General features: G+C 50.6%; 2 protein-coding genes and 1 long non-coding RNA gene across 25 annotated transcripts; all 3 read right to left on the bottom strand.

Moving 5' to 3' along the window:
• Positions 1 to 38,979: 38,979 nt before the first annotated feature.
• LOC133257091 (uncharacterized) lies at positions 38,980 to 44,456 on the bottom strand. Of its 2 annotated transcripts, XR_009739401.1 has the most exons (3): positions 39,917 to 44,456; positions 39,633 to 39,677; positions 38,980 to 39,146 (listed from the first exon to the last, which is right to left on the bottom strand). It is a non-coding gene; the product is annotated as an uncharacterized LOC133257091 (long non-coding RNA). The 2 variants fall into 2 exon arrangements; XR_009739399.1 differs by lacking the exon at positions 39,633 to 39,677.
• Positions 44,457 to 75,148: 30,692 nt separating this feature from the next.
• Positions 75,149 to 132,072, bottom strand: BIN1 (bridging integrator 1). 22 transcript variants are annotated; one of them, XM_061432361.1, is made up of 20 exons: positions 131,647 to 131,941; positions 102,182 to 102,262; positions 96,481 to 96,535; positions 96,171 to 96,265; positions 95,388 to 95,483; positions 94,394 to 94,501; positions 93,578 to 93,670; positions 89,813 to 89,898; positions 89,563 to 89,638; positions 88,102 to 88,184; positions 86,851 to 86,895; positions 84,942 to 85,089; positions 83,589 to 83,717; positions 80,227 to 80,334; positions 79,717 to 79,740; positions 78,824 to 78,931; positions 77,997 to 78,065; positions 77,667 to 77,777; positions 77,344 to 77,445; positions 75,149 to 75,785 (listed from the first exon to the last, which is right to left on the bottom strand). In XM_061432361.1, exons 1-20 carry the CDS (start codon positions 131,728 to 131,730, stop codon positions 75,678 to 75,680), a joined length of 1,809 nt encoding a protein of 602 aa, XP_061288345.1. In that variant the 5' UTR covers positions 131,731 to 131,941; the 3' UTR covers positions 75,149 to 75,677. The 22 variants fall into 22 exon arrangements, with proteins under 22 accessions (XP_061288345.1, XP_061288391.1, XP_061288355.1 ...); XM_061432407.1 differs by lacking the exon at positions 131,647 to 131,941 and adding an exon at positions 130,923 to 131,193; XM_061432371.1 differs by lacking the exon at positions 86,851 to 86,895 and having other exon boundaries at positions 131,647 to 131,937.
• A 2,828-nt stretch (positions 132,073 to 134,900) lies between these two features.
• LOC133257084 (histone H2A type 1-B-like) lies at positions 134,901 to 137,826 on the bottom strand. The gene has a single exon (XM_061432569.1). The coding sequence runs from the start codon at positions 137,144 to 137,146 to the stop codon at positions 136,757 to 136,759; it is 390 nt and encodes a 129-aa protein (XP_061288553.1). The 5' UTR covers positions 137,147 to 137,826; the 3' UTR covers positions 134,901 to 136,756.
• Between the last annotated feature and the right edge of the window lie 5,462 nt (positions 137,827 to 143,288).

The raw sequence follows: 143,288 nt of genomic DNA, 5'->3' as shown, positions 1-143,288 counted from the left end.
ACAATTTGTATGGAAATACAAAAAACCTCGAATAGCCAAAGCGATCTTGAGAAAGAAGAATGGAACTGGAGGAATCAACTTACCTGACTTCAGGCTCTACTACAAAGCCACAGTTATCAAGACAGTATGGTACTGGCACAAAGACAGAAATATTGATCAATGGAATAAAATAGAAAGCCCAGAGATAAATCCACGCACATATGGACACCTTATCTTCGACAAAGGAGGCAGGAATATACAATGGATTAAAGACAATCTCTTTAACAAGTGGTGCTGGGAAATCTGGTCAACCACTTGTAAAAGAATGAAACTGGACCACTTTCTAACACCATACACAAAAATAAACTCAAAATGGATTAAAGATCTAAACGTAAGACCAGAAACTATAAAACTGCTAGAGGAGAACATAGGCAAAACACTCTCCGACATACATCACAGCAGGATCCTCTATGACCCACCTCCCAGAATATTGGAAATAAAAGCAAAAATAAACAAATGGGACCTAATTAACCTTAAAAGCTTCTGCACATCAAAGGAAACTATTAGCAAGGTGAAAAGACAGCCTTCAGAATGGGAGAAAATAATAGCAAATGAAGCAACTGACAAACAACTAATCTCAAAAATATACAAGCAACTCCTACAGCTCAACTCCAGAAAAATAAACGACCCAATCAAAAAATGGGCCAAAGAACTAAATAGACATTTCTCCAAAAAAGACATACAGATGGCTAACAAACACATGAAAAGATGCTCAACATCACTCATTATCAGAGAAATGCAAATCAAAACCACTATGAGGTACCATTTCACACCAGTCAGAATGGCTGCCATCCAAAAGTCTACAAATAATAAATGCTGGAGAGGGTGTGGAGAAAAGGGAACCCTCTTACACTGTTGGTGGGAATGCAAACTAGTACAGCCACTATGGAGAACAGTGTGGAGATTCCTTAAAAAACTGGAAATAGAACTGCCTTATGATCCAGCAACCCCACTGCTGGGCATACACACTGAGGAAACCAGAAGGGAAAGAGACACGTGTACCCCAATGTTCATCGCAGCACTGTTTATAATAGCCAAGACGTGGAAGCAACCTAGATGTCCATCAGCAGATGAATGGATAAGAAAGCTGTGGTACATATACACAATGGAGTATTACTCAGCCATTAAAAAGAATACATTTGAATCAGTTCTAATGAGGTGGATGAAACTGGAGCCTATTATACAGAGTGAAGTAAGCCAGAAGGAAAAACATAAATACAGTATACTAACGCATATATATGGAATTTAGAAAGATGGTAACAATAACCCGGTGTACGAGACAGCAAAAGAGACACTGATGTATAGAACAGTCTTATAGACTCTGTGGGAGAGGGAGAGGGTGGGAAGATGTGGGAGAATGGCAATGAAACATGTAAAATATCATGTAGGAAACGAGTTGCCAGTCCAGGTTCGATGCATGATGCTGGATGCTTGGGGCTGGTGCACTGGGACGGCCCAGAGGGATGGTATGGGGAGGGAGGAGGGAGGAGGGTTCGGGATGGGGAACACATGTATACCTGTGGCGGATTCACTTTGATATTTGGCAAAACTAATACAATTATGTAAAGTTTAAAAATAAAATAAAATTGGAAGAATTAAAAAAAAAAAAAAAAAAAAATAAAATAAAATAAAATACAGAATGACTAGGCTATGATAAGTATAAGCAAAAGGTCTTGCATGCATGCTAAGTCACTTCAGTTCAGTTCAGTTCAGTTGCTCAGTCGTGTCCGACTCTTTGCGACCCCATGAATTGCAGCACGCCAGGCCTCCCTGTCCATCACCAACTCCCGGAGTTCACTCAAACTCATGTCCATCGAGTCGGTGATGCCATCCAGCCATCTCATCCTCTGTCGTCCCCTTTTCCTCCTGCTCCCAGTCCCTTCCAGCATCACAGTCTTTTCCAATGAGTCAACTCTTCGCATTAGGTGGCCAAAGTACTGGAGTTTCAGCCTTAGCATCATTCCTTCCAAAGAACACCCAGGGCTGATCTCCTTTAGAATGGACTGGTTGGATCTCCTTGCAGGCCAAGGGACTCTCAAGAGTCTTCAGTCATATCCAAATTTTAGTGGACCCTATGGACTGTAGCCCACCAGGCTCCTCTGTCCATGGGCTTCTCCAGGCAAGAATACTGGAGTGGGTTGCCATACTCTCCTCCAGGGGATCTTCCCGACCCAGGAATCAAACCCACATCTCCTGCTGCTCCTGCACTGCAGGTGGATTCTTTACCAACAAGCCTCGAGCCTCGGGGTAAGCCCAAACAAAAGATCTTAGGGAAGCTCAAAGAAGAGACACCTAGTGTAGACTTTAGGGTTTGTCAGGAGGGAGGAGCTGGATCCAAGGCTTTAGGATGAGGCAAAGAATTATGAAGGAAGAGCATGTCACTCAGGAACAGCAGAGGAGGGGAGTCCTGGCACAGAGAGTGGAAGTCAATCAGTCAAATAATTGACAACCACCAAAATCGGTAAGGTGAGGCTGAGGAATGTGTGAGCAACAGAGAAACAGACCTAGCACCAGGTACCGCCCCAGGCTCTAATGAGCGTCCTGCCTCGCCCCACTCCCTTCCCCAGGACGAGTGCTCTCGCATCGCTGAGGGAAATGCAGGCAGCTCCGGCAGCTGCCCCAGATGTAAACACATGCAGAGAGCGGCTTTCCCAAGGAAGACTCTAGGTCAAGGTACTTCTGGAATGTGCTGCGCACAGGGAATCCAAGAAGAGAGAAAGGGATTTGACAGAGGAGACAACCCCTTCAGTTTTTTGAAGGAGAATCTAGGGGCCTTCAGGCTCCGTCAGAGCACATTAACTCTCCTCGTGACTTAGGGTTCTCACAGCCTAGGATTTCACTTGGAAATTAGAAAGCTTCTGTAAATCTCCTTTAAATGAGTCAAGGAACAAATACATCACAATGATAAAATGGGAAATACTGAAATAGGGACTAGAGAAAAACCCTGGAAATGAAAAAGCCTAAGGCAGAGACTGAACTGAACCGAAGGCAGAGACAGTCGCAGGAAGTTGAAGGCAGCAATGAATCCAATCTCATGTCATCCACTGACCTGTGTTTTCCTATTTGAGGAGCAAAGGGGTTTCGAATGCTAGAGAAAAAGAGGTAAGTTAGGGAGCAGAAGCTACATGTCCTTCCTTCAGAGGACATCCTTCCCAGCCTCCCCTGGTCTCCCCAGGAAGCTGGGGAAGCTCCCCTTGTAGCATCAGGTAGGGAGCTTGCCTGAGGCCTAGGAGGTTTTTTCCCACTCTTTTCAAACGTGGGATACAGTAAAATTCACCCTTTTCAGGTGTACAATTTGATGATGAGATTTGACAAATGTGTATAGTGTGGTGACCCAAGGACAAAAGAGCAGATAAAACCCAGGAGGGTCTTAGAATGCAGGAACAGAAAAACCAGACTCTTATTGTCCTTCCCTCCCCCATGTTGTAACTACTAATGGATTTCAGGCCCTCCTGAGCAGTAGAACCTATAACCTGTCTCCCCTCCTACCCCACAGGAAGAAGGTATTTGCCTTATTCTCCACGCCCCGCCCCCCCACCACCCGACCCAGTATACATGCCTCATCCAATCAGCAAATGACCCGCAAGACCCCTATCCCACTCCTTGTACCCTGGGTATAAAAGTAGACTAAGGACTCCTGTTCAACTCGGTTCTCCCTTGAGCTGGCCTGCTCTTCTAACAGCGTCTCCCACTCTAATAGACTTTATTTCCCTCTCCTTCTGTCTCATGTCTGGAAATTCTTTTCCAACCCGCACCCAGACCATGACATATAGTAGCACTAACTACTCCCTGAGAAAGGCAAAGGACCCTCCCGTCACCCCGCAAAGCCGCCCCTGCCCTTTTGTTGTCAACACCCCCACCCCTGGGAAACTACTGACAATTTCTATCCCTATAATCTCGCCTTTTCCAGAATGTCGTGTAAATGGACTCATACACTATATAGTCTTGTGTGTCAGGCTTCTTGCACTTAACATCACGCAAGGCCGATTTTTAAAAACTGTTGTCTGCCAAGGTCATCTTTCCCTGTGAACCAAGGCTAAGTGGGTGAGGATCAGTGTTCATGCTTGTCTTAACAAATTCACTGGAGTATATAACTGTAGACCCTAAATCAAACCTGCTGAGTCAAAAGCAGTGTCTCTTCGTAATCTATTCTGATGTGATGACTCAAGTTACACTTCTATTGTGCAAACACTAATAGTGGAATAGTGAATTTATACATGCATATCTCTGTTTATTAGCATTTAGAAATGCATAATTGCATTTTAATCATCAAGAGCATTTATAGGCCTATGCTACTGCCCTTGAGGACCTTGCAAAATAATTTAAAAGATAGCATATACTTAAATAGGGCTTCCTAGATGGTGCTAGTGGTAAAGAACCTGCCCATCAATGCAGGAGACATAAGAGACACAAATTCGATCCCTGGGTTGGGAAGATCCCCTAGGAGGAGGAGGGCCTAGCAACCCACCCTAGTATTCTTGCCTGGAGAATCCCATGGACAGAGGAGCCCAGCAGGCTATAGTCCACAGGGCTGCAAAGAGTCTGACATGACTGAAGCGACTTAGCATGTACGCATATACTTAAATCATAGACTTTCATTGCTGCAAAAGGTTTTAGGGCATCCTGGATTTTCACATTTGGCAATGACTTTCAAGATTATCCACACCTGCCTATCATTTTAGATTTGAATTTCCTCCAGGGGTGGCAAACTCCAAGAACAGATGAATGATGTAAATGTGTGAAACGAGCCAGGGGACACTGACAACTTGCCTGAGGCAAATCGGAGAGAGTTGGGTAGTACCCGTGGCCATTCAAATTCAATTTGAAAAACAAACACTTTGAAAAATCATTAAGTATATATATTTTGGCTTGCTTTAGTCCTTGGGTAGTCACACTGCAACCTCTTCTATAATAGCCTTCCCAAGTTTTTGCCTCGTATGCTGGATACTCCTGAGTCCCTGACCTACACCCTTTCACTCTTATCAGCTCAGTAGGTGCCAGTCTGGCTTTCAATTGCCAGCATGGCATTTAATTGCTATAGGATTCCTTGAAGCCCTAATGCTGGCTTTGCCCTTCTCCCACCAGGCAGGCAGGAAGTGGCAAGAGACTGATGCCCTTTCAATGACCACTGATGGAAATTTGAGTATAAGTATTCCAGCTACCTCAGCTTGCTGGGGGATTAATTAAAGTTAGTACTTTACACGGGCCACCAGAATTTCCAAGTGAGATTAGAGTTCCCTTTACGACCGTTGACTCTTGTGTGACAGTGTCTTTTACAGTCTCTTACAGTCTTTCCTGACATCACCTGCCAGATAAGCTACTTTATTTGGATCTTCATATCAGGATCTGCTTCTGAGAGTTGACCTCAAGTTGATGTAGCTAGTGAAAACTTGAATAACTCCAGAGATGAGAGACTTCAGTTCAGTTCAGTTCAGTTCAGTCGCTCAGTTGTGTCTGACTCTTTGCGACCCCATGAATCGCAGCACGCCAGGCTTCCCTGTCCATCACCAACTCCCGGAGCTTACTCAAACTCATGTCTATCGAGTCAGTGATGCCATCCAGCCATCTCATCCTCTGTCGTCCCCTTCTCCTCCCACTTTCAATCTTTCCCAGCATCAGGGTCTTTTCCAATGAGTCAGTTCTTTGCATCAGGTGGCCAAAGTATTGGAGTTTCAGCCTCAGCATCAGTCCTTCCAATGAACACCCAGGACTGATCTCCTTTAGAATGGACTGGTTGGATCTCCTTGCAGTCCAAGGGACTCTCAAGAGTCTTCTCCAACACCACAGTTCAAAAGCATCAATTCTTCAGCGCTCAGTTTTCTTCACAGTCCAACTCTCACATCCATACATGACCACTGGAAAAACCATAGCCTTGACTAGACGAATCTTTGTTGGCAAAGTAATGTCTCTGCTTTTCAATATGCTATCTAGGTTGGTCATAACTTTCCTTCCAAGGAGTAAGCGTCTTTTAATTTCATGGCTGCAATCACCATCTGCAGTGATTTTGGAGCCCCCCAAAATAAAGTCTGACACTGTTTCCACTGTTTCCCCATCTATTTCCCATGAAGTGATGGGACCAGATGCCATGATCTTAGTTTTCTGAATGTTGAGCTTTAAGCCAACTTTTTCACTCTCCATTTTCACTTTCATCAAAAGGGTTTTTAGTTCCTCTTCACTTTCTGCCATAAGGGTGGTGTCATCTGCATATCTGAGGTTATTGATATTTCTCCCAGCAATCTTGATTCCAGCTTGTGCTTCTTCCAGCCCAGCGTTTCTCATGATGTACTCTGCATAGAAGTTAAATATGCAGGGTGACAATGTACAGCCTTGATGTACTCCTTTTCCTACTTGGAACCAGCCTGTTGTTCCATGTCCAGTTCTAACTCTTGCTACCTGACCTGCATACAAAAGGCAGATCAGGTGGTCTGGTATTCCCATCTCTTTCAGAATTTTCCACAGTTTGTTGTGATCCACACAGTCAAAGGCTTTGGCATAGTCAATAAAGCAGAAATAGATGTTTTTCTGGAACTCTCTTTCTTTTTCAATGATCCGGCAGATGTTGGCAATTTGATCTCTGGTTCTTCTGCCTTTTCTAAAACCAGCTTGAACATCTGGAAGTTCATGGTTCACGTATTGCTGAAGCCTGGCTTGCATTCCTAATCCCTAGAGAATAGCTTGAGCCATCTTTGACCTACAGAAATATCTTCCCCTCACAGAGATGAAAGTGTCTCCCTGTGACTGGCACCTAAAGGTTCACTCTGTGGGACCGTCTACTGTTGTGTGAACCCGTCTAGAAATCCCCTCTTTAGAGAGAAATCCTTCAACCCAATTCCTAAACTGTCCTTGAATATATCCTACATTTCACTCACCTTATCTATGAAAATTGTCAATCGGTACACAAAGCCAGTAATGAGAATCTGGAATGAAAAATGCCCAAGAGGAGAATCCCCAGAAATCTGGGGGTTTTAGGAGGATACTGGACTTTGCCTTTGATGGAATATGGAAACAAGAGCCATTTTTAGTTAAATGTTAAAAGAAGAATCAGTCCAAAAGACATGGGATCATTTTGTTTACACATATATGTATTATGTGTTACATTTACAGTCCTAGTTTTTCACTTGGGAAAGGATCACGAAAAATGTGCTGTGTCTTCATTTTCAGCCTGACAGGCTTCTACATTTCCCAGTCAAGGATTTAATGTTTGCTCTTGTATGTACTACCTAACAAGATATACACAGTTTGTATTAAATTCACAGCTTCCTTCCAAGAGACAAATTCTGGACATTTTTAAGAGGCAACAAAGGTTCTAAAATATCTGAGAGTGTCTCGTATCCATCCCTTCCCATTTTAAGAGAAAAGGGAGTTTCAGGAGAGCTGAGAGCTGGGCAAAAGAGAGTGCAAAACAGGGTGAAAAGTAGGTTTCAGAGCCCTTATGAATGTCCCTTCTGACATTATATTTGAAATAGAGTACTTGTTGGGGAGTTAAATGTACTAGTTTCTAAATTTTGAAAGAGATTTGAGGATATCCATGGCCATGTTTTTGCAGCCTGTTTTTGGGACACACTGAAAGGACTGATTACTTGCTAATGTGTCTTTTCTTTTACAAAACGATTTGTGAATATGCATTCTGAGTATTTATGAATAGTTTTTCTTTTAAATATTTTTTTTTGAAAGAGAGATAAACAAGTGATGATTGAATTTAAGGCTATACCTATTCCTCCCACTTCTTCTCCATCTGATATAATTACAGTAAGTCTGGCTTGTGCATATCTGAACATCTTCTGGTTTTGATTGTCAAGCAATCAAATAGCATTTCTCACCCCCACTCAGACCCATAATTTAGAAGCTTCTCTGAAGTGACACTTGTTGCAGTTTAATTATAATGCTCTTCAATCCAGAAAGCTATTTAAAGAACAATGGAAGCTGTGCCTTTGCAGTCCAGTCTTTTGAAAAAAATGCAGAAATACATATGTGTAGCTGATCCCTCGGAGAAGGCAATGGCACCCCACTCCAGTACTCTTGCCTGGAAAATCCCATGCGGAAGAGCCTGGTAGGCTGCAGTCCATGGGGTCGCTAAGAGTCGGACACTTCCCTTTCACTTTTCACGTTCATGCATTGGAGAAGGAAATGGCAACCCACTCCAGTGTTCTTGCCTGGAGAATCCCAGGGACGGGGGAGCCTGGTGGGCTGCCGTCTATGGGGTCACACAGAGTCGGACACGACTGAAGCAACTTAGCAGCAGCAGCAGCTGATCCCTAATTGAAACTTGATAACGTGTGTGATGAATGACTTGTTTCCTTTGGAAAAATGACTGATATTTTAACATACATGTTTCTTTCCGAGAGTGTCCAGCACAGTTATGCCATTTTAAAACTTAGGAGCAAGCATGCACAATTTCACAATCTGCATTCTGTTTACAGGAAATGTCTTCTTTCATTTCAAAATGAAATTCTCAAGGCTCAAACGGGTAAGTGTTTTAATTCAGCAAAGAATTAAAGAGCTGCTTTTTCCAGACATATTCTCTTTCCTTCCCTGGCAGTTACGGGTACCAACTTGCTCTTAATTATCTTCCATTCAATGCTAGTCATAGCCGCCCGCCTACTTCACACCTCGGCAGGCCAGCCCACAGTACTCACCCAGCCCTCTCTGGCTGAATCATCTTCCGCCCCCATCCTTTCCCACTGCTGTTTCCTTTTCACTTCAGTGCTCTTTTTAGAGGGACATGCTTGCTTTTCCAGAGCTTTTTTCTTCATTCTATATTATGTTCCCTTTATATTCTAGAGAACAACAATTCTTAAGGAATTTTCTTCCTGTGACTGAAGACACCTTGTGCTTAACATAGCTATCCATTAATTCTTGCCTACTTTAGGTGAAAGTAGGATTTGAGAAACTGGACATTTATCACCCTCACTCCAACATATGAAAGAGAAAATGAGTCATTTTTTTGTGAGTTTCTGCCTTGGCAGAGACACAGGAAATCCTAGGCTTGGGCAATTTAAACCGTCGCCTACAGCTTTGACATCCCTGCTTTCAACATTCTGCTCTCATTGATTTTTTTTTTTTTTAATGTTGCAGTTAAGTCCTTCCAAATTGACTCTCCAATCTCCATTTTTCTTAGGCATAAATGCTGACCCAATGGCTCCAACAAAGTGTCAGAAGTTGGAGGTTTTAGGATTGTATACCTGACGGTACCTGAGCTCTGACCAACCAACAGAAATGTGCTCATACCAGTTGTGTGAAGACACAAACTTTTCATGTTTATGTGTTACTGGTCTCAATATTTTATGGAGGTATCCATGCAAGTACATAAATTTCTCCATATTTACAGATGAGTCACTCGTCATCAGCTGACAATGCTTCCTAATGCAGATCTCACAGCGACCCCAACAAGCAACGGGAGAAAATAGGAAGCCCAGTTCAAATAATCAACCAATGACCCCACTGAGGGGGTCTCCTTTTGGTAAGAAGTTTAGGGCTTCCGAGGCAGCACTAGCGGTAAAGAACCCACCTGCCAATGCAGGAGACACTAGAGATGCAGGTTCAATCCCTGGGTCAGGAAGATGCCCTGGAGGAGGGCATGGCAACCCACTCCAGTATTCTTGCCTAGAGAATCCCATGAATAGAGGAGCCTGGCGGGCTACAGTCCATTAGGGCACAGATTTGGACACGACTGATGCAACTTAGCATGCATGTTTCAGTTAAAATATTTGGTCCAACTCTCCATTTTAAGTTAAAAAAAATGAGCTCCAAAAGACTGACATGACTTGTTCAAAGTCATTAAAGGATTAATTTTTTAAAAAAGTTAAGAGTTTGGCAAAACTAATACAATTATGTAAAGTTTAAAAATAAAATAAAATTAAAAAAAAAAGTTAAGAGTAGAACTCGTTTATCCACTAGACAAAAGGAAACCCACCTTTGTGAAGTGGCCTTCTTATCATTTCACCAAATCTTCACAACCACCCCACAAAAAGGCATCATCTTCCCCACTTAACAGACAAGAAAACTGAGGGTCATAAAGGTAAGTAATTGTCTCAAGTCCACACGCCTGGAGAGTGATGCTGACATGTGGAACTTTTGCTAGTGTTTGCAGAGAACATTTTACAGTTTTGTGAGCACTCATTCAGGAAGTACCAGGCATTGAACCAAGCTCGTTACCGTATCATCCGACTGAACTCTCATGACAGCCCCTTGTGATATTTATGTGTTAAAAATATAATTTTCTCCATAGTGAAAACATGGAATTTGATACTTCTTTTGTGCCTTTTCTTTGTTTTGTTTATCTCTTTAGAAACAAAGGCCATTCAAAAAACAGAGGGCAAATGCATTTTTTTCACATATTATTTTTGTGTGTCTAAATAATCGATATGTTTTAGGAGACAAGAGAGTAATCACATTCTCATAACTGTTAGCATTTTCCCTCTATGGACTTCTGAGAGAGGATGAATGAGGGGCCAAAGACCCCTCAACTATCATTGGAATTTTGTCGGGAAAAATCAGCTATAAGGTGACGCTTAATATCTTTGCTCTAACTCAAGGTTTGATTGGGGGGACTACTGAGATAAGAGAGGAAATGTGCTGTTATTATTTGAACTTATCTGATTTTACCAGGATATACATGTGGCACAATTCTCAATCCTTTACTCAGAAAATAAAGGAATCTATGTTTAAATAAATGTATAGCTTGGGTCTCTAAAAACCTATTCTTCAAAAACTAGGCAGGAAAAATTTGGAGATAAAAATAAGAAGAATAAAATTTAATGTATAGGTTTGTTTTGAAGATAGGTGAACAGAGCTTTCAAGTCACAGTAATGTATTTTTAATATGCATTCATCAGCTCAGGGATCCGCCTGTCTCTAAACCCTCCTGGATGCCCCCGCCTGAGGTCTGGAACACACTCCCATTCTCAGCTCTATGAGCTCATGCGTTTTCAATTGTTCAGCCATCCCCTCAAATTACTACCTTTCAGGAATCCTTTTTTGTATTAAGTTGAAGCGTGATGGTAATTTCCTTTAGAATATCTGTCTGAAACGACCTTTTCAGACTGCATTTTCTTCACTTGTGAAATGTGAATCTGATTAGATCAACAGTAAGGTGTCATCCAGGTCTAAATTTTATGAGTTTCTAGTTGTTCAGTTCCCCAGTCATGTCCGAGACTCTTTGCGACCCCATGGGCTGCAGCACGCCAGGCCTCCCTGTCCCTCACCATCTCCCGAAGTTTGCCCAAGTGGATGTCCATTGCATTGATGAATGCCATCCAGCCATGTTATCTTCTGACACCCTCTTCTCCTTCCAGTATAATGTATAATGTTTCTAGTATAATGTATTAAATCAACAAACATATATTGAGCACCTACTAATGTCAGTCTCTATATCAGAAACTGGGGGAACCAGAATGCAGTCCTTCCCTGCAAACATCTTATTCTGGAGCAAAGGGGAGAGGCTCAGAGATGGCTGATTATCACTCAATATTGAAAATGATAAAATCAAAGTATGTGCACAGAGACGGAGTGATTATGCTTAAGTAAAACACAAAGAACATGGCATCCAAGCTGAGCCTTGAAAGATGAATTAATGGGCCCAAAGATGAAAGAACTTTCTAGATAGGAGGAACAGCACAAGCAATGGCACAGAAGCATGTTAACACAGGGAAGAGCCCAAAGAGCACAGATGAGAGGAGCCGTGGAGCAGCAGCATGGGGCCTGTATCCTCTGAGAAGCCAAAACCATCACTGTTAGCCATCTAGAGCTGCCGTATAAAAGTACTATGACTGGATGGCTTCTGGTGGCTGGAAGTCCTAGACCAAGCAGTTGACACGTTTGGGTCCTCCTGAGGCCTCTGTCCTTGACTGGCAGATGGCCATCTTGCTGTGTCCTCTCATGGCACCGCTACTGTCTCTTCTTTGGACTAGCTGCTGCTGCTGCTGCTAAGTCACTTCAGTCGTGTCCGACTCTGCAAGACCCCATAGACGGCAGCCCACCAGGCTCCCCCATCCCTGGGATTCTCCAGGCAAGAACACTGGAGTGGGTTGCCATTTCCTCCTCCAATGCATGAAAGTGAAAAGTGAAAGTGAAGTCGCTCAGTCGTGTCAGACTCCTAGCCACCCCATGGACTGCAGCCCACCAGGCCCCTCTGTCCACGGGATTTTCCAGGCAAGAGTACTGGAGTGGGGTGCCATTGTCTTCTCCGTCTTTGGACTAGAATCCACTCTTATTACTTCGTTTAACCCTCACTACCTTCTTAAAGGCCTTATCTCCCAATATAGTCAGGCAGCACAATAGTAAAGAATCTGCCTACCAATGCAGAAGGCGCGGGAGACATGGGTTTGATCCCTGGGTCGGGAAGATCCCCTGGAAAAGGAAATGGCAACCCACTCCAGTGCCTGAAAAATCCCATGGACAGAGGAGCCTGGCGGACTATAATCCACGGGGCGCAAACAGTCAGACACACGAGAGCCTGCACACATGCCCGATACAGTCACATATGCATGGGGGTGGTACTGCTGCTGCTGCTAAGTCGCTCAGTCATGTCCGACTCTGTGCGACCCCATAGACGGCAGCCTACAAGGCTCCCCCGTCCCTGGGATTCTCCAGGCAAGAACACTGGAGTGGGTTGCCATTGCCTTCTCCAACGCATGAAAATGAAAAGTGAAAGGGAAGTCGCTCAGTCGTGTCTGACTCTTAGCAACCCCATGGACTGCAGCCTACCAGGCTCCACCATCCATGGGATTTTCCTGGCAAGAGTTCTGGAGTGGGGTGCCATTGCCTTCTCACAAGGGGAGGTACAATTCAGTCCATAACATACAGCTGGCTGCACTATTTGGAAAAGAGCAAGGAAGAACTTCAGGGCAGTCAGAGTGGCTACCAACAGGTACATCAGTGACCTCAGTCGTAAGAGAACCCTTATGACTGCCTCACCCAAATGACTACATATACAATTTCCCATTCAACTTTGGTTTGTTTTGCTACTTTAGAACTTTAGAATTGAAACTTAGTGTGTGGGAAGCCTCTGGGGGAGACATCAATAATAAGAAGAAATGGTTACTGACAGATAATATTTTTCAAAGATGGTCCCAACAATCTTTCCCACCCCTCTCCCTCCTGCAGAGTAACTTCGTCCCTGTCCCCGTCAATAAGGAGACTCTAAATCTTGTTTCCTTGAATTTGGGGCTGACCTCATGGCTCACTGTTGCTAATAGAATGGTGTTTTATGATTTCTGAGGCCATGAGAAATGCCATGAAACTTCCGCCTGTTTCTTATCCACTTTGGGGCTTTCTCCCTCAGAATCTAGTCACCATGCTTTAAAAATCTCAAACCATGTTAAAAGGCCGTGTGTAGGTGTCCTGGACAATAGTCACAGCTGAGCCCAGCCATCAGCTGTCCCAGCCCAGGTGCCAGACAGGTGAGTGAGTGATCACAGAGAGAGCTCCTCCAGCCCCAGCTGTTTTAGATTGCAGCTACTGAAGTCGCTTCTCATCACCGAAGTCTTCCTAGCTGAGAGGCCAGACGTTGCAGAGCAGAGAATGCACTTTTGTATTTAGAATGTCCCTCACGGCCTTTCCAAATTCCTGATTCACAGAAGCTGAGAGTGTAATAAAGTAATTTTTTATGTCACTAAACTCTGGGGGCAAACTAGAGTCTGGTGGCTAGCGCCTAGGGAGACACAGGGCACCAACATGTTAACACCCAGAGCTTCAGCTCCCCACTCCTCCTGGACAACCCTCGGTCCTCTTCCCGACCCTCGAAGGTGCCCACAGTGCAGCCCTTGCAGCTCCATAAAGGACCCCTGTTAGCATCCATCTTAGGGGGCTGGGCCCCCAGCTTCAGACAGGTCAGGTAAATGTGCCCTCCCAATTATTCCCTTGTATGACTCAAGACTGAAGGCGGGGGGCTGTGGACTGAAACTATCTTTGCTGATCATATGACTATATGCAGGCAGTGTAATCACAGCTGGGGATGTGGTTAAGATTCAGCTCAGGACTTTCCAGTTGTCCAGTGGTTTGGACTCAAGAGTTTCCACTGTAGGGGCACAAGCTCGATTCCTGGTTGGGGAACTAAGATCCCACATGCCACATGGCATGGCCAAAATAATAAATGAATAAAAATAAAATTCAATTCAAAATATATGATCCCTACTGTCCAGAATTTATAATCTAGTATCTAGTTGGAAAGACACAGGCTCAGACATTTCTAGCTAGCCATAGTCATTTCTGACTATAGATGTCAGACGTTAGTCTTTAAGAATGAGTTAAGTGTGACATGGGGCATCTGTGAAGGGAGGCCATTGCCTTTGACACTGTGGAGGAAGACAGATCTTACCTGACTCTCAATTTTAATGAATGGTTCTGAATAGAACAGCTAACGCTATGAACTGTAAAATGCTTGTAATATAATAATTCTAATAGTATTTAAGTTATTGGATATATACAATCCAACATCCTAAAATTCTACTATTATGCTATGCAGTTGACTGCTTTTCTTATTTTACGCTTAGAAAGAGCCCTAGAAGTAGGTACTACGAGTAGGTACTCTGTTTCACAGAGAGAGAAACTGAAGTTTATCGAAGTGACTTACCAAGGTCACATGATTAGAAAATGGCAGAGTCGGGATATCCAAAGAGTTCAGGATATTTCAAACTAAATTTTGCACTGTACAATGTCAGGAAGGTATCTGGATTCTTTGCTTCCACAATATAATGATTTTAATATTTAAATATACTTTTGTGGTCTAGTTTCCCCTTACCCTCAAGAAAGAAAAGAAATTTAACACAAGCCTTAATTTATAACTCAAGATCTATCCAATAGAATATTATCTATATCTTTAGATATGCAACAGAGTATTAGTTGTCTAACAGCTTTTCTAGTTAATTGCTAATTAATTATATATTTCAAATTGCTTATAATATGTTTCCTTTAGAACTAGAGAGCTTTATTGGTAGGTTACAATTATGAGATTATACAGTTCCCACCACTGCTTTAAAAATAATTAACAAAGGCTTGTATGGCTGTTAGAATAACTGCCACAATCCTGAGTCTTCACGGTTTCTCCTGTCCTTCCTACCCGGGACTGCACTGTGTGGTAAACCACTTCCCTGTAGTCAAGGGCTTGGCAGTAAACAGATGTTGTTTAATAAGCATCAGGACCAGGTGGCCTCTATGATCTATTAGTTCCAAAACAATGATGAAAACCTTTGCTAACGTATTCCTGGTACCCACGAGACTAGTAGCCCATTCATAAACCTTGACTTAGGAATGCATGTCCGGCCTACTCCCACACCCTAGGTTAACTATAAAATTATCCAACGGCCCCTCAGGGGTGAGTGGTGCAGCTGCAAATGCTTCCAGATCGTTGTCCACCCGATCCAAATCCCACCTTGTAAGTTATTGTTTTTTTAGTTACTAAGTCCTGTCTAACTGTTTTGCAACCTCATAGACCGTAGACTGCCGGACTCCTCTGTCCGTGGGATTTTCCAGGCAAGAATCCTGGAGTCGGTGCCCATTTCCTACTCCAGGGATTGAACCCGTGTCTCCTGCATTGGTAGATGGATTCTTTACTGTTGAACCAGGGAAGCCTTTGTGAGTAAGTTACCCTATAACAAACTTGATCCATTGATTATGTGGAGCTGCCTGCCTCATTTTTTAGGTCTTTCGATGCCTTCTCAGTCCGGTGGATACTTTTGCTGCTTTCATCTTCCAAAGAGGCTCAAGTTTCAAAATAGCAAGGACATTATTTCAAAAATGCTAATTTCTAGTTCACTGAGGGCAGCAAGAACCTTTTCAGATATTTTATCTTCAAAAGTGTCAAAATTTCCTATACCAAAATACACAGGCCATGATTTTTGAGCAAGACATCTATGTACACTAGTGGCTCAGTGAGTATTATATCATACCATATCAACCATTCCACCGACCTGGAGCAGGAACAAGGAAGCTTCTATAGCTTATATCAATATTACTCTCTTTGAAGCCTAGGTTATCGTAATTTCCCCTCCATTTGAGAAAAGAATTATAGCCTTTATCCAGTAGATTAGTTTATCAACTGATCCCTGGTTTCCAAATTAATCAACAAATATAAAGTAGGGCTTCCCTGTGGACTCAGTGGTAAAGAACCTGCCTGCCAATGCAGGAGACATGGGTTTGATCCCTGGGTTGGGAAGATCCCTTGGAGAAGGAAATGGCAACCCGCTCCAGTATTCTTGCCTGGAGAATCTCATGGACAGAGGAGCCTGGGCAGGCTACAGTCCATGGGGTCAAAAAAGAGTCAGACATGATTTAGTGACTAAATAACAACAATACAAGTAGGGCATAATGCCTGAAAAAAAAAGTACAAATGCATCTGGTATCCCAGACTGGATTAAGCAAATTTAGGTATGTGCTTACTGCTGCTAAGTCACTTCAGTGTCCAACTCTGTCTGACCCCATAGATGGCAGCCCACCAGGCCCCGACGTCCCTGGGATTCTCCAGGCAAGAACACTGGAGTGGGTTGCCATTTCCTTCTCCAATGCATGAAAGTGAAAAGTGAAAGTGAAGCTGCTCAGTCGTGTCCGACTCTTAGCAACCCTATGGACTGCAGCCTACCAGGCTCCTCTGTCCATGAGATTTTCCAGACAAGAGTACTAGAGTGGGATGCCATTGCCTTTTCCCAGGTATGTGCTTAGGATACCACAAAAAGTTAAAACAACAGATAGGCAATCATTAGGAGAGAGAAGTAGACTTAATGAACTATATTACACCGAGTTTATAAATCAGACTTAAAAGTTTTTTGAAACAGGTATGAGAGGTTGAAGGGAGTCAGAGGCATCATAACCTTTTCAGAGGTTGAGGCCACAAGGCAATCAATCCCTCTTTATATCTCAGAGTAGAGCAGTTTGGCGTAGAATACAGTTGCTCATCCAGAATCCCTCCAAACTCTTCATTTGTAACAGATACTGGAAACTTTTCATGTAGTTCACAAAATAGCTCTAGTCAACAATAGCATCTATTTCTAAGTACTTGTCCTTATGTGGCCTTAGTATTTTAACAGTAAATTGTTTTGATTGAGGTTTCAATAGAAAAAAAGTGTGGACATACTTCAGTGGATGGTAATTGAATGAATGAACTAGAACCAATAGAGCTGGATTCAAAACCCACTTTTTAAAAAATTTCTAATCTGTGACCTTTGATCCCTTACTTAGGTTTCTACATCTATAAAACGAAAATCATTACATACTTCAAGCAGTTGTTATGATGCTAAAATGAGACGTTGTGAGGTTATCTAGTTAAGGTAGTTGAATCTCTAATTTGGGGATGGAAGGATTAGAAATGAGACACTTATTTAAGGAATTGTATTAAAATCCATCATAACTTCCCCATGATGATTCATTCATTCATTCCTTCAAAGCATATAGAATACCTACATGTCCAGTATTAGGTACAAAGAAGCTTCTATGATAAAACCTTAAAGAATAAGATGTTTTATTTCCATTTGGACATAGTTTACAAACTACATAGTCTTTGATAGAATCTGCAACAATTGATTATAGTTTCAATCTAACCATCTCTCACTGGTGCCTCCTCCCCTCTTTGAGAAAGAGAGGGAGTGAGCAGCTTCCCTGGTGACTCGTTGGTAAAGAATTCTCCTGTCAATGCAGGAGACACAGGTTCAATCCCTGAACCATGCTCCACATGCTGTGGAGCAACCAAGCCCAGGTGCCACCACCATGAGCCTGTGCTCCAGAGCCGGGAGCTACAACCACTGACCTCTCGAGCTGCAACTATAGAAGCCTGTGCTCCCTAGAGCCCATGCTCTGCCGTAAAAGAAGCTGCTGCAATGAAAAGCTTGTGCACCGCAACTGGAGAATGGCCCTTACAACCAGAGAAAGGTCCTCGCAGCAACGAAGACCCAGCACAGCCAGAAATAAAATAATTTTTTTAAAAAAGAGAGGAAGTGAGAGTGTCTGTTTTACAAATCACCTAATTATTTTCAGAAATCAAAGTTTAATGACTTGGTACTTCGACAGTCACAATATAGGTGCAAATGTCAAACTGCCCACCCAAAATGTCATCCCCTCCATGACCTCCCACCCAAAATGTCGTATCCTCTTGAAGGCACCCTCCTCTCTGGTCTCTAAGATTTCACAGATGCTGCTCCATGTGTCTGAGCCATGCTCTCTTCACCTCCCTGCCTCAGCTCATCGGCTCCTACCCAAACTTCAGCACTCTCTTCAGTCATCCCCTGCTCTGGGTGGTTCCTCTGTCCTTATTCCCACTGTCTCCAGTCCAAACAGAGGTCTTTCTCACCCTTATGATAGGCTATTAAATGAAATCAAGTTTGATTTTTTCTTAACTAGAAAGATCATTTAAAATGTATTAGTAGTGGAAACATTCATTCACCTTTGAAGTCGACTCTTTTGCTTCAGGAAAATCACTAGAATAGTTTCATAAATATAATAACCACCTATTGTTCTTGGAGAAAAATGTTAAAGTCATTTTTAATCTGAAAGCTTCAGACAGAGATGTGAAATGAGCCATGGACGGCTGTACGTTTTGTTGTCTTTAGCATAAACATCGGAGAAGGCAATGGCACCCCACTCCAGTACTCTTGCCTGGAAAATCCCATGGACCGAGGAGCCTGGTAGGCTGTAGTCCATGGGGTCACCAAGAGTCGGACACTTACTGAGCGACTTCATTTTCACTTTCATGCATTGGAGAAGGAAATGGCAACCCCCTCCAGTGTTCTTGCCTGGAGAATCCCAGAGACGGTGGAGCCTGGTAGGCTGCCATCTGTGGGGTCGCACAGAGTCGGACACGACTGAAGCGACTTAGCAGCAGCAGCAGCAGCAGCAGCATAAACATGTCCTTGATAAGACAGATAATATTTTTTTTTAATATGTATTTAATCTTGACCCTGAAACCCAACCCACCCCTGACCCAGGAGATGTGTATATCTTTTATATAAGAACTTTTTCATGGACCGATTTAGAACATTCCATATCAGGCCTTCACTTAATATCATGTTGGAGTAAAGATCTGAAATGGCCTTATGGCTGAAACCATGGCGTTTTTTTAAACTGAGTAACACAAACTTTGAAGTATCTCTTTTAAAGCATTGCATTGTCTTGTCTGTTGCCCCAAGGCTAAAGAGAACTTGTTCAGTGAGGGTGAAGGAACTGGGTGTTTCCACTGTCAATCATCCTGGGGTAAGCGATGGGGCAGGCTTGGGCATGGATGGGCAGACCTCTTCCCAGCTGTAAATAAAGGAGTTCAGTTCAGTTCAGTTCAGTCGCTCAGTTGAGGGAAGTGTAAAAACTTCACTGTGCATAGATGCCTGGGGTGACCTGCCGCATGGAACACTGACATACAGGATCAACTGTATATACAATATTTAATATTGACGGAAGATCCTAAGAGCAGAGAGTCACTTTTAGTGGCAGCTGAATTATAAGACACTTTCTATGTTGTGCTTGAATTATCCCTAATGTGTCCGTGAAGGGCTGAGTATTTCAGTCGCCTTGGCTGTACTCTAGGGAATTAAGGAAGAGCTGTGTGCATGTATCTAGCGTGGAGCAGAGAAGAGCAGCAGCACTGAAAGGCATTCACAGGACATCAGAAATAAGCTGAGGAGTACGGAGCTGTAGCGTCTAGATCAGGATGTCCGGTCAGCCGGTCAGAGATCATCTAGATAGACTGCAGAACATCTAGATAGACCGCTCTTTGGAGATTTACAGAACTTATTTGGGAAGGAAATCTGGGGAAAGAACAGATTTCCCACAATTCCCTCTGAGGGCTATTGCTATTGTTTGAGGGAAATATTGATAGAAAAGCATGTGCTTTTTAAAGACAAAAAAGCTTGAATTGCATCCTTCAAATTCACTTTGTCTTTTCTACAAAACCACCGACTTACTGATAATAAGGACTGTGGGTTTTTTTCCTTAAATCTTTACATCATCACAATTTCTAGAACAGTGTCTGGAGCATAGTAGGTGTTCAAACATACCTGCTGAGTTACACAGGCACAAAGTCTGTCACAGAATTTTCTTCAACTTGATGAGATGACTTAGGTCAATAGTCATTTAAAACTGGTTTTGAAACCAGAAACTGAAAAACTCATAGAAGAAAACACAGGCAGAACACTCTTTGACATAAATCATAGCAATATTTTCTAGATCTGTTTCCTAAGGCAAAGTAAACAAAGCTAAATAAACAAGGGGGACCTAATTAAACATAAAAGCTTTTGCACAGCAAAGGAAACCACTGATGAAATGGAAAGACAAGAAAATGTTTGCAAATGATGACCAATAAGAGGTTAATATCCAAACTATACAATAGCTCATACAACTCAATATGAAAACCCCCAAACAATCCTATAAAAGATGGGCATTAGATCTAAATGAACATTTTTCCAGAGAAAACATACAGATGACCAATCCACGTGTGAAAAGAAGCTCAACATTGCTAATCACTAGAGAAATGCAAATCAAAATCACAGTGGTACATCGCCTCACACTTGTCGGAATGCCTAAAAGCCACAAATAACAGATATTGGCGAGGCTGTGGAGGAAAGGAAGCCCTTGTGCCCTGTTAGTAGGAATCCGAATTGGTGCAATTAATATGGAAAACAGTACAAAAGTTCCTCAAAAGACTAAAAATAGAATTACCATATGCTCCAGCAATTCCATTCCTGAGTATATATCCAAAGAAAACAAAAACAATTTAAAAAGATATACGTACCCCTATGTTCATAACAGCATTATTTACAATAACCAAGATATGAAGGCAGTGGCACCCCACTCCAGTGCTCTTGCCTGGAAAATCCCATGGATGGAGGAGCCTGGTGGGCTGCAGTCCATGGGGTCGCTAAGAGTTGGACACAACTGAGCGACTTCACTTTCACTTTTCACTTTTATGCACTGGAGAAGGAAATGGCAACCCACTCCAGTGTTTTTGGCTGGAGAATCCCAGGGATGGGGGAGCCTGATGGGCTGCGTGTATGGGTTGCACAGAGTCGGACACGACTGAGGCGACTTAGCAGCAGCAGCAGCAGCAGCAAGTATCCATCAACAGATGACTGAATGAAGAAGATGTGATTCAAGCACACACACACACACGATGGAATGAGATACTATGTTTAGTGAAATAAATTGGACAGAGAAAGACAAATACCACCACTTGTATGTCACCTGTATGTCACCACTGTATATGGAATCTGAAAAATAAAACAAGTGAATGAATATAGCAAAACAGAAACAGACTCAGATACAGAGAAGAAACCCATGCTCACCAGTGGGGAGAAAGAAGTGGGAGGGGCACGACGAGTGTGGGGAAAGAGGCACAAACTACAATATATTTTGAACTACTCTGTTGTACACCTGAAACTACAATTAGAAATATACTGAAATAGAACCAGTCAGATACCTCTTTATTATAAGGCTGTTGCTGTAACTTTCAAATGGAAAACATGTTTTAAGCACAGATTCCTACAAAAAGCTGCACCATCATCACATATTGTTAGAGAATCAGGAAACCAGAAGAGATCTAAGGCCGTGTAGTTCCCTTACTTTACGAAGGAGGAGATTAAAGCTGTGAGGAAAAAAAGTTACTTGCCCAGTGTCACACACCTCACCAACAGGAGCCAGGGCTAGGCTGTATCTGTTCTGATCCATTGCTCTCCTTACTAACTACCACATCATAAGCCTCTACTACATCTCATCACTCATGGGTCCACGGCTAGAAAGGAGTAGAGAGTACTTATTTGTATTTTATGTTTAACAAATACTCTGAAACAATAGTTGGTGTAGAGATTTTTTTTTTTTAACCATACTTTGCTTAATTTTATGAGCATCGAATATCCTTAAAAGTCCTAATCTGAGAGCTGGATCATAAAGAAAGCCGAGCACCGAAGAATTGATGCTTTCAAACTGTGGTGTTGGAGAAGACTCTTGAGAGTCCCTTGGACTGCAAGGAGATCAAACTAGTCAATCCTAAAGGAATCAACTCCATGGAGTCACAAAGAGTCGGACACGACTGAACAACTGAACAACAATAACAACAAAAATTCCTAATGGTGATTCTCACACCTGGCTGCAAAAAGACCTGGGCCAGGTCCTACCCCAAGCCAGCAGGATTCAGGCATTGGTTGTTTTTTTTTTTTTTTAATCTTCTCCAAATGTTTATAATTGCAACCAATATTGAAAATCATTGCCCTAAAATAGTTTTATTTAATGTCCTTTTCTTTTTTCCAATCCTTTTGTGAACATTCCCAACTTCTCTCTGATGCCCTCCTCTATGATTAACTAGGAGACATGAGAATGCACAGTCCTTATTTGGATTTCACTAATGACCAGTAAGAACTTCCTAAACGAGTGAAGTTCAATGCCAGAAACATTTAATTTACACTCAACACAAAAGACATTTCCACCTGCCTAGGACAATGTTCTCTTGGCAAAACTTTTGCTTTGCTAACCTTTGACTTGCTTCATTTTGTACTCCAAGGCTGAATGTGCCCATTACTCCAGGTATCTCTTGACTTCCAGCTTTTGCATTCCAGTCCTCTATAACGAAAAGGACAACATTCTTGGGTGTTAGTTCCAGAAGGTCTTGAACTTTCTTGAACTATGAACAATGGTTCATTGAACCGTTCAACTTCAGCTTCTTCAGCATTACTGGTTGAGGCACAGATTTGGATTACTGTGATATCGAATGGTTTGCCTTGGAAACGAACAGAGATCATTCTGTCATTTTTGAGACTGCATCCAAGTACTGCATTTCAGACTCCTGTTGACCATGATGGCTACTCCATTTCCTCTAAGGGATTCTTGCCCAGAGTAGTAGATACATTGGTCATCTGAGTTAAATTCACCCATTCCAGTCCATCTTAGTTCACTGATTCCTAAAATGTCTATGTTCACTCTTGCCATCTCCTGTTTGACCACTTCCAGGTTGCTTTGATTCATGGACCTGACATTGCCAGGAGAAATATCAATAACCTCAGATATGCAGATGACACCACCCTTATGGCAGAAAGTGAAGAAGAACTCAAAAGCCTCTTGATGAAAGTGAAAGAGGAGAGCGAAAAAGTTGGCTTAAAGCTCAACATTCAGAAAACGAAGATGATGGCATCCGGTCCCATCACTTCATGGGAAATAGATGGGGAAACAGTGGAAACAGTGTCAGACTTTATTTTGGGGGGCTCCAAAATCACTGCAGATGGTGACTTCAGCCATGAAATTAAAAGACGCTTACTCCTTGGAAGAAAAGTTATGACCAACCTAGATAGCATATTGAAAAGCAAAGACATTACTTTGCCAACAAAGGTCCATCTAGTCAAAGCTATGGTTTTTCCAGTGGTCATGTATGGCTGTAAGAGTTGGACTGTGAAGAAGGCTGAGCGCCGAAGAATTGATGCTTTTGAACTGTGGTGTTGGAGAAGACTCTTGAGAGTCCCTTGGACTGCAAGGAGATCCAACCAGTCCATTCTAAAGGAGATCAGACCTGGGTGTTCTTTGGAAGGACTGATGCTAAAGCTGAAACTCCAGTACTTCGGCCACCTCATGCGAAGATTTGACTCATTGGAAAAGACTGTGATGCTGAGAGGGATTGGGGGCAGGAGGAGAAGGGGCCGACAGAGGATGAGATGGCTGGATGGCATCACCGACTCTATGGACATGAGTGTGAGTAAACTCCGGGAGTTGGTGATGGACAGGGAGGCCTGGCGTGCTGCGATTCGTGGGGTTGCAAAGAGTCAGACACGATTGAGCAATTGAATTGAACTGACTGAACATTCCAGGTTCCTTTACAGCATCAGACTTTACTTCCATCACCAGTCACATCCACAGCTGGGTGTTGTTTTTGCTTTGGCTCCATCCCTTCATTCTTTCTGGAGTTATTTCTCCACTGATCTCCAGTAGCATATTGGGCACCTACCAACCTGGGGAATTCATCTTTCAGTGTCCTATCTTTTTGCCTTTTCATACTGCAAGGAGATCAAACCAGTCCATCCTAAAGGAAATCAGTCCTGAATATTCAGTGGAAGGACTGATGCTGAAGCTGAAACTCCAATACTTTGGCCACCTGATGTGAAGAACTGACTACTTTGAAAAGACCCTGATGCTGGTGAAGATTGAAGGCAGGAGGAGAGGAGACGACAGAGGATGAGATGGTTGGATGGCATCACCGACTCAATGGATGTGAGTTTGAGCAAGCTCCAGGAGCTGGTGATGGACAGGGAAGCCTGGCATGCTGCAGTCCATGGGGTCACAAAGAGTCAGACACGACTGAGCAACTGAACTGAACTGAGGACAACAGGTATTAGAGAACAGATTTCCATAGAACCGTATGATCAGCAAGAAACATGATCATTCGACCACAGCCACCAGGGACATTTTTACCTATGGTGCATGTCCTCCTTGTTCAAAGTCACCCAGGAGAAGTATTCTATATTTTCTTTCATTATGGGTGGCTGGTGGCTCAGTTGGTAAAGAATCCACCTGCAATGTGGGAAACCTGGCTTGATCCCTGGGTTGGGAGGATCCCCTGGAGAAGGGAAAGGCTACTACTCCAGTTTTCTTGCCTGAAGAATTCCATGGACATAGGAGCCTGGAAGTCTGCTGTCCAAGGGGTCTCAAAGAGTTGGACACAACTGAGCGACTTTCACTTTCATTTTTAGTCACACTGCGGAGAACATTATTCATTTAACCGATTTAATGTTTAACTGATGTCTTCCATGGAGATGAAGAACGATGAGTAGATTGGATTGCCTGTTTACATGTCTTTTCTTTAGTTCTAGACTCACAAATTCAAAACCTAATCTTCTTTCCTTTAGGCTAATAATAATGTAACCTGTCATGATGGCCTACATTTTATAACCATTTATAGTTTCATTTCTCCTCTCTGAATATAATCAGAACACAGTGTAATAAAACAATTTACCTTTGCTTCAACATCATGTAAAAGTGAAAAATGCAATGAAGTCATCACTTTTAAGTATCGTGACCTTCATTCTCAAGTACTTTCCATTCTCTACCTTATTTTTCAACTTTAAGACATGAAATACAGTTACTGGGTCACAAATTATAATTATCTTGCCTTGTATCTGAAAACAAAGTGCAAACATAAAGGTTTCTTGCTTTGGTAATTTCTGTAATTTATTCATAGCATTGATGAGGCCCTGGGTATAATTCAAATGTACAGACAGTACCCACAATACCATAAACATAAGCTTTTCTCAGAGCAAGTTATTACTGAAGCACAAACTAGGATAAAGGAATTAATCATTAACTCTTCAGGCAGCCTTTACATTTTCTTTATGTAGTGTTTTCTATACTCACCTGTACTCGTCGTAATATTGTGCCATTTTTTACCAGCTAGTTAAGATTTCATTGTATAAACAGTAGCTGAATATATTCATGTCAAAGATAATCATGCCTTTAAAAGGTTTCTTTGTCAGGTATTCATTAAAGTGGGTTTCACATCAAAATGATAGCGCAAACATCTTACCCATTTGGCAGGTTTTTAAAATTTTTTAATTTTATTAGCACCGTATCAAATCCTCAGCCTATATTATATCTCCTTAACAGCACAGAAATCTGTTTTGTGAATGCACACAATTGGTGGGCATCCAAAGTGGAATAATCTGTGTATCATTTACAAATATGTGTTGGAGACCATAATAGCAATGACGCTGCTCATGAATGCATCAGAAATGCATAATTAGAAATATCTACTTGTACCAATGGTACACCTTATAAATGGTGCTTCCACTTTCTTAATAATTGGCCTTCAAAAATTCATTCTGTGATAAATTCTCTAAATAAAGACTTCTTCCCAGCTGATGTTTACCACTCCGGGTTGCCTGAAGCACTGGCATTTTGCTTCAAGACAGGAGGTAACAGGAATAAACAGAGAACCAGCTACATTTCCTCCGGATCAGATATGTGAATGTTGTGAACACTGTAACGGGTGGTGTGGGTGACACAGAGCTTCACAGAAGCGCCCACACGGAGAGCAGCCCGTCTTCAGAAAGCACAGGAGACACCGTTTTGTCTCATTCTAAAGCAACTCACAGCCTTCTCCAGTTTTCCAGTGGAAGCTTTCTGACACAAAGTGTTTAATCTAAACCTGATGGGATATGATGAATTTTTAGGAGGTAATTTGATTTCTAGACAGCAGGCAGGAGAATAGAAAAGGACAACATCTGAGGTCACAGCTGTAACTATCTCTGAGTTCTCTGAAGGAGTAAAGTGACCAGGGACGGGGGAGCCTGACGGGCTGCCGTCTATAGGGTTGCACAGAATCGGACACGACTGAAGTGACTTAGCAGCAGCAGCAGCAGCAGACACTGATAGGGGCTTCCCTTGTGGCTCAGCTGGTAAAGAATCTGCCTGCAATGCAGGAGACCTGGCTTCCATCCCTGGGTTGGGAAGATCCCCTGGAGAAGGAAACAGCTACCCACTCCAGTATTCTGGCCTGGAGAATTCCATGGTCCATGGGGTCACAAAGAATCGGACACGACTGAGCGACTTTCACTTCACTTCACTTCAGAGACTGATAGGCACTAAATTAATGACAATGTAAATTTTCATTCTTACATTTCCTCTTAGGAGGGACCCATATTTGCCCTGGGGGCTTGGCAGCAGAGGGTCAGGGTAGGGGGAGTCATGAATCCCACCCCAGGCCTTTCTGTGGAGATACATGAGAAGACTGTTGTGGACTGCTGCCTAGGAAGCCCTGCGCACTGAGAAGACCTCCTGGGACTCTGATCGGCCTGACTATGAATGTGTCAGTCATGATTGTATACGCACTGCTCTAGCTGTTTGTGGGAAGACTTGCAGTGATTTTTAGCTTTGTTTGCTTTTGCTTTAGCTTTTCGCAAGGCAAAGGATACATCTAAGTGAGAGTTGGCTTTCAACACTGCAACCTGACATTTTTCCCAAATATTTACTGTCACTGCTTAAAACATTTCTGGGTGTATCTTTTAGAATTCCCCTCAACTCCAGTGGCACATCTTTTTCGATACAGTGAGTACTATCAATCTTCATCCTTTGAGGGAAGACTTTATTCTATTTTATTTACATGTATTTGTTTCTTATTGTGGAGAACATATATAACGTAAAACTTGTCATTTTAAAGTGCACAGCCTGATGGCATTTAGTGTGGTTACAATGTTGTGCACTTGTCACTACCAATCCCCCCAGAGGCTGGCAAATCAGTCTTTGGTTGCCAGCATCCAAAATAAAGCAAACTTCCCTTTCCAGGAACCTCTCCTCTTTAATGGCTTTTGAGTGGGGAGCAGCCAGACCCCACTTTCAATAACAAACTGAGCTTCCTTTGCTTTGCAGCGTGTTCCCACTAGCTATCTATTTCACATATGGCAGTGTATGTATGTCAACCCTAATCTCCCAGTTCATCCCGCTTAATGATACTTTTATGCAGCTCTTGTGAAGGAGGCAACATTGCCTTCTCACTTTGTTGAGATTTTTTTTTTTTTTTTACGCCAATATTTCATAAGATCCTGTCATTCTATGGCTCAAATGGTCAAGGATCTGCTTGCAATGCAAGAGGCATGGGTTCGATCCCTTGGTCAGAAAGATCCCCTGGAGAAGGGAATGGCTACCCACTCCAGTATTCTTGCCTGGAGTATACCACAGACAGAGGAGCATGGCAGGCTACAGTCCATGCAGTCACAGAGTCAGACTTGACGGAGCGACTTTCACTTTCACTAGGACTTCTTTAGTTAGCAGAAGAAGGAGGGAAAGAAAAGCAGGCCAGGAGCCCATAAATTGCAAGATGGAAAAGAAATGGGTAGAGCTGAATAATTAAATAAATGGCATAGTATTTTGAGTCTACAATTATTTAGGATTTTAGCTGAACTGCAATGATTGATGGGCTTCCCTGGTGACTCAGATGGTAAAGAATCTGCCTGCAATGCGGGAGATCCAGGTTTGATTCCAGTGTCTGTAAGACCCCCTGGAGAAGGAAATGGCAACCCACTCCAGTATTCTTGCCTGGAAAAACCCATGGACAAAGGAGCCTGGTGGGCTACAGTCCATGTGTTTGCAAAAGAGTCGGACATGACAGTGACTAAACAACAATGGTGACATATGTCGGCTAGACGTATTATGGAAATCATTTTGCAATATATACAAATATCGAATCATTATATTGTACACCTAAAACTAATATAATATTTCCCTGGTAGCTCAGCTTATAAAGAATCCACCTGCAATGCAAGAGACCCTGGTTCGATTCCTGGGTTGGGAAGTTCTGCTGGAGAAGGGATAGGCTACCCACTCCAGTATTCTTGGGCTTCTCTAGTGGCTCAGCTGGTAAAGAATCTGCCTGCAATGCAGGAGACCTGGCTTCCATCCCTGGGTTGGGAATATCCGCTGGAGAAGGGAACAGCTTTCCACTCCAGTATTCTGACCTGGAGAATTCCATGGACAGTGTAGACCAGGGTCTTAAACAGCCGGACACGACTGAGAGACTTTCACTTTCACTTTATGTCAATGATACTAAAAAAAAGAAAAATGAATAAATGTAAAAGTGAAACCAGTAGAAACAGGAAGCAAACAACAGAGAAAATAAATAAAACCAAAAGTTTATTCCTTTAAAAGACTTTGAAAGTCAGTAAGCCCCTAGCTAGATTAACCAAGACAAAAAGAGGAAAGAAGATAAACCATCAAGGAGATACAGCTATGGCTGCTACAGACGCAGAGAAGCTGATGAAGGGAGTTATGAGAGCTCCGCGATGATAGTCAACCACATAGAGAGTTCCTGAGAAGATGCAGATCGTAACTAACCGAGAAGAAATAGAAAACTTGGATATACTTATGTCCGTCTTTTTTTTCATGTTTTATAATTTAAAACCTTCCTAAAAAAACTCCAGGGCTAGATGGCTTCCCTGGTGGATTCTATGAAACCTTTACACAAACTATTTCAGAAAATAGAGGAGATGAATATACTTTTCAATTAATTTATAAACCCAGGTGAACCCACCAACATATTTTAAGGACGATGAGCAAGTGGAGTTTTTCCCAGGAATATTAAAAAAACAAATCACTGCATTCACACAAGAAAAGAGGAGGGTAATCATATAATCATATCAATCGATGGAGAAAAAACATTTGACAAAATGCAATATCTACTTGTGCATTTTTAAAAAAAAATCAGGAATAGCAACCTCTTAGAGGGAATTTACAGAAAATCTACAGTTAACATCATATTTTAAGGTATAGGACTGAATACTTTCCCCTAAGATCAAGAGCAAAGCAGGAATGCTCACTTACCACTTCACTTCAGCATAATAATGGAAATTCTATCTAGGGCAATCAGATCAGATCAGATCAGTCGCTCAGTCGTCTCCGACTCTTTGCGACCCCATGAATCACAGCATGCCAGGCCTCCCTGTCCATCACCAACTCCCGGAGTTCACCCAGACTCATGTCCATCGAGTCAGTGATGTCATCCAGCCATCTCATCCTCTGTCGTCCCCTTCTCCTCCTGCCCCCAATCCCTCCCAGCATCAGAGTCTTTTCCAATGAGTCAACTCTTCACATGAGGTGGCCAAAGTACTGGAGTTTCAGCTTTAGCATCATTCCTTCCAAAGAAATCCCAGGGCTGATCTCCTTCAGAATGGACTGGTTGGATCTCCTTGCAGTCCAAGGGACTCTCAAGAGTCTTCTCCAACACCACAGTTCAAAAGCATCAATTCTTCAGCGCTCAGCCTTCTTCACAGTCCAACTCTCACATCCATACATGACTACAGGAAAAACCATAGCCTTGACTAGACGAACCTTTGTTGGCAAAGTAATGTCTCTGCTTTTGAATATGCTATCTAGGTTGGTCATAACTTTCCTTCCAAGGAGTAATCGTCTTTTAATTTCATGGCTGCAGTCACCATCTGCAGTGATTTTGGAGCCCAGAAAAATAAAGTCTGACACTGTTTCCACTGTTTCCCCATCTACTTCCCATGAAGTGATGGGACCAGATGCCATGATCTTAGTTTTCTGAATGTTGAGCTTTAAGCCAACTTTTTCACTCTCCACTTTCACTTTCATCAAGAGGCTTTTGAATTCCTCTTCACTTTCTGCCATAAGGGTGGTGTCATCTGCATATCTGAGGTTATTGATATTTCTCCCGGCAATCTTGATTCCAGCTTGTGTTTCTTCCAGTCCAGCGTTTCTCATGATGTACTCTGCATAGAAGTTAAATAAACGGGGTGACAATATACAGCCTTGACGTACTCCTTTTCCTATTTGGAACCAGTCTGTTGTCCCATGTCCAGTTCTAACTGTTGCTTCCTGACCTGCATACAATAGGCAGGAAAACTAAATGAATAAAGCCATAAAGATTAGAAAGATATTACACTGTCTTTTTTCACAGGAGACATAATTGTGTACATATAAAGTCTTAGAGAATCTACAAAAACTATTAAAACTAATAACTAAATTTAACAAAACTGTAGAATACAAGCTCAGTAAAGAAAACCTGGGGCTTCCCTAGTGGCCCAGTGGTTAAGTCTCCATCCCCCTAATGCGGGGGAGCCAGGTTCGGTCCCTGGTGAGAGAATGAGATCCCACACGCCACAGCTAAGAGTTTCCATGCCACAGCTAAAAATGCCACACGCCGCAACTAAGCCAAGTGAACAAAGAAATACCTCTCTGGATTCAGTGGACAAACAGATTCAAGGGATTAGATCTGATAGACAGAGTGCCTGAAGAACTATCAATGGAGGTTTCTGACATTGTAGAGGAGGCAAGACCATCCGCAAGAAAAAGAAATGCAAAAAGGCAAAATGCTTGTCTGGGGTGGTCTTACAAATAGCTGAGAAAAGAAGAGAAGCAAAAGGCAAAGGAGAAAAGGAAAGATATACCCATCTGAAGGCAGAGTTCCAAAGAATAGCAAGGAGAGATAAGAAAGCCTTCCTCAGTGATCAGTGCAAAGAAATAGAGGAAAACAATAGAATGGGAAAGACTAGAGATCTCTTCAAGAAACTTAGAGATGCCAAGGGAACATTTCATGCAAAGATGGGTATAATAAAGGACAGCAGCAGAAGATATTAAGAACAGGTGGCAAGAATACACAGAAGAACTATGTAAAAAATATCTTCATGACCCAGATAACCATGATGGTGTGATCACTCACCTAGAGCCAGACATCCTGGAATGCAAAGTCAAGTGGCCCTTAGGAAGCATCATTACCAACAAAGCTAGTGGGGGTGATGGAATTCCAGTTGAGCTCTTTCAAATGCTAAAAGATGATGCCGTGAAAGTGCTACACTAAATATGCCAGCAAATTTGGAAAACTCAGCAGTGGCCACAGGACTGGAAAAGGTCAGTTTTCATTTCAATCCCAAAGAAAGGCAATGCCAAAGAATATTCAAACTACCACACAATTGCACTCATTTCACACGTTAGTAAAGTAATGCTCAAAATTCTCCAAGCCAGGCTTCAACAGTATGTGAACCATGAACTTCCAGATCTTCAAGGTGGATTTACAAAAGGCAGAGGAACCAGAGATCAAACTGCCAACATCCGCTGGATCATAGAAAAAGCAAGAGAGTTCCAGAAAAACATCTACTTCTGCTTCATTGACTACACAAAAGCCTCTGACTGTGTAGATCACACCAAGCTGTGGAAAATTCTTAAAGAGATGGGAATACCAGACCACCTGACCTGCCTCCTGAGAAATCTGTATACAGGTAAAGAGGTAACAGTAAGAACTGGACGTGGAACCACAGACTGGTTCCAAATTGGGAAAGGAGTGTGTCAAGGCTGTATATTGTCACCCTGCTTATTTAACTTCTATGCAGAGAAATGCTGGGCTGGATGAAGCACAAGCTGGAATCAAGATTGCTGGGAGAAATATCAATAACCTCAGATATGCAGATGACACCACCCTTATGGTAGAAACTGAAGACGAACTAAAGAGCCTCTTGATAAAAATGAAAGAGGGGAATGAAAAAATTGGCTTAAAACTCAACATCCAGAAAACTAAGATCATGGCATCTGGTCCCATCAGTTCAGTTCAGTCACTCAGTCGTGTCCAACTCTTTGCAACCTCATGAATCACAGCACGCCAGGCCTCCCTGTCCATCGCCAACTCCCAGAGTTCACCCAAACTCATGTTCATCAAGTCAGTGATGCCATCCAGCCATCTCATCCTCTGTTGTCCCCTTCTCCTCCTGCCCCCAATCCCTCCCAGCATCAGGGTCTTTTCCAATGAGTCAATCACTTCATGGCAAATAAATACGGAAACAATGGAAACAGTAAGAGACTTTATTTTCTTGGGCTCCAAAATCACTGCAGATGGTGACTGCAGCCATGAAGTTAAAAGACGCTTGCTCCTTGGAAGAATAACTATGACCAACCTAGACAGCATATTAAAAAGCAGAGACATTACTTTGCCAACAAAGGTCTGTCTAGTCAAGGCTATGGTTTTTCCAGTAGTCATGTATGGATGTGAGAGTTGGACTATAAAGAAAGCTAAGCGCGGAAGAATTGATGCTTTTGAACTGTGATGTTGGAGAAGACTCTTGAGAGTCCCTTGGACAGCAAGGAGATCCAACCAGTCCATCCTAAAGGAAATCAGTCCTGAATATTCATTAGAAGGATGACGCTGAAGCTGAAACTCTAATAATTTGCCCACCTGATGTGAAGAACTGACTCATTGGAAAAGACCCTAATGCTGGGGAAGATTGAGGGCCGAAGGAGAAGGGGACGACAGAGGATGAGATGGTTGGATGGCATCACCGACTCGATAGACATGAGTTTGAGCAAGCTCCAGGAATTGATGATGGACAGGGAAGTCTGGTGTGCTGTGGTCCATGGGGTCACAAAGAGTCAGACAATGACTGAGTGACTGAAGTGAACTGAACCTCTCTGGGCTAAAAAAAAAAAAAAGAAAACTGTTTTTTTTTTTTCTCTTGTCCCACAGGAGTCATTTTCTTTTAAAATTTTTATTAAAGCTTTCTGAAAGTATAATTGATATACAATAAACTGCACACATTTAAATTTTATGAGTCAGTAAGTTTTGACATAGGTGGTTGGCTTGGATGGTGAAGATCTGCCTGCAATGCAGGAGACCTGGTTTGATCCCTGGGTTGGGGAGATCCCCTGAGGAGGGCATGGCAACCCACTCCAGTATTCTTGCTTGGAGAATCCCCATGGACGGAGAAGCCTGGCAGGCTACAGTCCATGGGGTCTCAAAGAGTCAGACATGACTGAGCGACTAAGCACACACAGCACATACACGTGTGAAACCAAAATCAGGATAATGAATATACCCATCACCCCTAAAAGTTTCTATGTGCCCCTTTGTAATCACTCTCTTCTCTCCATACTCCTCCATCTTCAGGCAGCCACCGGACTGCATTCTGTCAGTACAGATGTTGGCATTTCTTAAAATCTTACATAAATGGACTGACATATGTCAGACTTTTTCTCTGATTTCGTTCACATAGCATAATTATGTTGAGATACACCCTGTTGTAACCATTTGCATATCTACCTTGGGAAAAACTCTGTTGAAGTTCTTTGTCCATTTTGTACTCGGATCACTTGTCTTGTTTGTTGTTGAGTTATTAGACCTTCTCTATATATCCTGTATATTAACCCCTTCTTGCATATATGATTAGAACCATTTCTGCCATTCTGCAGGCTGCCTTTCTACTCTGTTCAGTGTCCTCTGGTGCACAAAAGTTTCTAATTTTGAAGAAGTTCATTTCGTCTTTCATTTACTGCCTGTGCCTTTGGTGACGCACTGCCAAATTCCATGACATTTCTGTCCTGTCTTCTCAGAGTTTTATAGTTTCAACCCTTACGTTCCTGTCTTTGCTTTCTCAGTTCATTCTTGCTTATGCTGTTAGGTGAGGGTCTGTCAGCTACAAATTGTCACTTGCCATGGGCACTTGCCATCTACCTTTACAAGGATTCGATTATGTGCTGCTGCAGCCGCTGATCCTCATCACCTGCTGAAGGGCGTTCAGGGTGGAGACCATGAATGAGGACCTCTGTGCTCTGAAAACAGGTCTTCAGATAGGTATTTTCAGGAAAAGGTTTTTGTGAACCCAGTTCTTATGTCGGGGCTTCCCAGGTGGTTCTAGTGTAAAGAACCTGACTGTCAAGGCAGGAGAACTAAGAGATGTGGATTCGATCCCTGGGTTGGGAAGCTTCCCCTGAAGGGGAAACGGCAACCCACTCCATTTCCACTGCCTGGAAAATCCCGTGGACAGAGGAGCCTGGCGGGCTACAATCCATGGGGTCACAAAGAAACTGAAGTGACTTAGCCCAATCCTTATATGTCCTCATATCTAGAAAATCACTTAATCCCTTCATGGTGACAGCAGCTCCTTGGGACTAGCAGAAAATTTTGGCAAAGATAAGTACTTGATTGCATGAACTTCTCCTTCACCAAAATCACATGTATATTGACCATCCCCCTGTGAAATGGAGTATTTCCTGCCACATCAGGAAACAGGAGGTCACATTCACCAGGGACTTCAGCCTTCCGGGTGTGAGCCAGTAAGCCCTAAGGGAATTCAGAAAGAAGTATATCTGCTATCTAACAGCCATCAGGCTGCAGCCATTCCCTGCGAAGGCAGGAAGTGAAAACTGCAGGGTTGGCCCCAGATAGCTGAGATGAATATAAAAATGATTTCAGTGAGCCCAGACGCTTGCATCTTCCTATACACAGAAGAGAGCTAAATACCTTGAGAAACCTGGTTTTCCTTAATTAACAATAATCTTTTGATGCTCAGGCTACCTGCCCCTTTGTTGCAAACTTCTATATAACCTGACTCTTTCCCTGCCTCCGTGGAGCAGTTTCTCAGGGCTACTTGAGATGCTCTCGCCCAGGTTTGAAGTCCTAAGAATTTCCCACTGAATAAAACAACTCTCTACTTTAAGGTTGTGACTGTTTTTTAGGTCAATACCCTCTACGTCTTTGGAGCAGTTTTCTCAGAACTATCTGAAGTGCTGTCTCCTGGGCTGCAGTCCTCATGTTCCACTAAATAAAATTTAACTCACAATTCTCACATTGAGCGTTTTTCTAAGTCAACAGGCCCAACTTTATTCCTTTGCATCTGAACATCCAGTTTTCTCTGCCTCATTTGTTGAAATGTTGTGGCCACACGTTCCGGGAAACAAACTGACTCAGAAGGACGATGAAGATAGTGGAGGGCAGTTTATTACACCGGGCCCAAGGCAGAGTCTCCTCTTAGCCAAGGACCGCAACCGACTTTTGTGAAAACCTTATATACCTTAAGTGTACTGCTCAAGCCCACATCCCCAAATTCCTTAAACCTAGCCTGGAAAGTATTAAAGGGAGATTCAATCAGGTTGCAGCCATGATTCATAATCAGAAGGGTCAGCTGGTTATACACTGTGGCCTACACCAATGGGTGCCATCAAGATTACAGAGGTGATTGACCACATAGGGGATTATTACATTCTTTTTGGGGATGTGAAATCTTGGTATGGAATCTGGTGTTTATCAGTCCAGGAGGCCAGTTCGGCCACGGGTATGTTACCCCCAGGGCTACCAGGCACATAGTCCAAAGCTCACTGAAAGTGCAAGGTGGACTTTCCTTCTTTTTCAAGATGGAATCAGCTTGGTCTGTTCCTTTCCTCCCTCAGAAAAAGACTCCTTTCCCCATTGAATGATCTTTGCAGTTTGTCAGAAACAGAGGTGTTGTCTCCTGGGTTGTGTCCTCATTTTGGGACTTAAACCACAGGCTTTCTTTCTTTTTTTTTTTTTAATGTCAAATGGAATCTTTCTGAATGCTGGTGAATGCATGGAACATAATACAAACAGGTATGGTACTGGAGTTTATCTTTCAAATCCCAAACTGAAAAAAATACCAATTGAAAAATAGAAATATTTAATTACTAAAAAATTTTTTTCTCTATCATAATTCTTCTGCTCCCTGCACTATGAAGCCGGGAGGTGGGCCTCATCCGTGCCACTCCCTGGATGTCAAGGTCAGGCCTCGGATGTAACTGCCGGATGGGTGGTTGAGAACTCAACCTGAGCTCCTGCTGCTGGGAGCCGTATCGAACCTGATTCAGTTTTCTAACGGAAAACGGCTGTTCACAAGCATAAACCACGATCTTTTAACTGAGATCACACTGGTCTCAGGACTTAATGAAGTTCAGGTTCTCGATGTCTCGTCACAGAAAGAATTCAGTGAGAGACAGAGTGATAGGTAAGAAGTGAATTTACTTAGAGAGAAGCGTACTCTACAGATAGAATGTAGGTCACTTCAGAAAGCGAAAGTGGCGCCAGGGTATGGGGTTGTCAGTTTTTTGTTGCTGCTGTTGTTGTTGTTCAGCTGCTAAGTTGTATCTGACTCTTTCCAACCCCATTGACCACAGCAAGCCAGGCTCCTCTGTCCTCCACTACCTCCTGGAATTCGCTCAGATTCATGTCCACTGAGTCAGTGATGCTACCAACATTTGTCTCTCTCTTGAGTATGATATTGAGCAGCGAGCAGCCAGACCTTAGTTCAGTAACACCTCTACTAGTCACCCCCCATTCCTTTGTTCCCTTTGCAGCAAAACTCAGAATCACCCACACTCACGGTCCCCAGTGCCTCTCCTCACATCCTTCTTTAACCCACTCATTGGGGTTTCTGTCCCAATCGCTCTGCTCTTGCTGCCCTGTCAAGCTCACAGTAACTGATGTGGCTAAATCTGATCTCAATTCTCCTCCTCCTCCTCCACTAGGCATTGCTGGACACAGCAGGGAATCCCCCTCCCTCATGCCCTCTCTTCATTGGCTTCTAAAACATCTAAGACTCCAGCACCAATTCCAATGTGCAGGGTTTTTTTCCCCCTACACCAACAAGCAATTCTCAGACACCAGTTCAGTGTGCTACCATTAAGTCAGTTCTGACACCATCTGCCTGCAGACAGCATCAGATCTCCCAGATGAGACTCAGTCCTACAAGGCTACCCTCCTCCCCCACTTTAGACGCCAATCGCAAGTCCAGGGTGTTACCTGTGATTCTGACCGAACGGCTAGAAGATTGGAGGTTCCCATGGCCCCCTTCTTGGATGTGATTAATTTGTAGAGTGGCTCACAGAACTCAGAGAAACATTTTACTATCTAGATCATTGGTTCATTACAAAGGATATAACTCAGAAGCAGCCAGAGGGAAGAGATGCGTAGGGCAAAGCATTTCAGGGGGAGGACAAGCTTCCACGCTGTCTCTGAGCACGCCACTCTCCCCGGATCTCCCTGGGTTTATCCACCTGGATGTTCTCTGAACCCTTTCTGGATTTTTACTGGAAGTTTCATTACATAGGCACGGGTGATTACATTTATTGGCCATGGTGACTGATCCAAACTCTAGCCTTATTCCTCCTCCCTCGACGTCAGGGGACTTGATGCTTAAAGTTCCAGTTCTCTCGTTACGTGGCCACCAGCCACCACCCTTAGGTGCTTTCCAAAATCCACTTCATTAACGTAACGAAGACAAGTTCCAAGGGCTTTAGGAGCTCTGTGCCAGAAAAGGGGACAAAGACTAAATATACGTTTCTTTTTGTAAATCGCAGTATCACAGCTTCCAGCTCTGGGCTGTCCATCTCCATCTCCACTTCCTGGGCTGACTCTTTCTCTCCCTGGCTGTTTCCCGTGAAGGCAAAGGATCCAGCGCCAGTGCCCCTCTCTTTCCACACCCACCCGTTTGTTGCCATTCAGGCCATGGCGCCGAAGACCACCCGTTTGCCCATAGCTCTTGAATTTAGCTGTCTGCACCCCAGACATCTTCCCAGCACTCCAGGCCACCTGGACTCCTGCCTCTTCCACATCTCCACCAGATGCCTTGTGGGCAGATCATCCCTAACAGGTCCAACAGTGATCTCCAGAGATCAGACCCAAAACCCGGAGTCAGCTTCCCCGGCTCTCTTCCTCCTACGGCCCCACATCTGAACTTCTGAGACATTCTCTTGGCTTTGACTTCAAAATCTGTCTGGAACCTGACCATGCCCATCACCTCCACTGCTATCACCCTGGTCCAAGCCTAGGTGACCAACATAGCATCTTAATTGGGCCCCCTGCTGCTGTGACAGCCAAGGAGAGCCTTTTGAAATTCGAGTTCTATTGTGTCACTCCTCTGCTCAGACCCCTGCCATAACCCCCATTTCACTCAGAGTCCTTACAAACGGCCACCACTCGGCCCCACCAGCCCCACCAGCAACTCTTACTGTCCCCGCCTCAATCTCCACTGCAGCCACCTGGCTGCCTCACTGCTCCTGGGACACCCAGGAACACGCCCACCTCCACGTCTCTGCACCAGCTGCTCTCGATCTGGAACATTCTTCCACCAGAAAATTCCTCAATGAGGCCTGCCCCAATTGCCAAGTTGGATCATGCACCCTGTCATCTCCTTGCTGTGCCAGGATCTTCCCTTGCATGGGAGATCTTTAGTTTTGACTCAGGATCTAGCTCCCCAGGGATGGAACCTGAGTCCCCTGCATTGGGAGTGCGGAGTCTTAGCCACTGGGAAGTCCCTCGTTCTCCTTATTCCTATCACTTTTAACACTTTTGAAAGAAACTGACTACAGTTACTGTCTACCGCCCTCTGCTGGAACCTGGGCGCCTGGACAAGACTCTGCACCTGATTTTTGTTCCCTGGTTGAACGCCAGCCCGGAGAACAGTAAAAGGCCTGCAGTAGGCACCCAGTAAATATTTGTTGCATGAATGAATGAATGAGATGATATTGCTTCCTCTGTTCACTGTGAGGTGTAGACACGAAGGCTGAAACGCGCTCCCAGCCTGAAAGGAGCTCCCAGGCTTGCCAGAAGGCAGAGCCAAGACAACAGTGGAAACAAGCTGAGCCAGACGCTGGACAAGTCACCCCGTTGCGCTGGGGAAACCGCTGGAGATGGGAGTTTCGCTACTAGCAACTACGACCCTTCTGTGACAGGAGGGGAAAGCAGTTGTCCATGAAGGCTACAAGAAATCGATCCAGAGGCGTATGGAATTATTATTAAAGTTGCGATTGACAGCTGGTGGGTGGGGCTGAGTTGCCTACCACATCCGCCTGTGGGGCCCCCAAGGTTTACTTTCTCCTGCTGACTTCTCTCATCCTCCACGCTGCGGGCTCCCACGCAGGATTTGTTCTGATAACATCCTGTGTAAACAACAGCCCTCCTTGGCCTCCATCCCAATTAACAGGCAGGCAGCTGAAAGTAACCCCCACACCTGCCGTTCAGGAAGTGCAGCCCAGAGGACTCAGGTCCGCAGCGGATGGGGACACAGGCAGGCAGTTCCTGGAGGGCGCTTCACCGCGTGCGGGCATGGGCTCCTCGTGAAAGCCCTCCACGCGGCTTCTCTCCTCCTCATCCCACGGGCCAAGCTGGTGACCCTTCCCCACGTCCTCCAGCCTCTCAGCCTGCACACTGACCCTACTCCCACCCTGGCAGAGGCCTCCTACCAGCCCCCAGCCTCAGGGTAGGTCATCCGGATCTCACACACTTCTCGCCCCGCAGCTCAGCGCTCAGAGACCCTGGTCCCCAGTTCTGACTCCTCCCTCTCCTCCTGGCTGATCTGAGGTAAGCCCAAGCCCTTCTGTGGACCTCCCTTTCTCTCCTGTGACATGGACATGAGCTGAGATTACCTCGGCAGTCTGTTAGTGCCTGGTCTCCGCGTGGCAAACCTAGAACTGATTGGACAGTTTGATCATTCTGCTCCATCAGCTGCGCTTCCAGTCTAAGCTCCTCTGCCACATTTTGAGCCACCCCTGACTTGGCCCTCCCTGCCGCCCAAGATGGGCACACACACGCATCCTCCCCACACTCAGCCCAGGTCCCACCACTGCCTGCAAGCTATCTCTCTCCCTTCGACCAGGCCTGGACCCTCCCAGAACACTCACCCCTCCTTTCTTCCTCCCCAAACACCAACCGTCTTTCTCCCTTCAGGGTTCCCCTCATGCCCTGCTTCCTCCAGAAGGCCCTCTGCTCTGGGCTCAGCCTGAGCTCTCCTTTCTCCCTATTAGACTCAGGCCCATCCCCCCATATCTAGATCACTGTCGATGACAGCATAAACCCTCCACTTACATCAACTAGTGATGTGCCTGCAGCTTTCAGAAGTTTGCCAGTGGAGGGGTGGGGCCCGCACAGAGGGAAGGAGAAAAAAAAAAAAAAGAAGTTTGCCAGTAAGGCGGAGCAGTGACGTGACCAGAACAGAGGCTGTGTGATCTTGAGGCAATTAGTCAACGTCTCTGAGTCTGAGTTTAGTTGTCAAGAAAAACTAGAATAACACGGGCTTTGGGGGACGTTATGAGAATTAGATGAGACTATATATGAAGTACCCAGTACAGTTTCTGGAACCCATAATACATGGAAATTAATGTTCTAGCGACCATTGAAAGGGGCTTCTTAGCTGTGTCACAAAAAACTATATTCCAAGTGTTTTTCCTGGGCTGTGCTAACAGATTCTTTGGATAAAAAAAATATTCCAGCATCTACAAAACTGCCTCTTTTTATGATAATTCCAACTATACAAGGATGTCATAGAGAGAGCACAGCCCCCACCTCCGCCCATCGTCACACTCTACTGAGCCTGAATCTAGCCTCGGAAACTTTCTCGGCACAGTTTTAGAAGCAGCCGCTAACACATCAGAATGGGCACACATTGAAAGAAAGTTGGTTGATCATTGTCTTAGGTGTCTGGGAAGTGACATCCTCGGGATTTTCTGAGAAGTAAGAGCATCTTGGTTATTCATGCTGAGTCCAGTAGTTTATGCTAACAAGGTTAGTCATGTGGGCCCTGAGATACCTCAAGTTGAGGGAAAGACCAACCCTGTGATTAGGCTTTGAGCCTTGTGTGATTAAGGGGCCATGTGCAGCAAGTTCAGCCTTGACTCGGGTTTGGCCGTGACTCAGTCAGCTGTGCCTACGTAATGAAATCTCAGTAAAAACTTACTGCGTGGTGAACACACTGATGTGCCAGGAGGGTGGCTCAGCCCGGGGGAGCAGAGGCTTCACATGTGAGGCCCTCCCAGACCTGACCCTCCATGTGTCTTCATTTGGCTGAATTGTACCACTGAAAACAAAACTATATTGATAAATCTAGTACTTTCTTGAATTCTGTGGGCCATTCTAGTGAGCTTTTGACCCTGAGGTGGTCACGAGAGCTCCTGAATTTGCAGCTGGTTGGTCAGAAGCACAAGTGGCCTGGTAGCCCCAGAGCCTATGGCTGGTGTCTGAAGAAGGGGGAGTCTCATGGATGTGGTGCCCTCAGCCTGTGAGGCCTGTGCTGAGTCCAAGTGGTTAGTGCCAGGACTGCATCACACTTCAGTCAACCAAAGGCAGATCCTGTGGGCCTGGTGTGGGCCAAGCTACAGCCAGACCATGGACCTACAGTGGAGTCAGAGGAAGACGAGGGGGAGTCCCATTGTCCTGCCCAGAGGTGCTCAAGTACAAAATCCACCCTCAGTCACAATGCTCCACGTGCAGAGTGGGTACCAGGCCTGAGCCTACAGGAGAAGCCTGCATGTCTGACTCTCTTTGCCCAGGTTCTTAATGGTCCCAGGGACCACCCCAGCCCACGGGGGACGAGGGTAGTCAATACTTCAACTCCTGACCTCCCAATGGACCATCCTTGGCAGTGATCCCACTGCTCACAAAATCCTATCTGATGTGGGCTTTCTCTGCTTCCCAATCTTGGTTTGCCTCATCCCTCTCTCCTGCTTCCCTTTGGGGTCACCTCCCAAATAAAATCCCTGCAGAGTCTATTTCCAGGACCACACACATCACAGCTGGGGGCAACTCTGCAGCGCCGTGCTTGGGAACATGTCAGGGCAGCCCAAAGCCTGGCCCCACCTCCATGCCATGAGAGTCTGGATGGACAGAGAATGGTAGTGTGGCCTTCCTGGGGACAAGACAGTCCTGGGCATGGGGAGCAGGGCTCCCAGAGCCAAGAGGGGAGTTCTGGAGACCCATGGAGCAGCTGTAGAGAGAGCCACAAACACAGTGGGAGCGGTCTCAGCTCCTTCTGGTGGACATGCGGGGCTGGACAGTCAGTCCCTGGGGGGTGGCCGGGGAAGGACACAGGGACAAGCAGGCCCTGCATCCTGGCCCCCACCCCTGGCAGGCTGCTTTGTCCTGGGGCCCATTGGGTTGGGCGCCACCCCAGGCTTGAGTTTTGACCTGCTGACCTAATGTCCTGGGACCCTTGCTTGACCCATCTGCAGGACACTGTCCAGCCCAGGTCAGTACAGACCACACTCTGCCCGAAGGTGCTATTACATGAAAACTGGGCTGGCCTCTTGATGGGTGTCAAACCAATAGGTACAACCAAGCCAAAGACTGGGAGAAGGAAGCATGGAAGGATTTTTTTACTTGCAGCAAATTAGGAGAATGCTGGGGATCTTTTCCAAAGCAGTGTCTTCCTAACAGCAAAATCGAGGAAGTTTTAAGCTAAGGGTTCTGGCATATTCATGGAGGGGCTCGAGCAGAGGATAATTCAGCATAGAATTGGGGCAAAGGTCAACAGAATCCAAGCTTTAGTTGATTTAAGTCAGGAGGGTCAACACCATCATTCCATCCTCCAGCTGGGTGGGGGCTTTGCCGGGAGCCGGCATATTGCATATTGAGTGCATATTGCATATTGCATATTGAGTGCAGCACTTTCCACAGCATCATCTTTCAGGATCTGGAATAGCTCAACTGGAATTCTATCACTGCCGGGAGCCAGCGTGAGGAACTCCGCCCATGACAAAGGTCATGAGGAAGGAGGCTCGGCAAACACAAAGGCGGGATCGAGCTTCAGGAGTCCCCCTGGAAATTCTTGAGCATCTAGCCCCAAAACCAGAGTCTGCCTACTTTCTGCTTTGTGCTTTCACCTACACCTCTGACTTTACGGGGGGCTGTCCCCCACTACCTCTCTCTGAAAAAAAAGAGTTAGCTTACAGTTCCAGTTAATAATTCCTGGGTGTGACAGTGTTTAACCTACAAACTCCTTTGGAAATCCTCTAGCCTGCCTGAATAGGTTTTTCCGGCCACACGTGATTGTTCAGAGCCTCCCAACTGTGAGAGGCATGAGATGTTCTAAACTGTCTAAATACAGATTCCTTTGAGCAGTTAAAAGATTGATTAGAAATTGTATTGGTGAAGGGATTTTCACTTGTTGGGCCAATGTTTGCTGCTAAGTTTCCATATCCCTTATCTGCTGTGTCCCTGGCAGTGTATTGCTTAATATAATTGGTGTAAGTAGTAGCTTTAATGTTTGTAACCTGGGACCCTTGAGTTAATTCTTTTTCTTGTTATAGCCCACCACACCTTTGCTCTGTAGGAATGCAACTTTATCTAATGCTTTTTGGAGGCTGGCGCCTGACTTTAGAATAATCACCTTTAGAGAAAAAGGCCTCCGAGCCAGAAGATGATGCAAATCACCTAAACTTTTGCATATGATAAGTTTGCAGGAAGAAAGCCTGGCATACTGCATGACTCTACCCCTTCCCCCATTATCCTCTATGCATAACTTAAGGTATAAAAACTACTTTGGAAAATAAAGTGCGGGGCCTTGTTCACCGAAACTTGGTCTTACCATGTTGTTCTTTCTCTTACCTTCTGGCTGAATTATTCAGCCTCTTTTCTCCACTGAATTTCCTCACTGAGCTATCCTTATTTCAGCCTCTTTTCTCCACTGAATTTCCTCACTGAGCTATCCTCATTCTATTACTCTTTATATCCTTAATTAACGTTTAATTAAGCAATTGTTTCCTGATCTTTGCCTACGCCGTCTCTCCTTCGAATACCCTGGATCAGCCGGGGCTGGACTCCGGCAGGGCTTTGATTCCCCCACAAAAATATATCATTATGTATAGTCAAAGAGTCGGACACGACTGAGCGACTGAACTGAACTGAACTGAACTGAATCCTAAAGGAAATCAACCCTGAATATCCACTGGAAGGACTAATGCTGAAGCTGAAGCTCCAATACTTTGGCCACCTGATGCAAAGAGCCGACTCATTGGAAAAGACTCTGATGCTGGGAAAGATTGAGGGGAGGAGGACAACAGAGGATAAGATGGTTGGATGGCATCATCAACTCAATGGATATAAATTTGAGCAAACTCCAGGAGATAGTGAAGGACAGGAAGCCTAACGTGCTGCAGTCCATAGGATTGCAAATAGCCGGACATGACTTAGCGACTGAACAACAAAATTAGTCCCTAAGGAGGAACTAGGACACTGCTTTATCTTTGCATTATTGTTTGACTACCTTTTCTCTGTTCCTGCATTCCTTTGTTGCCTTAAGAGAGTTGATTACTAGGATCTGTTCCAGGTCAAGCATTGTGGCCAGGCTTAGATTCCAAAATGGCTTCTCTTACGTCAAGAAAGCCATGCCTTGTTCTTTCTCCCAGGACCCCCTAACTTACCTGCTTACAGTGCTTTCCGAGGGTTGGGGGCCGGCCCCACCCTGTCCACGTCAGTCAGCGTGCGCTCTCCTCTTAAGGGCACCTCATTCCAACTCACAGAGCAAGTGTGCCAGGAGAGGTCCTGACTCTCCCCACCCCAGAGGGGAAGACCGCCAGGTGAAGAGGCCCTGGAGAGTGAGGCCTGGGTCGGGGCCTGTCCAGCATTCGCGGCAGACTCAGGCCCGGGTAAAGTTCCAGCACGGGTTTTAGCACTTGAGAGGGTGTAAGTGAGGGGACAGCTCTGTATGCCCCTGAGGGGGCTGTGGAGTGGGAGTCTCCCCAGACCCTGCCTCCCCAGCTGGCCTGGGGGCTCTTGTTCTCTGACTGTGGGCACTCCCAGGGAGGGTGGGCAACCCAGCAAACACCTCGAGGCCTCAGTCTCCACGCTCACTGTGAGAAATCCAAGTTGCTGCTCAGGCGACCTGCAGTCTTTCTTCTTACACGGCCCAGACGGTGCTCCTCCGTCTACATCTGCTCTGTCTCCTGTCTCAGGCTCCATTTCCAGCTTGCCCCCTGTGCACTGTCTTGGCCTTGCTTTCCTTCTGGACTTTGTGGCACGAAATGAGCGCAGCCTTCCACTGAGACACTTCCAATAGTAAGGGGAGGGAGGAGGGGCTCTGTGGTGTTTCAGCTCTAAAGAGGCCCCTCATCCTGTGACAGAGTTAATGCAAAACAATAACAAACAAACAAAAAAATCCATGATACACAAAATATAAAAATTTCCATTAAAGACAGGATCAATATTACTGATTTTCCTTTTTGCCTCAGCAACAATATGATTTGCCACTAATCTTGTCTTTATTTAACACTTCAATATTTTTTTAGTTCATCTTGGAAATTTGACCTTAATTTTTATTATTTTTAACATTGCGTTAAAATAATACATATCTTGATTCCTGAGTTTTGGAGTGCCGTTTTAAATTTTGCACCCAAGGCAACTCCCCGTTGCCTCACCCTAGTGCCAGCCCTGCCCCCAAACTAACATGGACCTTCCGATGAAAGGGGCTCTAGACCAAGCCATTCCCTGCCACGTTTTGTGTAAGAGGGATAACAAATCAACCTGAACCATGAACAATTAAGACAGTTTTGGGAGAGGAGATCAGAGAGAGAGAGAGAGAGAAAGTCACCGAGGGAAGTGGAGAAGATGCAAATATTAAAGAGAAGAGCAAGGACTGGGGCCAAGCCTATGACTTCAGAAGCTCATGCAAAGGACTCCCGGCCTGCGGTACAGCCTTGCCCTGATCTGAAGGCTTTCCCTTCAGACTGGTAATACTTGTAATCAGCCAGACACAATAACAGGAACATTTGTTGTTCTTGTTGTTTAGTCACCAAGTCATGTCCTTGCAACACCATGGACTGTAGCCCACCAGGCTCTTCTGTCAATGGGATTTTCCAGGCAAGAATACTGGAGTGGCTTGCCATTTCCTACACCAGGGGATCTTTCCAACCCAGGGATCGAACCCTCATCTTCTGCAATGGCAGGCATAGTGAGTAATTTAATAGCTTCCAAAAACAAACCCCCTCTTTATCTTGGATGCCCTAAGGAATGGAAATGATCTCCATGGGGGCCAAGAGCACGTAGAAAACTTTTAAATACAAACTCATTCTGAGGACGGAAGCCTTGCTCACCTTCCCCACTGTCATCAGCTGGGAGAACAAAAGCCATAGTGTACAAAAAGGTCGCCTTCTGTGCTCAGGGTCACCAAGTGTCCCAGCTTCCACAGCATTGTCCCATTTGGATTTACTGTCCCTCTGTAATTATAAATATCATACCCTGTCACTCTTAAATCTGGCCCAGCTTGGACCAATGACCTATGTGAATTACCTTATCCACACATAATGGCTGCATGAGTTGTGTGAGCCTCAAAGCAACCCTTCGAGGCAAACAGAACAAGTAAAATTATCTGTTTTATAGAGGAAGAGACTGAGGGTCAGCGAGGTTATGATCCTATTCACAGGACTGTTAAGCAGAGGAGCCGGTATCTGAACATTGGTCCACTGCACCAGGCAACCAGTACTCAGGTTCAAGGGACAACTTAAAGCCAAGAAACTTCAAAACCAGGTCAGAACTGCCACAAATGTCAATCCAGAAATATACCCTAAGGTACCAATGACATGTATGGCTCCTGAGATTTGCAAATAAGAAAAATGAGGCAATCGTAGCTCAGTTCAGTTCAGTCACTCAGTTCAGTTCAGTCGCTCTTTGCGACCCCATGAATTGCAGCACACCAGGCCTCCCTGTCCATCACCAACTCCCAGAGTTCACTCAAACTCATGTCCATTGAGTCGATGATGCCATCCAGCCATCTCATCCTCTGTCATCCCCTTCTCCTTCTGCCCCCAATACCTCCCAGCATCAGAGTCTTTTCCAATGAATCAACTCTTTGCATGAGGTGGCCAAAGTATTGGAATTTCAGTTTTAGCAACAGTCCTTCCAAAGAACACCCAGGACTGATCTCCTTTAGAATATACTGGTTGGATCTCCTTGCAATCCAAGGGACTCTCAAGAGTCTTCTCCAACACCACAGTTCAAAAGCATCAATTCTTTGGCACTCAGCTTTCTTCACAGTCCAACTCTCACATACATACATAACCACTGGAAAAACCATAGCCTTGACTAGACGGACCTTTGTTGGCAAAGTAATGTCTCTGCTTTTGAATATGCTATCTAGGTTGGTCATAACTTTCCTTCCAAGGAGTAAGCGTCTTTTAATTTCATGGTTGCAATCACCATCTGCAGTGATTTTGGAGCCCCCAAAAATAAAGTCTGATGTGAATTTAGTTTGTCAGAATCCCATGGTCCCACAAATGGCAACCATCCTGTTTTCCAAGAGTTAGTTTGGTGATAATCAACCAGACACGCTCTCTTTCTCCTAAAGTTTGTATTCTAGGCTGGTACTAATTAACTCCCTTCTTAGCCAAGCCTGTTTTCCTCAGTGGAATAGAGTTAGTGCAGAGAATAAGACAAGATAAGGCAGGAGCAGTGGGCAAGTGTCAGACCACAACAGACCTTGAAGGACTTGATAGAAGCTATAGTTCCTAAAGGTGAGAGCAATGGACAGCTACTGAGGAACTGTTCCCAGAGGGGTGATGTAAGGAGATCTGTGGCTTTGGAAGTCTGTAGCAGACAGAAATGGAACAAAAGGGCAGGCTGGAAATAGAGCAGAAACTGATCAGACTTGGTTATGATTGACTCTGGGAGGGAGGAGAAGGAAAGAGAAGGAGGTAAAAATATTTTTAGACTCCCCCTTCTGGATGGAGAGGATGTCCGTCACTGAAGGAGGAGCAGGTTTTGGGGGGGGGCCTCAAGCTCTGTATTTTGTCATATGTGCTGGGTCCGATCTGAGGTGCATTTGAGAGATCCGTAACAGCAGATCAGGTAGGCACATTTATGTGTAAAGCTCAGAAGAGAAGTCTGGGCTGGAGGTGAAAAGAAATGGCTACTCAATAGTCACTGCACCTGTAGCAGTTCCCAGGATGCAAGTTCACTCAAGGCCATGGCCTCCAGTGGGGCTGGAGTGAGACTAGAGTCATGCTGATTCCTTTGCCCAAAGAATTGTGTAATGTTGCTTGGAATTTAAAGAAGCAATTACCCACCAAAATGTAAATTGGTGCAGCCACTATGGAAAACAGTATGGAGGTTCCTCAAAAAACTAAAAATAGAATTGCTGTATGATCTAGCAATCCCACTCCTGGGCCTGTATCTGGAGAAAATTACAATTCAAAGATACATGCACCCCAATTGTTCATAGCAGCATTATTTACAATAGTCTAGACATGAAAGTGAAAGTCACTCAATTGTGTCCGACTCTTTGTGATCCCATGGACTACATAGTCCATGGAATTCTCCAAGCCAGAATACTAGAGTAGGTAGCCATTTCCTTCTCCAAGGATCTTCCTGACCCAGGGATTGAACCCAGATCTCCTGCATTGCAGGCAGATTCTTTACCAGCTGAGCCACCAGGGAAGCCCAGACAAGGCATGGAAGCAACCTAAATAGCCATTAACAGATGAATGGATAAAGAAGGTGTGGTACATATACAGTGGAATACTATTCGGTCATTAAAAAGAATGAAATAATGCCATTTGCAGCTACATGGGCAGTCCTAGAAATGATAATAGTAAGTGAAGGGAGAAAGACAAATACCATATGATACCACTTATGTATCGAATCTAAAATCTGACACAAGTGAATTTACAGACAGACTCACAGACATAGAGAACAGACTGCTGGTGGTGGGGAAGAGGGTGAAGGAGGGAAGGACCGGGATTTTGGGGTTAGCAGATGCAAAGTATCACATACAGAATGGATCAACAACAACATCCTACTGTGTGGCACAGGGAGCTGTATTCAGCACCCTGTGATGAACCACAAGGGAAAGGAAGATGAAAACGAATGTGTCTATGTGTAACTGAGTCACTTTGCTGTACAACAGAAATTAACACGTTGTAAATCAACTATAGTCAATAAAATTAATTTTTTGAAAAAATTTACCCACCAAAACAAGCACTTCAGATACCCTCTCTTTGCTCAAACTGTTTAGTCTTTCTGGGCTATGGTAACTATTTCCACAACACCTCTCAGAGCTGTCCAGACCCCTCCAGCCCTACTTTCTCTCTTTTGGAAATTCCTTCAGTAGAGTTTGTTTTATAAGTACTTTCAATGAAGCTGGGAGCTTGAGGAAGTTCTGGAAGCAGGGTACACACCCAGCCTGTCTCACCCAGGGCCTCTCTGGGCCAGCTTACAACTGCTTTGGGTTTGCAGCATCAGTTCATTTACTCCTTGCTATCTCCTGGGAGACCACTAATCCCCCATTTGACAGATAGGAAGTCAAGGCACTTCCCTGGGACACAGCTGGCAAGGAAACAGCTCACACTGGGACCCAGCACCTGGGACAGGAGATGAGTGAATCTTGGAGAAACGGCCCTTTGTAGCCACTTGGCAGTGGCCAGGAAGCAAAAATGTAGGACTTTGGCTTTGTTTTCAAAAGGAATTTTTCCACTTTCATTTTCAAAGGGAATTTTTTAGAATTCTTACATGTAAAGTCGTGAGCACTCAAGCTGTTACTCAAAAATACTGACACCAAAAGGAAAAAAGTCCACTAAAAGTGAACTTGCTTAAAACAGAAACTAAAATTTAGAGGAAATATTAGGGAAAAAGTCTTCTAGTTAGATTTAATTTGAAAAAATAAAGCTAAAAATTATAAAAATAAAATTATTTCATTTTATCTCAAATAAAACCTAGTTTACAATTACAATGACTCCTTCTGAGGATTTTTTTTTTTTTTACTTTTTATTCTGAAAAATTTCAAGCAGAACAGTAAACAGACTGGTATAACAAAACTCCATGTATCCATTACCTAGACTGAATCATGGTTGACATTTTTTTATGTTTACTTTTATTGGCAAAGGTATTTTGAGGTCAGTTACAGGTATTGTAACATTTTGATGTGAATCTTTTTAAACAATGACATCTACCTACATAGACACAAAGCCATCATCACACCTAAGAAAATCAACAAAAATTTCCTAGTATCATCTTATAACCAGAACACGTTTAAAGACCTCCCTTTTATACCTCCCCCAAACGTCTTGCAGTTGGTTTGTTGAAATAAAGATCCAATCAAGAACCACTTGTGGACAGGAGAACAAGGTGGAGGAGGAGTCGGTGGACGTGGAGCACATCTCTCTCCACGGATACATCAGGAATACAGCTTCAGACTCAGAAGTGCTGCAGAACACCAGCTGAGAGCAGACAGGAGTGCCTGAACAGTGGAAAAGAATATATAGAACCACACCAAACTCAGGAGGATGAAAGAACTAGGGGGAAACCAGGAGTGTTAGTAGGACTGGACCCGCCCTTGGCGGGCGCGGGAACTGAAACTGGCATCGGATCCCACATCAGGGCGATTGTCTGAGGCAGAGGAGAAACATATAAGGCTGAGAGTGAAACAGCTGCTCCGTGGCAGCCTAAATGGAAGGAAAATAAGATATTCCTTGCCACAGCCGGGGATAGGAATGCAGTTCCCCTAGAAGGCGCAGCAGCTGGGAACTGGAATTTATATTAAAAAGCAGAGACATTACTTTGCCAACGAAGGTCCGTCTAGTCAAGGCTATGGTTTTTCCAGTAGTCATGTATGGATGTGAGAGTTGGACTATAAAGAAGGCTGAGCACCAAAGAATTGATGCTTTTGAACTGTGGTGTTGGAGAAGACTCTTGAGAGTCCCTTGGACTGCAAGGAGATCCAACCAGTCCATCCTAAAGGAAATCAGTGCTGAATATTCATTGGAAGGACTGATGTTGAAGCCGAAACTCCAATAATTTGGCCACCTGATGTGAAGAACTGACTCATTGGAAAAGACCCTGATGCTGGGAAAGATTGAGGGCAGGAGGAGAAGGGGATGACAGAGGATGAGATGGTTGGATGGCATCACCGATTCAATGGACATGAGTTTGAGTAAGCTGTGGGAGTTGGTGATGGACAGGAGAGCCTGGTGTGCTGTAGTGAATGGGGTTGCAAAGAGTCGGACATGACTGAGCAACAGAACTGAACTACCCAGGAAAGTGGAATATCACTCCATCTCTTTATGTCATCTTTGATTTCTTTCATTAGTGTCTTAAAATTTTCTGTGTACAGTTCTTTTGTCTCCTTAGATAAGTTTATTCCTAGATATTTAATTTTTTTTTGTTGCCATGGTAAATGGGATTGATTCCTTAATTTCTCTTTCTGATTTTTCATTGTTAGTATATAGAAATGCAAGTGATTTCTGTGTAGTAATTTCATATCCTGCAACTTTGCTAAATTCACTGATTAGCTCTAGTGACTTTCTGATACTATCTTTAGGGTTTTCTTCATACAGTATCACATCATCTGCAAACAGTGAGAGCTTTACTTCTTTTCCGATCTGGATTCCTTTATTTCTTTTTCTTCTCAGATTGCTGTAGCTAGGACTTCCAGAACTATGTTGAATAATAGTGGTGAAAGTGGACACCCTTGTCTTGTTCCTGATCTTAGGGGGAATGCTTTCATATTTTCAGCATTGAGAATAACGTTTGCTGTAGGCTTAACATATCTGGCCTTTACTATGTTGAGGTAGGTTCCTTCTATGCCCATTTTTTAATGAGTTTTAATCATAAATGGGAGCTGAATTTTGTCAAAGGCTTTTTCTGCATCTATTGAGACTATCATATGGTTTTTATCTTTCCATTTGCTAATATGGTATATCACATTAATTCAGTTCAGTTCAGTCGCTCAGTTGTGTCCAAATCTTTGCAACCCCATGGACTGCAGCATGCCAAGCTCCCCTGTCCATCACCAACTCCAGGAGCTTATTCAAACTCATGTCCATTGACTGGGTGATTCCATCCATCCTCTGTCATCCCCTTTTCCTCCCGCCTTCAATCTTTCCCAGCATTAAGGTCTTTTCAAATGAGTCAGCTCTTCCCATCTGGTGGCCAAAGAATTGGAGTTTCAGCTTCAGCATCAGTCCTTCCATTGAATATTCAGGGATTGATTCAATTCAGTGTGAATCAATCACATTGATTGATTTGTGTATTTTGAAGAATCCTTGCATCCCTGGATTATACCAAACTTGATCATGGTGTATGAGCTTTATGATGTGTGCTGAATTCTGTTTGCTAAAATTTTGTTGAGGATTTCTGCATCCATGTTCATCAGTGATATTGGCCTGTAGTCTTCTTTTTTTGTGTTGTCTTTCTCTGTTTTTGTTTCAGGGGATGGTGGCCTCATAGAATGAGTTTGGAAGTGTTCCTTCCTCTGCAATTTTTTGAAAGAGTTTTAGAAGGATAAGCATTAGCGCTTCTCTAAATGTTTGACAGAATTCTCCTGTGAAGCCATCTGGTCCTGGGCTTTTGGGGGTTTTTTTGCAAGATTTTTTTATCACAGCTTCAATTTCAGTGCTTGTAATTGGGTTGTTCATAATTTCTGTTTCTTCCTGGTTTAGCCTTGGAAGATTGAACTTTTTTAAGAACCTGTCCATCTCTCCAGGTTATCGATTTTATTGCCATATATTTTGAATGAGATCCTTGCTGGGTACAGTAATCTTTCCCTTTCAGGACTTTAAATATATCCTGCCATTCCTTCTGGCCTGCAGAGTTTCTGCTGAAAGATCAGCTGTTAAACGTATGGAGTTTCCCTTGGATGTTATTGTTGCTTTTCCCCTTCTGCTTTTAATATTCTGGTTTTGTGTGTTTGATCTTTGTTAGTTTGATTAGTATGTGTCTTGGCGTGTTTCTCCTTGGGTTTATCCTGAATGGGACTTTTTGCGCCTCTTGAACTTGACTATTTCCTTTTCCATGTTGGGGAAATTTTTAACTATAAACTCTTCAAATTTTTTCTCATACCTTTTCTTTTTCTCTTCTTCCGGGACCCCTATAATTCAAATGTTGGTGCATTTGATATTGTCCCAGAGGTCTCTGAGACTACCCTCAGTTTTTTTTATTCTTTTTAGTTCATTCTGCTCTTCAGAAGTTATTTCCACCATTTTATCTTCCAGCTTACTGATTCATTCTTCTGCTTCAGATATTCTGCTGTTGATTCCTTGTAGAGTATTTTTAATTTCAGTAATTGTGTTGTTTGTATGTTTATTTTTTATTTCTTCTAGGTCTTTGTTAATTGATTCTTGCATTTTCTCCATTCTGTTTGCATGGTTTTTGATAATCTTTACTATTATTATTCTGAATTCTTTTTCAGTTAGTTTGCCTATTTCCTCTACATTTATTTGAATTTCTGTGTTTCTAGTTTGTTCCTTCATTTGTGTAGTATTTCTCTGCCTTTTCATTATTCATTTTCAACTTATTGTGTTTGAGGTCTCCTTTTCCCATGCTTCAGGGTTGAATTCTTTCTTCCTTTTGGTTTCTACCCTCCTAAGGTTGGTCCAGTGGTTTGTGTAAGCTTCGTATAGGGTGAGATTTGTGCTGAGTTTTTTTGTTTTGCTTTGTTTTTCCTCTGATGGTCAAGGCTAAGTGAGGTGGTAATCCTATCTGGTGATGATTTGGTTTGTATTTTTGTTTTGTTTGTTGTTTAGATGAGATGTCCTGCACAGGGTGCTACTGGTGGTTGGGTGATGTTGGGTCTTGTATTCAAGTGGTTTCCAAAACAATCCAACAAAAATAAAGTGCAGTAGATTGACCCAGCAAACAAAGGAAATAAAAAATTATATCTACCAGTTAAGAACAAAACTAACTAAAGCACAAACTGGAAAACAAAACTAAAGCAAGGTGCCAAGTGGGAAATAAAGCAATGAACACAAAACTAACAAATATTTTGAGAGGAAAGGAAAGAAAGAATTAATATGCAAAGTTAAATAGAGGTAGATAAAGAAGATTTGTATACATCAAAGATTAACTGCAAGGGCAAAGAACAGTAGGAAAAGCAAAAAAAAATAAATGTAGAAAAAAATATAAGTTTAAAAAATTAAAATTAAGAGGGGAAAAAAAGGAAGAATTTAAAAAAAAGAAAAAGGAAAACTCCACAGAACTGCAAAAGCCCAACATAGAGGCAGAAGTTTATAACAACAATATAAAATGTGGCTGAGAAAAGAAAAAGCTCAGAAGCTTAAGTAGATTTCATAGTGCCAATAAAATCGACAACTACAACGGGCGGGGGGCGGGGGGGGGGGGAATCCAAATGAATCTACAGAACAAGTCAAAACATAAGAATAATGAATGTTTTTCTTGAGTCACTGCTGTCAGAGTCCTTTCCCTCGCTGGGAGTCACAGTCCAGCTCACCTCCCTAAGACGCCCTCCAACACTGTGCTGCTGTGGGGGCAGCTCAGAGTCTAATCTGGTCCTACTCCTGTGTGTTCTTGCCTCCAATGTCACAGCTATCAGAACTAGTGTATTTTCTTTTGCGGGAGCTCTCAATGACCTTTTATATAGTCCACAGACATAGAGTTTGCCTAGTTGATCGTGTGGATTTAATCTGCAGTTTGTACAGCTGATGGGAAGGTTTTGGGTCTTCTTCCTTAGCCACACTGCCCCTGGGTTTCAACTGTGGTTTTACTTCCACCTCTGCATGTGGGTTGTCCACTGGGATTTGCTTCTGAGGCTGCCCTGAAGGACTTGGGTCTGCCCCAGTGAGGACCAGATGTGGAGGTGGTGCAGCAGCTTGGGTAGCAGGGATTTTGGCAGCTCTCAGGAGAGTTGGCAGCTAGGGCAGCAGGAAATATAGTGCTCTAGAAGGGTATGGCAACCAGTATTGGCCAATACACTCCAGTATTCTTGCCTGGAGAAGCCCCCTGATGGAAAAGCCTGGCAGGCCACAGTTCACAGGGTTGGACATGACCAAAGTGACCCTATCTGCATAGATGCAAGACTTTTTTTTTTTGGCCTGTGGCAGCTCTGCCCCAGTGAGAGTTGAGTGTGAAGGTGGCTCAGCTGCTTGGCTTGTGAGGATCCTGGCAATGCCAAGTGTGCAGGCACACGGACTGCCTCCACTGCAGGAGTTATGGCCCCATCAGAGTCTTTTCAAGCCTCTTGTAGCTGGTGATCAGAAGGCCTCTTTGGCCACTCTTTCTCTGTAGCTGCTCCCATTCAGGCACTTGGAGGGCTCCCTTGCCTGGGGTCCTTCGCTGTTGTTCGATGCATCAGGCACATAGAGGGGCACCCCCTGGCTGGGGTCTTCTCTGTAGATTGGCAGGTCAGGGACTTAAATGGGGCACCCTGGGTGGGGGTCCTACTCTGTAGTTCAGTGCCTCAGGCATTTTATGGGCCACCTTTCTATTGTTCAGCTTCCCATTCTGGCCTGTGGGGAGAGAGAGACTATGGTGATGGCTCCACCCCCTATGCATTGTCGTTTTTCTTCCAAGGAGCAAGTGTCTTTTAATTTCATGGCTCTAGTCACCATCTGCAGTGATTTTGGAGCCCCCCAAAGTAAAGTTTCTCACTGTTTCCATTTATTCCCCATCTATTTGTCATGAAGTGATGGGACTAGATGCAATGATCTTAGTTAATCAAGCTGATCACATGGACCACAGCCTTGTCTAATTCAATGAAACTATGAACCATGCCATGTAGGCCCACCCAGAATGGACAGGTCATGGTGGAGTGTTCTGACAAAACGTGGTCCACTGGAGAAGGGAATGGCAAGCCACTTCAGTATTTTTGCCTTGAGAACCCCATGAACAATATGAAAACGCAAAGAGATAGGATACTGAAAGATGAACTCACCAGGTCAGTAGGTGCCCAATATGCTACTGGAGAAGAGTGGAGAAATAACTCCAGAAAGGATGAAAAGACAGAGCCAAAGCAAAAACAACACCCAGTTTTGGATGTGACTGATGATGGAAGTAAAGTCAATGCTGTAAAGAACAATATTGCATAGGAAGCTGGAATGTTGGGTCCATGAATCAAGGTAAATTGAAAGTGGTTTAACAGGAGATAGCAAGAGTGAACATCAACATTTTAGGAATCAGTGAACTAAAATGGAGTGGAATGGGTGAATTTAACTCAGATGACCATTATATCTACTACTGTGGGTAAAAATCCCTTAGAAGAAATGGAGTAGCCATCATAGTCAACAAAAGAGTCCAAAATGCAGTACTTGTATGCAGTTTCAAAAACAACAGAATGATCTCTGTTCATTTCCAAGGCAAACCATTCAATATTACAGCAATCCAAGTCTATGCCCAGATCAGTAATGCTGAAGAAGCTGAACTTGAGTGGTTCTATGAAGACCTACAAGACCTTCTAGAACTAGTACCCAAAAAAGATGTCCTTTTCATCATAGGGGACTGGAATGCAAAAGCAGGAAGTCAAGAGACCCTGGAGTAATGGACAAATTTGGCCTTGGAGTACAAAATGAAGCAGGGCAAAGGCTAGTAGAGTTTTGCCAAGAGAACACACTGGTCATAGCAAACACCCTCCTCCAACAACATAGGAGAAGACTACACATGGACATCACCAGATGGTCAACACTGAAATCAGATTGTTCCTACGTAGGAAGAATCAATATTGTGTAAATGACTATACTACCAAATGCAATCTACAGATTCAATGTGATCCCGACCAAATTCAGTTCAGTTGCTCAATCATGTCTGACTCTTTGCGACCCCATGAACCACAGCACGCCAGGCCTCCTGTCCATCACCAATGCCCAGAGTCCATCCAAACCCATGTCCATTGTGTTGGTGATGCCATCCAACCATCCATCCTCTGTCATCCCCATCTCCTGCCCTCAATCTTTCCCAGCATCAGGGTCTTTTCAAATGAGTCAGCTCTTCACATCAGGTAGCCAAAGTACTGGAGTTTCAGCTTCAACATCAGTCCTTCCAATGAACACCCAGGACTGGTCTCCTTTAGGATGGACTGGTTGGGTCTCCTTGCAGGCCAAGGGACTCACAAGAGTCTTCTCCAAAACCACAGTTCAAAAGGATCATTTCTTCAGCACTCAGCTTTCTTTATAGTCCAATTTGCACATCCATACATGACCACTGGAAAAACCATAGCCTTGACTAGACGGACCTTTGTTGGCAAAGTAATGTCTCTACTTTTTAATATGCTGCCTAGGTTGGTCATAACTTTCCTTCCAAGAAGTAAGCGTCTTTTAATTTAATGGCTGCAATCACTATCTGCAGTGATTTTGGAGTCCAGAAAAATAAAGTCTGACACTGTTTCCACTGTTTCCCCATCTATTTTCCATGAAGTGATGGGACCAGATGCCATGATCTTAGTTTTCTGAACGTTGATCTTTAAAGTCAACCTTTTCACTCTCCTCTTTCACTTTCCTCAAGAGGCTTTTTAGTTCCTCTTCACTTTCTGCCATAAGGGTGGTGTCATTTGCATACCTGAGGTGATTGATATTTCTCCCAGCAATCTTGATTCCAGCTTGTGCTTCTTCCAGCCCAGCATTTCTCATGATGTACTTTGCATAGAAGTTAAATAAGCAGGGTGACAATATACAGCCTTGACGTACTCCTTTTCCTATTTGGAACCAGTCTGTTGTTCCATGTCCAGTTCTAACTGTTGCTTCCTGACCTGCATACAAGTTTCTCAAGAGGCAGGTCAGGTGGTCTGGTATTCCCATCTCTTTCAGAATTTTCCACAGTTTATTGTGATCCACATAGTCAAAGGCTTTGGCAGAGTCAATAAAGCAGAAATAGATGTTTTTCTGGAACTCTCTTTCTTTTTCCATGATCTAGCAGATGTTGGCAATTTGATCTCTGGTTCCTCTGCCTTTTCTAAAACTAGCTTGAATATCTGGAAGTTCACGGTTCACATATTGTTGAAGCCTGGCTTGGAGAATTTGGGGCACTACTTTACTAGCGTGTGAGATGAGTGCAATTGTGCAGTAGTTTGAGCATTCTTTGGCATTGCCTTTCTTTGGGATTGGAATGAAAACTGACCTTTTCCAGTCCTGTGGCCACTGCTGACTTTTCCAAATTTGCTGGCATATTGAGTGTAGCACTTTCACAGCATCATCTTTCAGGATTTGAAACAGCTCAACTGGAATTCTATCACCTCCACTAGCTTTGTTCATAGTGATGCTTCCTAGTGAAGTGAAGTTGCTCAGTTGCATCCGACAATTTGCAACCCCATGGACTGTAGCCTACCAGGCTTCTCCATCCATGGGATTCTCCAGGCAAGAATACTGGAGTGGGCTGCCATTTCCTTCTCCAGGAGATCTTCCTGACCCAGGAATTGAACCCGGGTCTCCCGCACTGTAGGCAGACGCTTTACCATCTGAGCCACCAGGGATGCTTCCTAAGGCCCTAACTCCCTATCAAATTACCAATGGCATTTTTCACAGAACTAGAACAAAAAATTTCACAATTCATGTGGAAACACAAAAGACCCTGAAGAGCCAAATCAGTCTTAAGAAAGAGGAGTGGAGCTAGAGGAATCAACCTTCCTGACTTTATATTATAGTACAAAGCTATAGTCATCAAGACAGTGTGGTACTGGCACAAAAACAGAAATATAGACCCATTGTTCCATTGAACAAGATAGAAAGCCCAGAAATAAACCCATGCACAGTTTGGTACCTTATTTTTGATAAAGAAGGCAGTAATACACTATGGGGCAAATTCAATAAGCCTCTTCAATGAGTGGTGCTGGGAAAACTGGACAGCTACATGTAAAAGAATGAATCAGAGCACTTTTTAAGACCATACACAAAGATAAACTCAAAATGGATTAAAGACCTAAATGTAAGACCAGAAACTATAAAACTCTTAGAGGAAAACATAGGCAGAATGCTCGATGACATAAATCAAAGCAAGATCCTCTATGACCCACCTCCTAGAGTAATGGAAATAAAAACAGAAGTAAACAAGTGAGACCCGATTAAACGTAAAAGCTTTTGCACAGCAGAGGAAACTATAAGCAAGGTGAAAAGGCAACCCTCAGAATAGGAGAAAATAATAGCAAATGAAACAACGGACAAAAGATTAATTTCCAAAATATACAAGCAGCTCATACAACTCAATGCCAGAAAAACAAACAACCCAATCAAAAAGTGGGAAAAAGACCTAAACAAACTTTTAGTTCTGTATGTTTTCCAAAGAAGACATACAGATGGTTAACAAATGCATGAAAAGATGATCAACGTCACTCATTATTAGAGAAATGCAAATCAAAACTACAATGAGATATCACCTCACACCAGTCAGAATGGCCATCACCCAAAAGTCCACAAACAATAAATGCTGGAGAGGATGTGGAGAAAAGTGAACGCTCTTGCACTGTTGATAGGAATGTAAATGGATACAGCCACTACGGAAGACGGTATGGACATTCCTTAACAAACTAGGAATAAAACCACCATATGACCCAGCAATCCCACTCCTAGGCATATACCCTGAGGAAACCAAAATTGAAAAAGACACAGGTATCCCATTGTTCGTTGCAACACTATTTACAATAGCTAGAACGTGGAAGCAACTTAGATATCCATCAACAGATGAATGGATAAAGAAGTTGTGGTTCCTATACACAATGGAACATTACTCAGCCATAAAAAGGAACACCTTTGAGGGAGTTCTGATGAGGTGGATGAACCTAAAGCCTATTATACAGAGTGAAGTAAGTCAGAAAGAGAAAGATAAATATCGTATTCTAACACATATATATGGAATCTAGAAAAATGGTACTGAAGAATTTATTTACAGGGCAGCAATGGAGAAACAGACATAAAGAATAGACTTATGGACATGGGAAGAGGGGAGGAGAGGGTGAGATGTATGGAAAGAGTAACATGGAAACTTACATTACCATATGTAAAATAGATAGCCAACCGGAATGTGCTGTATGACTCAGGAAACTCAAACAGGGGCTCTGTATCAACCTAGAGGGGTGGGATGGGGTGGGAGATGTGAGAGAGGTTCAAAAGGGAGGGGATATATGTATACCTATGGCTGATTCATGTTGGGAATTGACAGAAAACAACAAAATTCTATAAAGCAATTATTCTTCAATTAAAAAATAAATAAATTAAAAAAAAGAAGAACCACTCATCACATGCAGCTGCAATGACTTCTAGGTATCTTGTAATCTAGATGTTGCCCTGTCCAAAATGGTAAACACTGGCCACATGTGGCTCTCTGAATTAATTGAAAATAAATAATAACAATGAAATAATATTAAAAACACAGTTCCTCAGTCCAGTGCTTAATAGTCACATCTATATGAGAGAACATTCCCATCATCACAGAAATTTCTCCTGGGCACTGCTGGTCTAGAACATTCCCCTTGCTCACTCTGTTATCTTTTTATATGTTATATTGACCTATATTGGTACATAGATGACCCTCGTTTCAGAGTTGTCTGTTGCTTTGTGGTGTCATTTAATTTGTTCCTCTGCCCCCCGTTTTGCCTATAAACTACCAGTTAGAGCTAAGAGCTCAGTTCAGTTTAATTCTTAGCATCAGCAGGGTGGAGATGGGGGTGATTTACCTACAAAGTGTGTGCTGACAGTATTGTCATGTGACTAGGCACACTTACCTTCATTCTGAACTTGTCCAGTACAATCATACACGATCCTAGAGTCATGGTTTTGATATTCAAATATTCAATTGTTCTACTTACCGTACATAGGAACTTTCCAAAGTCACATTTATAAAATTTTCCAGAGTCACATCTATAAAATTTTGTATCTTCTGCATGTGTGCATGCTCAGTCGCTTCAGTTGCATCCGACTCTTGGGGACCCCATGGACTGTAGCCTGCCAGGCTCATCTGTCCAGGGGATTCTCCAAGCAAAAATATTGGAGTGGGCTGCCATTTCCTTCTCCAGGGTATCTTCCTGACCCAGGGATTGCACTGTGTCTCCTACCCTGGCAGGTGAATCCTCTACTATCCACCACGTGGGGAGCCTAAATGGCAGGGGGCAGAAGCAAAACTTCTCAAACAGCTTTAGAAGCCTGACTCAGTGTCTTTTTGTGTGTTCTTCTGTCTGCGTGCTCTTCAGGGAAGACTTCTTATCCCAAAGAAAGTGAACCTCAAGAAGGATGGCAAGACCAAGACTGCCTCCGTAACTCCACCTGGAAGCAATGAACTCCACTCCCCAAAAATCAGTCACCTCCACTTTTTTTAATCACCTCCACTTGCATTACATATGGTACAATGGTATTGGTGAGGTCATGGTATCATATATGGGATTTTTTTTTTTCTGTGCAAATCATCAAGTACAAGAAGAAACTATGGGACTCTTCTTGGCTTTAGAGAATTTACAGTGGGCTAATAATTATCATCAAACCAGTTTTTAATCATTCTGACTCAAGTGAAAGTGCTCAGAATTTCACACTGTGAATCCACAGTTACAACTCTTACAGGCACTATTTTCTTGCTCTATTTACACAGCGAAATACCTATCCTTTTTTTTTTTTTTTTAATGGTTATCTATTTGGGGAAAAAAGAAACAGAGTAAAGGGAAAATAAAGATATTATTTGCTCGGCTCCAAAACCACTGCAGACAGCGACTTCAGCCACAAGATTAAAAGACGCTTACTCCTGGGAAGAAAAAATATGACAAGCACAGACAACCTATTAAAAAGCAGATAACACGTTGCCGAAAAAAAGTCCATATAATGAAAGCTATGGTTTTTCCAGTAGTCATGTGCAGATGTGAGAATTGGACCATAAGGAAGACTGAGCATTGAAGAATTGATGCTTTCAAACTGTGGTGCTGGAGAAGACTCTTGAGAGTCCTTTGGCCTGTAAGGAGATCAAACTAGTCAATCCTAAAGGAAATCAACACTGAATATTCATTGGGAAGACTGATGCTAAAGCTGAAGCTCCAATACTTTGGCCACCTGATGAAAAGAGCTGCCTCATTGGAAAAGACCCTGATGGTGGAAAAGATTGAGGACAGGAGGAGAAGGGGATGACAGAGAATGAGATGGTTGCATGGTATCACCAACTCAATCAACATGAGTTTGAGCAAGCTCCAGGAGATGGTGAACGACAGGAAAGCCTGGCGTGCTCGGGGTGGAAAAGAATCAGAAACCACTTAGTGATCAGAAACGACTGAACAAAAACAATGGAAGCAAGACTTCTGTGAGTGCAGCTTGTTAAATAGTTTTTTCTTTGAACTTTAAATATTCTATATAATTTTTAAAATTGTAGTCACAAAAGAAAATTTCTCTTAAAATTTGAAAGTAAACCAAAATGAATTAGACTGACTGCATATGAAGTGTGGCTTAACCACATAAAGAAAACAGTTACTTGAAGTGGCTTTAAAACACAGCATTTTTGCTATATATCCCAAGAAGGAAATATTCTATGGATAATAAAAAGGAAAATTATGGGCTTTATTCAATAGTATTAATGTTTTTATTAAGTGATTATGTTGCTATAATTAGGAACCATAATTTTCACCATAAAAATCATACAGTATAAAATCAAGGAAGCTAGGCAAAAATCCCAGGCACCCAAAGCAAGTGCTCTGGGACAACCCAGGGATAGGGTGGGGAGGGAAGTGGGAGGGGCTTCAGGATGGGGGGACACTTGTATACCTGTGGTCAATTCATGTTGGTGTATGGCAAAAATCATCACAATATTGTAAAGCATTTATTCTACAATTAAATTAATTAAGAAATAAATCAGAAATAGCAGTATGAAATCAGAGAGTATTTTTCTTTTAAAAAGTATCTGTTTCCTAGCTCCATCCACTAAAAAGGCCTAGAAGAAATGCCCATACACTATTAGTGAGCGCACTTATGGGGCTTCCCTTGTAGCTCAGCTGGTAACGAATCTGCCTGCAATGTAGGAGACTCCAATTCGATTCCTGGGTCAGGAAGATCCCCTGGAGAAGGGGTAGGCTACCCGCCCCAGTACTCTTGGACTCCTCTGGTGGCTCAGTCAGTAAAGAATCTGCCTGCAATGCGGGAGCCCTGGGTTCGATCTCTGGGTTGGGAAGATCCCCTGGAGGAGGACACTGCACGGAGCACACTTATACCGAGGTCGTGGTCTCCAGACAGCATTTACTAGGGGTACTGACCAATTACAGGTCCAGGACTCAACATGTAAAAAGTGAGACTGAGTCATCTTGTAACGGAAAACAAGGGAAAAACTGAAAAATAGAACTACCGTATGATCCAGCAACCCCACTCCTGGGCCTATACCTGGAGAAAACTCTAATTTGAATAGATGCATGCACTCTAGTGTTCATAGCAGCAGTACTCACAATAGCCAAGACACAGAAGCAACTTAAATGGCCATCAATAGATGAATGGATAAAGAAGATGTGGTACATATATATAATGGAATATTACTCAGCCATAAAATAGATTGAAAAATGCCATTTGCAGCAATAAGGATGGGACTAGAGATGATCACACTAAGTGAAATAAATCAGAAAGAGAAGGACAAATATCATATGCTATCACTTACATGTGGAATCTTATAAATGATACAAATGAACTTATTAAGAAAACACAAATAGACTCACAGACATAGAAAAGAAACATGGTTATCAAAGGGGACAGGGGTTGGGGGAGATAAATTAGGCATTTGGGATTAGCAGATGCCAGCTACTATATAGAAAACAAACAAGATCCTACTGTATACCACAGGAAACTATATTTAATATCTTTGTAATAAACTACTGTGCTGTTCAGTCGTTCAGTCGTGTCCAACTCTTTGCTATCCCATGGACTGCAGCACGCCAGGCTTCGCTGTCCTTCACCGTCTCCTGGAGCTTGCTCAAACTCATGCCCATTGAGTCAGTGATGCCATTCAACCATCTCATCCCTGTCGTCCCCTTCTCTGTCTGCCTTCAACCTTTCCCAGCATTAGAGTCTTTTCCAATGAATTGGCTCTTCGCATCAGGGGGCCAAAGTATCAGAGCTTCAGCTTCAGCATCAGTCCTTCTAAAATGAATATTCAGGGTTGATTTCTTAAGATTGATTGGTTTAATCTCCTTGCAGTCCAAGGGACTCTCAAGAGTCTTCTCCAACACCACAGTTCAAGAGCATCAGTTCTTCGGTGCTCAGCTTTATGGTCCAACTCTCACACTCATACATGACCACTGGAAAAAACATAGCTTGGACTATACTGACTGTTGTTGGCAAAGTAACATCTAGGCTTTTTAATATGCTGTCTAGGTTTTTATAGCTTTTCTTCCAAGGAGCAAGTGTCTTTTAATTTCATGGCTGTAGTCACCATCTGCAGTGATTTTGGAGCCCAAGATAATAAAGTCTGTCACTGTTTCCATTGTTTCTCCATCTATCTGCCAGGAAGTGATGGGACCAGAGGCCATAATCTTCATTTTTTGAATGTTGAGTTTTAAGCCAACTTTTTCACTCTCTTCTTTCACCTTCATCAAGAGGCTTTTTAGTTCCTCTTTGGTTTCTGCCATAAGGGTGGTGTCATCTGTGCATCTGAGGTTATTGATATTTCTCCCAGCAATCTTGATTCCAGCTTGTGCTTCATCAAGCCTGGCATTTCGCATGATGCACTCTGCATATAAGTTAAACAAGCAGGGTAACAACATACAGACTGATGTACTCCTTTCCCAATTTGGAACCAGTTCCTTGTTCCATGTCCAGTTCTAACTGTTGCTTCTTGACCTGCTTACAGGTTTCACAGGAGGCAGGTAAGATAGTTTGGTATTCCCATCTCTTTAAGAATTTTCCAGTTTGTTGTGATCCACATAGTTAAAATTTTTAGCATAGGCAGTGAGGCAGAAGTAGTTGTTTTTCTGGAATTCTCTTGCTTTTTCTATGATCCAGTGAATATTGGCAATTTGATCTCTGGTTCCTCTACCTTTTCTAAATCCAGCTTGAACATTTGGTAGTTCATGGTTCATATACTATTGAAACCTAGCTTGGAGAATTTTGAGCACTACTCTGCTAGTGTGTGAAATGAGTACAATTGTATGGTAGTTTGAACATTCTTTGGCATTGCCTTTCTTTGGGACTGGAATAAAAACTGACCTTTTCCAGTCCTGTGGCCATTGCTGAGTTTTCCAAATTTGCTGGCATATTGAGTGCAGCACTTTCACAGCATCATCTTTCAGGATTTGAAAGAGCTCAACTGGAATTCTATCACCTCCACTAGCTTTGCTCTTAATGATGCTTTCAAGGCCTACTTGACTTCACACTCCAGGATGTCTGGCTCTAAGTGAGTAATCACACCATCGTGGTTATCTGGGTCACGAAGATCTTTTTTGTATAGTTCTTCTGTGTATTGTTGCCACTTCTTCTTAATATCTTCTGCTTCTGTTAGGCCCATACCATTTCTGTCCTTTATTGTGCCCATCTTTGCATGAAATGTTCCCTTGGTATGTCTAATTTTCTTAAAGAGATCTCTAGGCTTTCCCATTCTACTGTTTTCCTCTATTTCTTTGCATTGTTCACTTAGAAAGGTTTTCTTATCTCTCCTTGCTATTCTTTGGAACTCTGCATTCAGATGGGTATATCTTTCCTTTTCTCCTTTGTCTTTTGCTTTTCTTTTCTCAGCTATTTGTAAGACCTCCTCAACAACCATTTTGCCTTTTTGCACTTTTTTTCCTTGGGGATGGTTTTGATCACCGCCTCCTGTACAATGTTACAAACCTCTGTCCATAGAACTTCAAGGACTCTGTTTATCAGATCCAATCTCTTGAATCTATTTGGCACTTTCATTGTATAATTGTAAGGGATTTGATTTAGGTGATACCTGAATGGGCTAGTATATTTCCCTACTTTCTTCAATTTAAGTCTCAATTTTGCAATAAGGAGTTCATGATCTGAGCCACAGTCAGCTTCCAGTGCTGACTGTAGTCTCCATCTTCGGCTGCAAAGAACATAATCAATCTGATTTTGGTATTGACTGTCTGGTGATTTCCATGTGTAGAGTTGTCTCCTGTGTTGTTGGAAGAGGGTGTTTGCTATATCCAGTGTGTTCTCTCGACGAAACTCTTTAGCCTTTACCCTGCTTCATTTTGTACTCCAAGGCCAAACTTGCGCATTACTCCAGGTATCTCTTGACTTCCTACTTTTGCATTCAAGTCCCCTGTGATGAAAAGGACATCTTTCTTGGGTGTTAGTTCTAGACGGTCTTGTAGGTCATCACAGAACCATTCAGCTTCAGCTTCTTCAGCATTAGTGGTTGGGGCATAGGGTTGGATTTCTGTTATACTGAATGGCTTGCCTTGGAAACGAATCGAGATCGTTCTGTCATTTTTGAGATTGCATCCAAGTACTTAATTTTGGATGCTTTTGTTGACTATGAGGGCTAGTCCATTTCCTCTAAGGGATTCTTGCCCACAGTAGTAGATATAATGGTCATCTGAATTAAATTCACCCAATCCAGTCTATTCTAGTTCACTGATTCCTAAAATGTCGATGTTCACTCTTGCCATCTGCTGTTCAACCACTTCCAATTTGCCTTGATTCATGGATGCAACATTCCAGGTTCCTATGCAATATTGTTCCTTACCGCATTGGACTTTACCTTCACCACCAGACATATCCACAACTGGGTGTTGTTTCTGCTTTGGCTCAGCCCCTTCATTCTTTCTGGAGCTATTTCTCTGCTCTTCTCGAATAACATATCAGGCACCTACTGACCTGGTGAGTTCATCTTTCAGTGTCCTAACTTTTTGCCTTTTCATACTGTTCATGGGGTTCTCAAGGCAAGAATACTGAAGTGGTTTGCCATTCCCTTCTCCAGTGGATCATGTTTTGTCAGAACTCTCCACCATGACCCATCCGACTTGTGTGGCCCTACACGGCATGGCTCATAGTTTCACTGAGTTAGACAAAGCTGTGGTCCATGTGACTAACCAAACTAACCACAGTTTGGTTAGTTTCCTGTGGTTTTAGAATACAACTCAGTCATAAAAAAGAATGAAATAATGCAACTTGTAGCAACAAGGATGGAGCTAGACAGGAAGCAAGTCAGGAGAAAGACAAATATGATATCCCTTATACATGGAATCTGAAATACAATGCAGTAAACTTATCTGTGAAACGGAAACAGACTCATAGACACAGAGAACAGACTGGTGGTTGCCAAGGGGGAGAGGTATAGGGAGGGATGAGTTAGAGGTTTGGGGTTAGCAGATGCAAACAGTTATACATAGAATGGACAAAGAACAAGGTCCTATGGTAGAGCACAGGGAACTATACTCAATATCCTGTGATAAACCACAATGGCAAAATAATACAAAAAAGCATGGATGAACGTATACCTGATCACTCTGCTGTACAACAGCAATTAGCACAACATTATAAATCAACTATACTTCAATGAAAAAAAAAATCCAGGCTGAGACTCATTGTGAAGACTTCCCACGGAAGCTAATTCCAGGGCCTTGGTGATGGCACAGGACAAACTTACGGAGGCCTGTAAATTAACAAACTTTCTTATTGCGCCTACATAAATAATCAGGTCAACCTGAATGAGGCCATAGTTTTGTGATCAAGGGGAGTTGGGGTTGATGATTATGGTCCTGGAGGAGAAGATAAGACTGTTTAAAAAATTGCCAGAAACTTTATTGCACAAATAAATACTTACTGATGGAATTATGGGTGTCACCCAGGGGGTTGTCTGATTATAAGGGGTGCATACCCGTGACTAACCGTGGCTGCTGTTCTGGGGAGATTGAGTTAGCTTGTACAGGACAGAGATACATGTGATTCCTGGTCCCAGGGCACGAGAATTTTGTCCAGGAGAGACTGAATCTCTGTGAATCTAGTGCCCACTGGATACAACCCATTCCAGTATTCTTGCCTGGAAAATTCCATGGACCGAGGAGCCTGGCATGCTGTAGTCCGTTGGGGTGGCAAAGAGCAGACACGACTGAGCACGCACACACAGAATTAGGAACTAATTGAATGCTAGTTTTCAGTGTCTCACAGATGCAGGATTCGCTGCCAAGAATGTTCTTGCCACTGGTTCTTGGGCCTGACTTCCCTCCGTCCTCGGGCCCCTCTCCCTGCAGAACCCTCCCCGCCTCTCTCCACCATCCACTCCTGAAGGCTTGCCCCCCCATCCTCCTCCCCCACAGCAGAGGGAAAGCACTTCCTTGTGCAGAACAATTCACCTCTTTGTTTCTTTCCTTCAGCCTGTGAGTGAGGGGAGAAACCATGGTTAGACCCAAGCAAACCAAACATGATCTAAAGATGCTTTTTCCAACAAAGGACCTTTTTCCTCATTCAGAGGAATTTTTTGCTTTCTCTTAGTTTAATCATTTCCAACTGCTAACTGTAGACAAATTTTCTGATGGAAATTGTTTTCTTCCTATCACACAAAAACTGCAATTCCCCAAAAGAGAATAATCTTCCAACACAGAAAACTTCCACTCATGTTTCTGTGGTCTGAACATGCTCCCCGAGAGGAAATCCCAGAACATGCTGAACAAGTATAGTCTTTTTTTTTCATTGCAGTATGGTTGATCCACAATGTGTGTTAGTTTCTACTGTATAGCAGTGGTTCATTATACATACATACATTCTTTTTTATATTATTTTCCTTCCTGTTTTATCACAGAATACTGAATATAGTTCCCTGTGCTCCACAGTAGGACCTTGTTGTTGATCTTTTCTATATATCAGAGCTTGCATCTGCTAATCCCAAACTCCCAATCCATCCTTCCTCCCCCTCCCCCTTGGCAAAACCACAAATCTGTTCTCCGCATCCGTGAGTCTGATTCTGCAAAACACACTATTTTCAAAGATAAATGTTCACTTGGATGAACTGTTGGCTGAAAAAATTATGGACACACATCTTAAAATTCAATCTTTGCCTTAGGATCTCATGAGCTCTCAAGAAATCCTTGTGAACAAAATAGAGAAAGATTAGCAGATGAAGGGGGGTGTCAAAGAGGAGAAGCCAGCCTTTTGGAGGAGACCATCTGAGGAACGTGGAGCTCTACAGGCAGCTGGCTTTGTTTTTGCTGTTGGTCATTTGCTAAATTGGTCTGACTTTCTGTGACATCATGGACTGCAGCATGCCAGACTTCCCTGTCCTTCACCAACTTCCGGAGCTCACTCAAACTCATGTCCATTGAGTAGGTGATGCCATCCAACCATCTCATCCTCTGTCGTCCCCTTCTCCTCCTGCCTTCAGTCTTACCCAGCATTCAGGGTCTTTCCCAATGAGTCAGTTCTTTATATCAGGTGGCCAAAGTATTGGAGCTTCAGCTTCAGCATCAGTCCTTCCAATGAATATTCAGGGTTGGTTTCCTTTAGGATTGACTGGTGGGGTTCAGAAATTTTATCACAACCTCCTGACTTAAATATGGAGGAGCTGGCTTCAAAGCCTCTAAGCAGAGGAGAGGAGGTCCCCTGAGGGTTCTGAGCAGATTGGAAGTTGTTTCCATCGCCCTGTCTGTCTATCGCCCTGGGTGCCAGGCGATGTTAGGACACAGGCTGACATGGACAGAAGTCAGCCACGGCAGGATCAGAGTCCACCAAGAGCTGAGACATCTCAGATGTGGTGACCAAGGCCACGAGGGAAATGTGGCCAAGAGAATCACCAGTCTGCTCTGGAGTTTTAAAAACCACAGATCAAAACAGGCAAAAATGAAACAGGTGGCCGGGCTAGGGGGGTGAGAGTATGACTCATTTATTCCAGGTTTACTAAACAATGAGCTGTGGCTTCTGCAATAGAAGATGTGGCAGTTGCTTGGCAGGCACTGAGCGGAGAGTGGGGAAGCCCAGCACTCTGAACGCCCCAGCCTAGACCTCGAGGCGAAGCCTCGGGCAGAGAAGCGGACAGTTCCACCCCCTACACATGGTGCAAGTGCCAAGGGCCCTGACGGACAGACGGGCAGGTGGGGTGGGGGCCGAAGCTCAGAGGAGGCAGTCAGCACCTAGGACTAGACACACAGATGCTACAGGCTCAGCGTCGGTGGAGGCGGGTGGGAGAGCACATCTCTGCAGGGCACTGGGGCACAGCAGCGTGGAGCGGAGTTAACAGCCAGAGAGGCCAGGCACTTTGCCTGTGTTCCAGGGACAGCAAATTCAAAGCAGGGAGCTGAAGAAGATGGGGTGGAGAGATGGTCAGGAATCAGACCCTAAGGGACTGGGTGAGGGATTGGGTTTGTGGGAAAAATGGAGACCACCAGGGACTTTAAACAGGAGAGTGATTTGACCAGAAACGAACTCCTGAAAAATCGCACTGGCAGCCCTGGTCTGCTTCAGGCATCAACTAGAGACAGCAAGGTGGGCCAGGATGCTACCTGTCACGTTCCTGCAGGAGGAGGTGGCAGGCCTGAACTGGGGGCAGGGTAGGGAGGAAAGGGGTTTAGAGCCGTTTAAGAGGCCTGCAGGGGACTTGGTGACAGACACAGGAGCACCAAGCCACCAGAACCATCCTGGTAACAGAAGCCCCACCAACGCAATGGGCTTGCTTCATTACAAGCAAGGAGAGAGGCAAGGGCCCTTCTCTAATTTTTCTTTTTTTTTTTTTTTCGGGTGTGCCTGTAGCCTGCAGGACCCTAGTTCCCTGACCAGGGATTGAGCCCGGTAAGATTGCCAAGTTCTAACCACTGGCCCACCAGGGAATTCCCAAGGGCCCTTCTCTTAAGAAGGCTTTGACTTTGGAGAGAAAAGATGCCCTCCCTCATCTCGTTGGCCAAAAGTATGTTGAAAGGCCACCCATAGCTGTGAGGAAGGCTGAGTGACTTCAGGGGAGTTGACTGGTACCCTGAACACAATCAGAGTTCAGCTGGGGAGGAAGAGCAGCTGAGTATCGGGTGAGGACCCTGCAGCGTCTGGGATTGGACCGGCCCGGTTTAGAGATGCATGGCCATCGGGAAGGTGGGCAGTTAGACATCCGCACCTGAAGCTTGGGTACGGACACTGGCCTGAAGCCACAGAGTTGGGTTTGCCAGCTCACAGTGAAGGATGACCTGTAAGTTTCCCAGCCCATTCTGCCCTGTAGACCCACTAGAGTAAGAATGGGGCATCCTATCAGGCTTCCAAAGGAGTTAATTCCACTGCCTTGGCTCTCGGATGGTCTCTGTGTGTGAACCTTGACCCACCACGGGCTTATCACCTCCTCGTGGGAAGAGCTGGACCTTCTTCCTGGTCACCCCGGCAGTTCACACAAGGCAAGGCACAGGGATGTGAGTTGACAGAGCCTTTGCCCACCCTGAGATTCCAAGGCCTGGCATCCATATCTGCCCAGGGTGAGCTGACCTTGGCTGTCTGGGTACCAGACAGGTCTCTTCCCCACTTCTCCCCACCAGCAGTCAGGATGCTCATCTGTAATCAGGGGTGTCCAGGAAGGCGGCTTCCTGGCTCACTGTTAGTTACCCTTGTCAGTTATACTGAGAAGGGCCTTCCTCAGTGATTTGTCCGTCTGCACAGCCAGAGCCAGGCCTGGACAGGCAGCAGTGGCCAGCCTGTGCTCTCAGGCAGGCCCACAGCGGTGGCTCCCCGGACCCCCAGGGATGCAAGGGCAGGCCAGGCCAGGCCAGGCTCTCTTGCCTGCTCTTTCCATCCTCTCTGGCCTCACTGGCCACAAACGTTCTTTTTTTTTTTTTATAACTGGAGTAAAATTGTTTTACAATGTTGCATTAGTTTCTGCTGCACAAGGAAGTGAATTGGCCAGATGTATACACATACCGGCTCCCTCTAGCACCTCCCTCCCCTTCATCCCCCTCATCTAGGTCATCCCAGAGCACCAAGCTGTGCTACACACCAGCTTCCCACTGTCTGTTTTACAGATAGCAGTGTATATATATGGAGAAGGCAATGGCACCCCACTCCAGTACTCTTGCCATGGACGGAGGAGCCTGGTGGGCTGCAGTCCATGGGGTCGCTAAGAGTCAGACACGACTGAGCAACTTCACTTTCATTTTTCACTTTCATGCATTGGAGAAGGAAATGGCAACCCACTCCAGTGTTCTTGCCTGGAGAATCCCAGGGATGCGGGAGCCTGGTGGGCTGCCGTCTATGGGGTCACACAGAGTTGGACACGACTGAAGTGACTTAGCACAATCCCTCAATTCACCTCACCCCCTCTTCCCCCCACCACAAGTCCACAGGCCCACTCTCTACATCTGCATCTCTATTTCTGCCCTGCTAATAGGGACCTAATTAAATTTAAGAGCTTCTGCACAGCAGAGGAAACCATAAACAAGACAAAAAGACAACCCTCAGAATGGGAGAAAATATTTGCAAATAAAGCAACTGACAAAGGATTAGTCTCTAAAATATACAAACAGCTCATGCAGCTCAATATCAAAACAATAAATATCCCCATCAAAAAAAAAAATGGGCATAAGACCTAAACAGACACTTCTTCTTACAGGAAGGCATTTCCCAACTCCTCAGCATCCCATTCCCACAACACCTCCTCATCCCCCTCCACTGGATGCTATGGTTGGACCGCCCCGCCCCAGGGCTCTCCCCTCTCCCAAGTGCCCTCTTCTTGTCCCTGGCCCATCTCCACCCCCCTGCCCCTCAGTCTGGCCTCTCTCCTGAGCTCCAGGCCCCTCCAATCCCACTGATCTGACCCCCAGACTCACCCACGCTTCCGCCTGCTTCCGTCTGAAGTGGGCCTCGGGTGCCTCAGCTCCCAGGGACCTCCAGCAAAGATGCCCCCTCCCATGTGAAGCCAGGTGGTGCAGACCCCCAGCCTCAAGTCTCCAAATGGCTGGTGAAGGTCACAGTATGCACTGTCTCCAGTGGCAGGACAGACAGGTCCTATCTCTGGGGCTGCAGGGGAGGGTCAGGTGAACATTACTCCTTGAATACGAACAGCCTTTCATGGGTTGTGTTTGCCAGTCACATGCTGACCTCATTGAGATCAGCCCGAGATAGACTGGATGGGGTGAATAAAAGCCAGGATCTCGCAAGTGTCAACTACTCTCTCTCTCTCTCTCTCACACACACACACACACACACACACACACACACATTCACACACACACACACACATTCACACAGTCACAGATTCACACACATATTCACAACACTCACACACACTTACACATTCATACACACACACACACACATTCACATTCACACACACATTCACAGGCACACACCTGTGGTCTCCATCCAGGCACGTTTCCTGGGTCTCATGGGAAGCCACCACAGAGCGCACAGTCCGGGCTTTGAGCTCCCAAAATCCATCCCTCTTCTTGGAAGCTATATCCAGATTTTTTATTCGAGTGTCCTGTCTCCCCTAGCCCAGCCCCACTTCCACGTCCAGGCCATGGAAGTGGTCCACCCCAGAGGTCCCACCCCTGGTTCAGCACTGGGGACCTGACCCAGTTCAGGCCAATGAGACAAAGGAGATTTGCTGGGGGCTTCAGGGAAGGAAGTTCCCCCAAAAGCATCTCAGAGGGCCTGAGCTGCAGCCCAAGTGCCCAGCCACCTCGGACACTGAAGACAGCCAGTCGAGGCTTGCTGAGCCAACGAACCCGAAGTTCGGTCACAACATCCCTGCATAGTGAGAGCCTGGTGTTAGTGGTGGGGGAGGCTAGAGGTGTGAATACTTAAAAGTCCCAGAGGCGGGGCCAAGGCTCTGCAGGCCAGTGGAACCAAGGGGAGTAAGTCCAGCGTGGTTACCAAATCCAGCCAAGAATGAAGAGAAGGGGGCCAGCAGGCTGGACAGCGTCCAAGTCACTGTGGAAGGCCTGGGAGCTGGCTGGAGGGAAGTGTGGCTAGGGGAGGCCCTGAGATGGACCAGGGGCATCTGTGGCCTTGAGAATCGGGAGAGAACTCCAACAAGTGTGACCTGCCCACCTCTTAGCTCTCTTGGACTGACACACACCTGGAGATGTACCAGCTCCCACACTCGGTGCAGCTCAGACCTCTAGCCTGCTGGTTACTCAGTTGGGTAGGATCACCACACCAGGTCCTACCCCTGGAGCTCTCTCTGTAGAGCCGGCTCCCACCCCCCTCCCACAAGATGCTCCCTGCAAGCCCCACCTGTGACAGAGCAGGGCTCTCCCGGCATAGTACCCCACCAGCTGATACATCTTTGAATCTCATCTTGTAAGAAACCTAATGTGAATATTTCCTACTGAATAAAAATTTCTCATCATGACATAAAAGTGAAGACTCTCATGTTGGCACCTTGGAGGCAGATCCCCCACATACCCTGGGGCACGGCGCCCCAGGTTTGGAAGCTCGTGGAGATTGCTAGGTCTGGGCTTCAAGCTTGATTCCACCACCAATGAGCTGTGTGGCTTTGGGCAAGAAAATTAACCTGTCAACGTGGAAAGAAGGAAGGAAAGGAGGGAGGGAGGGAGGGAGGGAGGGAGGGAAAAGCTAAGTTTTCTAACAGGGACACCTAGAAATGAGCTCCCCACGCCCCCTTTCCTAACTGCTCTGCTCACAGGAATCCTGGCTGTCAGAGCCAACACTGTCGGCCACAGGACAAGGCAGAGCTCCAGCAGTAACAATGCTGCCACCTGAAACAAAGCTCAGGATAAATAAAACCAAGACTCTGACAGGCATCTCCTTCACCTGCTTTTCCCATAGAACAGATTTATGCAGACATAAATCCCTGCCACTGGAAGCCCAGCTGGCCCCCGGGCCCAAGAGCACAAGTCCATGACCCCCAGAAAGGACGCAGGCCGCTGCTGTGTGTGCAGCCCAGGCACCCGATGGCGCTGGAGACCCGGGCTGCATGCTGGGAAGGGAGGCAGGTGGGGAGACAGGGAAGCTCGCCCATCATGCCCAGGCCTTCTTGCGCCTGGGGGCCAACTGTCCAGGTTTATCCCCGCCCCTCCTTGGGCCTGATACCACATCTGTGAAATGCAGTCCTGGGACTGCCTCCTGAGTTCTCCCTGTTAAATAATGTTACTGAGGACAGCACCCAACAGCCTCCTTGGCACCCTTATCTGCCCTTCCTGTCACCTGGTCCCCATCCCCTGCACCCCAGCCAACCACCAGCGAAAACATCAGTGAATGGGGCTGAAGCCCAGGGGAACTCAAAAGGAAGTGGAGGTCACACGCCGGTGGGGGGCTGTCCAAGACATAGGGCCTGCCGGGTGGGCCGTCCCAGGACAAAAGCGCAGATAACCACAGCTCCACTGCATGGCAGGCGGAAAGTGAAAGTTGCTCAGTCGTGTCCGACTCTTTGCGACCCCATGGACTATATAGTCCATGGAATTCTCTAGGCCAGAATACTGGAGTGGGCAGCCTTTCCCTTCTCCAGAGGATCTTCCCAACCCAGCGATCAAACCCAGGTCTCCTGCACTGCAGGCGGATTCTTTACCAGCTGAGCCACAAGGGAAGCCCACGTGGCAGACGGAAATGGAGGGGAAAGAAAATAAACACACACCTTCTGAGCGCGTCTGTCAGCTTTTGTTGGTTTCGTTTTGTTTTGAACACTAAGATTTATTTTCAAACAGCACACAGACTCCTGCGGGGCTGGGCCAGGCCAGGCTAGGCTGGTGACTGGGCCCGAAGTCTCTGGAGACCCTGGACCCCACCCATGGCGGCTGCCAGGAAAGGAGAGCCTGGCCCAGGCGGCACGGCCCAAGCTTCAGGCAAGCGTGGTGGCTCGGTGGCCCCCAGGCCCCGTCCCGTGGCCGGCGGCGGTGACACCAGTGGGCGAGGGTCGGGGAGGCGGCCGGGAGCTCAACTAGGGAACACAGCAGCTTTAGGAACACTGGCGACTCTGCCGGACTCGCCGAAACCAGGCTCTTTGGAAAACAACCTCATCTTTGGGAGAACACCTCCTGGCTTAGGTCTCTCCTCTCAATTTCCCTTTTACTTCTCAAAAGTTTAAAAACAAAAACAAAAACAAAAAAGAAAGAAAGAAACACACATTTTTCGGGAGAAGGTGCTGTTCTTCACGCGCCCAGAGCTCCACCAGCTGCACTCTCACTGTACTCGCTCGGTAAAGTTCTCAGGGAAGACGCCCCGGCATTTCTCCAGCTCCTTGTGCTGGTTCCAGTCACTCTCCTTCACGCCCATGAGCCAGCCTTCATCCTAAGGGGAAGTGAGCAAGGTTGCAGGGGGAGGAGGGCATTCACACCTACGGGCTGGGCCCTCCTTCTGCAGGCTGTTTCTCCTAGGCTGTCAGACTTAAAGACTCAAACTGACACCTCCTACCCCAGGAGCCATCCCGGCCTTCAGCAGGCAGATTTAACTCTTTGTTGTTTGGTGAGTCCTCCTCACTGCAGAAAGACAGCTTGACTGCCGCACTGGTCCAAACGCCTCTAAACAACTCCCTCAGTCCCCACCACAGAGCTCCTCACTGGCTGGTGCCCACAGAAGACATCACCAAGGAGCATATCAGCTGTCCTTCCGGCCTTCTACAAACAATGCACTGACCACTTAAAAGCTTCTAGAGTGACCTGAGGTGTTCCACCAAGCCCTCCAAGCTGAACCTGACCTTTGCTTTAATATTGACCCCTCACAGGGATCATCCATTCAAGCCCTGACAAGCCTTGACCCTGGGCCTGCGGTGACCACACACCCTGCCTGAAGCCAAGGCCATTGCTGCCCTTGCAGCTGGGCCATCCCTGGGACCTACCCACATGATTTCCTGCCTTGTCTGACACCCTATGTGGGTCCTACGTGAGCCGCGTCTACCATCACAGACGGCTCCCGCTGTGTGCTAGGGGACCAGGACTCTGCTCCTGAGAACCCCACCCAGCCCAGGGCTGGCCCATCAGGGAGATCAGCGGAGACCTGGGGCTTTAGGAGAAGTAACTAATTCAGCACCAGGCCCAGGAAAGCCTTCTTATTCAAACCTCCCAGCCCACGGTGGGCTCAAAAAGTACCTAGTAGCCTCAAGTTCCAGCCCAGGACGCCCCAGCCAGACTGGCCTCAATCCACACCCGGCCCTCCTCCCCGACTCAGTCACTCTGATAATTAGATCACACAGACGTGTTGACGACTAAAAGCTTAGGAATCCCACCAGGTCTGCTCCACACCATTGCTGCCACCTGGATATTCACATGGGCACCCGCACGGCACCATCAATGCCCCACAATCAAGGGCTCCTGCTGAGGGACCCACTCTGAGGACATTCACTAACAAAGCAAGGCCGCAGCAGAAGCGTCTGGGATGCTTCGGAGTGAGGACCAGCTGGGGACAGGGCTGGAGACTCAGGGGTCTCTCCCTGTGGGCAGGGACGTGTGCGGTCCTTGTAGACAGGGCAGGGCCAGCCTGGGGGGTGGCACCCAGGACCAGTGGGAGGCTGTAGAGCAGGCTGGGGGGTGGGGGAGGCCCATGGAGAGGCAGCCAGGGGTCCTGTCCTGGATGAGAGAGACCGTGGAGGGGCAGGGAAGGGAGAAGATGACGAAGGAACTGAGATGCAGAGAGCCCAGGGGAAGGCAGACCGAGCCTGAGGAGAGGAGGAAGCAGGAAGCAGGAAGTGAGAGACTGAGGTGGGAAGAAGAGTGAACAGCCAAGGGGAGCCCTGAGGGCCGCAGGGATGGAAGGGAAGGAAATGCTCGGTGGTGGGCAGAGGCCACGGATTGGCAGGCGGGGCTCTGCTGCCCCCTGCTGGCCGCCGTGCCTCCCACAGAGCCGGCCTCACCTGCTCCTCCGGGTTCTGGAAGGGGATCACCAGCACCACATCCCCAGCCTTGAGCTGCAGCTCATCCGTGTCAGTGGCCGTGTAGTCGTGCTGGGCCTGCACCTGCAGAGGGTGGGGGAGAGCTGACACCCCCTCCCTCAGCGACCTTTTCCCCCCCTGCAGTCCCATGGGCACCGGGAGCAAGTGAACGCAGCAGGAACTGGGCTGGGACACCACCTCACACCTGGGGAGCGGGGGGTTGGGGGGGAGAGGCGTGGGGTGGGCATGGGCCACCCCCATAGCCCAGGGCCCAAGGAGATCGCAGGTCAGCAGGCCAGACTCACCTTGAACATGAACCCCGGGGGCAGGTCCAGACGTCCTGCCCCACTGCCGCTCTCCACCGTGCCATTCACTGTTGCCGAGAAGGTCTCCACGACCACCGCGGGCAGAGAGCTCTGGCGGGGGAGGAGAGTAGGTCAGTGACGCGGGGAGGGGGTCCAGGAGGGCGGGCCGCGCCGGCAGAGGAGGGGGGGTGTCTGTGCCTGACGCCAGGCCAGCGGGCCTCCAGGTTCCTCGACAGGAACTGTGACCTGGACCAGCACAGAGCAAGACACGGGCTAGGGAGCCGCGAGTGGCGGGGAGGAATCACAGGGCCTGGGTCCCTGGCATCTTACGGAGGCTGCTTCACTTGCGGTCGTCTCCCCAGGCTCCTGGGCTCCAGCCGCCTCCGAGGCCTCCGCTGGCTGCAACATAAATGCCACGTGGGGTCAGACGCAAGACAGGGTGTGCCGGCCAGAACAAGGAGACGTTGCAGAGGGCCAGTGCCTCTGTCCAGTGCAGGGAGCCCCGGAAGGAAAGGCCCTGGGCGTGGGGAGCAGCTGGAGAAGGCGCTGGCAGGCACACAGACCCCGACCCCAAAGTGAGGAGCTGCTGAGAAGCCCAGCACAGGCCCCTGGGCCCCCTCACAGGCTCTGCCTTCTAAGCCCAAACCCTGGTTGAGCCTCGGCTTCCTTCTTCCCACCTGCTCAGCCCCATTGGCCCCTCACAGGTGGCTCCCACGGTGAGGGCCCAGGCAGGGCACCGCGGACGCTGCTTGGCTGCAGTCGGGCCGAGCTGGGTCTGCCCTGAGACTCAGCCACGTCTGAGCTCTGGGAGCAATCACTCAACCCTCCTGGCCCCCAGGAGGCAATGTCTAGGTTAGGCTGAAGATTCAAGGAGAATTCTAGAAAGTGCCCACTGTAAACCAGGAGGTCATCTCAACACACCTCCCTCCCACCGAGGGGGCCCTGAGCTGGGAGGCTGGTGCTGGCCAGCAGACGAGGGCTGAGCGGATCTGCGCCCCTCCGGCACGAGTGACAGACAAGCCCTGTGCAGGGGCCTCCTGGCTAAAGGCTCACCCTCAGTCCCACCGTGACCCCTCCTGTGCCCCTTCCTCCGGCCTCTTCCTCCATGCTACACCCCCAAGAGGCAGGGAGGGTGGGGGCGCTGACAGGGCACTTACTTGGGCAGGCCCCGGCTCGGCCGTCTGGCTGGGCCAGGCCACAGCAAAGGTGCCCTCGGCAGCGCTGGGCTCCCCGGAAGGCAAGCTGCCGGCTGGACTCTCTGTGGGCTAGTGACGGGCCAGCGCGGGGAAAGGGGAGGGAGGGCCGGGGCGGCAGGGGGAGGTGTCGGGCGGGGCAGGAGACAAGAGAAGAAGGTGGTGAGCCGCCAGCATGGGCCAGCTGAGTGCCCAGAGGGCAGGGAGGTGTGGATGCCGCAGTAGCGCAGCTCCTGCCAGGGAAGCGGCGCTGCCCGCCGGCGCCAGACTTCCTAGGGCCTCCTCCGGTGGAGCTTCGCAAGCCCCAGGCCTGGGCTGCCGGCCTTCATGCCAGCCCCTCCTGCTCCTGCAGGAGCTCCATCGCCGGCTGCGGGGCGTCCCCTGCCCCCCGAGTCTCCGTCCCTGAGCCCCCAGGTGACGGCGGCTCCCGGTCCAGCCTCAGGCCGCTTGTCCTGCTCCTCGAGTCGCCACCCCTCTCTCCTGTGTCCCACCAGCTCGCTAGTCCCACTGCCCTAAGGGGCCTCTGCTGACAGAAAACCCCTCCACCCCGAGGTCCCCCTGCTCCCCAGACCTGGGCCCAGTACAGGGACACCCCATCCACCCTGGGGACCAGCTGGTCACTGTCTAGGGCCATTCACAGCCCCTGAAAACTGGGCTGCACCCTGGGGAACTCTTCAGAGGCTGAACTGAGGAGCCCTGTCCCAAAGGGCCTGGCTGAAGGCGCAGGGTCCCTAACAGCGGGAGGCGCGGCCGTGCGTGCCCGTGCACCTGTGAACGGTGCGGCACGCGGTGGGCGGGGCCGCACACACAGCACAGCGGCTCCCCTGCGGGGCGGGCACAGCGCCAGCACAGCTTACCTCCCAGAGGTCCCATGGAATCGACTGAGCGCAGAGAGGGGAGAAGGACAGTTAGCACGGAGGTTAGAGACAGGCAGGCAAACAGTCCCCAGGCCCACCCCAGGCCCACCCCAGGGCCCTCGAGCCCAATAGGTGTGGGGCAGAGCAGAACTAGGCTCTGAGGCCTCCAGAGGACCGAGTCCTGGACACCTTCAGGAGACCGAGACCACAGGCCAGGGCACACCCACATCCAGGGCTGCCACCGGGAGAGGAACGGGGTGCTCAGATGGATGGACTATGTGAGCTGCCAGTCAGGTATGCAGCTGACCTCCTGAGGGGTCTCTCATTGACCTGTGGTCAGGACCAAGGGAAGTGACAAGAGTGGGGACCAGGGCTCCAGGGGAAGGCAGGTGAGTGGGAGGAGAGCCGGGGACCCCAAAACCCCCAAAGGAGGTTGGTGGGCAGACATGAACCCAGGCCCCGGTGCCCAGAGGCCAGTGGGCCCGTGGGCGGTGGTGGGCTCACACCAACCTGACCAGAGGGCGTGGGCGCCTTCACAGGGCTTGCCACAGGCGGGAGGGGGTCAAAGTCCAGGTCCAGCAGACTGGCCTGCTCCGAGAAAGGCCCCGGGGCCTCAAACTTGGCAGCAGTGGCAGAGAGGAAGGCGGTTAGTGACGGGCAGCAAGCGCTCAGCCAGGACGCGCACAGCAGGCTCCTCTCCCAGGCATACCCACTGACACAAGGGAGGCCCGTCCCACACACCTGGCACCGGCCCCACCCTCACAAGGACACACCTGGGGCCAGCTCAGCCCTCAGCCAGGCAGCCACCCCCAGACCAATGCCCAGCCTCCAACGCTCTCCGTCCCACGGGCCGAGAAGATGTCCCAGTGTGCGTGCCCAACAACTCCCCTGATCTCGTGTTCCTTCCAGCAGCGGCCCAGCCACGGTGCGGCCTGGACAAGACCACACAGCGACAAGACCACGCAGCCCCTCTGGCTCAGAGGAGCCCTACACAGGCACGGGCTGTCCCAGATGGACAGGTGGTCCCTCAGTGACCCCCACCCCCAGCCAGTTCAGGGCCGACCGAGCCAGCACACCGTGCCCGGGAGCCCCATCGTAAACACAGGGGTCCCCAACATTGGAGCACCCATGTTCACAGTGCAGGGCCCTCTCCAGTCACCCCACGGTCCCTTCAGCGGGGCTGAGCGCAGCCCAGGGATGTGCATGGAGCAGGCACGGCCCCCAGGAGACCGCAGCGCAGTGGCACTGCCACTGTGAGAAGCCAGCTGCTTAGTAAGCGGGGCCATACGACCACGGAAGACATCTTCCCAGAGCCGGCCCCGGTCCAGTGGACACACCGCCTCCCTACGAGGATGGCTTGCTCAACTGCATCCTCGTCTCATACCAGGGGCTTACCCCGGGACCAGGAGTACTCTGCCTGCCCTGCCTTGGCCCAGGGTGCGGTCCTTAAAGCAGAGCTGAAAGGGCCACAGCCCCACAAGCCCAGGGCAGCCAGCTCCCTCCCTACCCCCTTGATGGTGCCCAGAACTGATGGGACTCGCCCTCCAGCCCAAGGCACCAGAGATCCTCCATTCAGAAGGGCCCAAGACCTGGGAGAAGGCAATGGCACCCCACTCCAGTACTCTTGCCTGGAAAATCCCATGGACCGAGGAGCCTGGCAGGCTGCAGTCCATGGGGTCGCTAAGAGTCGGACACGACTGAGCGACTTCACTTTCACTTTTCTCTCTCACGCATTGAAGGAAATGGCAACCCACTCCAGTGTTCTTGCCTGGAGAATCCCAGGGGTGGGGGAGCCTGGCAGGCTGCCGTCTATGGGGTCGCACAGAGTCGGACACGACTGAAGCGACTTAGCAGCAGCAGCAAGACCATGGGCAGGGCACTCCTGGAGGGCCTTCCCAGCTGAGCTGTGGCCTGTCCAGGGAGGCCAAGACCAGGGTCCTGAGAAGGACTGGAGTTGCCAATCCACAGCTCAGGGGACAAGGGGCTGAGCTCAGAGACGTCACACCAAGGGGACTCATTCCCGCCCCACGGTCACCCCCAGCCACAAGGCTCTCCTTTAGGTCAAGCCCTGTCCAGTGAGCCCGGAAGGAAGGTCACCACTGTCTCTCTAGCATCAGTCCAAGACACTGTGGAGGCTGAGCTCTGGGTGCCCTCCGGCCAGGGACAGGTAGCATTTCTCTCCCCAGGGTCGCCCCACCGCCCACCCTCTCTCAGAAGTCAACCAAGCCCAGACAGAAGCCCCTCAGATTCCGAGTGGACAGGGTCACCAGGCTGAAGGCAGGCTGCATCTTCTCTGCCCCACCTCCCAGCATTTCAGCCTTCCCCACGCAGGCTGGGAGCCTTCCCCTGAGCATAGGGACACAGGCTACTCAGCCCTGGCCAGCAGAGCAGCCTAGTCAGCACAGCATCATGGATGGACCAGTCCACCCCCGCCCCAGGCAACAGAACCCATGGGGGCACTGCCCACCCCACCAGGCAGGGCCTCAGCTCCCAGGAGTGGGCAGAGAGACAGCAGGAGAGGCATGCAGGGACCGGGGGCAGGGCAGACCGCCTGGCTGCAGCTGAGGCCCACAGTTCCTAGCCGGTTCAGTGGGAACAACCCCTCCCAGAGAGGACTGAACACTGAGCCGGGCCAGTGGGTCAGCGGCTGGCTGCATTCTCTGTGTAGCATCTACCAGCCCTTATGTGCCCGAGGCGGAGGCAGGCTCCAGGCAGCGAGCACCCCAGCTGCAATCCGCCCAGAGGTCGTGGTTTCCCCAAGACCCCAGGAGCACCTTGAGCCAGTCTCAGCCGTACTCTGCAGAGGGGCTCCCGCCCTGGTCCCCAAGCCGAAGCACCACCCGCCTGCCCCCAGACATCTGTATTGAAAGTTCCAAGCTTAATCCAAAGTCCTCCTGTGGGGGCTTGAAGCCCACTCGGCCACGGCCCCTTGTAGCAGGAAACGCTGTCCTGTGCTCCCAACTGCCTCTTCGGCCACATGCACACCCTCCAGTCCTCCCCTCCCCTCCAGGCCTCTGAGCTTGTGCAGAGGAAGACCCCTGGCAGGGCAAGCCCACAGGAGCACTGCGACTCGGGGCCCAGCGCAGGTTGGGACTGGCTGGCCTACACAAAAGGTGAGTCCGGCACAGACAGGGAGGCCTGGAAGCCAGGCTTGGAGAGGTCGGCATACTGTGGCCTCTGTGAGCTGATGTGACTGCGGGCAGCCCGCCTCTTCTGCCACCAAAGCGACCTTCCCTGCTCCGCCCTCCCTTCGTCCTTCTGGGAACGGGCGTTGCACGCCTCTGAGGGCGGGTACAGCAGCCTCTCTGCTCTGTGACCCGGCCACTGCCGCACCTCCGTGTGGTGACGGCAATTCTAGAAGCTGGAGTCTTGGCGCCTTGGAGGGCTCCCGAACCGGTCCGGTGGCCTCCTCACCTGACACTGAACTCCTGCCCCTCCTGAGCCTGCCTCCCGCCACTCCCAGCCTATATACAAGCTGCCGCCTCTGGCTACAGCTTGCGTCTGCTCACAGCCACTTGGCAAACTTCACCTGCTCCAGGAAGTCTTCCCTGATTGGCCCAATTCCTCTGAGCCGCCCAGCCCTCTGGGCCACAATGTCAACGGACTCTGGAGGCCACTGTTGAGTCAGCCATCTCTATGAGGACCATTTCCCCTTGTCCCTCCATTTGGCCACATGCTCAGAGAGAAATGAAGAATGATGGGCGGGGGAGTGGACGGATGTGCGAGAAGGAGGCTCAGAACCAATCCCTGCAGTCAGCCTCCTGGGTCCTGAGGCACAGGCACAGGGCATGGGATGGAGGGGAAGGCCATGCACGCCCCGAAAGAGCAAGAGAAGGCGGAGAGAGAGCTGGGCCGCGGTGGCCGCGGCTGACCTGGGAAGGGGTGGTCACGCTGATCTCAGGGACAAACGTGTCGTCAAACAAGCTGAGGATCTGCTCCTGCTTGACCTCCTTGGACGGGGTGTGTTTGGGAGGCGGAGGGACTGGTGGGCCTTTCCGAAGCTGGGGGTCGGCGGCAGGTGAGGGGGCCGTGTGGAAAGGCGCAGCGGAGCGCGGGGGTGGGGGGGACAGAGACAAAGCCACGGTTAGTCACCTCCCAGCCACGGCCCCACCAGCAACCAAGGAACACAGACAGGGAAAGCCATCACCCCCAAGACACCGACACGGAGACCACAAGGGCCCCTGGGAGCGGCCGAGGCCCGGCGGTCAGGAGCCCTGCACAGAGAGAGGTGGGTCAGAGGGCAAGGGAGTGAGACAGGAGAAAGGGAGAGAGCAAGACAGAAAAGAAGGCAAGACGGGCCTGCCGGGCTGTCAGGGGCCACGTCAGAGGGTCCGGCTCCTGCTGCCCTTGGTGGGGAAGCTGAGGAGAGAAACAGGAGCTGAGAGAGAGCCAGCACCCAGGCCCCCTGCCCCTCTGCCCAGCCTCCTGCCCCCGCCCCCGGAGGAGCTGCAGTCCAGACTCTGGAGGCCACCATGCAGCCAGGGCCCCGCCGAGGGCCACACATCTGCCCACCAAGCCTGGGTTTCCTCACTTGTCAAGTTGAGGCAATAAGAGTATCCACCTCACAGGCTGGTGTGAGGACAATGAATGAAAATACAGAAAGGCTGGCGCAGGGTGCGGCCCAGAGTAAGTGTCCGAGTGTGGGCTCTCATCACCCTCTCAGCATCGCTCTCCTAATCAGCTGTGAAGCAGGCCTGCAACTGGCAGAGCTGCAGCCGGGAGCCCAGTGGCTGGTTGTGGGGGCGGGGAGGGGGGTCGGTCAGCCCATCAGGGTTCAGATGGGGCTGCACAGTGGACCCCACTCCTCCTTTCTCCCTTTCCGGCTCCTGGGGATGCTGCAGAAACCTGGAAGAAACTGGGTTGGGGGGAGGGCCCTCACCGAGCCCCTCCTCTTGCCGGCCCTTTCAGGGTCCTGGGTGCCCCCCACCCCCACAAGAAAGGAGGTGAGGCAGAGGGAGAGGCGGCCACCTTGGCAGACCCAGATGCTCTGGGGGCTGAGGGCCCTGGAGCCTGTGTCTCCACAAGAAAGAAAGATGGAGAGAGTTCAGCAGCCCGGAGGCCAGGGAAAGGGAAGAAGGGGTGCCGCAGCAGGGTGGGGGCACCAGACTGTCACAGATGCCCTGGGAGGGGCCGAGCCCACAGGGACAGGGGACTGGAAGGAGCCGGGACGACGGCAGAGCAGGAAGAAGCAAGGGAGGGGACAGGCCACCAAGACAGGCACCTACCTGAGACGGGGACTTGGGGAGGGTGGCCCCGGGGGTGGCCGCGCCAGCCGGCTCGGGCTCATGGTTGACTCTGATCTCGGGGGTGGCAGCAGGGGAGCCATCAGGCGGCGGTGAGGGGCTCTTGTTCCCTTTCGCAGGCACGTTGTCACTGCAGAGAGAGAGGAGGGAGAGAGAGCCCGATGGAGGGAGGCTGAGGTGTCCGAGAGGGAGAGAGGAAACGTGTGTGTGTGTGACAGGCTGTGTGCACGCACCAATGCCCTGGGGACCTGTGTATGGAAATGTGCATGCACATGTGTGTGTGTCCATGTAGATCCTGGGAGACTCAGGGTGCTTGTGTGTCCACAGACTCACTGTGAAAATATGACACCCATGTGTGCATGAGTGCATGTCCCCACACATTTACGTGTGAATGTGCATAAGAACAGGTGGAAATGAGGCCACACAGGCATGAGCACTGGGAACACGCAGGTATCTGCAGCAGGGCCTGCCCTGGACACAGTGACAACCCCACCCCAGCTGGAGGAGCAGGGAGGGTCCCTGGGAGGCATCACCAGGCGGGATCCCCAGCCTCGTGCAGGGGCGCTGAGCCCACAGCAGGAGAAAGCCAAACATCCTAGAAGCAAAGAGAGTATCATCCGACATGGCACGCAGCAGCCCCTGTGCTCAGGGCGAGCCTGCTCCTCAGCCTGACCCCAGGGGCCTCCGGGCAGGCCTGCCTGCCATCTGCCCTCACCCCAGCCAGCCCCACCTCCAGGGCCCGGCTCCCCACCACACCAGAGTGGCTGGCTCCAAGCTCTTGCTCCTGTGGGTCCTCCCAGGGAACCTGGGTGATCAGCAGAGGCCACAGGCAGAGGGGATAAATAAAGGGGGTGCTTCAGAGCCTGGATGAAGTGGGAGAAGCCGTCAAGTCTCAGTACCGACAAGGACAAACGGCATGCACAGCCCACCACTTGGGCACAAAGGGGCAGAAATAGACATCTATGTTGTACTTGCCTGGAGAGACTCTAGAAGAGTGCTGACTGAGACCAGCCCCACCTACAGGGGGCTGCTTACACTTATGTTTGAAAAGTGAAAGTGAAAGTCGCTCAGCCGTGTCTGACTCTTTGCAACCCCATGGACTATACAGTCCATGGAATTCTCCAGGCCAGAATACAGGAGTGGGTAGCCTTTCTCTTCTCTAGACAATCTTCCCAACTCAGGGGTTGAACTCAGGTCTCCCGCATTGCGGGCAGATTCTTTACCAGCAGAGCCAAGGGAAGCCCAAGAATACTGGAGTCGGTAGCCTATCCCTTCTCCAGGGGATCTTCCCAACCCAGGAATCGAACCGGTGTCTCCTGCATTGCAGGCAGATTCTTTACCAACTGAGCTATCAGGGAAGCCCATATTTTATGTTTACATTAAATGAAAATGCAGCTCCTCGGTCACAAGGGCTACATTTTAAGTGTCCCCTGGCCACATGGGGTGGACAGACACCATGTTGGATAGGGCAAGTCCAGAAGGACAGACAGAAACTAGGAATCCTGTCACCTGCCCGGGGTGTCTTTGCCTCCTTAAAGACTGCATATACATCCAGTACATGAACACGCACACACGCACGCAAGCACACAGAATTCCTACAATCTGGCATGCTGCAGCAACGCTCTCCCCGAGCCTCCCAGGCCTCCCTTCTGGCGGATCCTCCACTCCTGTTCGGCCGCAGCCCAAGAGGAACGTGCTAAGGTGGTCTGCCCACCCTCCCCTCCGCCCCTGATTCCCACCGACACCTCTCTGCCCTCTGCCACCCCAAGACACACCACACACGGGAAGGCGGGTTAGGGGTTAGTGGCGCCCTCGGCTGGGCTAGGCGCATGCATGGGGTTCTGGGGGCTGTCCTCAGAGGCCCCCACAGCACAGCACTCCCTACTGGTACCTGTTCTTCTTTCTGCGCAGCCGGGAGAACAGTTTAGTTTTCTTTCTGTGGGGGCGGATGGGATGTGGAGGCCTTCATTTGGGGGAATGAGGATGTGGGACTGGCCTGACCCCTTCCCTCGCCGGCAGCCCCTCTGCTTGGAGGAAGACTAAGGGCTGAAGCACCCCCGACTCCCTGGGTGTGAAGAGGCCCCAGGCCTGCCCACGATCCCTGCTGTCCAGGGCCAAGGCCTTGGCATCCGGCGAAGCGCCCTGAGGCGGTGTTGGCAGAACGAGCAGCAAACGCCCCCTGAGACAGAGCCTGGTGGGCGGCTCTCAGCGGGACAATGCCAGCCGCCCTCCCTGCCTGGGGTCCAGCCACAGGAGCTCAGGACCCGGGAAGGAGCTGGGTCAGCGGACCAGCACGGGGCCTCGGGAGAAGGCCACTGGGCTGCCCTGGGGGCCACTCTGGAGTAAAGGAGACATACGAGCCTCCTTTGCAGCCCGTCCTCTCCTCTCAGACCAGCCTTTTCCCAAGGGCAGCCTGGCCCCACTGCCTGCACGGCCCCCCTCCTCAACCACCCTGCGAGTGCCGCCCTGACCTCCAGGCAGGAAGGTGACCTGTGAAACCGTCGCCCCTGGCCTTCATTTCCTGCAGGGCAGCCTGTGGGCTGCTCCCACACTGTGTTTTCAGGGGGGAGTGGGGCAGTGACAGTCACGGAATACTGACTGCCTTCCTCCTCCCCAGGTACCCCAAGAACCCGATGCAACCACCCTGCGTGGTTGATAAGGAAAGCGAGGCGCACCGCAGCGCTCCACGCCATGCCGTGACGCACAGCACCTCAAGGACAGAGATGAAGGGAAGCCCCAGACTCGCTGTGGTTTCCTGGGGGCTGCGGGCCAGGCGCATCCCCTCCTCCCTTGAGGTTCCCCTCAGGAAGCAGGGCTCTCCTCCGTGCAGTGAGTGGTGGAAGGGGGCTCCCCGCTGCGAGGATCCCCTGAGTCCTTCAGTCCCAGCCCTGCCTGCAAAGCAGCGGAGGCACCGCTTCTGGGCTCCACAGTGGAGGAAGCCAGGCACGCACTGGGGGAGCCACAGACTGCCCGGGGTCGCTCCTTCTCAGATGGGACACAGCCAAGGAGAACGGGCGCCTTCGCCTGCTCCCCTGAGCACAGGGAGGCCAAGCCAGAAAGGCCGAACCCACAGGGGACTGCAGGAAGATGCCCCAGCGGACACCTCCCTCAGCCCCCCAGCGCCCTCAGGGGACTCACACACCTAGGCTGGGCCTTGACTGTGAATGTGTTGCTCCCGTGCTGCTTCTCCAGACTGATGAGCACATCGTTGAGGTTCTGGTTGAGCTGCAGGAGGGACAGCAAGCATGTTGGGTGGGGGCCACCAACCAGCCCCACCTCCCAGCGAAATCCCTGCCTCTCTTCTACCCTGGTCCTGCCCTGTGCCTCTGCTTGGACCAGGAACAAGCTCTTGTCTCTCCACCAGTGGGAGCTGGGAGCCAGCACACCAACCCCAAAAAGAAAACCAAAGAGGAGGAAGTGGGCTGCGCTGCTTAGCATCACGGTTTCTGCGGACCATCTTTTTCTTCTTTCTACTTATAGGCACTTCCTAAAATGCCACACAAAGCTTGTACTGTTTTATTTTGCTTGTTCTTTTTTTTTTTTTTTCCAATTTTGCAAATGAACTGTTGATCCTAATTGCTGAAGTCATTTGCCAAGATGCTTTCAGGCCACGTTACAACTGACAGAGATTTCACCAAAAGCACCAGCAGGATGAGGGACTGACCCCAGGCATCTTGTGGTTCTGCTTACTGAAAATATTTCCCTCTCCTTCAGCCACTAGGAAGCCCAGAGCTGAATCTTCCTCCTGACTTTACAAATATTTTCTCCCCAAAACACATTTCTGTTTTTTTCTTTTCATTTTTCACAAGTTGTCTCATACTGAAGGGAAGAAGGAAAAGAAGGAAGGAAAAGGGAAAAAAGGAAAAATCAGGCAGAAAACAATACTCAGGGTGGTCCCTCAGGACAGGCCCCAAGGTGGCCAAAGCCTTTTTCCTGTCCTGGGCTTGGAATCCCCCATGATCTATAGCTTCATTCTTCTGGGCCCTGGAGACAGTCAGGCCCACCCACGGCACAGGGAAGGAGGAAGTTGCCAACATGAGGTTTTTACAACTCAGCTTTGCAGTTTAACTGCCATTTTCATCAAAATGAAAATAATACAACATAGGAATTTAAGCTAATCAGACTCCATCTTACATCAGATTCCAGTAAGTAAGGCAAATCTGCTTTAATGTCTTCAGGAATATTAAAAATTTTTTTAATTGGAAAAATTTTACTATTTATCATCAGCCTACAAATTGGGAAACCACCACCATTTTCTAACACTGAGCTCCCTGGGCCAAGGCTGCCTGAGAACATTTCTCCAGTTTGAGGGCCGCTGGCCCTGCCCAAGCAAGGAGGAAAGAACTGGGAGCAGGGCAGGGGCTAGGGCTAGACCCGTGGGGCTGGCTTGCAGCCTCCCAGTGCACCCAGCAGCTCCTTCTGGGCCCTGACCCTGTTCCTCAAGGGCAGAGGCTCAGAGGGGGCGCTGCGGTAACCTGTGTCTCTAACCCCCGCAGGGAAGAGGGAGCCGGGCCACCCTGTGCCTCTGACCCTGACCCTCGGCAGGTGGAGCATGGCCCTGGGTGAGGGGGTGAGGGGCCTGCGGGGGAGGAAAGGGACCTACCTTACTCATTTCCTTGTGGAAGTTTTCCTCCAGGCCCGCAATGCTCTGAAATGTGTTGACATAGAAACCCACACGGCTGCAGTACACAGGGAAGAAGGGCCAGGTGGATTACAGGTCAGGGTGGGCAGCCCGGGAGAGCCATACCTCCACCTCACCAGCCCCAGCCCCGGGAGGGCATGGAGCAGAGCAGCACAGCCCTGCAGCCTCCGGAGGGTGGCCGAGGCTCTGCCCGCCCCCTCCCACCCCTCACCTGTTCCACAGGGATGGCAGCTCCTCCTGCAGATCCACATTCATCTCCTCAAACACCTTCTGGGCTTTGATGAGCTCCTCCTCAGCCTGGGGGGTGGGATGGGTCATTCCCCTCTGCAGGGCCTGTGTCCTAGCCAGCCCAGGCTAGGCCAGGCCCCCACCAAGACCTACTCTCTCCAGTGCACTGGAACCAGGGCTCCGGGCAAGACAGGCTGAACTAGCTGTGGACGCCTGGGCAGACCTCCCCGATCTCCTCCCCCGCAACCCCGGGGTGCGCCGGGCAGGGGGCAGTAGAGCAGCCATGGCCAATGAGAGAACCCCCATCTGGTCCAGGTGCCTCAGGGGGGACCCGAGGAAAGAATGGAGCACACGAGAAGGCGCCGGCCAAGGGGACAAGGGGGCTGACGCCCAGGCACGCCACGAGGCCCCAGATCCAGCCAGGTGGGACCCTGTCCTCTCACACTGGAGCCCCTCTCAGGCTCAGGGTCTGCCTGCTGCCCAGCACTCTGGCCCTGGCCCATGCTGGCCCCTCTGACTTCTCCTTCTCCTTTCCCAGGGCCGGCCCCTACTCAGCCTCCACCACCAGGCTGACTTCACTTCCATGGGAGAAGCTTTCCGACCCTCTCCTCTGACCCCTCTCTCCTGACACTTCCCCAACAGAGGCAGGAGCTCGGGGACATGCGGAGAGGCAGGTGAGAGGGCAGGCGAGGAGTGGGCTGGGCTGCTGGGCAAGGTGCCTGTGCCCCCTCCCAGGCCAGCCCGCGCCCTCCATGCCTGCACACACACACCAGTTGGTGGCACTAAGGCCCCATGGCAGAATCCTAGAAAGGCGGGAGCTGGGCGGAGGGCGGAGGTGAGTCACAGACCCCGGCCCCAGAAAGGGCTCTGCTGGCTCATTCTGGAGAGCGCTGCAGGAAATGGTGACTCAGGGGGGTGACTTGGATTCGGGGTCTGAGTCACAGCCCAGGAACGTGGTGGCCTCGCCCAGGAGAAAACTTCCCTCCAGCAGCCTCACGTTCTCAGGCCAGCTGGCCTGAACGCCACACTGCTGCAGAGCACACCAGAGCTGCCCGTCCCACTTAAGCCCACCCAGCTGTCCACGCAGCTACAGACACCGGGATCAGCCCAAGTCACATCCTATTCCTTCTGTGTCTGGCCCAGCCAGGATGACTAGGGAACCGGAGGAGAGAGGGGTCACCACGCTCCTGACTCCATCACCTTGAGGTTGTTGGAACTTGCTAGACTGAGCATGAGCGTCTCATCTAACTTTTTTAAAATCTCATTTAAAAATTAAAGGGAGTATAAGAAATCAAAGAAATGTCTCTAAATATGCATGCCTCTGGCCACACCTAGAATGGATTAGACCTGGGGTGCCCTCCAGGCCAGAAGCCAGATCATCCCTGTCTTAATTCTCTGAGAACCCCAGTGCCTGAAAGGGGCTACCACCCTCAAAACAGTGACTCCCACACTTCCAGACACCAGAGCCTCACACGTCACGTGTACTTCCCATTCAAGTGCCCACTGGCTGGTTCAAGTCCCACTTCCTCCAGGACACTGACCTCCCCGGCTTCCGTACCCACAGAGACCACCCCTCTGGTCCCCACGATGCTGGTCCTAACTCCTCGAGTGTACAAGCATGGCCAAGACGGTGTGGACGGCACAGCAGTTCACAGCTGGACACCAAGCTCTGTTCACAGAGCTCAGCAATGCTGCAAAGGGCAGGGTGGCTTTGTTTTAGAGTTCCTAGAAGTCAGGGCCTATCCTTTATTTCCTTTGAGTCACATTCTTCATATTCTGGCTCTTTCAGAAATACAAGGGGTGGCAGGAGGCGGGGGGAGAGCTGTCCCTTGCTGGGGAGACCTTGCAGCCCCCGTGGCTCCACTACATGCCTCCGCACACAGGGAACAGTGACAAAGTGACGCCCTTGCCATGCAGCCTGTCACCAGGGTCCTGCAGGCAGCTTTGGGGAGACCATGACACGTGTGGAGAGCAGCTTGGAACCAGACCAGGGAACACCCAGAGCTGGACAGCTCAGGAGAACACAGGCTCAGGAGCTGGTGCTGTCCCTCCAAAGTCAAGTCAGCCAGCAAAGGCGGCACAGGGCCCCAAGTACCCCAGCTCACTGCCAGCCAGTTGCCTGAAGGCTCCCCAGCCCCCGGCCAGGGGTGAGGCAGGGTGAGGAAGAAAGAAGAGAGGCTCAGATGAAAACTGGATCCAAATGGGAATGTAATTTGGCCAAAAGGCAAAACATCTGCCGTCCAACATCCAGAGACGAGATCCCGTGCCCTGGCTTCTCCTGCCAATCCTCCAGGGTGGGGGGTGAAGGTGGGGGATGGGACCCTCCCAGCTGGATCCCCAACCACACCCATCCCAGGAGCCCCAAATCGGCCATGGCCACCACCCTGGCCCCACAGTCTCCAAGGAGCTTATCCCACTGGACTAAAATGTTCACCTGGCATCCTCCCAAACCCATTTCAGGGAAAATTATGCAGAAATCCTGGCCCTGGGTCAGTGGCCCCATTATTCCCCCTCCAGCCCGAAGTCCTGAACTCTACAGGCGGGACAGGCCAGTCCCTCAGCACTCCCGCAGGCTGACCTAACCCAGGCCATCTCCCCTAGACCAGAAAGAGGTGGGGCTGTCACTTAGAGCCTCTAAAGTCAGCCCACAGCTCTGGCCTAAGAGAAATCAGGCAGCAGGGTGAATAAGAAATTGGGCCACGAGCCCCTGCTAAACCCAGCCCTCTCCACATCACAGGTATCCAATACATGTGAGTTGAACATGATGAAATCAGAAGTGGCCCAGAAAACATGGGGCAGCTGCCTGGAGAGAAACCCAACCTCCTCAGTGGGGCCTGTCTCCTGCCCCCTCCCAGGACCACAAAGTGCTGCTACAGTCATGTCAGTGTCACTGACTGAGAACCATGAGGCTATCTCTCCCAGGGCACTGCTTCATGGTCCTTACCAGGACCCAGCCCACTCCTATTGCCAGGATAGTAGTATCACTTTGTGCAAAGAGCCTCCTCCAGGAAGCCCTCTGGGACCACTGTGATATAGACTGTTTGCCCTCCGTGGAATTCCCAAAGAGCCAGTCCTTTCGGCCCAGGTCTCAGTATCCCAGCCAGACTGAAGAGCCTTCTCAGCGTCCCCTCAGGGGCACCCTGGGGCCTATAGGTCCAAGGGTCACCATGACTCTGGCCAGTTGTGGCAGGACCACCCACAGGGACCCCCAGTCTAGGGAGCTAGGAGAATGACCCAGGCCTTGAGGTGGGTGAGCCCCAACTCAGTCACTAAATGGCTCTGGGAACTGGGCAGGAGATCCGGCCTCTCTGGACGGGTTTGTCTCCTCAGCAAACCCAGGTTAACCGCACAGTTCTTATGAGGTTTGAAGGACAATGCACTAAAGACACCACATCTGTCCCTGCAAGAGCCCTCACAGAGGACAAAGAGTCTGAGGCTTTCCTGGGCTCCTGGAGGCTAGGATTTCAGAGTCGGAGCCGGGATGACCAGAGGTCCAGGCGCTAGGACAGAGATGGCCATCCCAGGTTAACCGGAGCCCCAGCCCCCATCCACATCCTCCCTTTGAAAGCAGGAGGTCTCCCAACAGAGACATTTGAAAACAGCCCTGCCTCCCAACTGGGGAAAGAGTCGAGCCCTCCCCCACCCCCCAGTGGGGCTGGGCAGACGGGCACCCAGCACCACCCAGCACCAAGGACAGGACGACAGACCAGAAGGCGTCAGCACGTGCAAGGTTAGAAGCCAGTGTCACCTGATTTCGGAGCAGGTTAGTTTGAGCTACGAGATGAGCCTGCAGTTTGCCTTGGCACCACTGGGGGGCGGCTTTCTCAAGCAGCGAGACAGGCTAGGGGTGGGGAGGGGAGGTCAAGGCCAAGGAGAGTAGAGAGAGAGGAGGGAGACGGGGAGAGAGAAACGACACAGACATTAAACACCACATCCAAACGTCTCCAGGGCAGTGACGGAGCCCTGCCACCCTCCAGAGGGCCAGCCCCCACAGCAGGTAAAGGCCCCTGAGGCTGAGAGAATTAAGGGGAGCCCCGAGGAAGGCGGAGAATTGGGTGAACTCCAGCTGCAAAGCAGAATATGAGAATCGTTAGCAAGGGCAGACAGACTCAGCAAGCAGCTCCTGCCCTGGGGGCACTCACTGCGGGGCAAATGTGGGTGCACCCCCCCACCCCCACCCCGACCCGGCTTGTTCCAGCTGAGACAGGTTCACATTGGATCCGGTGATGGAATTCCACTCGGAGCACACCAGGCCAGGAGGGGCTGGGCCAGTGAAACCCAAGCCAGGCCTGCTCTCATCCTGGAAAGTGGCCTCAGGACAGGCGGAGGGGCCAGGCGGGGGCCCCACCCATTAGGCCCACGAGGCCTCCCACTCACTCGCCCTGGACCTGTGACCCGGAACTAGTCACCGGAGGTGAACCCCTCTGCAAAGGGGGCCGAGGACCCCTGCCCGCCAGGGCGCAGTGACAAGCCTGCAGAGGGGGTGGTGGACCAGCCCAGGAGGAAGGCACCCTGTGGAGCCTCCCGAGGACTCTCCCCCAGCAGCCACCACGGCCAGCCTTACCTTAGCAATTTTGGCTTCATCCTTCTTTTTGGCGGTTTGAAGGGACTCGTAATGGTGCCGGGCACTGTCGTAGTCCACCAGCTTCCGCCCACGCTTGGCAATGCGTGACTGAAGTATGGAAGGAGGAGGCGGCTGAACAGGGCCTGACGCCCATGCTGAGATGCTGACCCAGGCAAGGGGGACTGGATGAACCCGGAGGGCTTAGGGCCGCCGACCCCAGGCTCAGCAAGTCTGTCTCACAGATGCCCGAGACACTCGAGTGAACATTTCTGGCAGCAAAGAGCTCACCCCTTGAAGGCTTCTCTCCTCCTGAGCCACCCCACCAGCCTCCCTCCTGCACTCCCTGTAAAACTCCTTCAGGAGCCTTTGCACTGTGTGGCTGGGGGCCAGCATGGAGTGTGACCCCTCCAGAGGATCGGGCCCAGCACCACGGTCACTACCTGAGCTCTAGACAACTGTGCCTGTGTGTTGGGGGCACCTGGGCTCCCAGGTGCCTCCGTGGAGATCCTGACACACCGACCAGTCCTCAGTCCTAACTCACCTGGGCCCGGCAAGGGCAGCTGGCGTTTTGAACACACGCAGTCACACAGATACATCCAGATAAGAGGCGACGCACACAATGATACACACCTTCCCTTGCAAGCACAGAGTCTCATACAGGGCATACAACGCCAGGCCTTCCAGCCCCTTAATACACGTCGTCAGCCCTAGAGTCACTCCACAGTTACACGGCCCCACATGCACGTGCTCCACGAGGTCTCTTTCCACAGCCCAGAGACCCACAGGTACAGGGTTTCCAGCTCAGAAAGGCCCAGGCCTGGGGACTGGAAGGCCAGCCTCAGAGGGAGCAGCCCCAGAGGATGAACTGGGAGGCGAAGGGGAGGCCTGCCTCCAGCCCTGGGCTGCCTGCACGCCCCCGCACCCCTCTCCCACTCCCGCCCCCCGACACAGGCTGCCAGGCCACAGCAGGATGGAGGGCCAGAGCACCGCTCACCTTGATGTCAGGGAACTGGCCCAGGTACGTGTCCATGGTCAGCAGCGCCTGGTCCACCAGCTTCTGGTGGTAATCCATCCAGAGCAGGTCATTGTTCTGCAGAAGGCGAGAGCACAGGCGTGCACACTGGGGCGCTGGGCTGCAGCAGGGCCAGCTCCCCCTCCCGGGGACCCAGGGGCCAGCCCCGTCACCCCACAGCTGGGCGGCACCTCAGAACCTCAGACTCGTGGTGGTGGTGGTGGCTTAGTCGCTAAGTCGTGTGCGACTCTTACAACCCCATGGACTATAGCCCACCAGGCTCCTCTGTCCATGGGATCCTCCAGGCAAAAATACTGGAGTGGGTAGCCATTCCCTTCTCCAGGGGGTCTTCCCGACCCAGGAATTGAACCTGGGTCTCCTGCATCACAGGCAGATTCTTTACCAACTGAGCGATGAGGGAAGCGCAACCTCATCTATAAAACGGGGTCACAAGTCCTGCCTTTTCACAAGGTGACCTTGAGGATGAGATACGCCCAGGGCTGGTGGGGTCGGGGAGGGAGGCTTCTGGAACCAGGCGATGCGACTCAGAGAGGAGAGATGCCTCCAGACACCACAGGAAACGCATCTCAGCGTGACATCTCAGAGGAGAAAATGACCCCCAGAGAGGGGCGGGGCCTTGCCCAAGAGCACCTGGCACGTGGGAACCGGAAGGGCTGTTCCCAGAGGGTGCAGGGTGCGATGGGCGGCCAGCTGAGGTCAGAGGCCCCTCAGGGCAAGGACCAAGGCCGCTGGGCCCACACTCACCTCAGCGATTTTGCTTGCTTCATCCCTGCCAGGCCAGTCGGGCTCGTACACCTCCTGCAGACACTCGTTCAGCTTCTTGGAGGCCTCATGCATGGCTGGTGGGAAGGCAGGCCACACTGCAGGCAGGGCTGGTGGCGGGGGCAGGGGGCGCAGGGGCTACCCCTGCCCCCACCCCTGAAGGCCCAGGAGGTGTGTGGACATACCTGGCAGCCCTGCTCCCTCCCAGCTTTGCACCCATCAGCTCCACCTGGGGAAGGCCCCGCTCGGTGTCCCAGGAAGCCCACCCGTCCAGGCCGGGCCTGCCCCTTACCTTTGACCGAGGCCAGGTAGGTCCGGAGGTCCTTCTGCAGGCGGGTGCCCTCGGTCTACAAAGAGAACGAGAAGGAGAAGGGGAGGGCCTGGAGCACAGCCCACACCTGCCCCCTGCCTTCCGCATCCTGGGGACACCTGCCACGGATGGGCTGTCTACTGCAAAGCATCGGGTCTACGGGAGACCAGATAGGAAAACACCCTGGCTTTGGGGTATGGCGGCTACTGCCTCTCTGGCCACAGACACACACTGAGCTCCCACCTGGGGAGCCCTGTGCCTGAAGGGACATTCACCTTCTCTCCCAGGCACTGTTCTCAGCCCTGGAAGGAAGGCAGCAAGACAGGGACCCTCCACCCTGGACAAGACACTGGAGCACAGCCCGTGTGTAAGATGGGACCAGTGGGTGGCAAGCCTGCCCTCAGGCAACCATGAGCCAGGTGACCGACAAGCACAGGAAGATGATGGGGGTACAGGGACCACCCAGCACCTGGTCCTGAAAGCTTGGGTTCTGCCTGAGGCCAGCTGGCTCCCAGCGCATCCCACCGGAGATGGGGGGCCGGGGGCAGGCCTTTACAGGGTCAGGAGGGTTCTGATGGACAGAGGACGACCTGCTGGGGAGAGGAGAGACCCAGAAGGGGGGAGGCCTTTGAAAGGAGTGCAGAGAAGGGTGGGGTCGTGTCCAGGCTTCTCAGGACACCGGCCCTGTTGAGAGGGAAGATGCAGGGGAAAGGGGAAAGGGGGGAGTGGCCCAGGGAATGAAACCCTCGGAGCTGGGAGGGCAGCCCCAGGGGCTTCCTGGAGCAGTAGGGCCAGCAGAACGGTAAAACCATGGGCGCAGCCTCAACTCCCTCTGGCGTCAGCAGGAGGCAGGAGCAGGAAAGCTGAGCTACAGGTGTGAGGACGGGTGAGCTGGCTGAGGCCAGCAAGGAAAGTCTGAGACTCCCGCCAGGGAGATGCTGAAGTTTCCAGAAGCCGTGTGGAATGCAGGAGATTCCACACACAGGCTGTGGGGCTGTGGAGACCCAGCTCTGTCTCTACTAGACACGTGTGTTCAGGCACTTCAGTCGTGTCCAACCCTGTGCGACCCCATGGACTGTAGCCCGCCAGGCTCCTCTGTCAATGGAATTCTCCAGGCAAGAATACTGGAGTGGGTGGCCATTTCCTTCTACATACTAGACATGTAACCCTAAGAAAGTTACTGAACCTCTCGGAGCCTCAGTCTCCTCATCTGTCAACCGGGTCAAATGACCCTGGCCTGGGAGACCACAAGCACATGGGCATGGAGCACCTGCAGGGTGCCCGGCACATCGCAGGCACCGGGAGTGGCTTCACTGCGGCCGTGAAGAGCAGCCTCAGGAGGCGGGCTCTACCCTGGGCACCACGATGGGTGTGGAGGGGGACACAAGGGAGCCCGGCTTCTGGAGGGCCGTGAGTGGCTGAGCCTGGGGCTGGCCTCCTGGGCCCCCGCCAGCCCATGCCTCAGGGACACCTTGTGTGGAAGTCTCGCTCTCTGAGGGAGACCTAAACAGACCACTGCAGCAAGCTGTAGTCCCGGAAGACCTGAGCCCCTACAGGGCTCCACCTGCCAGCCTGGAGCTCCTGCCTGAGACAGAAGTGGTCTCCACCCCTGCCAGTCAAACAACGCCCCTGCCGAGAGCAGGCCAGGACGCGGGCCCCAGGCATGGGCCCACCCCAGCACCCTCAAATCGCTCCTGTCCCCCTGCAAACCGGGCCCCTCCTCCTGGCCAGAGCCCTCTCCTCCTGCCCTGAAGTCCTCAGAGTTGGGGCACAGTTCCTCACTGGGGCCAGAACGTCCCACACATAGCCTCTCGACGCCACTGCGCCACCTGAGGAAAAGGAAGCTGAGAGGTTCCGAGACTTGCCCAGGATCACACTGGCACAGGGAGAGCTGGTGAGAACCTCCAAGTCCCGGGCACGTGGGCCCCAGTTTGCTGAATTGGTCTTGACAGGGCCAGGAACACAGGCAACTGCCTATTCGTTACGACAAATGCAGCAATGGGACAGCAGACACCACACAGAGAGGGTTCTAGGGCATCACGTTAAAAACGGAGACCCTCTCCCAGACTCCTTCAGTCCCCATGGAGTATACAACCCTGGCCACATAGGAATCTCCCAAACATCCAAGTTCAAGGCGTGCTGATTAGAGTAGGAAACCAAGGCCAGCCCACAAGCACTCACACCTCCCTGGAAGCCCATCGGGGCCATGCGTGGTCCCGAGATGGGGGCAAGAGGAAGGGTCTACCCCACTCCCCATGTAGCCTCCCCAGTCTTAACAGTTAAGTGCTGTGGTGGTAGAGACGAGGATTTAAGTGTACCTATGATGCGATGCTCTTGTATTCATCCGATGTCAGAATCTTCCAGACCCAGCTTCTCTTCCCACCAAGCCTCATCAGCTTGCTCCCCTCCCCACTGTCCCCCAACATCTGTCTACAAGGCACCCAGAGAAAGGGGTCACCCACAGGGCGGGCTGCTGTGCTTGCCCAGGCTTCAGGCTGTACCAGGGCCCCTTGTGCTTCCCAAACAAGGCCACGCTGTGAGCAGGCACACTGGGCACAGATGTGCAAGGGCCGCCCGGGGCCCTGCCTCCCCTGTGCCAACTGCAGCTGGTCCCCAGTGTCGACGTCCCCCTCCCGGGGCTCCCAGCCAGCTGCTTCCTCAGGCGGCCCTGGCAGCAGGCTACCCTCCACCCTGGCTCTGAGAAACATCTCTCCGGAGGTCCCTGGGCTCTAACCATATGCCTTTCAGAGCAGCTGGGGGAAGGAGAAAGTTCTGGAGCCACTGCCCTCAGCCTGCTCTGCTGGCAGCCCAGGACTAACACCAGGTGTGGCCCCACAAGCCGGCCAGCAGGCACTCCACACCCCCCACACCTCCCTCCAAAGGCTATCCCCCAACTCCCTGACGTCAGCCCCCATCTTCCCAGGGAAGTGCTCCCTCCACCGACCCCTCTGGCTCCAGCTGGACTCGTGAACCTCTGTGGTCAGTGCCAGAGGATCTCCACGTGATATCCAGGGATGCCCACTTGGAGGAGAGCCCTGGGTGGGCCCTGAAGAATAAGAAGGAAACAGACCTGCCCTATCTCATTGACAAATAGCAACTCTGAGCCCTGGGGAGCCAGGTCCAGGCGGTCCCCTAGGAGGAAGAGGCTGAGCCATCTGGAGGACCCAAGAATGGCTCCAAGGATCTGAGCTGGATTTAAAACACTTGGGTGGGTGAGAGTGTGAGTGAGCCCTCCAGGGCTTCACAAAGAGGACAGGGCCAGGGATGCCAGACCTGAAGCTGAGTGGGCCCAGAGGGGCTATGTAAACTGGGTCCCTGTGAAAGCAGGCGACAGCAAGGCAACCCACCCCCTCTCCTAGGGCCCACCCCCAGAGGAAGGCGTGGGGGACTCGTGTCCTTGAAGCCCAAACTCCCCGCCATCCCTGGCCCCAACTGGCGCTGGCGCACTAGGCTTGGCGTTCCCAGAGGAAGAGCAGGGCTCCCCATGCTCAAGCTTCACTTCGCCTTTCCCAGGGCTCCTCACACCCCGCAGCTTTCTGAATTCACTTCCCTGAGAAGAGTGATCCTCACTTAGTGACCCCACCCCCAGGCCCCAGTCACCCCCACACACCAATCAAATCCAGAACTGTCCAGTTGCCCTAACTCCTAAGGGAGGGTTACCCTGAACCTCAAACGAGACCTCATATTTGCCCACTCCTGCTTCTACCCTCGGCCCCTGAGAAGCTGACCACACCACCCAATCTGCGGGCAGACAGAGCACCAGCTCAAATGACCACCCATATCCACAGCCAGGGAGCCAAAAGCACTGGCTATCTTTAGCCCTAGCCTCACTCCCCAGCCGCTCTGGGCAAGGATCAGTGACTGCCTGCCAAAAGCCAGGGAGCCAGAGGGGACTTCAGTGTTCTTCTTCAAGCCTCCACTTTGAAGGTGAGAAAACCGAGGCCCAAGGGGCGAGCGGTCACCCAGAGCCAAACAAGCCGTCTCTGCTATGGGCTTTGAAACACCTCCCATTACTGGCCTCGGGGGACAAGCAGCCATGGGGGCTCCCAACCCTGCTCTGAGGAACCCCTCAGTTGAGCCTCTCTGGCAGGTGAGGGTGACTTGGCCCTGGGCCCTCTCCCAGCACGCACACTTGCCCTATCCCAGCATGCCCTCTGATCCTCTCCCAGCATGCTCCCAGCCTTCCTACCATCATGCTCCCCGGCCTTCTACCATCATGCTCCCTGGCCCTCTCCCAGCATGCTCCCTAGCCCTTTCCCAGTATGTTCCCCGGTCCTCTCCCAGCATGCTCCCTGGCCTTCTCCCAGCATGCTCCTCGTCCCTCTCCCAGCATGCTCCCCGTCCCTCTCCCAGCATGCTCCCCGGCCTTCTCCCAGCATGCTCCCTGGCCCTCTCCCAGCATGCTCCCCAGCCTTCTCCCAGCGTGCTCCCTGGCCTTCTCCCATCATGCTCCCTGGCCCTCTCCCAACTGCTCCCAGCCACGGGCCAGTGAGCTGTCAGAGTTTTTCAAAGGAGGCCCCTTCTCCCAGAGGTTCCCTTCCAGCCACAGAAGCATTGGTGGGTATCTTCTGTGCTTTCTGAGGCCTCAGATGTGGACCAGGAGTAGGAAGAGGCCTGGTCCCTCCCAGCCCCCAGTCTAGGCCCACCAGCCCCTTTCCTAGCAAAGCTTAGATCTTGACCTCATTGCCAACACCCATGCCCACTCCTGTGGCCTCTTCTGGCCTCCATTCCTGTCTGTCACTCACTGGGACTGGTTTGCAGAAGCCACAGAGCCATGGCCCAGCTCTCTGTCCCTGCTTCCTTGGCCTTTCCCAGGGAGGAGAGAATCACCAGAGTCATTTCACTCCCAACTTCTACTATCTTCAGATACAGTCACCAAAGTGGCTTATTCTAGACTTAGCAGATCTGAGGGGGGAATGTCTCGAGCACAACCCAGTCAAGGTATTTAGGGCCCTTTGGGGTCAGGACATCCTCCCTTGGATAAAACCACTGCCCCCCAGGCTGTCCACATAATTAAGGCCCTTCTGTCACCAGCCCTTGGTCTATAAAAGAAAATGCTAAGGATGTCCTTTAATTCATTTGCAGTTTTTAGAACCAGAGAAGTATGGGTCTGAATCCACTCCCAAAGCTGGATGGCCTTGGGCAGATTACCCAACTTCTCTAAGCCTCAACTGCTTCATCTACGAAAGGGGAGCACTGATACCAGTTGCCTTACAGGGGTGTCAGAGGGATCCACAAGCCATCTACAAATGGCCCGGCCTGGAGCCCACCACTCAGCCAGGCACAGTCGACACTCAGCGGGTACCCAATCAAACCCAGTCTGCTCCGCTCCCGTATTAAACCTTGCAGATACCACTCTCCTCACAGGACACTTCTAGAGAGCCCACCTGCCTCGACACTGAAGGTTGCCCAGAATCTGGCCGTGATCTAACACTCACTCCCACTCCTACCCCGCCCCACCTTACATCTTACCTAAAGTAAACCCCCACACTCCCCCTCTTCCCCTAGTCCATAGCCAGTGCCAGTGCCCCCTCCTCCAAGAAGTCTTCCATGACATGCCAGCCCACACTAATCCCTTCTCAAGCTCTTCTACTCCACAAATTCAGCTCTTGACATTTTCCACCTGGCAGGCACAGTTCCATTTTTCACAAGCTCCCGAAGGCCAAGGGCCACCCATACTCACCAGCTGCTTGTTGAAATTCTGGACACACTGTTCAAACTGCTCATCCTTCGTCTCATCCGCCTTCCCCAGTTTCTGGAGGACCTTCCAAGGCAGAGGGAGAAGGGAAGAATGTTACACTGAGAAGGAAAGTAGCCAAACCAAGAGCACCAGATCATCAATACCACAGACTCCTCTCCACCCCAGCAGGGTTCTGGGAGGGCCATGGCCAGGATCATCCAGCCCAGGCCACCAGGACCACCAGAGGTCTTGTGGTTGCTGTGACCCCCAAGGGCCTGAGGGACTGAGATCTCTCCCTCCTCTTCTCAGGGCTCACCCATCTGTCAAGAGGAGGAGCTTAGGACAGGCTTGCTGTAGTGACAGAAACCAGGAGTACGAGGGGTTGGGTGCCCCTCCCAGCTGATATCACACCGCAGCCCTGGCTGCTACACCCCAACCTGGCAACTGAAAAGTGAGCCAAACACCAGGGGGCCGGCGGGGGTGGCCCCACCTCCCCACAGGACTCCATTTCTTGGGCCCACTGCTCACAAATCCTAGAGGGAGGGGCAGGGAGGTAATCACTCCAGGACCAGGAGGGAAGGGAGGGCTGGCGGAGGGTCAGGCTCTTGCTGTCACTAGGAGTCAGCTTCCAATCTGCCTAGATTTCCAGTTGAGACCCATTCTAGCCCATATCTAGACGCCCTCCCACTCCTGTAACTGACACCAGCACACACACATTCATGCACACAGAGGCACCCAAAAGCACGTACACACGGGCTCACAGACACACACCCTATTCCTGACATCTCAGAGGCTGACTCTCCCCTCGATGAGTCACGGCTGTCCCTTCTTGGCGGTGTCAAAGAGAAGAAGTGGCAGGCACAGGTGGGGAGATGGATGGGTGAAGGCAGAGAGAGACCCAAAGTCTGGAGAGGGAGAAAGCTCTAGAAAAAGAAGAAAGTGGACCAGGAGCCTGAAAGCCCTGAGCAGAAGGGCTGGCCCACCAGGTTCTCCCAGACTCCCATCTCCCAGCTCCCGCTGCCTCCAACTCCAGAGTTCTCTTTGGTTAGAAAGAGAGGGAGTTTAAGAAGCAAGGATGGGTGAGGGCAATAGGGGAAGAGCAGAGAAAAATAAGAGATGGGGTACAGATTAGGCAGAGAGAGGGTGAGGTGTGCAGGGAGAGAGGGAGGCAGAGGCTCCCCTCCACAGGCCTGGGCAGGCACCTCCACAGGAAGCAGAAGGAACAACATGGAGATGATGGTCAGCAGAGAGTGACCAAAACCCAACAAGAATAAGAAGGAAGCACATGGCTCTGGTTAGGGGTGGCAGGTGGAGGAGAAAAACAGGTGAGCTCCCAGCAGGGATGAGCTCAGATGGGGTTGGAACACCAGGTCAGGGTCCTGGACCGAGGGATGCCCGGTCTCAGAACAGAGCCTAGACCCTCCCGAACCCCGACTGACCCTAGGATGGCCTGCGCTGCCCTGCTCCCCCTCCCCCACCTGCCCAGGAGCCACAGCGAGGCCAGTCAGCTCTCTGACCCTCTCTCTCATCGTGTAATGAATTTGGCCATCTCTTGCCAGGCACTTGCTCTGTGCCCTTGGCATCTCTACTGGGGAAGCAGATCGATCAGACAAGGGTCCAGTCCCAAGACAGAGGGAAGTACATGAGACTGTGGGAGCCCAGGATGGAGATCCTATCCAGCCTGGGTAATCAAGGAAAACTTCCTGGGAGAAGTGGCAGCTCAGACTGAGAGGAGCGCTGGCAGCAGGAGGCAGCAGAAAGATGAGGTCCATTGTTAGGGAATTTTAAGACACTCAAGGTGACTCGAGGTCGCACAGGAGGGAGAGGGAAGGCGGTGGGGAGCAGTGCACATTGGGGAGCGGCCCCCAGTAACCCTGTCAGGACACTGTCCATCAGGCAAGGGCAACCGGATGCCAAGTGTGGCAGTGAACTGAGGAGAAAAGCAAAACCAAACCACCATGAGCAAGAAAACGGGCACTTCCCTCAATCTGGGCTCCCCCTTCCCTTGGCAGCCACATCCGGCCGGCCCCATGGGAACAGGGTGGAGCTTCGGGGGTGCCTGGCCCACCTGACACTGGGCATGGGCAGGTGACTCACCCCCATCCACGCCAAGGAGAGAAGTGGACCACCAGGCGGGAAAGAACTTCCAAAAGCCAGCACGGCCCACCGGAGCAAACCAGAGGCTCCTAGGGAGCAGAGCCCGGCCGGCCTTCAGGCAGGGGGACTGGGAGTGACGCTATCTGCCCACTGCCTCTCCTTCTCCCTGCGGAGATGCTCACGATCAGCGGAGCTGCCAGTCCCCTCCCCGCCATCGGGGTCCCGAGGAGGCCCAGATATCCACACCTGGCTCCAGGCATCAAACACAGCCGCGTGGCTCACCAGCCAGCGGTAGCTACCAGTGAGACCTTCAGGCCTTGAGAAAGAGGCCGGCCATGGTGACATGCCAGGCAGTGAGAAGAACCCTGAGAAAAGGGACTCTTACTGTCTCTCTGAATCTCAAGCACCTTGTCAAGAAACAGAACATTAGCGTCCACCTTAAGGCTCACGTGAAACATGTCTCCACATCTAGCCCATAATAGGTACTCAAGTACAGGGCTTTCAGAGCTGTCTTTACACAGCTGAGGGCTGGGCCTGACATGAACCCACCCTCCTAGTCCATACTGATGGCATCCCAAGATGCCAGACAGAAGGCAAGTATGCACACTCTGTACTCGAATACATAGGCAGGCAGGTGCACACAGCCAACTCCTGTTTATCCTTCAAAACCTTGCTCAGGCGACATGTCCTCTGAAGCTGCCCTCTCTGTCCTCCCCCGACTCTACCACTTAGGGCCTGGGACCAGCTCTCCTCATTGCCTGGGGGTCTGCCTCTGGCCCCACCAAGCCTGCACAGCCTGAGGTCGAGGACAGTGTCCAGCTTTCCTGCGTCCCCAGCTCACTAACAGGGCTGAGCACAGGGTCAACACACAACACGTTCTCATCTGAGCTGTGAACTTTGAGGTCAGAGTCACAACCTAGAACAAAACAGCCCATCTCTCAGTTTCCTGTTACGTAAAATGAGAGGGTCTATATGGAGAACTGAGAAGGCAATGGCAACCCGCTCCAGTACTCTTGCCTGGGGAATCCCATGGTTGGAGGAGCCTGGTGGGCTGCAGTCCATGGGGTCGAGAAGAGTTGGACATGACTGAGCAACCTCACTTTCATTTTTCACTTTCATGTACTGGAGAAGGAAATGGCAACCCACTCCAGTATGCTTGCCTGGAGAATCCCGGGGCAGGGAGCCTGGTGGGCGGCTGTCTATGGAGTCGCACAGAGTCGGACACGACTGACGTGACTTAGCAGCAGCAGCATATGGAGAATACTTGACCTGACACGCAGAGAGCTCACCATGAAGGTAGCCATTAGGATCAGGGGTTAGAACTGGCATTCACACGAATCTGAGGTCTGGTCTCAGAATCTGGGGAAGCAGTTGGCTCCAGTGGATCCCACTGGGCCCTGCAGGATGCTGCAGAGGGGGATGACCAGCACGGCTCTGCGTGAGCTCCAGCCAGCTGCTCGCCTCGCCTCTGATAGCTCAGTGCCCACCTGTGCCACAGCACGTGGAGGCTCAGGCCTTGTCTCCTCCTCACTGTACCTGCCTCGCTCCACAGAAAGGAGGACGAGGGCACACACCCTGGGGCCCTGTCCTTGGGGGAAGCCCCCAATGTGGCTACAGGGGGGAACAAGCTGGGCACCACCCACCCCAGGACAGAGACCGGGACTAAACTTGGCGCAGTGAAACTCCACAGCCCTGACGGCTACCTGTTTCCCACCCTCCGGAGCATGGCTCCTGCTGCACCCCAGACACTGGGAAAGAGGCCCTTCCCACTGGCCCCTGGGGCACCTGGACCCCACCGTATCCTGCCCTGCCACCCAACAGCTGCTGAGCCCTGCCCAATCTGTCCCCACACTCAGAGACCACAAGGCAGCTCTGTCCAGCCGCCACCAGTGCCCTCGCCTGGGACACACACACATGATCAGAGCCCTCTCCATGCCAAGAGGGGAGCCCTGGCCACAGGCCTGGGGGACACAGAGGTCACACTCAGTGCGTGGGGCCACCCTGCGTGGAGCTCAGCCAGCCACTGCGAGCAGCGGGCGGGCCACCGGGGTTCAGGGGATGCCTGATGGCTGAGCCATGTATTGGAGAAGGGGCAGGAGTCAGGTGAGGAGGGGGCCTGGAGGCAGTCAGGCTTCCCAATCCCTGCCTGAGGCTACAGAGATCTGTGGTGGGGGCGGGGGCGGGGGCAGCAGACACCCCTATGTCACACTAATCTCGCATGTCTCCCTTGTAATAAACAAAGGGACAATGTGACAATGTGACAGAGGACAGGTCACAGCCCCACCACACCAAGGTGGGAGTTGCTCAGCCCAAGCCCAGCGCAGTCCGGGAAGCTTTATCGGTGGCCCTGCTCCTCTCATCACATCCTCAGTGCAGCCACGGACAAGAGGGGCTGAAAATCTCGGTAGGACCAATCCCCAGCAGGGCCAAGTGAAGGAAGCTGTTGGCAGAATGAGCCTCCTCCTGACAGCATCTGCGGGTCGCCCTGTCAGAGCCTGGGCTGTGACTCAGGCGAGGCAGGAGGCCCGCAGGACACGGCTGAGCACCTCTGAGTACCAGGGCTCAGGGACAGCTTCCTGCCTGCCCCTCCCCAGCCCCTCACAGCCCAGAGGCCTCGGTTGCGGGGTCTTCCCAGGCCCGCTCCTCTGCTCCTGGCCAGCCAGTGAGCCAGGGGACAGGCCACCCATGGTGACAGCCTCCACACAGCTGGGCCGCGCACCCAGCCACCAAATCCAGAAAGGGTGCCCAGGGCCAGTGTCCTTCAAAACAGGAGCAAGTTATCACTCACTGCTGACCCAGCATAGCACTTTACAGGCCCCACACACTCCTCCTCCCAGCTACGGTCTCTACTTTCGTGGGACAGACGGCAGGCAAATCAGGCCACCTAGGGCCTCACACTCAGAAGCAGGCAAAGGGCTTCTCCCAAGCTCCAGACTGGAAGAAGGGCACCCAAACTGGAGGTGGGGGGGGCACCCAGCAGACCTGGCCCTCTCCACGCCACCCCAGCTGGGCCAGCAAGGGCAGGGGAGCACGCCCACAGGCCCTCACCCCTAGGCTGACCCCAGGAGCCCTCTGGGACCCCTCTTTCTCCCCAGAGCGCGGCCAGCCCTGTGTAGGAACACATGCCCACATCTGAGCATGTGGCACAAAGTAAGAATAAGCACTTTCTAGAAGCCAAGGTTGGGGAGAAGAGCGGAGCCCGGAGGCCCAGGAGGGAAACCCCGGACAGGAAAAGCTCTTCTAGCAACCAGCAGAGATGAAGGACCACCCCCATCCAGCACCCCCATTCACCCTCTCTCTCACACACACACAGACAGGTCCCCCAGCACCCACCACCCAGCGGCCGAGACCCCAGGGGGCCTTCACCTTCCTCATCATCTCCCAGCACCCCAAGGTCTCGGCCTCAGTGGAGGTTGGTCGCAGAGCGAGCTGCGCCGGGCGGCTGGGCGTCACTGTCGTACTTCCTCCTCCCCCGCCAACACCAGAGCCTGCGGTCGGGACCACAGCAACAGGATGCACGCCCTCACAGAGGCTCCCAGGTGGGCAGGGGCACACAGACACACAGGCCGTCTGGGTGACGGGTGGGCAGGTGGAAGGCTCGCCTTTCCCACGGGTCACACAGCTGGGATCCCTGTGAAGGGAGACACCTCAAGAGGCAAGAGGGGCCATCCGAATTGGACCAAAGGCCACCTGGTGACCGGAGCTGTCCCCTCCTTGTAGACATGCCAGGGTAGGGCACTCCGCCCCGACTGCCCACAGCCTCAGGGTCTCTGGCTCACTCCCTGACATCTGAGGGGTCCCCCTGTCTCCTGCCCACCGGCTCAACCCTCCCGCCCACACACAGTATCAGCCATGCCCCAGAGCTATGCTCCCAGCTGGCCTCACAGTCCTCCTGCCCAGATGGTGCCCAAGGCACCTGGCCCCCATGATGGACACTCGGTCCCACACTCCTCCCAGCTTCCCAGTAACCCAGGAGCCAAGTGGGCAGGGCCTCAGCAGAGCCAGGAGAGAGTGGGGAGGGGTAAGCCCCAGCCCACCAGGCACTGCCACATTGCATAGGCCCCCTCCCCAACTTCTAGTCTGAAATATAAACCTTATAAACTGCAAAAGAAGTTGAAAGAATAGTACGATAGACTGCCATCTGTCCTTCCCTCAACTCACCAATTGTCACCATGAGGCCACCTTTCCTTTCTCTCTTTCTCTCTATTTAAATAGTTTGGTTCGTTTGTTTTTATGTTAGCCCAACCCCTGGAAAGGAGCTGCAGACATCACGACCCTTCAACCCAGTCCTTCACCCCTAACTACTTTGGCACATTTCCGAAGAATAAGAATATTCTCCTAAACCCCCGTAATACCAGAGAACAGCCAGTGTTCACTCTTAACTTATTACTATTATCCAGCACATGTCCATGTGCAAACATGCCTAGTTGTCCCCTGCATCTCCCTTATGTTTGGGTTATTTGCTTTTTGATCTGGGATCCAAATGTGGTTCACACACTGTTTTTTAAATTGAAATATAGTTGATTCAATCCTAAAGGAAATCAATCCTGAATTTTCATTTGAAAGACTGATGCTGAAGCTGTAGCTCCAATACTTTGGCCACCTGATGCGAAGAGCCGACTCATTAGAAAAGACTCTGATGATGGGAGAGATTGAGGGCAGGAGGAGAAGGAAACGACAGAGGACGAGATGGTTGGATGGCATCACTGATTCAATGCATATGAGTTGAGTAAGCTCCGGGAGATGGTGAAGGACAGGAGCCTGGCGTGCCGCAGTCCATGGGGTTGCAAAAGAGTTGGACACGACTGAGCTACTGAACAACACAAATAGTTGATTTACAATGTTGAGTTAGTTTCTGCTGTACAGTAAAGTGATTCAGTTATACATATATATATGATTCAGTATATATATATATGGAGAAGGCAATGGCACCCCACTCCAGTACTCTTGCCTGGAAAATCCCATGGACGGAGGAGCCTGGTAGGCTGCAGTCCATGGGGTCGCTAGGAGTCGGACACGACTGTTTAACTTTCAAGTAGACAACCTGAGCGACTTCACTTTCACTTTTCACTTTCATGCATTGGAGAAGGAAATGGCAAGCCACTCCAGTGTTCTTGCCTGGAGAATCCCAGGGACAGGGGAGCCTGGTGGGCTGCCGTCTCTGGGATCACACAGAGTCGGACACAACTGAAGCGACTTAGCAGTATATATATATATATATGATTCGGTATATATATGTATATGATTCAGTATATATATACACACATATGTTTCGGTATATATATACATGATTCAGTATATATATATACACATACACGCACACACACACATTCCTTTTCATACTCTTTTCCATTCTGGTTTATCACGACATATTGTGTAGAGTTCCTTGTGCTATTCGTGCATGCATGCATGCTCAGTCTCTTCAGTCGCGTCTGCCTCTGTGCGACACCATGGACTGTAGCCCACCAGGCTCCTCCATCCCTGGGATTCTCCAGGTAAGAGCGCTGGACTGAGTTGCCACGTCCTTCTCCAGGCAATCATCCCAACCCAGGGATAAACCTGCATCTTTTGTGGCTCCTCCATTCCAGGCAGATTCTTTACCCACTGAGGGATGGCCCTCTGCTATACAGTAGGATCTTATTGTTTACTTATTCTATATATAATAGCTGGCCTGCTAACCCCGAGCTCCCGGTGGATCGCCCCCTCATGCCCCTCAGCCTTGGAGCCACGAGTTTGTTCTCTGAGTCTGTTTCTGTCTCACAGGTGGGTTCGTTTGTGTCGTATTTCACATCCCATACGGGTGATGTCACACGGTATCTATCTTTCTCTTTCTGACTTACTTCACTTAGCATGCACACTGCATTGGGTTGTGTGTCTCCCGTCTCCTCTAATCCAGAACATTTCCCCACACCTATTCACTGTTCATATTTGTTTCTCTTTCATGGTGTTGACACTTTTTTATTGAACCATAGTTGATTTACAATGTTCTGTTAGTTTCAGGTGTACAGCAAAGGGATTCGGTTGTAAGATATATATATATGTTCTTGCTCAGATTCTTTTCCCTTATAGGTTATTACAAAATATTGAGTATCGGACCCTGTGCCAAACAGACATTTTCTTTAAGCATGCAAACCAGTCCCGTGGAGCATGACCTACACTCTAGGTTCATCTGCTCACTTCCTCGTGATTGAGTCCAGATTAAACATTGTTTTGGCAAGCATACTTCAGAGGCAACGTGTCCTTCAACAGCAACACCTCGGAGCGTCTCCTGCTTCCGGTGCTGAGCTTGACCACATGCACAGGTTGGGCAGTGTTTGCCAGACCTCTGATGTGACTAAGGTGACTTTTCTCTAGGTAACTAACCAGTCATCTGAGGGTCGATATATCATCCCTGCATAAATGTTTACAGCCCATAACTTTTTACCTGATGCCTTTATGTCCATTTAATACTCTACCACTCAAAGTGGGGTCCATGAACCAACAGCATCACAGCCCTTTGGTAATCTGGTAGAAATGCAGAATTTCAGGCTCTGCCCTGGAACTGCTGGATTTGACAATGCATTTTGACAAGACCCCTTATGCCCTATGTGCAAATGAAAGTCTGAGAGGCTCTGCATCTCTCATCTTTGCCGGGACTAACTGTTACCGAGGGCTTCTACCCTCCTCCGTATTACCTGGTGTTCTATACAGGTCATGTCTTTATAGGGACATCATTACGGACTCTCGCCTCCATTTTGCATTCAATGTTTTATAGTCTATTACTATCATTATTCTTTTTGATGTTCAAACTGTCCTAAATTTGGCCAGTGGGAGCCTGAGGACGTGTCTCCACTAGTCTTTGGGCATGTCCTTGTTTCCTGACACTGCGAGATGCTCCAGGCTCAGGGGGGTGTGTAGGGGGTATTGTAGGCCCTGGGCCTACAATCAGCCATTTCTCAAAGAAGCCCGGGTTCCCTTTAAGGAGAGGCGTGTTCACTGCTTCTGGGCGTCCTATTCCTGGTCCTTTCTTGCCAATTTTATGCCTGGCCTCCTCTAAGTACTCTCACCCCTACTTTAGAGATGAGAAAAGGAAGGAATTTGGCCACAGCTCGACCCCAGGAGAGTCTGGTAGCTTTGTGGTTGCCGAGCAAGTGCGGCTCAGATCTCATCTGCTGTGGCAAGGGGGCTGGACTCAGGGCCCTAGCAGCTGCCCTCTGGGTCCGTCACTGTGTCATGGTTGAGGCCACACTGCCTGCTCACTGACCCCTGGGGATGCAGAGGCGCCTCTGGCCCAGGCGGCTGGCCTGGCTGACCCGTTCTGGGCACTAAGCTGCAGTCTGGGTCCCTGGGCCTCTTCCTCCAGCAGGCCTTGGCACCCCTATTTTGAGTGAAGAGACTGTGGACAGGCCAGGACTGGACCCAGGGCTCCTGACTCCAGGGTCCTTTTCACTGAATGCCACTCTTGGGGTACGGCTCTTGCCTGCAGCCTGGCTAGTGACCGCACCAGGGGGCAGCTTCATCTTGTCATCCAGCAAGGAAAACTCTGCGTCTCCCTCTGAGGGCCCGTGAGCTCACTCACACGGACATGTTGGACATCTCTGCCACCAGAGCCACAGTATTTAGGCCTGAGACTGGTTATCTGCTGGCCAGGGTGACACAGTTCGCAGCCTGGGAGCTGTCGCTGTGCCCTGGCGTTGAGAGGGTATCAGGCAGAGAGGGGCTAGATTGAGGGGCCTGGCCTGCCTGGCCCAGTTGTGAACGACAGTGGGGAGAAGCAGCTCAGGCTTCTTCTGCCCAGGAGCAGAGCCCAGAACACACGACTTCCAGAAGGCACAGCAAGAGGCCTGGCCGATAAGACTCCTCAGCCCTCCTGCGGTGCCAGACTCAGCCTGTCGACTTCCCAAAAGGGCAATGACTTTTTAAGAAAGATAAATGTTAAAATGCTGGCCTTGGGCAAAAGGCAGGAACAGCATTCCACCCCCAGGAGGCAAGAATGTGCCCCCACGTAGGCCCACCAAGTGGGCCTGTCTGCACCCTCACGTGTCCATACTCTGGTGCTCACCGACCTGTCTGCACAGACACACACATGCTCCCTGACACAGCTCCTGCCCACGACCCTTCGGTCGATTCCAGGCACAGTGGGAAGGTGGCAGGAACCATCCAGAAGCCACAGAGCCAGGCGAGAAGCTGAGTGGAGGCCAGGAGACAGTGTGGAAGAAGAATCCAGAATGCAGAAGGGAGCTGGAGAGAAAACCAGAGAAAGAGAAAGCAACAGGCTCCCAGGGGAACCAGCCGGGCTCCTGGCTCGGAAAGGGCCGGCTCTGGGCAAGAGCATCTCAGAGGAGACGGGGACCTTCTGACTCAGATCCCTCTTCCTAATCCAGTACACACACAAAGCTGTCCCCAAGAGAGAGACGCCTCCCCTGATTCCTCTGCACCCCATCCTTGGACCTCCATCTTCCCAGGCTGGTGGCTAGAAGGTGGTGACCATCATCCCGCCTTCCCCTTGGGGAAGTGCTCTGAGCTCAGCTCACACTCTTGAGGGGACCCCTCACCATGGGATGTCACCTCTCAGCCACCGACCTGCCAGGGAAAGCTCCCCTTGGATTGCAGCTGCTCCTCCTTCAAAGCTCCACAAAAAAATCACATTGCAAGGCACAACCCCAGGGAGCTTGCACCAAGGATTCACCTTGAGGGGGCTCAGCACCCTTGACACTCCCTTACAGGTGGGCTCATATCACCAGGACATCCAAAGGTGTGACTTTGGGTGCTATTTTACAGATGAAAAAACAGGTTCAGAGGGATCGCTCAGCTAAAGAGCGGCAGAACAAGGACCCCAGGCGGGATGGATTTCTACGCCCAGATCCGACTGATGATTCTTTTTTTCTGCCAGGGGCTGCAGCTCGCAGTTTGTGCTATCTTAGTTCCCTAACCGGGGATCAAACCCAGGCCCTCAGAGCAGTGACAGTCCTAACCACGGGAGTGCCAGGGAATTCCCTCAACTTTTGATTCTTAAACGGGGATGACAGGCAGCATGTCTGCCCACTCCAAAAATTCCTGCCCCACCTGCGTTCCAAAGATTTAACTGGTGAAGAAACCACTTTTGTGCCGTAAGCAACAAAGACCGTGTATTAGAATGCAAAGTGTGCAAGGATTTTTGCAATGAAATATAAAACTAAAAACAATCTTTCCAAGTCTCATCCACCCTGAATCTCCAAGGCCTCACCCCACAGTAATCTTTTTTTTTTTTTTCACAAGTCCTCGTGTTCTGGAAGTCACTGTCCCCTGACACCAGTCCACAGAGATTCATCATCCTTTCCCGTGGGCCCCTGGTTAAGAACGGCTGACCTACTGAGGAAGCCAAAGGGCCTTTCTTGGGAGACTGTCACTCTAAAATTATCTCCTTCCTCTTTTAGTGATTTTCCCTTTCCTTTTGAAATACTGGTGAGAGTAAACAGTGATGTTTGGTTTCCTTTTTTACGTCCTTAACTAGTACGTAAAGACCTGGCTGCCACGTACGTCTGTCCCGCAACAATGCCTTGAAATACAACTGCTTGGTCAAAAGCAGCCTCTCCCAGCCTCCCAGCCAGGCCCCTGGGAAAGGTAGGGACTGGGTTCAGGGGGTGCTGCACACCCTGCACACCCACTGCCAGGTGGAAGGGAAGGGCTCTGACCCCAGGTAAGAAGTTTCCAGATGATTCCAGCTGGGAAACCCTGCCCTCCTCTCCTTTCTCCCCCCTCCCCCTCCCAGGAAGCCTGACATTCCAGCCTGTTCAGCAGATAAGCTAGTGGCTAGCAGCCAGAGCAGGGCCACCCAGACCCCAGAGGAAGCTAGGGTGGGCTGCGGGGGGTGGGGGAGGCTGGAACGGCTGAGAACAGAGGCAGGGGAGCAGAGGGGCAGGGGCCAAAGTGGGGAAGGGGTTGGGAGTTCTGGGAGGGGGCTGGGCTGGGCCAGTGAGGTGAGGTGGCACCCACAAAGCAGAAGTAGTCGCTAATCCACAGGCATCCCAAGAGGCTGCCAAGCATTTTCTAAGAGAGGGAGGTGTTCAGATGAGGAAACTTGAGGCCTACCATCCCCGGTCCCAGGGTAAGTAAACAGGATCTAGAATCTGAACACAGCCATCGGTTCCCAAACCCAATGGCGCAAAAGGAGCCCCTTTCCATGCGTGGGAGCCTGGGGAGGGGGGATCAGGCCAAAAGGGGTGCCCTAGAGCCCCAAGGGGGTGCAGGAGAGGGCCCAGGCTTGGTTGTGACTGGCTTCCTCCCCTCAGGGACCACCCATCAGGCTGAGTTCATTCCTAGATGTCAACAGACCCAGAACCTCCAGGAGAGGCCTCCATGAGGACAGGAGGGCTTCTGGAAGGGCCAGGGCCACCCAGAGCAGAAAGCCACGTCCTTCAGCACTCAGGCACCACCCTGCCGTCCAGACCCCACCCTTCCAGCCGTCGCCCCACCTGACCCACACTCCAGGGGGACAAAGGAACTTTTCACCAACCTCTCGGGATGGGCCCAGGCTGCCCCCTCCTCACTGCCCCCTCACCCCCCACCATCCCCACAGTTTTGGCCTTCACAGGGAAGGGGAAGTGGAGTCCCCACCCCTGGGCTCTGGGACCTGCCCCTAGGCAGCGAGGGCTGGGACTGGAGCTGAGGCTTCGTGGTCTGCGACACCCTCCCCCAGCTGCCCGGCTGTGCTCTACAGTGAGCAGAGCAAGGTCTCTGCCCTGGAGGGGTCAGTGCTCCAACGGAGCCATGTCCAGTGGCAACCGAACAAAAACACCGCAGGGCACAGAAAGGGTGGGGCTCAGGAAAGTGGCCTCTGTGACCCGATGAAGGAGAGAGCATGCCAGGCAGGGGGCACAGCATGTGCAAAGGCCCTGGGGTGGGAAGAGCAAGGCTAGAGTGTGAAAGAGGACAGGAGGGTGGGCGGAGGAGGAAGATGCCCAGGAACACAGGAGTTGAGGCCTTTGCACAATTCCTCAAGCAATCCCCTCTATAACCTCACAAAGGAAGTACTACTGTTACCCCACTTTGCAGATGTGGAAACTGAGGCACTGCCTTAAAAACTCCACAGGGTCACACAGCCAGTGAGCCTGGCTCCAGAGGCTGTAACCACTGTATGAACTGCCTTGGCAGCCAGGGCAGGGCCATGGGGCTTTGAGACTCCAGCGGGGAAGAGGAAGTCTGGAGAGCTGTGCTCTGACTCACAGTTTTAAAGTCCCAGGCTGCCATGTGCAGACAGACTACAGAGCAGGTTGGAGCACGGAGCCCACTTAGGTGACTGTGATGACCCAGGTGAGGCAGTAATGGCTTATGGCCGGGACAGGACATGGTGAGGAAGGGTCAAGGATAGGCTGACAGGGAGAAAAGTGAGGGGGACAGCGGGTGTGAGCAACAAGAGGAAAGGAACCTGAGCCACCCGAGTTGGGAACACCTGGGGGTCACTGTGAGCTGGATGTCCCCAGAGATGTTGGGAAGGCAGGTGGGGACAGGCAGCCAAGGCAGGCCCACCACTGGGCTCCTGAGGCTCCCCTCCTCACCCACTACCCCCTCAGTGGCTCCCACCCCTGGCAACCAGCTCCATATCTGGTCTGGACAGTGAGTAAGAGAAAGGAAGGAAAGGAGGGCCCTCTGGACCCTTTCTGATGGGGAGAGTCGAAGGGGGGCCGGGAGACATAAGGAGCAGGTCCAGGCTGTGTACACCTGGGCAAGGAGTTTCATCTTTCAGAGCCCTGAGTCTCATCAGTAAAACTGAGCCAAGACCTCTCCCTCAGGAAGTGTGAGGATGAACTCGGGCTGTGTAGGTTAGAGGGCCTAGCATAGAGTGGGGGCTGGCCTCCCCCCAACCCCCGCCCCCCGCCACCTCTTGACCCCTGATGACCTAGGACTGTGCCCACCCAAGCCAGTACGCTCTCCCTAACCCCTGTCCCTCCCCAGCCCAGCCCACACACATGCCTTTCCGCGCTGGTGCCTGGTGCCCCGAGCTCCCCATGACTCATCCAGGCTTACATGGGAGACAACTCGCCCCACCGCGCCCCACCTCCCGCTCCTGGCCCCACCTCCCTCAGCAGACTCCCCCTCTGGCTCTGCAGGGGCCCTGACAGCAGCCCCACCACCATGACCCTGCTCCTGAGCCCAAACAGCTGCTGGAAGTTCTGGCCTCTGACGCCCTGCAGCAGCCACCACACGCGGCCCTAGGGCGCCCTGATCCCTAACCTCCCACACTGAGCCCGGGACACAGCCCACGCTACAGAAGGGCCAGGGAGGGCTCCCAGCCAGGGCACCCCAGATAGGAGTTCCACAAGCCCACCCGCTGGCCGCTTGAGGAGGGGCTGGATGGGGCTGTTTGAGGACACCGCAGCCCTGCCCTCGGCCCAGCCCTCCAGGCCACCTGTTGAGAGATGTCAGCACCACGCCCCCCCCAGAGCCACTGCCGGCCCACCTGTCCCCTCCATGCAAGTGTGGGTGCTATTCTCAGCCCCAGGCAGGCGCCAGGACGCCGGCCATCAGCAGAGGGGTGGAATCTGCCCCTCTAGCCCGGCCACCTCCCACCAGCCCCTCATCAGCTGCTTCCTGGGCTGGGTGAGGGGAAAGCCCTTGTGAAGCAGCAGCAAAGCAGGAGCCCACCCCCAGCTCAACAGAGCACGGAGCCAGAGCCTGGGGAGGGGAGGTGAAGGTCCTGCCTCCACGCACCAGCCTGGGGCCAAGTCTGACCCAGGAGGGACCACGGGCACCCCCACAATAGTCATTAAGAAATTTCTTCCCCACTGATGCCAGGCCAAGTCACCTCCTTCCTGCCACCTCCTCCAGGCAGCCTTTCCTGATCTCACCTCAGGCACATGAACGCACTCAGGCCTCTAAATGTCCTCAGCCCTTTGCCTATGTCTGTTCAACCTAATGTGGAACCAGGCTATTCCTTCATTTTACCACTCGGAATCGTCCATAGCCACATCTGTGAACCTGGAATGATTCACAAGTACCTAAAGGACATAAGCCGTGGTGTTTTTTTCCCCAACACAGTATTGCTATTATTTTGCTTATTATTGTTATTTGTGTCATTCACAGGAGCTGATGCCCAGAGTCAGCTTTAAATAGTTCCACCCAGTCCTGCCAAGCAAAAGCGCAGTCACACACCCCACCCACGACACTGCAGTGGGGAGGGCCACCACCCCTCCCCACCCTCGGTCCTGCGGTCACTCCCAGGCCCTTGGCTGCCCAGGGGGTGGCCCCAGTGGCTCCCCTATCTCTGCCCCTGGGCTGATTCCAAGTCCCCAGCACCTGTGAGGACCCTCCACTTCGCAGATGTGGTGGATCAAAGGGTGGGGACTCACTGGTTCTCACTGGTTCCGAACAGGGTGGTCCTCTCCCAGTCCAGGGCCAATCCCACTGCTTTCCCCTGGTTGAGGGTGGGGGAGCTGGAGGAAGGCTGGGAGGGGGCTGATAGGGAGCACAGACCAAGCAACGGTGATGAGCATGAGAAACAAGAGCGGCCAAGAAGGGACGGGAAGCTGGGCGGTGCCCCTGCCCCTGGCAGATGCAGTGACTGTTCAGGGCACCAGGAGGGCTTTTCCAGGTTCTCTCCTGCTAAGCCTGCACCACTGTTCTTGGGCTGGTGGGGAGCAGAGAAACATGGTGGGCAAAGCGAGGCCTGAGGGGAAGACCCTGGTCCTCCCAGCCCAGCAGACGCAGGAAATCAGCACACAGTGGACAGGAGCTGGGGTCTTCCCTCCCAGCCTAGAGACCACAAGGGACGATGAGGGGGCTGCCAGAAGCCTGGGCAGTCACCACTCAGGGTCCCATCTCTACCCTCAAAGTGGAGAGGTGAGGATCAGCTGGACGCAAAGGGCCCCTGCATCTCTGACTTATCAGGACACAGGCCGAGCATCAGCCCTGGAGTCTATCTTGCAGTCTAGAGAGGTCCTTGGGGTGAGACCACATCCCTCCCTAAGAGGAGGTGAGGCAGCGTGGACGGGGAGGGGTAGCAGAGGCCAGCCCCATGCCCCACACACACACCCACCAGAGAGCACTGGCCCCCAAAATCACAGCAAACACCAGCTCACCCCCTGGGCCCACTGCTGACCTGGCCCTTTCTTCCCCCAGGGCCCTGTTTCCCAAAAGAAACGCAGTTCAACAGTAAGGGGAAGCTAAGCTGCCAGAGTCACCAATTCTAAAAAAAAAGACAAAATCACAGGGAAGTGCCAAAGAACAGAAAAGAGTGGAGCAGGGCATGGCTTGGGGTGAACATCCAGGGCTAGATCCCTAGCCAGCCCATGGTATGACTCTGGACACTTGCGGAGCATCTGAAAGCTGGAAGGGACTCCTGCTACCTACAAGGAACTCGGGTCTGGTGTGGGGAGGTGCTGAGCATGAGGGGAAGGGGTCCAGGTGACACCTGGCCCCTGCCAGGCCCCCTCTGGCCCTCCCTCTCTCTTCTTCCCCCACGGCCTCACCATCTGGATCCCAAGCTGAGCCAGCACACCTCCGCCACTGCTGGGCCCAGGCTGGTCCAGACTCGGGTGAGAAGGTCCAGCAGGACCCGCAAGCAGAACGCCCCACGCCCGCTAAGGCGCCTTACACCCCCACCCCAAACTCCAGTGTCCTACGGCGTGAAATGGAGGCACGTGGCCCCCATTAAACCCTCACACACAAGAGCACCGAGGCTCAGAGCGGACACGTAACTTGCCCAAGGTCAAGGCCTCGGGAGGAGCAGACCTGGGACCTGAACGTGGGCTTTCCACCCGCCACACTGTGTGAGGTACTCTGCTAAGGCTTTCCCAGCCCTGGGGCACAGAAGCCCCTCACCCCAACTGACTCTGCGCTAAGGGCCTACTATGCGCACTTAGGTGCAGGGTCACAGACTCCACCGTCCAAGGCTTGGGCCTAGCAGGGGGCACTGTCACCCCGTTTTATGGAGGAGCAAATCGAAACGAGGAGGTCAAGTAAGTGACCCAAGTCCCCAGCGGAGGGGAGGGGAGGGGATCAGAAGTGATGTGCGCTGAGAGCCGCCCCACACCCAGGCCCCCACCAACCACCAGGCTCCGAAGAGCCCTGCGCTGGCTGCAGGCTGTGGGGAGGCCTCCCCTGGTCTCTCAGCGCACGCAGCAGGACAGGGTGACCTGAGAGTGCAGTGACTCAAGTCAGGACGCAGGCACCGGCTTCTGGCCCGCTGCTGACCACGGGCTTCCCACGGAGCTGACTCAGCTCTCCCGCAGGCCAGGCAGCCCAGCACCCACACCTCAGGGCAGCGTCCCTGCTGTGGCACCAGGCCGGCCCCCAGCTGGCCCACCAGATCCAGGGCAGCACCACGCGCAGCCCACTGGAAGGGCCCTGACCCCTCTCAGCAGTGGCCTGCTCCAGGCCCACGGTCCACTCCATCAGGAGGCCTGGGCTGGTAAACTTGGGAAGACGGTGACATTCCAGCTCAGCCAGGCCCACTTCCAGAGCAGACTGCTGCACAGAGCCCACGGTGGAGATACACACACACACACACACACACACACACACTCACTCACACACACACACACACACACACACACACTCACTCACATACACACCCTCACACACACACACTCACACAGACACCCCCACACACACATTCACACTCACACACACACACACTCACACTCACACACTCACACACACACACTCACACACACACACACACCTCACACACACACACTCACACACACACACTCACACACACACACACACACCCTCCTGGCTTAAGCTGTATTTCAGGAGAACATTTTCACCTTGTCCCAGGTTCAGCAAATGCAGCCAATTAATTGCGGATTCTGTTTCTCAGTTTAGATCAAGATTCAGCTTGTATTCCTGACCACTAATTCGTCCTCAAGTGTCCCTCCCCTCCCCGGCCCTGGGCCCCCCAACACTCCCCCCTTGCCCGCGCGACTCCGCACCCTCCCCAACTGTTTTCCCACACAGCTTTGGCGTCTGTGCCTGGAACTCTTTCTACTGAGGCCCCTAAGGAGTGCTATGCCAGCCCTGTCCACATCCGACGTTGACCTTCTGGGGTCCCCGTGACTCCTCTGTGAAGCCACGTTCCCCCACCACCATGGTGGAGTCATAGGGGAATCAGGGGCCATGTGAAAAGCTCCAAGGTGGCTTTTCTGCAGGGTCACCTTCTCCTCCAGTGTGTCAGCCTCCTCCCCAACCTCCTCCCCAAACACACACACACACACACACACACACACACACACCCCTTCCCCCAGGTGTTTGCCCCACAAAGGCAGCCCCACACACTGGCTTTCATTTGAAAACACTTAGGCATTTATATTTGCACTACAATAATCTATTTCCGGCATCATCCAACCACCTTCTCCCCCATTCAGGGATGGGGGTGCTAGCTCCCAGGAAAGGCCAGCCTGGGGCCAAGTCGGAGAACAGAAGGGGGAAAAAAATCCCAGGGCTTGCTTGAGCTCCAGTGTTCTCACCTCCCCAGTGGGACCATAATCCAGTCCTGCCGACCGCACTGGTCACTGAGAAGAACAAACGAAAAATGGCAGGTGGGAAGGCTCTGAGTAAACCCACGAAATGCCGCAGAGATGCTCTCCTGTCCTCCCTTCCAGAATCATCCAGACCCAGCTGCATCCAGTAGAACTCTGTTCTGCCAGGGGAATCTCATGCTTCCCCGTTCCCAGATGAGCAACTGAGGCTCGGCGGCCAAGGCAGGCTTCCACCCAGGTCTCGAAGCTCCGGCTCTCCTTTAGCTGCGCCTCCGGCTCCTCAAATGAATGAGTGAATGAGGGACGGGAGACCCCTCAACCCAGCCCATCTGGAACCGATTGCCCTCCCCTGCCCCAACCCGCTCAATCAAGCTCTGGCTCAGGGGGCGCTTTGGCTTCCCTCCTGTAGGAGATGACACCACCCCTCCCAATTTAGCGTTTTCAGACTATACAGGGAAAAAGGGAACAGAAACTGCACTGCAGTTCAACTTCAAGAATCTGTTCATCAGCAAAGAGAAACAGCTCAAAACACAAAAGCCAGAACGGCCCCTACCTGTGGGTTCCCAGGGGTTCCCCAAGATGCTCCCTGGAACAGAACCTGCGTGTCCACCCCAGCAGGCCCTGATCATATCACATCCTCCTGGACTCTCGCCACAAGTCCATGGGCAGGAACCCCCGTTTCCACTTACAGAGGAGGAAACGCGGGCTCAGAGAAGGCATGAGTGCCCAGGACCCCAGAACAGGCGGGTAGTTCCTGGGGTCAACCTCCTTCTTCCCCTTCCCTTGTTCAATCTCTCTCCCTGACTCTTGCCCACCTGCCAGGGGCCCAACCCAGGTCACCATCTTCATCCACCTTATCACCCACATCTGGTCCCAAGGTAGTTGTTGATAGGCTGGAGGGCATGTCTTGAGAGAGGTGATGCTGCCTCAGAGCAGAAAAGTGGGGGGTGGAGGGCCACAGGGGCCGGAGAGGGAGCAACAGGGGTCCCCTAGAGGGGCCTCTCCGGCCCCGCCCCCCGGGGCCAGGTCTGACCTCAGCACCCAGTGCCGGGCCTTGGCCCGCCCAGGGCTCCAGTGTGCTGGCTGCAGTCCCGGGGAGAGGCTGAGCTGAGCACGGGTCCAAAGAAAGTAGCAGCAGCTGTTGGAAAAAGGGCTGGCTCTCCGCTCACTCCAGCCCCCTTCCGGCTGCACAGCCTCTGCAAAGCTCCTCAGGCACAGGCCTGGGTGGAAACCCGGACCCCTCACTGGCCAGCCGCTCGTCCTGAGCCTCATCCTCACGACGTGACGTTACTGTCGTCCACTCCTCACCCGGCCATCTGCGCTCAGAGCCAGGATCCCAACCAGCTGGCATGACCCCTCACCCCCTGAGGACCCAGCCCGGCTCTGATCCAGGACCAAGGGGGTCCCCACTTGGCCATCTGGTCTGGTCTCAAAAGGCGAGTGCAATGGAGTGCCTGGCCCTGGGGGTGAGCTGACCCACTGACCCCTCACAGCTGTCCAGCTCTGCCAGCTTAGCAGCGTCATCCCCTCCAGGGTGCCACCCTGGGGCCTTGAAACACAGAAGGGCAGGTCTGCACGCAGTGGGAGGGAACGCAGGATGTAGAGCAGCCTTCTGGGAAGGCCCCGACCCCAGCCCTGACGTAGTGGACTCCAGGACGGCAGCCCTGCCTTCCTGGGCACAGCTGGATTCTGGCTGCCTAAGGAGGGCAGGCCACTTCCTCCAAGCAGTCTTTCCTGACTGCCCAGGCCTTATGGAAGGCGCCGGTGCCCTTCCCCCAGCTCTCCCCAATGCTGCGGTGGGCACGGAGTGTGGGGCTGGGAGCTCCTTGAGGGCAGGGCCCGTTCCCCTCCTCTGAGTGACCTCAGAACCAGAGAATGACAAGGGGGAGAGAGGCGACAGAACACCAGGAGTGAAGCAAGGAGCGGCAGCAATATCCCTAGGAAGGTGTCCTGGGGGCTCCAGGATGGGAGGGCAGGCCTTGCAGGGGCCCTGAGAGCCCCAGCCCAGCCCGGCTGTGACAGCAGTGGCGAGTCCCTGCCCCCAGCGCTGCGGCCGCTGGAGGCTGCTGCCTGCCGTTGGCTGCCACCCACTCACTCCCCAGCCGCTGGGGCTCAGTTCCCACCCTGCTGCAGCCTGCACACTGCACAGGCTGCGGTGTCTCCAACTTGCATCCACCCATCCACCGAGCCCCTCGTCTACCGAGCGGGGCCAGCAGCAGGGACCCAGCCCATCAGCACAGGCTTGGGCACAGCATATGGCAGTCACTCAGTCGTGTCCAACTCTTTGCAGCCCCATGGACTGTAGCCCACCAGGCTCCTCTGTCCATAGGATTCTCCGGGCAGAAATACTTGAGTGAGTCGCCACGCCCTTCTCCAGGGGATTGTCCCAACCCAGGGATCGAACCTGGGTCTCCCGCATTGCAGGCAGATTCACTGCTGTCTGAGCCACCAGGGAAGCCCCTGGGCACAGCATAGGGGGATACACATGACCCCGCCCAAGGGCACCGTGGGCAGCACCAAGGTCAAACCCCAGCACCAGGCTCCAACCCCCACTGTCCATCCAAGCTGTGGGCTCGCTCCTACCCCGTCTGTGGTGGCCCTGGGACCTGGGTCACAGCCTGGGCCCGAAGGTGAGGTCCAGGAGGCCGGGGGGTCTGAGCGAGGCCATGAGTCTTGGGGCCGGCAAATCACAGAGACCCTCAGGTCAGTGAGTCCCGGGACCCCGGTCACCCCAAAGCTTTCTCATATCGGAAGAGATGACTCAAGCCAACCTCTCTTTGGCAATTGGTCTAAAGCCAAGGAGGGCTCCCCAGCAGGGCCCCAGCCCACTCCTAAGAAGGCCAGCATCTAGGCCCAAGCCCTCAACCCGTGGCTCAGGTCAGCACCATCACAGCCCGGAGACTACTGTGGGAGGGAGTTCTGTGTTTGATGCCCAGGCCCCTGGGGATGCCCTGTGCCAGGGCCATCGTATGCCCCCCGAACCTGACCCCAAGACCTGGACTCTGACACCCCTTGTGCTCGCTGGAGGCGTGAAATCCTGCAGCCACATCGCCCCTACCCCTCCCACCCTACACCCTGAACCCACAGCCTCCAGGACCTCTGCCAGCCATCAACCTGTCTCCATCTCCCTGAAGAATCCGGGCATCCAGGCAACACGGATGCACTGAGCGCCTACTGTGCGCACAGCTGGGGGCACCGTAGTGACTGCAGCAGACAGCACCCAGCTGCACAGAGCAGATGTTCCAGGGGCTTGCGGAGCCACTGCCGAGCTTCGAGCGCGGACCAGAACAGCCAACCCACCCCAACTCCTGGCGGCCAGTCCACAGGGTAGGCAGCAAACTGCCCCAGGGCAGGAGGCCCCAGACATTTAGATTCCACACCAGGAAAATCTTCTCAGCTTGCGGGGGCAGGGATCAACATCATGACTATTTCCTCCCCAAGAACATAGGGAACAGCCAGTAGTACCATCATTTCATGAGAGAAACACTACTGCAAAAATATCAACAAAGTAGGTACAATCTCAGGATAAAGTGTACTCCTTTATATTGAATAAAGTAGACACAGCCTACATATCTGGGAATACACACACACACACACACACACACACACACCACCACCACCACCACCACCATTTGTCCCCCCTTGCAGGAACTCCTGTCCCTAGACTTGCCTCACAAAACCCCAGGCTGTCCCCTCACCTCGTCCATCTGTTCTAAGTCGCTTTAGTCATGTCCGACTCTTTGTGACCCTATGGACCATAGCCCACCAGGCTCCTCTGTCCATGGGACTCTCCAGGCAGGAAAACTGGAGTGGGTTGCTATTTCCTTCTCCAGGGGATCTTCCTGAATCAGGGATCGAACCCGTGTCTCTTATGTCTGGCAGGCAGATTCTCCACCACTAGCACCCAAGGCTGGAGAAGGCAATGGCACCCCACTCCAGTACTCTTGCCTGGAAAATCCGTGGACGGAGGAGCCTGGTAGGCTACAGTCCATGGGGTCGCTAAGAGTCGGACACGACTGAGCAACTTCACTTGCACTTTTCACTTTTATGCATTGGAGAAGGAAACGGCAGCCCACTCCAGTGTTCTTGCCTGGAGAATCCCAGGGACGGCGGAGCCTGTTGGGCTGCCGTCTATGGGGTCACACAGAGTCGGACACGACTGAAGCGACTTAGCAGCAGCAGCAGCAGCACCCAAGGCCTACCAAATACGTCCAAACAGAAAGACCACATTCTGAAGTATAAACTTAGACGCCAGGTGGAGACCCAGGGACATACAAGCAGCCTCAGACCTCATTTAACGGGGGAGAAGGTCTTGGGACCCAAATCTATCAGCTGACACTCCTCATGCCGCCTCCTGGGTGGAGACCTACGTCTTACTTGCAGTGCGTGTCTCCAGGCTTTCCCCCAGCCTGAGGGCCTAGTCACCAAGGGAGACGCAACCTTCTAGACAGTGGGCCAAAACAGCCCATGGGCAAGTGACAGCACTGCTCTGAGCCTCAGTTTCTTCATCTGCCAAGTGGGAATCATGATGACCTCCCAGGCTGCACTGGGGATGAGAATCCTCACCAAGCACCTGGCACTCAGCAGGTCTGCAACAAAATCAGGTTGTTTTTAAGTTAATATTTGACAAAGGCTTCCCTCGGAGCAGGAAGAGCCTATCTTTCTCTTCTCAATTCCCCAGCCCTGACCCCTGCCAGCCCTTGGCACTAAGCCAGCTTCGCTGCCCGGGCCAGAACCATGCGGCCTCTCTGGGAGCTGGCAACCTCGCTGGGGAGGCCCCAGGAGCTCAGGGTGCCAGCCAGTTCCCGGCACAGGAACCACCAGCCCTGCCCCTCACTTGTGTCCATTTCGTCTCACAGTATTCTCTGTGGCTCACACCACTGACTCAGGTGAGGAAAGTGAGGCTCAGAGGTCAGCGCAACCTGCCCGAGGGAGGTAACCGGTAGAGAGGGATTCAAGCCCAGCTCTCTAGAAACCGAATGCTTGTCACTACCTTGCGTCACGACCCTGCGCTGCTACTTGATGTGGAAATTTTGCAAACGGTCCTCCACAGGCTGGGCTGTCTTTGGTGCCTCCCCCTTCCCTTTTATTGTTCCCTCCTGCCTCCCTTCTTACAACCCCCAAGCAGCCTGGCCTGCATTCTCAATGCCCTGCGGGGTGGTTTCAGCATGAGCGCCCTTTTCTTTGCACTTTTAATCCCAAAGGGAGACTTGCCAAAAAAGGAGCTTACGTATGGGTGACCTACCAGGGTGACATCCAACAGGAAGCCCCGGTCCCCCAAGTGCTCTCTCACCTGGAGACCAGAAGCTTTGGCTCAGCTTCTCCATGACCAGAGGCTTCCCTGGTGGCTCAGCGGTAAAGAATCTGCCTGCACTGCAGAAGCTGCAGGAGATGCAGGTTCAAATCCTGGGTCAGGAAGATGCCCTGGAGGAGGGTATCGCAACCCATTCCAGTATTCTTGTCTGGAGAAACCCATGAATAGAAAAGCCTAGCGCTACAGTCCATGGGGTCACACAGAGTCAGACGTGAGTGAAGCGGCTTAGCACACACCCACACCTGCACGCACACACACCCTCACCAATCCCTTACACCATGTGAGAACTGGCCCTGGGGTGCTCAGGAAAGACTGCCCTGAACCATCAAATCCCACTATGGAAAGGCTACCCTGCCCTGTATCTACCTGCCACCATACTTTTCGTTTCGTGTCTGCCTACACCCTGGGAGGAGGGGAGAGCATCCATGCTCCAGTGGTGGGGACTTGCCTTTGTTCAGCCCTCTCCACACAGCGCCTAGAGCACAGTGGGTGTTTAGTATTTGTTTTCCGAGTAAATGAAGAAGTAAACCCCGTGATCACTTTACTGATCGTCAGAGGGAAGCCTGGGGGTGGGGGGGTGGGGTGGGGGGTACACTTACCCAGGGCCACAGGATTTACACTTACATGAGTCCAGATCCCCACTCCCACCCCGACCCGGAAAACTGTGCGATTCCCTTCCCCATCACATGCTGCCCCTCTGCACACACACACACACACACAGGCACCCACACATGGACACACACCACCCTGGGCTGATCCATCCAGGGCTCAGCAGGGATTAGCTGTCTGCAGGGGCCTGTAATGGACACTGCAGGGAGAAGGGCAGGGAGGAGGGCTGGGGGAAGGCAGGCCTCTGGGCCACGGTTCGGCTCTGCCCACTGAGACTTGGTCTGTGACTGACTGTTGTCCAAGGTCCTCCTCTCCACAACAGGCGTGGGGAGGGGACCATTGTTATCCCCATCTCACACCGAAGAAACCGGCCTCAGGAGGGTCCTGAAACTTGCCCAAGGTCCCAGCTGGTTGGAGGAGCCAGGAGCCCTGCGTCACTGCTGCCTGCCTACCCAGCCCATGCCTGGGCTCTGTCTCTTACATACCCACCCCAAGATCCAGGGAGGAAGGACATAGGGGTTCTAGAACCTCAGGGAAAAAGTACAGGCAAGGCCAGGCTAAGGCAGGCAGGAGGATCAGAAGCACAATTTGTGTGGGCTGAGCTGAGCAGAGGGCCAGGAGCCTGGGCGATGCCAGAGAGGGGAGGTGAGAAGGGGACCCAGCGGGGTCATCTGAGAAGAAAGAAGTGAAGAGTCGAGGCCTCAGCCTCTCTGAGAAGCCATGGAATTCACAGATCCTACCGGCGTTCAAGATTCAAGCAAACCCAGCCCAAATTTATCCCCCAGCCACCTCCTGACACACCCCATACCTTCCATTAGTGACCAGCAGCTCACTCTCCCACTCCACACACACTCCCTGGCCCACAGCTGTCCCCCACCCCACCGCTACCCCAACACCGCCCCCAGGCCCCCGGCAGCCCCATGAGCCGACCTGGGCAAAACTGACTCTGCCTGCTTTGGGCCCTGCATGAACCAACAGCTTCGACAGAGGAGGGCCTCAGCTCATGCCTGGGCTCAGCCCAACCCAGCCTGTTGGGGCCCAGGAAGTCTGGAGGCCATGCTTACAACTTCCCCACACCCACGGACCTCAGCCAAATGTCCACTGAGCCCCCAGAAACACCCCACCCAGAGATGACGCCTGGCTGGAGAGCCTTCCCTCAAGCACTGGCAAGATGAACCAACGACATAAATAACTCGGGTTCAGAGAGAAGCTGATCCGAGCCTGGAGAGGTGCAGAGAAGCATGTACAGGATCAGAGGAAAGAGACAAGAGCAGCGAGGCAGAGAGGTGGAGGCAAAGCCGACGTGGGGATGGACACGAGAGAGGACACTCGGGGGTGAGAGAGAGGCACCCCGATGGGGAAAGCAGTGGGAGTCACTGACTGCAGCCTGGGGCCTCAGACCTGGGCTCCCTGCCCCCCGCCCTTCCGTGTGGCCTGGCTGCTCTCAAGGCCACTCTGAGCATAAGAACTGGTCGCAAAGGCCTGGCTCCTACTGAGGAGGTCCATGGCTACAGCGGGGGAGACCTTGACCATCCAGATGAGAGTGGCACCATCATGGCCATGTGTCGGGGTCCTATAAATAACTGCCACTGCACCTTCCCTCTAGGGAGCATCAGCTGTGACCTGCCAGTGCTGTTCTGTCCACAGACAGCCCTGGGCCCTGAGCCTCCACGGCGGGCCTCCCCAATCCCAGCAGTTCAGGGCCGGCAGTGAGGGGTGGTGGGGTGCAGAGTCTCCTCTCCTGCGCCCTTCATGGGTCCGGCTCCTCCAGCACGGGCTGGCCTCCCTTGCACCTGCCCCATGAGGACTTCTGAACAGTGGAACTCAGGGGCAATCGGGCCAGATTCTACCCCCACCCCAGCTGTCCCTTCTCCCCAACTGTCCCATCCCCCGCACCAAGGACCCAGCCCGCCAATCCCTAATCCTCTCTGTCATCTGACACACGCTCCACCCCAACTTGACTCTGCCCAGCCACCTACTGAGGCCCAAAAATGGAGAGAGTCATTTATAGAGGGTCCGACAAGCCAAATGAGCGATGGGAAGATGACCTCAGGGTACTGAGCACCCTGCGGGCAGCTGGGGGCTGGGAGGTGAGCTGTGACAGTGCCATGCTGGGCTGGCAGACCCCAGGGAGCCCCCCAGTGTGGTCTTGTGCACTCTTCACACCAGGGCCAGAGGCCACAGGCCCTTACAACAACAATTAGCTCCTTGATGGCCAGAGCCACAAGCACCCTGCTCCCCTCAGCACCCTGGGCCGAGCGAGGCCCAGGCGCTCCACACAAGCGGGATTTGCTGAATGAAGGCAGGCTGAGGAGCACTCTGGTCAAATCACCCACCCAGCATCAAGGCTCCCACACCAAGTCCCCAAACACCCCTGTTTGTTCCTAACCGTCCCTCAGCACTGGCTGGGGCCAGGTGAATGTGGGGTGCACACATAGATCTGCCCAACCCCCAGGGAGCACCCAGACCAGTGGTGGAGGCTGGCAGGTGGAGGAGCAATGGCAAGCCCCTGAGGGACTCACTGGACCGGGGAATAGGATAGCTGGTTCCAAAGGCACCAGCGAGCAAGCTTTCCTCCCCCACCCAGGCCCCCCTGAATCCTGGCGGACGGGGCTGAGAGGAGATGGGGGGAAATCAAGGCGAGGAAAAGGAGAGATGGGGCCCTTCTTCCTACGCAGATGTTGCCTAGGCCCTCCCAGCCAAGCTCCTGCTTGTCCCTGGTCAGGAAATACCTTGCCATGGCAACGGGACAACTGGAATTGCCCCATTACTCATAGATTTGACCAAGGCAAGGTGGGGGTGGGGTGCCCATGAGACCACTGACAATGCGAATTAGATGTGGCCCTGAAGGCCACCAGAAGATGCTGAGGAGGCGGCCAGGCCAGCAGCAGCCAGGCTTCGACACAGACTGAGCCTCCGAAGGGCAGAGGGGAGAGACTGGTGTGGGTCGAGGCACCCAGCTTCTTGGACCAACAGGGGAGGCTACTTTTCCAGACTCAGCCAGGAGGCCTGTGCTGCCGCTCTGGCTTCTGGAGGGGAGGGTCTCCCCAACCAGAGCCCATGGGGCAAAGAACAGCCACAGCGCTAAGCAACTCCAGTCCCATGAGGCCCAGGCTCGGGCAGGGCCAGCCCTTGGCCAAGGCCAGTATCTACAGCTGAGCAGCTGTCAGCCAACGACCCAAGGCCACACAACAGAGGCTAAAGAGGGAGGGGCGGCAGCTCAGGGGGGTTAGTGGAAACATGTCACCACATACCCGCAGGGGATATGGCCCAGGCCTGCCACCCCTGAAATCCCTGAAATATGCTGCTTCAGAAACAAGGCAAGTAGGGCAAAGGGGACACAGCAAGAGCAAAGGGAGGGCTAGGACATCACTGGAATGGGGGCAAGGAAATTGTCTCAGCCTCATTCAGCTTCCCATTCATCTTCCTCAGCCCCTTAGGTACAGGAAGCAGGCTTAGACCCAGGCACCTAAACGGATTAGCCAGTCATGGGGGGAGGGGGGTGTGAAGGAGGAGCAAGAGCAGCAGCATCTGCCCCCCACCCCCAATCTGGGCAACTGAAGCCGTCCCAGCCTCCAGCCAGCTATCTGTGGGGCTCTAATCCCTCCGCCCGCCCTGGGGAGGGGAGGAGGACAGCTGGGGCAGGCCAGATCTGGAGTCTGGTTGAGGGCCCTTCCCTCTACACGACCCACCACCTCCTTAGCCCGGGACCACGGGGATGAGAGGCAGACTCTGAGGGAAGCTCGGGGGAAGCTCCAGCGGCCGCCGCCGCCCCCCACCCACGACGATCACGTGGCTGCATCCTTAGGGAGCCCGCAGGTCTCAGCTGCAAAAGTCATTGTTTATAAACAGCCACAGCCAGGCGGGGGAAGGCCGGCCGGTCTCCCGGTTCCCACCCGGCCGTGTGTCGGGCGACAGAGGGGACAGACCCGGCCGGGAGGGGCGCTGAGGGGGGCCACCCTGGTAGGATCACAGATTCTGCGATCTCAGATTTCAGAGTCGGAGTCGGCAGGGGAAGTGGCGTCAGCAACTGGCGCGATCCAATTCAATAAACCCGAGGTGGCTGGGGATGGAAAGCCGGCGCGCGCGGACCCCCGCCCCCAAACCCTGCATTTCCTGCACAGTCAGGTTGCCACGGGAAGCCCCGGCTCCATCCCCCAGCCTACGACCAGGGGCTCTCCCGGCCGAGGGGTCGTGTTTCCTGCGGCGGCCTGCCGCGCCTTCTCCGCTCCAGCTGGCTCCCCACCCGGCCGCGGGCTCCCAAAGCCAGAGCCGCCACCCTCACCTCGGCCGCCGGAAATGCGAAGCCCCTTCTCTGGCGAGGGCACTTCCCGAGGGGCCCGCAGCCCTCCCCTCCCGCGGGAGCCGGACCGGAGCTTCCAGGCCGCGGGCACCCCTGGTGAAAGGAAACCTGACCGCTCCCTCAGCCCGCGAGGACAGAAGGTGGAGAGGCGGGTGGAGAGGAGGGCACGGCGGGCGCAGGAGACGCTCAGAGGCCTGGAGCTGACGCGCCGGCACTCGCGAGCGGAGGGACAGTCTCGGGAATCCCGGATCTAAGCGACTCTAGGGACAAGGGGCATACGCCCTCCCGGCTAGCGCCGGCCCCGCCCGCGGGGAGGGCTAGGAGCGCCACCTCGCCTCCCAGCCTCCCGGCCTCGGCCTCCAGGCGGGGTTAGCCTGGACCTCGCGCCCGGAGAGCCGGGGCCGCCTCTCCCCTGCAGACAAGCAGCGAAGATACAAAGCGGCTGGAGCTGCGGGTGGAGGAGAGGGGGGAGGGGGAAGAGACAGCTGCGCCCTCTCCTGCCCCCGCCGGGGGTGAAAAGACGGAGGACGCGGGCGCGGGGGGACACCCAGAGCGCCGCGGGGCGCAGCCTGTGGACCCCCGAAGGTCCTCGGCAGCCCTCGTCTGGAGGTGACAGCGCCCGGCCGCGGACGAGGACCGGCCCCCGGCGCGGGGGTAGGGGACAGGTGTCCAGACGGCGCGGGGGCAGGGGCTCGGGCTCGCTCACCTTCTCCTGCGCCCGAGTGAGCTTCTTCTGCACGTTGCTGGCGATCTTCCCCGCCGTCACCCCCTTGCTGCCCATCTCAGCCATTGCGGCTCAGGCTCGCCGGGTGGCGGGCGCAGATCTCCCAGCCCCCGGCCCCGGCCCCGGGCTCCCGCTCCACGCCGCGCACTAGACCGCCGAGCCGACTGGTGGAGGCGGAGCGTGCGCCCGGCGAGCGAGCGAGCGACGCGGGGACCGAGGGAGGGACGGACGGATGGAGGGAGGGGGAGGGAGAGAGGAGGGGCCGGGCCTCGGGTGGCGGTCAGCGCCCCCCGCCCGCCCCCTCCGGACAAGACCCTGCCTTTTAAAGGGCCACCCCGGAGGCCAGACCCGGTCCGCCGGCGGTGGGGGAGCGGCGCCCACCGTCGCCGCGGCTGCAGCGGCTGGCCGGACTCCCAGGACACTTCGCTGACACCGCCCCGGGGCGGGAACTAGTACGACCGCCCCGGGTCCGACGCCGCCGCGAGCCCTTCTTTCAACCCAGTAGATACCTCCCGCAGCCCAGGAAAAGAGGCCAGATGGAGGAGAAAGGTCCTTTCACAAACCGAAGATAAAGTGGGTGGCGATTGCTGAGCGCCCCGGGAATCCGGGAGCCTGCGCAGGAGCGCGCTCACCGAGGGTCTCCTTCTTGACACTCAGCCTCTTGGCCTCTAGGTTCACCCTTCTCGACCGGGGTTCTTGGGACGCCACCGGGGAACTGTTCCTCTTGCTTAGTGCCTTGCTAACCAGACGCTGGGTCTTCTAATCTGCGGATAATTATTATGATAACAACAGCCTAATGGTACTGAGCGCTGAGGAGTGCCTGGCACTCTGTTAAGTGCCCCCTTGGCAACAGCCCTATGAAGTAGAGCTATTATTTTTCACCTTTTACAAGTGAGACACAGAGGCCTGGAACCAGACCTCTGACTCCACATCCCAGGCTTTCCAAACACTCTATCCTGGGTGGTTGGTCTCCTATTCCGTGCTAGAAGAAAAATGAATGGTCATTATTCAAAGGAAAGAAGGTTAACCGATCACTGACAACTGTGCCAACAGACCAATGACACTTATTCGAAATTAATAAATATGCATTGGGTTTACTGATCCCACCCCCACGGCTCCCCAGAATCACGTCAGGGTCTTGGAAGGATGCCACAGCATTTTGTTGCCCGGGAGGCCAGTGCCTGTCCCAGGGATGTAGGCTGAACTGAGTAGAGAGAGGAGTCCTGGAAGCCCTGCTGAGGAGGCCTGGACATGTCCAGCACCCCACAGGAGCCAGGGTAGGGGGCACTGGCAAGCTTCCAGGAAGAGTAGCAAAGGCTTTTGCAGACCATCCACCAAGCCCACCATACACAGAGAAACTGAGACCCAGCAATAGAAGGTTCCTCCTGGGCTCCCTGGGAACATGTTCCTCTCTAGAGCCTGGCTTCTCCTCCACTTTTTCCTGCAAGACTGCTCAGCACCTCAGTCGTTCCAGCCTATTCTTATTCCTATTTTGCAGGCAGACAGACTGAGGAACTGCAGCTGCTGAAGGTCAAAGAGATAAGCAGAGATTCAGACCTAGACCCTCGTGCACTAAAGCCCTCAGCTAGAACATGGACCTGCTTTCGAGGAAAAGCACCAAGCACACAGGAGCAGAAAGCATTTTGTCAAAATTATTATTATAAATTCATGCCTGATTCCTGAATTACAAAAACAAAACCAAAGTAGTGCAGTTTCTCAGGCAGCTTTCTTTTAAATGCTCATCAGCTTTCACCTCATAGGTGTTCTCCTCCTAACTTTATGCATGGCACTTTTCTAACCATTCTCTAAAGAGCAATTTCTTCCAGCCCTCCTCTGACAAAAGGAGAAAATGTGCAAAAGTCAAATCAGATTACAGTCAGCCCCCAGGGAAAGTGGGAGATTCTGCTTCACTGGACTTGGGTCAGTTGACAGAAAAATTGGAAGCAACATGAATGGTTATCAATAGGATAGGGTCAGCTAGACAGCAAAGCAACCACAGAGACCATTAAGGGAATCATTTTAAACAATTAAGGAGACTGTGTAGCAACATGAAATAATGCTTAGGTACAATTATGAGTGAAAAGGAGAAGATAGGAAATTTCACATGTACTGCCTTCGCAACCACATAAAAATAAATATAAATGCTCATGATCAAAGACTGGAACAAACCATGCACAAGGAAATAGATATTTTAAGGTCAAGGCATTATGGCTGATTTTTTTCCCCTTTGTGGGCTAAGTCGCTTCAGTCATGTCTGACTCTCTGCAACCCCACTGACTGTAGCCCACCAGGCTCCTTTGTCCATGGGGTTTTCCAGGCAAAATTACTGGAGTGGATTGCCCTTGCCTTCTCCAGGGGATCTTCCCAACCCAGGGATTGAACCCATGTCTCTTTTGTCTCCTGCGTTGGCAGGCAGTTTCTTTACCACTAGCACCACCTGGGAAGCCTTTTCCCCCTTAACTTCCTAAATAGTCTATAATAAGCTGTGTTGCCTTCATAAACACATATGACTTTTATCTTTAAAGAAGACAATTCTTTGATCTGATCTCTAGTTTGGAAAGACTTTTTTAAGCACAAAACCACTGGAAGAAGTTTTGAAATAAAAAATACTTGTTTGGGGGTATGTAAAAATTCAATTTTTTTAAACCTCAAAAAGTACCATCGACAAATAGGATGAAATTTGGAAGGAAATGCTCCCAAGATATTATAAGGCCAAAGGCTAGGAATGTAGGGGATTTTTACTTTATGGTTTCCTATAGTGTCTGATTTTTTTAGCAGGACAGTCCATTGTTTTTACTATCAGGAAAAAAGATTACTTACATTTTGAAAAGAAAGTTGACATAAAAAAGCGTAAGAAGTTAGGGGAATATTTTTGAAAATAAAACTCTCACAATTCATAAGAAAAGCACAAAGATTTTCACAAATAAATGGGCAAATGGTAAAAAAGGACAGTTCACAATGGAGATTCAAATGATCAATACATAGGTATTAAGAGTTCAGTCTTACCAGAAAAACAAAATTGCTTCTTAAATCAATGAGATACCATCCCTGATGTCATTTTCATCAAATCAGCAAGTCATTTTTTTAAATTATGTTATTTAAAACCAGAGAGACAGACACATACTGCTTCTGAGAATATAACAGATACAGGATTTCTGGAAAGCAATCTTGCAATATGTATTAAGAATTATCAAAATACTCTTCAATCCCAGAATCCCAAGTATAAGAAACATCTCAAAAGTTTAGCAAAGTTTAATTACACAGATGTCCATCCCATTATAATAGTACAAAATTGACAGTACATTGGCTATTATTATTGTTCTTGTTACTACGATACTAATATACATATTCCCCAACTCCTCCAGTCTCTTGACTTGCATTTCAGTCGTATCTGACTCTTTGTGACCCTATGAGCTATAACCCACCAGGTTCCTCTGTCCATAGGATTCTCCAGGCAAGAATATTGGAGTGGATTGCCATGCCCTCCTCCAGGGGATCTTCCCAACCCAGGGATCGAACCAGCGTCTCTCATATCTCCTGCATTGGCAGGCAGGTTCTTTACCAGTAATGCCACCTGGGAAGCCCCTACCTACTGAGCACCAGTTCTGGGCTTAGCTCTCCCAGTGGTGCATGCAGCGAATCCCCTCCCTCAGGAATTCACTATGTGGGGGCCGGGTGGGGGCTGGGAGGGCTGGGAGGCTCTTTGAGGGAGTGATGTTGACCACCAGCACTTTCAAGAGAACAGGGAGGGAAGCCTGCTGCCCGGCAAAGCCCTCAAATACGGAGGCAGGAATAAAGGAACAGACAGACAGGCGTCTGGCATGTCACAGGTCTGCCTTTCCTTCTGTTCTTTCGGCATCCAGGTCTCCCAGTCCCTGCTCCGCACCAACTCGCCACAACCCAACCCCAGGCCTCTGCACAAAGTCCTTTAACCAGATGTGATTAAGCTATAGAATAACCAAACATGAAATGTTTACCAAAACAATAACACTCTTGCATTTTTGTGATGGGGAAATGCTATAATGTGTTGTTAATAGAATAATGCAGGATATTAATGCGTACAATGGTATAGTGTCAATGGATATTCAAATGTGGCTGGTATCTCTGGGTGGAGTGGTAAAGGGGTGGGTTTGGTCTTTTTATCTCTCTCTCTTCTTCCTTTTTTATTTTGCAAATTTTGTTCATGTACTATTTCTGTAATCATCAAAATCATCAGGGGTAGCTGATAACTCAGTTGGTAAATGAGCTGCTGCTGCTGCGTCGCCTCAGTCGTGTCCGACTCTGTGCGACCCCATAGACAGCAGCCAACCAGGCTCCCCCGTCCCTGGGATTCTCCAGGCAAGAACACTGGAGTGGGTTGCCATTTCCTTCTCCAATGCATGAAAGTGAAAAGTGAAAGGGAAGTTGCTCAGTCGTGTCCGACTCTAGCGACCCCATGAACTGCAGCCTACCAGGTTCCTCCGTCCATGGGATTTTCTAGGCAAAAGTACTGGAGTGGGGTGCCATTGCCTTCTCCGGTAAATGAGTTACCTCCCTGCAATGCAGGAGACCCTGGTTAGATTCCTAGGTCAGGAAAATCCGCTGGAGAAAGGATAGGCTACCCACTCCAGTATTCCTGGCTTCCCTAGTGGCTCAGTCAGTAAAGAATCTGCCTGCAATGTGGTAGACCTGAGTTCAATCCCTGGGTTGGGAAAATCCCCTGAAGAAGGGAAAGGCTAGCCATTCCAGTATTCTGGCATGGAGAATTCAAGGGTTGCAAAGAATCGGACATGAATGAGCAACTTTCACAATCATGAAGAAATGCTATTAAAAACACAAATTGAAATGAGGACAGTGTTCCCTGGTTGGGAAACCACAATGTTGTGGCGTGTGTTCCATGCCTGCTGGTCTGCATGTCTGAATGGTGATACCTGGGGAAATTATTTTTTAAACCATGAAAGACTCAGGCTGGGGCAAAGGTCAGTCCTCCTGTCCCTTGGAGAAAAAGAGCACCACGAGATATTTTCCTTCCATCCTTCAAAAATCAAGTAAGACCCAATATCAACTTTTCCTGGGTAACTGAAAGTAAAAGTGCCGTGGGAACGTGAACACTTTACTTGCCCTTGGCCTTGTGGTGGCTCTCAGTCTTGGGCAGCAGCACAGCCTGGATGTTGGGCAGCACACCACCCTGAGCGATGGTCACACGGCCCAGCAGCTTGTTGAGCTCTTCATCGTTGAGGATGGCCAGCTCCAAGTGGCGCGGGATGATGCGGGTCTTCTTGTTGTCCCGGGCCGCATTTCCCGCCAGCTCCAGGATCTCGGCTGTCAGGTACTCCAACACCGCTGCCAGATACACCGGTGCGCCGGCCCCGACACACTCGGAGTAGTTGCCCTTCCGGAGCAGGCAGTGCACGCGGCCCACGGGAAACTGGAGCCCAGCACGCGAAGAGCGAGTCTTGGCTTTAGCGCGAGCCTTGCCACCCTGTTTACCACGGCATGACATACCTGCTAGATCACGAAGCAAAATATTTCACAAGGAAAACCAAACAGAAAATGACCCAATAAAAATAAATGACCCAATCAAAAAATGGGCCAAAGAACTAAATAGACATTTCTCCAAAGAAGACATACAGATGGCTAACAAACACATGAAAAGATGCTCAACATCACTCATTATCAGAGAAATGCAAATCAAAACCACTATGAGGTACCATTTCACGCCAGTCAGAATGGCTGCGATCCAAGAGTCTACAAGCAATAAATGCTGGAGAGGGTGTGGAGAAAAGGGAACTCTCTTACACTGTTGGTGGGAATGCAAACTAGTACAGCCACTATGGAGAACAGTGTGGAGATTCCTTAAAAAACTGGAAATAGAACTGCCTTATGATCCAGCAATCCCACTGCTGGGCATACACACTGAGGAAACCAGAAGGGAAAGAGACACGTGTACCCCAATATTCATCGCAGCACTGTTTATAATAGCCAGGACATGGAAGCAACCTAGATGCCCATCAGCAGATGAATGGATAAGAAAGCTGTGGTACATATACACAATGGAGTATTACTCAGCCATTAAAAAGAATACATTTGAATCAGTTCTAATGAGATGGATGAAACTGGAACCTATTATGCAGAGTGAAGTAAGCCAGAAAGAAAAACACCAATACAGTATACTAACGCATATATATGGAATTTAGAAAGATGGGAACAATAACCCTGTGTAAGACAGCAAAAGAGACATTGATGTATAGATCAGTCTTATGGACTCTGTGGGAGAGGGAGAGGGTGGGGAGATTTGGGAGAATAGCATTGAAACATGTATAGTATCATGTATGAAATGAGTCGCCAGTCCAGGTTCGATGCACGGTACTGGATGCTTGGGGCTGGTGCACTGGGACGACCCAGAGGGAGGGTAGGGGAGGGAGGAGGGAGGAGGGTTCAGGATGGGGAACGCGGGTATACCTGTGGCGGATTCATTTTGATATTTGGCAAAACTAATACAATATTGTAAAGTTTAAAAATAAAATTAAAAAAATTAAAAAAAAAAATCAAGTAAGAGGCTCTGAGCTGGCACTGTGTCTGCCGTCATCACCAGCATCGTTCTGTCTTACAAAGCAAGACTTGTTGCTTACACTCATTTGACCGTCACAGTAATGCTGTGTTCAACAGCAGTAGGACTTTTTGCTGTTCTCTTTCAGGTGGAGACCTGGAGAAGACAGCTTCGCCTGAAGGCACAGGGTTGCTGGGTCCTGTGCTGGGGTCACCTGGCACCTGGCCTTCTTCAGAACTGGGAACAAAACATCTTCTTCCTTCTTCCTGGAACAGCAAGCTTCATCTTTTAGAGAGACAGGGAGCATGCAGAAGAGTCTACGGGCAGAACCAGAGGGGATATGTATTTCCAGAAGCATTATTTCTGGGCAGCATATATGTGACATGGTGTCCAAGAAGGGCCCCCTGACTCAAATTATCCTCAGTCCTTCTCACATATAAAATGTGACCAAGATGTGGTGGGAGGGCTAGTCAGACCTGGAGTCGGAGGTCAGCTCCTCGGTTCACCACTTGGGTGTGTCATATACACTGTTCCAGCATCATCTGCATTATGGGGGGTATATAACACTCTTTAGATTATTGTAGAAGTAGAGAACAATAGATATAAAGCCCCTGGAGTGTGAGAAGTGACTCTGTAAATGGTGATTCTATGTAGTGACTAGCAGATGCTGTAAATTTACTCTGCCTGGCTACTGCCCTTTGTCCTTAGGACGTCCTTCCTCCTTTGGTGTGGCTTGATGCTGCTGTTTTTTGGGCTAGAAAATCACTGCAGATGGTGACTGCAGCCATGAAATTAAAAGACGCTTACTCCTTGGAAGGAAAGTTATGACCAACTTAGATAGCAAATTGAAAAGCAGAGACATTACTTTGCCAACAAAGGTCCGTCTAGTCAAGGCTATGGTTTTTCCAGTGGTCATGTATGGATGTGAGAGTTGGTCGGTGAAGAAGGCTGAGCACCGAAGAATTGATGCTTTTGAACTGTGGTGTTGGAGAAGACTCTTGAGAGTCCCTTGGACTGCAAGGAGATCCAACCAGTCCATTCGGAAAGAGATCAGCCCTGGGATTTCTTTGGAAGGAATGATGCTAAAGCTGAGACTCCAGTACTTCGGCCACCTCATGCGAAGAGTTGACTCATTGGAAAAGACTCTGATGCTGGGTGGGATTGAGGGCAGGAGGAAAAGGGGACGACAGAGGACAAGATGGCTGGGTGGCATCACTGACTCGATGGACATGAGTCTGAGTGAACTCCGGGAGACGGTGATGGACAGGGAGGCCTGGCGTGCTGTGATTCATGGGGTCGAAGACAGTCGGACACGATTGAGCGACTGAACTGATCTGATGCTGTCTTGTCCCTTGTACCAGGATGAGTACATACTCCAGGTGGGCCATTCACCCAGGCCACACGATTGGCTCAGACACGAGCACATGAGCCCAGCAGAGCCAGTAGGAGTCTTCCCTGGCCTCAGAGGTGTGTATCCCTGTAAGACACAGAAGTTCCTCTTTCTGCTGGTGTTGCTAAGAAGACACGAGGTATGAGCATGGAGCTTCCAGAAGCCAGCTTGCTCACCGTGGGAAAGAGCCAGACTAGAAAATAAAGTCAAGAGTTGAGAGCTGGAGAGATGGAGACAGAGAAGCAGAGACAGAGAGGCAGATATACCAATATTGCTGGAGTGCCTGGCTCAATCCTGCCCACTCCCAACCTCCCACTGTCCAGCTGAACAAACCAATGCACTTTTTTCCTGCTAAAGCCAACGTGAAGGCACCTGGAACTGTCATGACTGATATATTGTTATCAAAATGATATCCTTCTGAGAGACAACCCGATGAGTCCCTAATGCTATAAGTATCCTCGATGTAGAGTTTCCTTTGAGCAACTCTACCTGGTTCATCTGACTTAAGATGAAATGTCCAAACTCGTATAGTTTTGAGTGAAAGTGGGGGAAAAAAATAATGACACCAGCCTAAATGACATTAGGCCTAAACCAGGACTGTCCTGGGCAAATTGGGACATCCAAGTTCCTTGTTACAGGGTGAAAGTGAAAGTGAAAGTGAAAGTGAAAGTCGCTCAGTCATGTCCAACTCTTTTCGACCCCATGGACTATACAATCCACAGAACTCTCCAGACCAGAGTACTGGAGTGGGTAGCCTTTCCCTTCTCCAGGGGATCTTCCCAACCCAGGCGGCAAATCCAGGTCTCCCACTCCACAGGCGGATTCTTTACCAGCTGAGCCACAAGGGAAGCCCAAGTTACAGGGTAGACACTCAGAATACAGGTGGCAAGAGGCTAAGGACATGCCATTCACATGCTGGTCCTCAGTGCTGATGCCCTTTCATTCCTCCCTTCTCTACAAATGTCCCTTCCCGGATGGTGGACAGGCGTAGGAGAATGGATGGATCTTGCAGGGGACTTTTACACAGATGGGAGGGCAGCCCTCCAGGGGACCTTCTGAAAGGAGAGCTGTCTTCAGGCTCCACATCCTGACTTCCAAACCTACTGACCCAGATGGTCAGCTCCAGTCTTCATCCGGTCCGACCAGGGCCTGCAGGAGGGGTTGGGGAGCAGGCCAGTCACCAAGCCACCCACCAACCTCAGGATCTCTTCAAGACTTCCAGCAAAAATGCTCACTACCCACCAACCCCAGGATCTCTTCAAGACTTCCAGCAAAAATGCTCACTCCCTTTGGCCATAGGCAAATGAAGTCTTCAAGAGAAAAAAAATGTTAAGATAACTGACTTCCTTGTGTTCCTCCCCAGTATCTTGACACTTTCATTGACCGCCTGTGGCCTTTGGTGTGGCTGAAGGTAATAAAGAGACCAAGAAGATGATGGCAAACAGCATAGGCTTCAGGGCCAGAAGACCCAGCTCTGTTCCTATTAGTGGTGTGACTGACCTTGAGCTTGCTCCTTTGAAATGAAGCAATAGGGACTTCCCTGGGGGTCCAGAGGCTAAGACCCCATGCTCCCGATGCAGGAGGCCCAGGTCCAATTAACTAGGTCCCACATGCCACAGCTAAAGATCTTGCATGCTGCAACTAAGACCCAGCACAGCCAAATAAATAATAAAAAATTTTTAAATGAATAAATGAAACAAACATAGCAAGAGGCAAGGTTGCTGCTGAGGATTAGAGGTAACCTAGCTGTCCCTGGCCAAGACTTAGCGGCCTCGGCCAGTGGTTACAGTCATGACATACTGTCCTGAGGGTCAGGAACAGGGGCTCTGGTTTGGGGCCCTCTTTGCTAGTGACACGCAGTAGGCTGACTTTTGCCAGCTTTACAGATGGGTAAGCGAGGTGCAGAAAAGCAAACAGCCCTTGGCCCAGCAATACTTCAGTGAATCATGGCTGAGTTCCTTTAGAAGTAAGATACTGGGCTTTGGAAATATTTATTGGAAATTTTTTATAATTGTCTTTAGTGGGAAAATGTTTTACTAGACAAAGTGTTATGACGAGATTGCACATGTATGTTTTCAAGCATTTCTAAAGATTCATTTATCGATAAACAAACTAGCATGCTATGGGAAAGAATACTAAGAAGACTGGACAGTTCCTTGAAACTGGGCTTCACTGACAGCATACTAGGAACCCTTCAGTAGTGTGTAACAAAACCCTTACAGAAGCTGGCGCTGTAAAATGCATCCGCACTACCCTTGGAACAGTTATACATATAATGACATTCCTTATAAGAAAAACAGTGAAAAGTTAGAACCAGCCTAAATGTCCAAATGTGGGTTGATTAAATAAGTTAATTTCTAAAATTGTGGTATATTTTGAATATTAAGCTACCATTAAAAACTGATAAATAGAATTTCTTCAAAATTTAAAAAGTCTTTTCTTCTAAAGATACCATTATGAAAATGAAGAAGTAATCTTCTCCGATAAAGCTACTCATGATACATATATCTAACAAAGGACTTGGATCCAGAATATATAAATAATTATTGTAACTCAATGACAAGAAGGCAAACAATCCATTTTATATTAAAAAAAAAAAAAAAAAACCATAGAAAAAAGGGCAAATGATTTGAAGAAATCTTTGGCCAAAGAAGGTGGCAGTGGGCACAAGAGAAGATGCTAAACCTCATTAGTCTTTACTGTGGGCCATGCTTCATTGCTCAGTCATGTCTGACTCTTTGCAACCCCACAGACTATAGCCCACTAGGCTCCTCTGTCCATGGGGATTCTCCAGGCAACAATGCTGGAGTGGGTTGCCATGCCCTCCTCCAGGGGGTCTTCCCAACCCAGGGATCGAACCCAGGTCTCCTGCATTGCAGGTGGATTCTTTACTGTTTGAGCCACCAGGGAAGCCTGCATTCGTCTTTCAGTTCAGTTCAGTTCAGTCGCTCAGTCGTGTCCGACTCTTTGGACCCCATGAATCGCAGCACGCCAGGCCTCCCTGTCCATCACCAACTCCCAGAGTTCACTCAGACTCACGTCCATTGAGTCAGTGATGCCATCCAGCCATCTCATCCTCTGTCGTCCCCTTCTCCTCCTGCCCCCAATCCCTCCCAGCATCAGAGTCTTTTCCAATGAGTCAACTCTTCCCATGAGGTGGCCAAAGTACTGGAGTTTCAGCTTTAGCATCATTCCTTCCAAAGAAATCCCAGGGCTGATCTCCTTCAGAATGGACTGGTTGGATCTCCTTGCAGTCCAAGGGACTCTCAAGAGTCTTCTCCAACACCACAGTTCAAAACTATCAATTCTTTGGAGCTCAGCTTTCTTCACAGACCAACTCTCACATCCATACACGACCACTGGAAAAACCATAACCTTGACTAGACTAACCTTTGTTGGCAAAGTAACATCTCTGCTTTTGAATATGCTGTCTAGGTTGGTCATAACTTTCCTTCCAAGGAGTAAGCGTCTTTTAATTTCATGGCTGCAATCACCATCTGCAGTGATTTTGGAGCCCCCAAAATAAAGTCTGACCCTGTTTCCACTGTTTCCCCATCTATTTCCCATGAAGTGATGGGACCAGATGCCAAGAAATGATTCTTCATTTTCTGAATGTTGAGCTTTAAGCCAACTTTTTCACTCTCCACTTTCACTTTCATCAAGAGGCTTTTGAGTTCCTCTTCACTTTCTGCCATAAAGGTGGTG

Source organism: Bos javanicus, chromosome 2, assembly GCF_032452875.1.
Source record: "Bos javanicus breed banteng chromosome 2, ARS-OSU_banteng_1.0, whole genome shotgun sequence".
Classification (NCBI taxonomy): domain Eukaryota; kingdom Metazoa; phylum Chordata; class Mammalia; order Artiodactyla; family Bovidae; genus Bos; species Bos javanicus.
Note: the sequence above shows the minus strand (reverse complement) of the source record. Positions and strands in the feature narration are given on the sequence as shown.

What these genes read in the sequence shown, in the direction of transcription:
- BIN1 (XM_061432361.1), bottom strand. Translation starts at nt 131,730, where the DNA reads ATGGCTGAGATGGGCAGCAAGGGGGTGACGGCGGGGAAGATCGCCAGC. An exon ending in CTACCTGGCCTCGGTCAAAG is followed by an intron (nt 96,266 to 96,480) that starts GTAAGGGGCAGG and finishes CCTTCCCACCAG; the next exon opens with CCATGCATGAGGCCTCCAAG. An exon ending in CTGCCATCCCTGTGGAACAG is followed by an intron (nt 89,639 to 89,812) that starts GTGAGGGGTGGG and finishes TGTGTACTGCAG; the next exon opens with CCGTGTGGGTTTCTATGTCA.
- LOC133257084 (XM_061432569.1), bottom strand. Translation starts at nt 137,146, where the DNA reads ATGTCATGCCGTGGTAAACAGGGTGGCAAGGCTCGCGCTAAAGCCAAG.